Source organism: Mus caroli, unplaced genomic scaffold, assembly GCF_978045245.1.
Source record: "Mus caroli unplaced genomic scaffold, Mus_caroli_1 scaffold_17, whole genome shotgun sequence".
NCBI lineage: Eukaryota > Metazoa > Chordata > Mammalia > Rodentia > Muridae > Mus > Mus caroli.
The window spans coordinates 91,370,337-91,512,624 of NW_028227272.1; the positions used below are offsets into that span (position 1 = coordinate 91,370,337).

Sequence of the window (142,288 nt, forward strand, 5' to 3'; positions counted from 1 at the left end):
GGAGTATAAGATGGGGGATACAAGCTTGTGATGCACCACATGACAGGAGGTGCACACACCTGTAACCTCAGCACACTCCTGAGGCAGGAGGATCATCAAGACGAGGTTTACAAAGTGTGACTCTATCTCAAAAACAAAAAAACAAACAAACAGACAAACAAAAAAGTGAATCTCTAAGTCCAAGGCCTCCTGGTCTACAAAGCAAATTTCAGGAAAGCCAGGGCTACACAGAGAAACCCTGTCTTGAAACCAACAAACCACCACCAACAATCAAAACAAAAAATGTTAATGAAACAAAACCTAAAATTGAGGCTACCTTCCCAAAAATTCAGCAATAGGTAGGAAGAATATTTGAAAGATGTATATTGATTACCTTTCTATAAGGATATAATCAGCGCTAAGGATAGAGATTTTAATATAAAAATATTTTATAATATTTAAAAAAAATCTCAGCTTAGATATAGTAATAATGACTTTAGGAAATAAGTTCCAGTGGATCAAAATAGAAACGTGTTCTATATTGTTAAATGATGGCAATGCAGTGTCACATAAAGTTATATTCATCATATGGCATCCCACTTCATTAACTACACACACAGACGTGTACCTCCAACTAAAAGGTGGTTATTTTAGGGTGACTTTAGTATTTCTGTTATTTGCTATACCTTAAAATATCTATTTGCTATTTCAAAAGTAAGTGGTATTAACAAATGACGATGTAATCACACTAACAATTCAGTCATATTCTATGTTCACTATATAAATGTATGTATATATTTAAAATTCTATAGTTATGAAATAACCTTTGCCCAAATCTTACGGACTTCCAATCGAGTTTGTTTTCCTTTTCCACAGTCTGTCTGTCCACATACCGTCGTGATGGATTCCCCTGTTATCTTTCAATCATTATAGGTGCTCAGTCCATGTCATCATCATGATTGTCCCAACACAGAAAGTCTGATTTCCTCCATTGCGGTAATTACCACTGATCCTGTGCTGACAAGATGCCTGATAAGGAATCGCTGAGGAGGTGAAGAGAAGGGCAAGTTTAGGGATTTCACTTCAAGGAAGCCATTCTCTTTGAAGGGCTGGATATTTGATCTGATTCCCTTTGCCTTCAGATCTTTAATCCTCAAACAGGTGTGCGGGGGGGGGGGGGCGGGGGGGGGAGAAGCAGGGGAGGAGTCTGGGAGCAGGGCTCAGTCGATTTTGTTTTGGGGCCACTTATTAACTGCAGCTGACAGCAAGGCACATCTCTGAGAACCTAAATGCATGAAGATAGACAGTCTTGTGGTGCTCCAGGGGAGCTTGGTTATTTCTCTGCATTCATTTCGATGAATGTTTGAGTGGGGAAAGAATCCAAAATAAAACAGATAAAAGTCACCTTTCAAACTCATCACGCACCTGTGCCTGGTGTGTGGTCCTGCCCAGTGTCCAGGATGGCTCAGGGAAGTTATTTCTTTTGTAAGATAAAGTTCAGAAAGGCAAAGATATCATCAACTTAGATCGTGTACTCAATAGCACTGGAGAATGGGCTGTCAGTCGGGTCTGATACACACTCCCCGTTTTGGCCAGGAAGGGTTAGTTATTTTCAAGGTCAGGTAAAGGTCATCGCTGAGTAGTGATGGAAAAGCCAGCCTCAGCGTTGTTGCCTGGAAACTTCACTGATGAGACAAATGGTTGTCTGTCTGTCTCTCGGGTCACATTGGGTACTTTTCCCATGGTTGTACTAAGTCCACAGGCAAGGGTAATGCCAGATTCATCACTCACACACCTGTGCTAGGCTGACAGTCCTTGAATTTGGGTGCCTGTATGGCCAGAGGCCATTATTTCTGATTGCCTTTTGTCTTGTAGCAGTTTGTCTGTCCTTCACACTCAGCAAATTGAATCTTTGGATGAGATGCTGAGGTGGATTTTCCCCGAGTTGTCCTCAGAGCAGTTTCGTAAACTTAAGTAAATGGAAGAGGGAAATTGCTGATGTCAGCAATGCTTGAAAGTCGGTGGGAAGTAGTTCTAGGCTCTTACGGGGTCTTTACAGGGATTCTTCCTAACTAGGTCCTTCCATGATTCATTCCTTAAAATGTAGATGTGGCCTTTTCCGAGTAACCGCCAAGATGGCCGAAGTGGAGCAGAAGAAGAAGCGGACCTTCCGCAAGTTCACCTACCGTGGCGTAGACCTCGACCAACTGCTTGACATGTCCTATGAGCAGCTGATGCAGCTGTACAGCGCCCGCCAGAGGCGGCGCCTGAACCATGGTCAGCACGCTTGAGCACTCACTGCTCAAGCGCTTGAGAAAGGCCAAGAAGGAGGCGCCACCCATGGAGAAGCCCGAGGTGGAGAAGACGCACCTGAGGGACATGCCCGAGATGGTGGGTAGCATGGTGGGCGTGTACAACGGCAAGACCTTCAAGCAGGTGGAGATCAAGCCAGAGATGATCGGCCACTACCTGGGCGAGTTCTCCATCACCTACAAACCCGTGAAGCACGGCCGGCCCGGGATGGGTGCCACCCACTCCTCCAGATTCATCCCCCTCAAGTAGCCGAGGCCAATAAAGACTGGTTTTGGTCCCTGGGGAAAAAAATGTAGATGTGGCTTCACGCTGCATCACAAATGATTAATCAGAACTTCTGGATTTGCGGGAGAGGAGGAGGAGGATGGTAATTGAAGCCAGGAGGAGAGAGGCAAAGTGGGATATGGGCTAGCCCATCTAAGGAGATGGAGGAGTACAGAATGGGAAACAAGAGAAGCCAGGTTCTATCTGCAGGTGTGGCACTACACCATCCCGTGTCACCCACTAATTTCGGACAGGCCATGTGTTTCTCTTCTCAGACTCTCTTCTACGACACTGTGAACAGGAATATAAGAGCAGGTGAAGTGTCAGGCTTCAGAGCCGAGGCAAGCAATGGTGTCTGTCTGTCTGTCTGTCCCTCTACCCAGGGTTTAGCAGTTAACACTCTGGATGGAAGGATCCATAGATAGACTCTGCTTCTTCCCGCTAGGCTACTCCCATGGATTTTATCAGTGTTTTCCTGCATACGGAGCAAGGCCTTGGAGAGGAGGTGACAGGTGAGGCGATGTTCTTGGCCTAGCGCATCGTGTGCACAACAAACGTGAAATGACAGCAGGGAGAAATGTCCCAACGAAGGCAAGGATGTGATCACAGGATGGGACTCAGCCTGGGAGACAGAAAAAAAAAAAAAAAAAAAAAAACCATCCTGGGGCAATCAAGGTCTGAAGGAAGAATTGGTGAGGGGAAGGAGATAGAAGGTTATTTGAGATGGAAAGAAAGCTCAGCCCCGGAAGATGGAGCAGAACATCTTACAACTCAAAGGAGGTCAGAGCATCAGGCCTTTCGTAAGAAATACTTCGCAGTTTGATCTCTTTGCAGTGTCCAGGCAAGAGCTGCTAACAGTTACAGCCTGAGAACAATGAAGGAAACCACATGTGTGAGGGTCCCCGTGTTCTTGTGCACAGCACATAGCAGGCACAAAAGTGGGGAATTGATTTGGACATTAGTCTTGCTCCCTCCCCTCTCTCCTTTCTCTCTCTTCCTTACTTGTTTCCTCCCTGTTTCCTTCCTTTTTTCTCTCTCCTTTTATCTTTCTGTCTCTATTTCCTGTATAGCACCCCTGACCTATGGCAGTAGGTGCTTACAGGAATCAGGTATTCAGTGTTATGGCTCTGCTGTGGAAAATCTGCCATCTTCAACACAGTGGCTTCATTCCTAGTCTAGAGGAAATAAATTACTTTATTTATTACTTTATTTATTTATTTATTTTCTGCCTCAAGCTAAGGCTGCAAATTTCTTTCTTTCTTTCTCTCTTTCTCTCTCTCTCTTTCTTTCTTTCTTTTATATTTTTTTATTAGGTATTTTCCTCAATTACATTTCCAATGCTATCCCAAAAGTCCCCCAATACCCCCCCCCACTCCCCTACCCACCCATTCCCACTTTTTGGCCCTGGCATCCCCCTGTACTGGGGCATATAAAGTTTGCAAGTCCAATGGGCCTCTCTTTCCAGTGATGGCCGATTAGGCCATCTTTTAATACATATGCAGCTAGAGTCAAGAGCTCCGGGGTACTGTATTGCCCGCGCTTTTGTGTTCCCCCTGGTAAGAACACGCTCAGGGCAACCGGAATCTTCTGCAGCACAAACTTTATTGCTTACCCCATCAGGAGCCAGTGGAGAAAGGAGCCAGAGAGAGAGAGAGATGGCGGAGCCCCCTCCCTTTTATGGAGGACTGTCCTCCGCCTCGGACGTGTCACTCCCTGATTGGCTGCAGCCCATCAGCCGGAGTTGTCACGGGAAAGGCAGAGCACATGGCGTGGAAAGCTACCCCGGCACATGCGCAGCTTGCTTGTTTACTACTTAGAACACGGGTGTCAGTGCCATCAGCGCCATCTTGTAATGGCGAATGTGAAGGTGGCTCCTTACAGTACTGGTTAGTTCATAATGTTGTTCCACCTATAGGGTTGCAGATCCCTTTAGCTCCTTGGTTACTTTCTCTAGCTCATCCATTGGGGGCCCTGTGATCCATCCAATAGCTGACTGTGAGCATCCACTTCTATGTTTGCTAGGCCCTGGGCATAGTCTCACAAGAGACAGCTATATCAGGGTCCTTTCAGCAAACTCTTGCTAGTGAATGCAATGGTGTCATCGTTTGGAGGCTGATTATGGGATGGATCCCTAGATATGGCAGTCTCTAGATGGTCCATCCTTTTGTCTCAGCTCCAAACTTTGTCTCTGTAACTCCTTCCATGGGTGTTTTGTTCCCAATTCTAAGAAGGGGCAGTGTCCACACTTTGGTCTTCGTTCTTCTTCAGTTTCATGTGTTTTGCAAATTGTATCTTATATCTCAGGTATACTACGTTTCTGGGCTAATATCCACTTATCAGTGAGTACATATCATCGTTTGAGTTCTTTTGTGATTGTGTTACCTCACTCAGGATGATGCCCTCCAAGTCCAACCATTTGGCTAGGAATTTCATAAATTCATTCTTTTTAAGAGCTGAGTAGTACTCCATTGTGTAAATGTACCACATTTTTTGTATCCATTCCTCTGTTGAGGGGCATCTGGGTTCTTTCCAGCTTCTGGCTATTATAAATAAGGCTGCTATGAACATAGTGGAGCATGTGGCCTTCTTACCAGTTGGAACATCTTCTGGATATATGTCCAGGAGAGGTATTGTGGGATCCTCCGGTAGTACTAAGTCCAATTTTCTGAGGAACCGCCAGACTGATTTCCAGAGTGGTTGTACAAGCTTGCAATCCCACCAACAATGGAGGAGTGCTCCTCTTTCTCCACATCCTCACCAGCATCTGCTGTCACCTGAATTTTTGATCTTAGCCATTCTGACTGGTGTGAAGTGGAATCTCAGGGTTGTTTTGATTTGCATTTCTCTGATGATTAAGGATTGAGACAGTGTTTCACTATGTAGCCTTGGCTGGCCTAGAAACTTGTGGACTGGGTTGACCTTATTTTATTTTATTTTATTTTTTGCACAGAGGATTGAACCCAGGGCCTTGTGATTAGTGGATAAACAGAAAACCACTGAGATATAACTCCACCTTAAAAAAAAAGATGAATTGTAAATTGTGCTCTAGTATAATATTTTAGTAAACTGGAGCAGCCCTCAAAAACATCAGTCTTTAATTGCTGGGATTTATCAATGTTGTGGTCTGAGTTCCTTTTTCTGACAGTGTGATAAAATACAAAAGCAGTTTAAAGGGGAAGGGAAAGTCTTAGCTACAGTTCAATGTGGGCAAGTCAAGGTGGCTGGAGCTGGGTGGGGGCAGCTTGCCTCACCGCAGTCACAATCAGAGAGCAATGAATGCTGGTTGCTGCTCAGCACCCATCTCCTTAGAGAGCCCAGGCCCCTAGCTGGGGAATGGCACTGCCCACAGTGGACAAGTCTTTTCATCTCATCACTAATGCAATCAAGATAATCAACGAGGTCCGCCCCGAGGCTCATGTTCCAGGCGATTCTAGATTCTATCAGAGTGAATACTGACCACCATAGTTACCATATCAAAAGAAGGGGGGGGGTACTTAAAGGATGTGATTGAATATTACCATGAAGAAATCAGCCTGGATTATACAGGGAGCCCAAACTCTAATCACAAGTGTCCCTGGGAGGAGAAAGGCCAGGGACAGTTTAACACATGTGCTGCCAGAAAGAGAACAATGAGGCCCCTGAGGCAGCCACAGAAATCCAGCCACCAGAAGGGGTGTGTGACCCCCCAAGGCCTCTGCAGGGTGCCAAACTTAATGGCAAACTTGATCTTTACACCTTTCTCCAGACTCTTGGCCTCTGGAATGTGAGAGAAGAAATCCCTGCTGCTGTAAGCAACCGCTTACTTAAGATGTCACACTAGTCATCTCAGCTGCTGCCACAGGGAGCTAAGACAGACCCGTGAAGGTTGAAGAAGATGAAGTGCAGGGTCCAGGGCAGTCCCCAGGAGAACAAACATGACTAATATCGTGGTGAGCATTCTGACTTATGAGCCAACCTAGGTGTCTTAGTCAGGGTTTCTATTGCTGTGGATGAAACACCATGACCAAAGAAGCAAGTTGGGGAGGGAAGGTTTATTCAGCTTATACTTCCAGGTCATAGTTCATCCCTGGAGGAAAGTCAAGACAAGAACTCAAGCAGGGCAGGAACCTGGAGCAGGAGCTGATGGAGGGCCATGGAGAGGAACTGTTTACTGACTTGCTTCCCCTGGCTTGCTCAGCCTGCTTTTCTGTAGAACCCAGGACCACCAGACCAGGGATGGCACCACCCACAATGGGCTGGGCCCTCCCACCCTTGATCACTAATTGAGAAAACGCCTTACAGCTGTATCTTATGGAGGCCTCAATGGAGGCTCCTTTCTCTCTGATGACTGTAGCTCGTGTCCATTGACACACAAGAGCAACCAGGATGTGAGGGGAGAGATGTTTTCAGCATCTTGTGTGTTTCTTGTTTCCCAAAAGAATGTAAGAAGAATGCTGTTTTACAGACTGAGAACTCAGAGGCAGAACAACCTAGAAAAGGTCAGGTTGGTGAGGAGCAGGGCGCTGGCTGCTTAGTTTGGTCCTGAGAGAGCAGACTCCCACACTTTTCACGTGGCTCTTTGGAATTCAGCCATTTTAGTGCGTATTTATTGTTTAGCTGATAAGCATGTCACACCATATCACTATTCACGTGTCCAAATTAAAACGTGTACTGCTTCCTTACTTGCTGTAAATCACAAACAGGACACGTGGTCCTTAGTGAGCCATTTCCTGACAGTTGGTTTATGATTTGCTGCTATAGATTGACCAAAGAAGAAATATGGTATCTTTCCACCCCATTCCTGGAACCACAGCCCAAGGGTTGAGGTTTTTTCCGCGGTGTTTGTGCAAGTTGGCATGACTACTTACTTGGGCATGTGCCTGTGGTGTCTGGAGGGAGCTGCGGTAGCTGGGACAGCTCAGGAAACAACCTCTTGTGCATATGGGAGGTGATCTGGAGCCTGGACCCCATCCCCACCCAGGCTTTTGGTTCTGAAGACCCCACTCACTCTCGCCTTTGGTTTCCAGCCTACCTTATGCCTCCAGGGTGCTGTTGAAGACTCTAAGGTCTTCCAGGTTTACTAGGCCTGGGAACCCGCACTTAAAGGTCTTCCTACATAGTTCTTGACCACTTCAACGTTGAGAACGGAATCCTAAGGCCATCCTGGAAGTTGGTGGGCTTCGTGTCTGAAATCATGAGGAGAACTGTGTTAACTTAGCTTTGTCTGGACTATAATTAGAAAAATCAAACTAACAGTGGCCGAAGCAGCAGAGCTGCCATTTCTGTCTTATCCACACAGGTGCAGCCTTCAGGCTTTGCCTTTTTTTCTTCCTGTCTTTGCATGGCTTCTCTTCCTTATGACATTCCGTAGTCCAAGGAGGCATCCAGAACTCACCATTAAATCCACATGCCAGTGAGCAGAAATGAGAGGGCTGAGACAGGGCACATTCCATCCTTGTTTTGTTTTGTTTGGAGACAGGCTCATCTGCAGTCTGGGCTGAACTGGAACTCATTTTGTAGCCCACAGAGCCTTGAACTTACAACAGTTATGCCTCAGCCTCTGCTGGGATACAGGCATGAGCTGATGTGCCCAGGCACTTCATAGAAGTCCCATGTGCTAGTTCCCTTTCCCTTCACACGTCCAGAGGAAATTGAGGTCCCACACCCTCTTGCATGGGACAGGGACTCTAGCTCGGGCTGTGGTGTACCAAATTTAAAATAGGGACTTATGTCAAAGAGAGGTGGAGAAGAACACTGTGGAGATGCCAGAGGCCTCTTGACCCCAGCATCAATCTTGGGTCCTGAGACTTTGTGGAGGGAAGGAGCCTGAGAGAGTGGGCTTGAAGTGTCTAAGGCTTGACCACAGGTGGTCTGGGGGCAGTGAGCAGTAAACTTGTGTCCTTAGAGAAAAGTGCCGAGGTGGACAAATGGGCCCTACGGGTGTGGAAAAGGCAGAGAGGCGGGGAGAAGGAACACCATGCACTGCAAACGTTTATTGTCTTATGGTCTCAGATAAAGCGAGCACCCGGGGGGTTGGGGGGGGGCGCGGGGATGGGGGAGGTCCCACATCAAATGATTCTAAAATCTTTGCCATGAAGGGACAGTAGGAAATCAAAACATAGTCAGAAATGGGGGAAAAAATGGAACACCTTGACACGACATCTATTTCATATCTGAGGACCAGGGTACACTTACTGAAACTCCTGTACGGATGTGGGTAAGTTGCCTAGAACCTTGGGAAGCTCAGTCTTATGACAAATAGTAGCATCTTACAAATACACTCTTGAGCCGGGCATGGTGGCGCATGCCTTTAATCCCAGCACTTGGGAGACAGAGGCAGATGGATTTCTGAGTTCGAGGCCAGCCTGGTCTACAGAGTGAGTTCCAGGACAGCCAAGGCTACACAGAGAAACCCTGTCTTAAAACAACAACAACAAAAACAAAAAAACAAAAAAAAAAACCCAAAAAACAAAACAAATACACTCTTGATCCTGTGATCACCCCAGTCATCGGCACAGCTGTTGCTTTATCAGCTGTTCCCTTCCATCTTCCTCAGCATGCGTCGCTGGCCCATATCCCCAGGGCCGTAGGCCCACTCAGCTTCATGTCTTAGAAGGAAAAAGGCCTGATTTTAGTTTGAGCTTTGCAAATCTTTTGGATCTCTGGCTGTGTCCATCACAAGGTGGACACAGTCATTTCATCACTGACAGATGTCTATGTCCTTCACAGAATGCTGAGTCTCTGAGTCTCTTTAAGGATGTGCCAACTCTTGGAACGTTGACGGGACAGCTAGAAGGGTTGGCATGGGAGACCAATGTCACAGGGAGAGGAAGGGCCCCCCTAGGACAGCTGTGACAGCTGATGTGGGCTGACTCATAGCTATGCAGGCCCATGTAAACAAGATTTCTGACACAGGTGGACGACTTTGTCACAAGTGACAACTTTGGAGGACTATGACATGGTTAACATAGCATCTGAGTAAGGCTTTGTAAGGCTTTGGCTAGTGCTGTCCAGCTCTGACCATGAGCTGTCACCGTAGCCCATAAAGCAAAGTGTGTGAACACTACATTTGCAGATTCAAGACAAATATGGAATGATTTGATGGTAACTTCCCTATGATCATGCTTATTTGTAAATCTTGGTCTATGCATACACTTGTTCCTGAATTATTTCTGCAAGGCCACTGCTCTGAATCCCTGACTCTCCTGGTCCCCAAATGTATTTATATTACATTGTCAGTGCTCACAACTTTGTGTGCTACTAAGGTACTGAGGTCCTTGGTCATGGGCCACATAGATAATGTGGAATGCATCTGTTCTTCTCATCCATGGGCATCAATCAGATTTGCTAACTGTATCAGAACTATTCTTAAAAACACAGAGCAAAATAAACTTCTGTCATGTCGAGCCATTGAAATTCTGCCATCTTACAGCGAGGCAATCTTATATCTAGACTTTTTTTTTCTGGTTTTCGAGACAGGGTTTCTTTGTGTAGCCCTGGCTGTTCTGGAACTCATTTTGTAGACCAGGCTGGCCTCGAACTCAGAAATCCGCCTGCCTCTGCCTCCCACATCTAGACTTTTAATTTCAATCTTCCTACAACTTTACCTACTAGAGTAATATGCTTATAATTGACATTTTCTGTTTGGAGTACTTTATGCTATTATTTAGGCTGAATGCAAAATGCTGTTTCTTTCAAACAGTTCTGTCTGTCTGTCTGTCTGTCTCTATCTCTCTTTTGTGACAATGTCTTGTTTAACCTAGGCTGATCTCAAACTATGTAGTCGAACATGACCTTGACCTTGGCATCTTCCTGCCTCTACCTCCCCAGTGCTGGGTTTATATACATGTTCTCCCACATCTGGCTTTCAAACACTTTTCTTGAATTCTGACATGCAGCAGGGACATGCATCGCACATCTCAGCCGCACAGCTGACACCCAATCTTCACAAATAAAAATGTTACAGCTGAAGGTCCAGCTTCTGTCTGAGAGTGTGTAGGTGGTTCATTGGAACTCTTGGAGTGGGTAGCAAAGGGAGCAATGCAGCAGGAAGACAAGCCAGCGCAGGCCTGGTGACAGCATGGGTACCATGGCAACGGTGAGTCAGTCCCACAGACCTTCAGAGAAGCTGCTGGAAAGCAAGAGAACTGTCCCCTGGGGGATGTGGGGGTGGGGGAAGGAGGGGACAGAGAGGGTATATATCTACTGATAGCTGCCTATTTGGGGTGTTAGGTAGATCTGTAGTGGCTAACTCATTCCTTCTAGAATGAACTACAAATGACTCCTGTATAGATCTGTTTTAAGGCTTGCACATAACCCTTTGGGGCATCAGTACCTGGGGTGCGAGGGTGAAACTGTGTGAAATGGCCAGGAGAGGTGCTGCATTAGAATATATGCTCAGACAGGCTCCCTGCATGCTGATAGACAGGCACACTGCATGCTGATAGACAGGCTCCCTGCATGCTGATAGACTGTGTTCTATTCCATGCTCATCCCTTCCCCCAGATCTATGGTCTGCCGAGTAGATCACAGAGGGTCTATGAGACCAAACCTATTTTCAAAATAATAGTAATATATTAGTATTTTATGCTCATTCTCTAAGTTTCTCAACGTGTGTTAATGTACAGACTGACTGAAGACGTGGGCACAAGCCTGAGCTTCTTCCATAATCCAGGCATTAAAGATACCTGCAAAATTTGAAGATGATTCTATTTGTGACACAAGTTTTGTGCTTGAAAGTATAAGTATTTTTCCTAAAAGTAATTTGTCTTAAATTTCATTGTTTTTGACTAGGCTTTTTACTGTATCAATGTTTTGGGTTAAATTGTATTAACATAGTTTTTGTGTGTGTGCCCATGTGTGTGTTGCATGCACACGTTTGAATATTTACGGGTATAGATGTGTGGATATGCATGGGGCCAAACACATGTGGTAAAAAGGGGATGATTGGCAAAATTAACCTTATAACCAAGAAGAGACTGGCTTACTTTTTGGTGTGTGCATGAGTACGCAGGCCACTACATGTGTGTGAAAGTCAGAAGACAACTCGAGGGAGTTCTCTCCTGGGAATCAGACTCAGGTTGCTTGGTTTGTCCGCAGTTATCCTCACTCGCCAAACCATCTCACTGCCCCATGATCACTATTCATAAACATAATATACAAATCACACAAGCTCTTTTGAAGCGTTGTACAAAATATTTGAAGGTCCTGAGATTATTTAAGGTGAAGAGAAGCCTAAGTTTATTATAACCCTCGAGAGACATATAGCCCATAACATGAAAAGCCCTGGTTGTGGACGACCCCTTAGGAGGCATAAAGACGATGTGTTTGAGAGACAGAATGAAAATCTGGTTTTGAGGTTAATGTGCAGGGGAGTCCTAGGTTTTACTCCAAGCCATTTGAAAACTTTGCAGGCCCATCACCATCCCTGAGAGGACAAGGGAACACTGTGAACTGAGTGGCAGCTCTGACCACTTCCTGCTCTTTTGTAAGCAGCAGCCACAGTCTTGCTGGATCACTGGCTCAGCAGCTAAGGACAGGCAGACAAGGCAGTCACTTTCAACTCTGGCTGCATGTTAGAAGACTTGGGAGACATCCGTTCTTGGTTGCTTTATGTTAGGCTGGGGAGATAAGCGGGTAAAGTATATACTGTAGGGGCATGAAGACCCGAGTTTGGATCTCTGCACCCACACAAAAGTTATAATGGGGTAGGAGGCAGAGACAGGTAGGGCCCTGGAAGCTTGTGGGCCAGCCTGGCCTACATGGTGAAGTGAGGCCAATGGGAAACCCTGTCTCAAACGAAGGGCACTGAAGAGAGACAACCTAAGTTGTTCTCTGACCTCTATGTACACTGTGCATGTATGCATTCACACACCCATGAACACATGCATGTGTGCACATATAGATCTACTCAAGTGGTATTTTATTTATTGTCAATTAAAAACTCAGTTGAAAATATTTACAATACCAATTGAACTCAATCTAAGGGATCAACTTTCATGTTTTTACATGTCAATATTGGGTATTAAAAGGACAGTCAATATAATTATGCTCAAAATTATTCAGCCCACAACTGTAAATGCCTGGTTTTAGGATGTTTATACACATCTCAGTTTTAGGTATTGAGTTCTTTGGCTCCTAGGAAAAACATTTTGTTTACTTCACTAATGGGGACATCTCTCAAAGCTGGGATGGCGTCCTCTTGGTAGTTTTTCCTCTGTTGGTTTTTAGCATAGTTATCTGCAAGAAAAGAAGAAAAGCTCTGTGGTTGGTTGAGACCTATCACACTGCTCAGCAGGCTGATGTGCAGATGATGGCAAACACCGCGAGCTATTACTAGCTATTTATCTCATGCTGTAACAAAGTCCCTAACAAATGCAACTTAAGGCTTAGTTGTACGGAGACAATTCACCATGGAGGGGAAGGTATGTCAGTAGGAGCAGGAGGTAACGGATCACAGGTGTCCACCATTTGTCCGTCAGGAGGCAGACGGGGATAAATGCTTATATTCAGCTTATTTTCTCCTTTTTATTCAGACCTAGAGCCCATGTACACTCCACATTTAAGGTATCTCCCCACTTCAATAGACTGACTCTAGATAAACCTCATAGAATGCTCTGTATTGGTTTCCCTGGTGACTCTAAATCCCTTCAGGTTGCCAATCGAGATTAATCATCATGCCATGTTGAATGGATCAGCTGACTTTCTCCCAACGCGTTTCTTAGGCCTATTCCTGATTGCTTTTCTGATAAAAGTACTAATATCTCTTTCCTCTATGCCTCATAATTTTATCTCATATAAACGTACCTGTGATCGTATGAATGGAGTCAAGTGGAGAGGTACTCATCATGTTGATTCCAAATAAGAGCATATAACCAATTACAACTGTGATGAGGAGGTAGACGGGCAATGCAACCGCCCAGTATCTGCACAAGAGAATTCAGGCATGTCAACAAACTTGTCAAGGAGTCATAACTCCCAAGAGTCAGTCACAAAACACACTTTAACAATCTAGAGTATTATTAAAGTAGCTGATGTATGCATGTAACAGATAGTGCTACAAGGGGCCAATGAACAGCTGCAGACACCTGTCTCAGCCAAGCCATCCCAACCCTAGAGTTTTATTCTGCCCAAACATGCCCTTTCAATATCTGAGCTGTTTCTTCTGGTATTTACATCCTCATTTCCATATAACGTGCCTACATTATTTCTTGATTTTCATCAGCTTCAGGCATTTTCTCTAGATGCTCTAAAATGAAAATACGGTGTTTACTTCTTCCTCACACTTTCTGCACATGCTTCACTTTATTATGACGGCAGTTAAAAACAACTGGTTATGCCAATAACATCTGCAACTGAGAACCTTAGTGTATTGTGTTTTCTTATCTTTTTTCTGAAATTATACATTTCTGTCTACTGTTTCCCCAGTATCTATCAAAACTCCAGAATCAGATTCTTATATGTCTCTGTTTTCCTCTCCATACAGTCACGTCCACTAAGTGCTCTATCTTGCCAGGTCTTGTGAAATCATTTCCTCCCTACCGTTTTCCTTTGCTACAACTTCCAAATTTTTTGCACCACTATACATTTCTCTGTTTTCCATCTCTGCTTTCTGTTCCACTGTCTCAACAGTCAACTTTCTAGATAACATTTTAATTACCATGCTTATAACTTTTCAATGGTAATTAAAAAAAAATCCCTTGGGCAGCATACCATTCAGGATTCTTTCTCATCTCAGATGATTAAACCTTTTTCCCCTTCTGTAGATGGCATTATCTCCATTTCTTTTAAGTATCTTCTATTCTTTTGTATTTAAGGACAGACTTTTCTTTTAGTGCCTGGTGTTTATGATGGCGTATTATATATATATATATATTTTTAAATCAGATATTTTTTTTTTAAGATTTATTTATTTATTATATGTAAGTACACTGTAGCTGTCTTCAGACAGTCCAGAAGAGGGCGCCAGATCTCGTTACGGATGGTTGTGAGCCACCATGTGGTTGCTGGGAGTTGAACTCTGGACCTTCGGAAGAGCAGTCGGGTGCTCTTACCCACTGAGCCATCTCACCAGCCCGGCGTATTATATTTAAGATCCAAGTGATAAGCTGATAGGAAGTAAGGTATGTGATGTGCGTGGGCAGAGATGGCAGAAAGGTTAGATTATAGATGCTGCCTTTTACCCTGGTCAGCTTCCTCAGAAAGGTGCCTCCCACCTTTCTCTGGGAGAGGGTAAAGCCTGGGAAGGCAAGGTGCTGGGGAGGGAGCCTTATTTGGCCAAGCAGATGCTTGTTAATTGTCCCCTGTGCTTCATTTCTAGAGTTAACCCTTGTAACTTCCAGACCAGACTCTGCCCAGCACTTTCCACGGGATGGAACTATTTTCTGAAGGGGCGGGCAGGATTAATCTCCAGGTTTAAGATATGGAAGGGGAGTCAGCAGGTCTAATGCATTTTAAACACAATTCCTATCCAATGCAGAATTACCATTACCAAGAGACACTGCTGCTCCTGAGGTCTGGGTCCTTTTTGGAATTCCAGGGCATAAATGTTCTTGCTGGGTTCCCTCGTCTACCACATGGAAAACCCAGACTCTTCTATCTTGTCCTAAAATTTTGTTAATATCTTACCTACTATCCCATTTTGTATGCTTATACCTTTAAAAGATTTTCCAGCAACAGTATAATTTTAGGAGGAAACGGAGATAAACGTTTGCCCCACCACCTTTAATTAGTGATATATTAATAACCTTTACGGTATGGCTGTTGGGGTGTGGCTCACTAGTTAAAGCACTTGCCACTCAAGTGTGTGGACCTGGGTCTGGATTCTCAGACCCAGGTATGTGCTGAGCTTATGTGGCAGGCCAGCTGTAAGTCTGGCACTCAGAGCTAGACCCAGAGAATTCTGGAGCAAGCCGGCTAGTCAGATTAGCTGTACCATAGAACTCTGGGCTCAATGTCACCCTCAAGAAAGACTCCTGACATCAACTTTGAGGCACGACCTGCACGTGCAAATATGTTCACCTACACATACAACGTGGCCACGCACATGAGAATACCCCGCCTACCCTCCCCCAGTACAAAAATAAAGGCGACATTCAATTTCAACACAGATACTCATGGATTTTAAAAGCCATAAGGATGTAAGGCTTGGGCTTTAGAGAAGAGTATTATCCTTCAAAACCATATCAGTTTTACCCCCCATTGAAGAAATATTAAACTTACTTTTGAGGCCAGTAAGTTAAGCCTAAGGAGTTTAACCAGGATTCGGGAACGAAAGCCCACACAAGATAAAGTACTGCAGGGTAGAGGGTAAGGGGAGAAAGAAGACATGTCAGTGCGGCATGGTCTAGTCTGTAAGGTTCATATACAATAAAGATGCTCCCCAAAGGCCTGCCTCACTCTCTCAACATTCAGGACCTGTAGCTCCTTATTGGTACCAGTCTTATAATACTTACCATAATTACCATATCAACACGTTTTTAGTGTCTTAGCTCTTATACTGTACTTTAAAAAGTCTATGGCTACCACCCAGCGCTCCCAGAGACTAAACCACCAGCAGAGAGTTTACATGGAGGGATCCATGGGTCCAGATAAGTATCCTGCAGAGATTGGCCTTATCCAACATGACTAGGAGGGGAGGTCCTTGGTCCTGTGGAGGCTTGATGCTCCAGTGTAGGGGGATGCTAGAGTGGTGAGGCAGGAGTGGGTGGGTGGGGGAGCACCCTCATAGAGGCAAAGAGGAGGGGAGAGAGGAGGGATGGGATGGGGGATTTGTGGAGGGGTAACCGGGAAGGGGGGATATCATTTGAAATGTAAACAAATTTAATGATAATTTAAAAAAAAGTCTACGGACATATTTCTTAGGAACTTATTGCTAGAATTTGCTTCTGCATTTTACGTGCTCAGTGTTTCTCCACAGGGAAGAGGTAATTGCATTTAGTTGCTTAAAGGGGAACTTGTCACCTCTGGTTCTGACTGTTTGTACACAATCTTCTTCCTACCAACACCCAGTCTTGTAGGCTCCTTTTCTGCCGTCTCTGTGTTGTAACACTAGATAGGTTCTAAACTTCTCCACACGGACTAACTCATTTAATCCTCAAAACAGTCCTGAGACGCACATGTATATTTTTATACACGAGAAAGGGCTCATTTGTACAAAGGAAGTGGTGGAGGCGGGTTTCAGGCTACATCAGCAGTGGTGGTTTTTGTTTTAAGAATGAAGTGTTACAGAGCTTTGTATGCCAAGACTGGAATACAGTCACTCCTGAAGAGATGGAGTGTGCTTTCTGTAAGCTTCTGGTGCCGGACAAAGATGTGTACATAGCTCTTTTCCTTTCTGCATGGTAAGTTGTAGTAGTAAAAGATAGCACACTGCAGCGCAGCACATGAGGAGGGCTCTTCCTGCTCCTTAATCTCCTACCCCCTATGCAGAAAGCTCAAATGAAGGCAGACAAGGTTTGGTTATTTTGCCTTTCCCTGGCCTCTAACACTGTCTGATACATAGTAAGTACTCAATAAATTCTTCAATTAGGTTTTGGTTTATCTAACATGCTTGTAGTTTCCAATCCTTAAAATCCTCTTTGAATAGTAATTTATAGAAATAAAGGGCAGCTAATGTTTATTAAGCAGCTTCTTTGCATAAATTACCCAAGTTAATACAAGAGTTAAAGGACTTCAGTAGAGCGAAGTCTGCCAGTATACCTGTTCTAATTCCAGTCCTGTTGTTATTTGGCTTTGATCAAGTTACTTAAATCCAGTATTCCCATCTTTAAACTGAGGAAGCAAGGCAGCACCCACTTCACAGGTTCACTTCATGCAAAAACAAAAAGCTCTCAGGCCAAACAATGATTCCACGAAAGAGCCAGTAACTGTAGCTTCTTCATCCCACTACACTACAGCTAAGCTAGTACTTTTCACTTAAGAATTGGGAAGGATACCTCCACATAGACATTCTGATTTCTATCAAGGACCAGATGGTTGGATTGTGGGCATTCAATTTTCTACCACTTGATTGCCTCATATCTTCCAAACTATTTGAAGAGGGACTTTGGTTCTGTTTGTTGAGTTGGTCATATTAAGTTTGGTTTTTTTGTTTGTTTGTTTGTTTGTTTTGTAAGCCTCAGTGGCCTCATCTACAAAATGGAACATTGTGGGCATCAATGCTGATCTCGGGCGTTAAGGGTACATTCTTACACCTGACTTCTCTGGCCCATTATCTTCACTCTTCAGCTCCAGCATGCTATCCTGGAGCTATAAGCACCTCACTTCCAAACCTTCACAGGCCTTCACTCAGAGACTCTATCCATGGTCCTTCCTAACTTATTCTGATAGAACTGCCAGGGAGTGGCCTGGAGGTAGCTAACCCCAATTTCTAAACCTTCCAAGGCTCTTCCAGGGCACTCATCATGCTCTCTGAACTGTGGGTTTACTATGCTTCTCCACATGACTATGACCTCAAGGGTTGGGGCCAGGTTTTATTCACATTAGCATCAAGCCTAGTGCTAAATAAATATTGGAGATTTCATCTAGAACTGGATACATAAACTGAGCAAACAAACGGTACCCCTTTTAGGACTGGTGAAGAGACACAGGTAGAAAGAATCAACAGTTCATGTGTGTACGTTCTAAGGACAAACACATTATTTCCTGATCCTCAAATACCATTAAGGGCCTTGGCCATCCATCATTCCAGTACTTACTGAAGCCAAACTGTGAGCTTAAGAAAAGAACAAAGCCATAAATCGCTCTTTCTGGCAATGGCGACGGTGAATTTTCCACCATCTTCCCTGTGGCTTTAGACAATCTGTGGAAAAGGAACACAATCGTCGTCAGACATCTCCCCCCGCCCCCCTTCACCAATGGTCTGTTACATAATCTCATCGCTTGCTGCGGACACAGCCACTGCGGATGTTCGCGCGCGCGCGCCACTGCAGCTGAGGGGGCGGCGAGAGCGCGCGCTGCGGGGAAAATGCGCACCTCGGACCCTCTGAGGCGAGGAAGGGGCCCGGGCCGGACCGAGGCCCCGAGTCCTGCCCTCTCATGATGGGCCCTGTCCCGGCCTTCGTAACGGGACACCCTGGACCTTGAGTCCTGCGAACACCGACACCCACCCGTCCCCACCCACCCGTCAGCCCCACTCAGTCCAATGCGCAGGCGCGGCTCAGACCCCCCCCCCCCCCCCGCGCAGCGTGGGCGGAAATTAAAAAAATAAAAAACCTGAGGAAAAGCAGAGGCTGGCAGCCGCCCCCGCCGCTTGGCGCAGGCGCACGGCGACCGCAGCGCGGGGGGCCTAGCGCGGTCTCACCACCCACCCCGCCGAGCTGAGGGGAAGACGCGTCGACTGCGCATGCGCACCTCCAAGCCACGTGACTCGCCCGCCTCAGGAGCCGCGGAGCGCTCGCTCTGCGGGTCTGGTTGACGTGGAGGGCCGGAGGCGTCGGCAGCCCGCGTCTGAGGCTCGCGGGCTGCGGGCCCGGGTGAGTGCAGACCCTGCGCGCGGCGGGGCTCACGGAAGCGTCTGCGTGTCCCGCCGCAGCCGAGATGCCCGGGCATCGGGGCGCTCCACACCTCCCTCCGTGGGTGTGTGGTGAGTGTGGGTGTGCGCGTCGCCGCGCGTCTCGCCGAGCGCCCGCGCGCTGAGGGGGTGTGGCCGCCCTTGCCCCTGTGGGTGTGTTCCCTTTGTCCAGTGACCCTCGGGCGTCCTTAACGGTAGGAGGGGGGGCTTTTGTGTGCGCGTCGCCTGGCGCGCGGGTGACATCCCGGACCAGGTATCCCCTCCCGCGTCCCGAGCGCTCGGGGACGCGCCTCTGGGTCTGCGGCTGGCCCGCTTTGTTCCTACGCTCGCCCTTCCCTGCGACGGCGTGGGCGTCCTCCTCATCCTCTGAGGATGGTGGTTCCCCTCCCACCTTTGTCACTGCCTTCCCTGTGGTGTGCGCGCCCCCTCCTCAGCGCCCGCGCGCGCCCGCCCGCCGCTGCGGCAGGCTGCAGTGGCAGGCGCGCGCGTGCGTCCTCGAGGGTCCCCAAAGGTGCGCTGTGTAGGGGGCCTGCGGCGTGCGCGGGGTTGGAATTGCGGTGGCGCGCGTGCGCGTTGCCCCTGGTCTGTGTGTGCGCGCGCGTCTTCCCCACCCCCCCACTCCCACCCCCGATTCTGGGAGGACCCGGGGGTGGGGGACGCAGAGCTGCCCCCCACCCCACCTCCCCACCTGCAGCCTTTTCCTACGCCTGCGCAGGGCTGCTGCTCCGCAGGGCTGGCGACGTCACTGAGGCCTGGGCTGCCATCCCCTAGTGGGGAGGGGACAGACTAGGGGGGGACAAAGGACCAAAATGAAGCCGAGGGTGTGTCGGTACCACTGCACGGTACCTTTCTCAGAAGCTTGTAGTTTCCAGACTACAGTCCTTCAGTTTGCAAATTCTTTCCACCGTATGTGCTTGTGCCTCTCACCAGGAGATGGCTAACACTGGGTATTGCAGGGTGTTTATAGCTGCCTTTTAAAGCTCTGGACTCTGGTGAGGGATCAAGGGAACAGGGTTGAAATCATACAGGTTTTACTGCTCTCTCCGGGGCAGTTTTCTCACAACCACAGCTCTAGGTAGAACACGTTCTTTCAAGAAATGTGTATTTTATTTTAAGGAAAATGGGTTTGTTATACGGTAAAACTCTCCTAGGGATTCAATTGCCACTACTGTGCTTGTCAGGGGTTTGTGCTTTGCGCTCAAGGGCTGCGGATTGTCTTTCTCTCCTGCTCGGTTTTCTTATTGTTGCTTAATTTTCCTTTTTTCTCTTTTAATTTCTGGAATACTTAGAGATTAAACACAGGTAGATCTAACCAAATCAGGCCATTTTGTTTGTTATATATTTATTTTTTTGCCAAATTTACTTCAGATTCTCCAAAACAAAAACAAAAAACAAACAAACAAAAAAAGCTTAAACATTTTTGGAGATGCTGAGAGTTTGACCCCCTCCTTACCTAGAGATAGCCACTGTGTTTAGGTTTGTGTGTATCATTTCCATGCATAATTTATAATTTGGTAATGGTGAATATATAAACAATACATAGTATTTGTTTTTAACCAAAGTGATATAAAATTGTGTCTTTTTGCAACTTGCTTTTTCACTCAGCATCACATTTTGAGATTTATATATGAATAAATCGAATAATTGTACTTTCTTTGAATTATTATAATTGTTGGTATAGCACTGCATTGTACTCATTTTGATGGACTTTGGAATTGTTTATAGTCTTTACTCTTTAAAACAGTCCTGCAATAAATATCTCTGTACCTGTTTGCTGTGCACACTTTTGGAGTTTCTCTAGGACATACCCTTAAGCATAATTTTGCTGGGTAGTAGAATATATACATCTTCCACTTAACCAGATATGCTAGAAACTCTCAAAGTGGTTGTACCAGTTTTAATGGTCACTGGTATGGAGAACACCCATTTCTTCACATGCTTGCTAACAAACTTTTCTTCCTCTTTTTACTGACTGTCTTATTTACGACTTTAGCTTTCTGCTAAATTTGCTTAAAAGCCTGGCTTTTGTCTAGCCATGTGACAGCAAATGGGTTAATCTCTCACAGCTGGTTGGTTCGGTCTTTAATGATTTTGGTCCTCATAACATTCATTGAAATGAACAGTTATGTTATCTAATGTTGCTTTGGTTGATGTAAAGATAAGATTTTATGGTATGTTATATGTACCTCCCACACAGCAAGTGAACTGATAAAATTAAAAACACTTTAACGGTATGATATTTTTCTTTAAATCCTTTCCTCTTTGATGTAGTACTTGATATATTCAGAATACATGTAACGTATTTATTGACAAACTGTGAAGTAAAACAAATGAACGTTTACGAGTCTACCAGTGGGACCAAGAATCAACCTAACCAGTATTGAATATTTCACTTTCAGAGGTGATTATCCTGAATTCATGTTATTCTTGTATTTTAAACATTTTTATCAGGTTTTTGTGTATCATTTAGCACTGAATTGTGTGTATAGCTTCTGTGTTTGAGAAAAGCACATTATTCTGGGTATAGTCTTCTGAAACTTGCTTTCACTAAATGCTGTGTTTCTAAGTAACTAATACTCCGTAGAGATGTAAGCCATTAATTCTTTACTGCTTGTGTAACGATGGATGAATATAATGCGGTTTACTTCTGTTTCTGTTGGTGGGCATTTTGACTGTTCTGTTTTCCCATAGAAATGTAACCAGCACACCCACTTGGAAGAACTACGGTATAGCTGCAAGTAGAAAAGCAAAAGAATAGTTTAAAATGCTGGAAAGTCCTCTTTTAATTCTAGCACTTCCTCTGTCCACTTATATAGAAAGTGGTATAATTTGTTTTTTCTGTTAATTTTTAGTGTTTCTAATTACTTTTATTCAACTCAATTGTGTGATAAAACTAGCTATAATACCTATAAAGGTTTGACACCTATTTACTTGTGTGGGTATATGTGCCATGGCACATGCAGGGAGCCTGGAGGACACATGTGGATTGGGGATTGGGCTCCGGTTGTCAGGTTTGGTGGCAAGCGCTCCTATCTACTGAGCCAGCCTGCTGACCTAGTTATATATTTGGAAGAATCATAGTTTTACTTTAAAATGCCCTTTTGATACTCTAGAAATTTATCCTTTGCAATGCTGAACTCTTACAGATATCGTTAGTAGCTCGTGGGAATTACATAAGTTTCAAAAGCATCTTTAGTGCCTTGTGAATAGATTGGAGTACCCAGCATCATGAGTTATTTAATAGTAGGAGTAGAACTGCTGGTTTTTAGGGATATGAATGTTCAACTTTATAAAATGATTTCAAACTGGATCTGAAGTGTTTGTACCAGCTTGTGTTTTTACTTAATAGTTTTGTCAATTTCTATACTTTGATCAGCATTATATGAGAGTTTTAGGCAACCTGCAGCCTGTTAAAAACTTGTTATCTTAGATCTCTTTGTATTTGCCAGTAGTGTGACACAGTGCATCATTGTGGTTAAAATTTGCATTTATTAATAAGATTGAGACTCTTCATATAGCGTCAGGTGTTTCCCTTGTGTGGAAAACATGGCCCTGTTTTTTTCATCTACTTTTAAAGAATACTGAATTGTCTTTTTAAGCTGACAAACTGGGAGCACTTTTTATTAAATGTGCATTGAAAAAACTCAGAGCATGTGACACAAGTTTTCAACTACTAAACTACATTGTACAGCCCAATTCTTAATTTTAATATAATCCAATGAAAATGTCCCCTGCTCTGGACTTACTAAGATGTCCACTGTGTTTTCTTTTTAGACATTTTTTAAATGATGCATTTCTCACTTAAATTCATAATCCACCTGTAATCAGTTTTTGTGTATGCTGTGAGCTAGTGACTCATTCATCTTGTCCCGTGTGGCTCACCTTCTCTGTTGTGTATATTGAATTTGACTTCTGTTTACCAGAGTTGTAGCATCTCACTTGCCTGCTGAGTGTTTCTGTGTATGGATCTGTTTCTGGCTTGTCTTTTTGTCACCTCATCTTTATCTCTTGGTACCTATTCTTTCTTAGTTATTACCACTGTAGCTTTACCTGGAATCCGGTGTGTTTGTTTTGGTTTGGTTTTTGGACATAGAGAGGGTCATGTTGTGAAGCACAGTATTTGTTAAATGGTGCCGTGATTCAACCCAGGCAGGGCCTTGTGCGTGCTAATCAGTACTGTACCACCGAGCTGCATTCTTAGCTGCATTCTTAGCCCTTCAGTAATCTGCCCAGGAAACTCTTGAGTCTCACCTGTTCCTAGACCTTTGACCTTTAAGAATCAGTCTTGAAAAACCCTTTGGGGCTTAAGTGAAATCAATCCAGCAGTTTTGTGGAGAATTGAAATTGGTTGCTGTTATAAATAATACTTTTTTTCTGCTTTGTATTTTATTTCTCATATTTTGAACTCCATCCTTTTTTTTTTTTGTCATTTGTAATGGTAATGTTTAGGGTTTTTTTTTCCTTTTCAATTTATTGTGTGTGTTTTCATGTTCTGGCATACTTTTAAATGTGCGTTCAGTTGAAGTGGTTATGGTTGTTCATTAGAAGTGACTAGAGGTTCACTCATTTCCAATTTCAAAGAAATGGATTAACTGTTAACAGTAGCATTTGTGGAAGGTTTTATAGATAACTTGTCACGTTAGGGGAGGCTTTCCATTTTGTCACATGCTTTTCTATATCTTCTGAGATTCTGTTTCATCTTTTCCCCAGTCCATCAAATGAAATTAAATACAAATTACATTTTTTTTTAAAAATTATTTTATATGTATGGTTGTATTACTTACATATAATGTCTTGTGTACCACTTTTATGCCTGGTGTCCACAAAAGCCAGAAGAGGACATTGGAGTATAGCTAGTTGTGAACCACCATGTGGCTGCTGGGAATTGAACTCAGGACCTCTGGAAAAGCAGTAAGTGCTCTTAACTGCTGAGCCATCTCTCTAGCCCCAAATTACAGATTTTAATTACATTTTTACTTTATTTTTCTGGAGATAGATCCAAATTGTCCTTAATAGGTTATCTTTTTAATGGTACTACTGTTTGATAATTACTTGTTTTGTTTTGTTTGAGATAGCATTTCTTTGTGTAGCTTGGCTGTCCTAGAACTAGCTTGGTAGACCAGGCTGGCCTCAAACTCAAAGAGATCTACCTGCCTCTGCCTCCCAAGTGCTGGGGTTAAAGGCGTGTGTTACCACCACCTGGCTTGATAATGTCTTATCGAAGATTTTGTACCTTATAAACAGACCCTTCCCTTCTTTCCACTTTTGACACAGGATCTCACTCGCTATCCCTGGATGGCTTGGAACTTTTTAGGTCAGGCTGGCATCAAACTCACAGAGATCCACTTGCCTCTGTTTTTGAGTGCTAGGAGCAAAGATGTTCCCTGCTCCTCCCCAATAAGGCTTCTTATTTTTCTGTTTTGACTGATTGATTTTGGTATTAAGGTTACAGTAATCTACCAAATGAATTACTGAGTAGTTAGTTTGGATTAGAGTTTCTTAAAATTTTGGTGGATCTTACATACAAAATGACTTGGATATATAGTCTTTTTGTATGTGCACATTTGGCAGCAGTTGAACTGAAATAGAATTGTTCTGTTTTCTTTTTTTTTTTTCAGTTCTCTTTTGGTAGTTTCAGAAATTTGTTTATTCATCAAAAATTTAAATTTATTAGTATCAAATTCATGCCATTTTAATGACATAATTTTTTTTTGTTGTTTTGCATGCTTTTATTTTCTCTCTCCTTGTTTTGAATATTATGTATACTGCCCCTTTTTGTTTGTGACACTGGGGCTCATTCTGAAGCCTGGACTGGCCTGGAACTCAAATAATCCAAGCCAGCTTCAAATGCAGGGTAATCCTGCTGTCTCAGTTTCCTGAGTGCTGAGACTACAGGCCTGTGGCTCTTTTTTTCTTGTTTAGTCTTGTCAGAAGTTTATCTGTTTTATAAATATTGGCATAAGAGTAATTTTATTTTCATTTTTTTAAATTTCATTGTTGTTAAGTACACAGCTTTTTTATTTCATTGTTTTGTTTTTTTTAAGGTTTATTTATTTATTATATGCAAGCACGCTGTAGCTATCTTCAGACACACTAGAAGAGGGCATCAGATCTCATTAGGGGTGGTTGTGAGCCACCATGTAGTTGCTGGGATTTGAGCTCAGGACCTCTGGAAGAGCAGCCATCTCTCCAGCCCTTGTTTTTATTTGTTAACCAATGCTGTCAGAATGTGGTCTGCATTCCATTTTGCCCGTATGAAAACAGGTTTTACCCATGTTTTATGGCACTGTTCATATAAAATTTAATAGTTGCTCATGATTAATAATTTTAATGTTTTGTGTTTAGGTATGAAGTCTATGTGTTTGGTAATTGTTATATATCAGTTAGATAAAGACTAGAAATTCTATGGTTCAGTCTTTATTGTTTTTGTTTTTTTGGTGTTTTTTTTTTTTTTTTCATCCTACTTACCCAAGACTTCTCATGCCTCTTCAGTGGGCCAGACTAGAGTCAAGCTGAACAGGGTTGACTTGGCCTGCGCATTTGACCAAGCTGATTGTTACGTGGCTGAGGATCAGTGGATAATAGTTAGGAGTCTGAGAATACTGTTAGCCCAGGACTTGTTAACAGTTCCAGCAGTTTCTCTTGTTGTGTATGTTGAGACTTCTTTATTAGATGTATGCAAGCTTAACATTGATTTCTTAGTGAATTGGACCCATGCCCTATTGTCATCTATCCTAAACTGTCTAAAACTCTCTCATTTGGTAGAAATTACCCAGGATACTCTTATTTATTTATTTATTTATTTATTTATTTATTTATTTATTTATTTTTAAGCTTTGGCTGTTTTAGTTTCTTTAAAATTTAGGTGTTTCTTACAGATAATATATTTTTGGATTTTCTTCCTTGGCCCATCAGACAATATGCCTTTTAGCTGTTAAGTTTAGAAATTCCTGTTTAATTCAAATATCTTGTTTGATGGTCAACATATTTTTTTCTAAAATCATTTTTATTTTACCCTTGAATTTAAGAAGTCATTTTGGTATAGTTCAAGGCTCTTAAAATATCTTTTTGTTAGTATAGCAAAGATATGAAGTCTTTTGCCAGTCTTATTTATTTATTTAAGAAAATATTGTTTTACTTTAGCTATGTTTGATTGTCTGTCTTTGGGAGTGTCTCATTTTACTGCTAAGTTTAAATACACTACTTGTATTACTCAAGGTTCTCTAAAGGGCCAGGAAAGCAGATACACACACACACACACACACACACACAAGAGATTGGGGAGAAGGGTGTGTGTGTCAGGCTATATGGTACAGGTAGCAAACTATAGCTGCCTCCCAGTTGAAAGGCCCAGAGTGTAGTTGTTCAGTCCACATTCAGTGCTGGAAGTTTAAGTACTCTCTCCCTAGAGTAGGAGTTCTGAAGGATTCCTAGAAACCTGCTGCTCTTCAGTCTGCATTGGAATCCCCAGGGTGTAAGTTCTAAAACCAGCAACGGAACGCCTCAGTAACAGGTCAGATGAGCTTGCCAGCTAGAGTGAGAGCAAGCAGGCAAAAAGCACAGGCTTCCATCTTCCATTTCCTGAGGTGCCATTAGAAGGTGTGGCCCGGATTTAGGCTTGGTCTTCCCACCTCAGTTGATTCATTCATAAAATCTCTCACAACTATACCCAGACGCTTGGGTTTAATTAATTCCAGATATAGTCAAGTTTATAACCAACATTACCCACCACTATTTTTAAAAAATATTTATTTAAAAGCTGTTTTTTACATGTATATGTTTGTGAGAATATGTGCCATGTGAATACAGGCGATCCTCTGTAGGCTGGAACAGGGCATTAGAATCTCTGCAGCTGCAATCCATTCAGCAGATGTGGATGCTGGGAACTGAACGCAGGTCCTCTTGAAAATGAGCTGCTTACTGCTAAGCTATCTATCTCCTGCTTTTTTTAATATAAAATTTTGATACATGGTCTTTCTTCAGTCTGAAATTTGCCTTTCATTAAATCTAGAAGATTGTAAGTCCTGTGTTATTTAAATAACATCTGATTTTTATCTGTTTTTATGAAGTTTTAACTGGATGTGTATTCATCTCTTTCTGGGTTACTTTTCCTCTTTCAGATTTCTCATGTCTTGGTTTCATCTCGATGCTAGATAGTTTTAATGAGTTTATCATTTAGTTAACCAGTTTTCTCTTTGTGCTAGTCTTTTCAATTTGTACTTTTTTTTTTTTTAACTTTTAACACCTACCTACCTATCAATCATATTATCTCTCTGTATTTGTATTTGTTGAGGCAAGGTCTTGCTCTGTAGCTCAAGTTAACCTCACATTTGTACATTTTTCCACCTCTCCTGAGTTGTTGAAATTACAGGCATGTACCACCATTCCTGGCTTGTTTTTAAAAGTTCTATGTGGGTCCCTTTCCATCATAGTTGCTCATGTTTGTGTTCATTTTTAAATCTGTAGCTGTTCTGTTTTCTGTATTTGGACATCTCAGAGTCTGAGATTTGGGGTGGGGGTTTCTAACATAACTTTTTCTTTTATTGTCTCTGTCATGATGGGGTGTTACATCCTTGATTGATGATGATTGGTTATGGACTATTTGATTCATCTTTGTGAGAATTTGAGTCTAAAATAGGGAGTATTTTTATTTCTGAAGCATTGTATCAGTTGTGGCTAGAGTTGGAGATGAACTGGAACCATTCTCAAGTTACACTTGGGCTTCTGGCCCAGGGGTTTACCACCCTGCTCCATTGTGGCTTTTGGTAGCACTACCTCTAACTTTTAGAAGTCAGTTTAGTTTCTAGCTTAGGTTTGCTGCTTTTGGAGAGAGAGAGAGGGTAGCTTTAAGTGTTTTCTTCTTTGAATGGACAAAACATTTTTAATTTTTGTTTTAAAAACCTGTAATCTGCCAGACTCGAGGGTACACACATTTAATTTCAGAATTTGAAAGGCAGAGATAGGTGGATATCTGTGAGTACAAGAGCATCTTTGTCTGGTCTACATAGTGAGTTCCAAGCTAGCTAGGGCTGCAATAGTTAGACTGTGTCTTAAAACCTGTGCTGTACCCCCCACTACCCTGTATTGCTCGAGTTCTTCAGTATCTAGTAAGCACTTTGTTTTAATATGTAACTGTGGTAGTTTTAGTTTGTATTAGAAAACAATTTTCATCAGATATTTCTTACTAAATATTTTTACATTAAAACAAGTTTAAAATTAAGGTATAGGTTAATTTATTCTAAAGGAACATATTAAGTAGCTACACATGTTGAGTTTGGTAGAGTTTGTATCCCCTAGACCCAGAGTACTGTAACAGATAAATAGACAGAGATGATCAAATAGTGTGAAAACTGCTGTCTGGTTTGGGCACGGTGCTCTAAGCTTATAGAGCTGCAGACATAAACTCAGTGCATTGGGGTGATCAGGAATTGCTTCCTGAACTGAGCAGAGCTGGTGATCATTATGTGCTTGCAGAGTAAGGCTGCTAGGGAATGACCAACAGCCAGCTGTGACTGAGTCTAGGCCATGTGTTGTGTAGTGGTGAGACAGAAGCAGCAGTGATATTATAACAGGCCTTATGTGCATATTGTTGGGAGAGAGTGCTATTTTAATACCAAGAGAGGCTGTTGAGTGGATTTAGTCAGTGAGATAATAGACTGAGTTTCAGAGGATGCTGAGTGAAGGCAAGCCACCACTTAGAAGACTGCTTGTTGTATTCCATTAGTTCATAGGAGAAAAGATGAAGGCATGACTAAGGCATTGGCATTAGACATGAAGTGTCTGTGTGGTTTATCCACACGCATTTTGTTTTTTAGGGAAGTAGTGGCGTAGGTAAGTTGGATGGAAATGTTTAAGGAAAGTAGGAAGTCAGTGTTGATCTGCATTTTTGGTTTCTTCACTTTTTTTTAGTTTGGATAACCATTTGGAATCCAGTGTTTTCTATGGTAGGACCACCTGAGTTAATTTAAATGGTACACAGATAAATACCTGGAGGGTTTTAATAGTGACTTAATGTGCATGAAAAACTTGTATAACAAACATGTGATATGGACATTATTATTTAGGCTAAGTAAACATAAGAGGGAAATATTAAGTAAAAATTCATGCAATAAATGGAAACAGCAAAAATCATGGTGAAGCTGTGCAAATGATGAAAGTTCAGAAAGTGTTGCTGTGAGCCATGGGTGTGTGGGTAAGGACACTCAGAGAGAGTAAGAGCGAGAAGGAAGAGAGTTGACATTGGGTGGCGGGGAATGGACAAGAAGAGCCCATGAAGGAGACTGAGGAAGAGCAGCCAGACCAATAGGAGGAGAACCTGAAGATGGTCTTTGGAATCCATGTGAAGAGTCCTCAGAAGGAGGAAGTGGTCCACAGTGTCAAGTAAGTTGTAAGCTGAAAAGTCCTCTTTGGATTTAGCAATTAAGGTAGACTATTTAGCTGGCATCATCTAAAAATAGCAGATTTTAAAATTTCAACCTCCAGTGCTAATAATAGCTGGTGTTTATTGTATACCTTAACATGCCTGGCACCGTGAAAGTACTTCACGCGCACTAGCTGATTAGTCAGGAAGGGAGCAGTGTTGTTCCATCTTGGTTTGTAAAGAAACCGAAGCGCAGAGAAGTAACTTGCCCTGGGTTATACACCTAGGCAGTGGGAGCATCAGGGTTCCAGCCCAGTCACTGGCCCCAGACTTCATGCTCTGAACCATTTTGCCACATTGCCTCTGTGGTTAAACAAAATGGAACGTTAGAAGCTTGCACCAGCATTGGTATCACAGTACAGTTGTTGCTGTGTGTGGTGTCATGAGATCTGCTAGACTTGAATGACTAATGACTAGCATCATATTAGAGGGACTTGAGTCTGCCACTTGTAATTTATACCATGGTGGTGATTTTGTGGGTTATGACAGATCTTGTCTTTTTCTGTATTTATAGTAAAAAAAAAAATGTGAACTTAAAAGTATATATACTTATTTCTGAGGATAACATTTTCCATATTATGTGTCTTTAATTTTTTTCAGCTATTATGTAAATTTCTTATACTCTGGAACTGTTGTTCATGCAGAACAGGCAAACTTCAGATAATATTGATGACCATTTTTATTGTAGATGGTCATTAATAGTCTTATTAAAAGTAGTTTCCCTCAAAAGGTAGAAATGGAACCAAATTGTAGAAAGCCAAGAGAAGATGAAAATATAAGACTCAGTAGGAAAATCTTGATTAGGTTGACAAGCAGGATGTGATGGAAAAGTAGACAGCTGTAATGATTGTTGGTGTGGTCAGCTCTGAGTGAAGGATTTAAAAACAGTAGATATGGTGTGAGAAGTGACCCTGGGAAGAGGAGCCTAGAGAACTAGGCAGTGACATTTATGTTGGTTGAGAAGAGCATCATCGGCATAGGCCTTAATATGGCTGGGATGGTGGACTTGGAAGAGAGAAGACTGATTGCCAGTGTTCTTAAATGTGAAGACAGTCAAGAGCTGAGTAGGAGGCTGTGATAAGGAAAAGAAGCTGTGGTGAGAGAAGATCGTGAAGCCAGAGGCTTGGGTTGAGTCTTTCCTTACTTGGTGACCTTGAGCAAATTCCTTTATTTTACCAAAATGGTTTTAAAATACATTTGTACAGGAGAGATGGTGGTGTGACTCTACTGTGAACAGTTACTGTGAGGATTACTGAGAAAATGCCTGTAGAAGCACTCAGCACAGTGTGTGACCTGTAGTGTGAATAGTTTGTGAGGAGGCTGGCTCTTCACTTTTGATTTTTGTCAGGTTTTCACACATCAAACTGAACATACTGTTTGATTGAAGAAATAGGTGTGTATTCTAAGGACTGGTGGTGGTCTATTTAATGATGATCTTGACCTAACAACAGTAGGGTTTGAAGAGATGGAAGGTATTAATGGTGGCGCTGGTGATGGAAAGACAAGACTGTGACTACTTGGCAAGAGCTAGAAGTAATGAGATGTTGAATTCTAAGTGATACTTAGTGTACTGCTCTGAAAAACAAACAAACAAAACCAACCCATCATTATTGAACTTTTTTTTAGGGAAAAACAAAAGCCAAAAACTTGAATAGTTTTCTTCTTCCGCCACTGAAATAGACGCTAAAAATATTTTTTGATAAAGTAAAGAAGTTTTCTCACTTGCAGTCTAGCAGCACAGGGTATGTTTGTAGTAGTTGAGAGAGTAGCAAGGGATGATTAGGGTGGAAAGTCTGGATGCAGCCAAAGAGAGCAGAGTGTTACAGCAAAACACTTCAATTGTGCCCCTCTGCCCTAGATAGAGACTTACTGAGAGATGAACAGAACTAGGAAAATATGAGCAGCTAACGGGAACTGGTTGCTCAGTAGAGGCAGGATGGTTGAGAGTATAGCAGTTTTTATGTGCTGCGAAGTGGTATATTTTATGGTATGTCATATAGCAGGCAGAGAAGTACACAGTAGGCCAATGTTCTGAAGGCATATCTTGCTAGGCACACACAGAGTCAGATGCCCGTAGTTATGTTCTACCCATGGGAGATACATATCCCTTGAGTTCAGAGTAGAGATGGTGAATATGTAAACCTAAAGAAAAGAAGAAACAGATTAAGCTCTTTGGAAAGAGCCTGGGAAAAAGAACAGTGGATTAGGGATAAAAATACGTAGACTTCAGTGTTCTGATTGGAGTTACTTCCTTAGGATACAGGACCCAGCATGGGTCTACGATACCATAGGGAATAGTGCTGCTGCTCTGTTATTACCTCAGGTGATGTCTCTGCTGACTAGAATGTCGCTGTCTCCTTAGGACTGTGCAGCATGGATGACTTTGCTGAGGGAGGTCTCAGTTTGGCAGATGATATCTTACTGGAAGATTGCCCTTATGAGGATGACTGTATCTGTACTCCCGACTTTACCACTGACGATTACGTTCGAGTAACCCAGCTTTACTATGAAGGCGTGGTGAGTAGGCTTGTGAACTCTACTTTAGAGCAGCTTTTGTGGCATATGTATTGACAGGACAGTACACGTGCTTCTGAAGAGATGATTGCAGAAGGGAAGGGCTGTGTTGCCAGAGTGGTGAGAAGTAGTTACTTAGACTGGAGATCAACCAGGCTCCTGAGGAAAAGGAACAAACTCAGAACAATCCAATGAGAAAGCCCGAGATGAGTTCCGAAACCACAAACAATACATACTTTCACCTTTTACCAGATAAAAATCAGAATAATTTTCTTCTTTTAGGGTATGCAATATAAAGATTATGCCCAAAGTGAGAAAAATTTAGGTGAGTATATTAATACTTTAATGCTAATTTGTTGCAAGACTATTAAGGGAGGTCTATCCATCCAGTCATACCAACATAACAAATTTATCTTTTAATATGTATTTTTAGCTTGATTTGGTTATATAGGCCTGTAATCCCAGCATTTGGGAAGGAGGCTGAGGCAGAAGGATTAGAAGCTCCAGGCCAACTTTGATCAGCATGCTGAGACTCTTGTCTCAGACTAGAAACTAATCTTTTGTAAAGCTACAGCTCGTTCCTAAATTTTCTTAATATCTAATAGTTGAATATTTTACTCCTTCAATTTTTACCCTTTTTATACCTATTGTTACTTTTTCTCTATTAATTGTATAGATTTATTTGAAAATGCTAATTTTAAACTTTTAAATTTAATTAAGAATATGACATCTGCAATATATGGTGCAGTAAGCCACTCTCCATCCTGCAAGATTACTGTGATGCCATTAAGCTGTACATCTTCTGGCCACTTCTTTTTCAACATCAACACAGTTCTATAATATCAAGATTGCATCCCTGTGTAGAAGCCATGTAAGTTACTATATAATAATAGTCGTTTAAGAACTGTGTTAGCATGTTGTACAGTACTGAGAAATACCAAGTACAGTAGGGGGCTCGTGCCTCTTTCTGGAATGTTATCTTTGTTTAATCACATAGAAAAGTAAAGACTTGGGATTTGAGTATAAATGATTAATTACAAGCCTTTAATGAATTCCCTGAATAGTAATAGATTGTAAACTTAAAGCTGAGTGCTACAGAAAGGAGGAACAGATATCAGTGTCTGGTTTGCTTATTGAATACCTGATAGAGTAAAGACAAAAGAACTTTCCACATAGTTTAAGTAGAACTATAACTATAAAGTTCATGTAAATGTAACATTCGCTAAGTAATAACATTTGGGATCCTAATCTTAAAAAAACATTGTCTTTAAGCCGTTCTCGTGCTGCTGAGATAAGTTTGAAGAAATTACAACATCTTGAGTTGATGGAAGACATTGTGGATTTGGCAAAGAAAGTTGCAGTAAGTGGTAGAATGTGGGTCCCACTCATTTGAATGTAAATGAACAGGAGTTGGAGAGAAGGCTCAGTGGGTAAGAGTGCTTGCTGTGTGGACACGGGGGCCTGAATTTTGATCCTGGTCTTGTAACCCAACACTGTGGTAAGGGGGTGAAGACAGGAGGATCAGGCCACCGACTTAGCTCCAGATTCTGTGAGAGACTGTCTCAAAGATGGAAGGTGTTAGAGAGCAGCCTGGTATCCTTCTCTGGCCTCAGCATGTGTGTATGGCTCACCACACATGTGTTCTTATATCAGTTCATGCACTATACTGTGTTCCCATCCATCCTACACACACACAGACACAGACACACAGAAAAAAGACAAGCAAACACGCAAAAGCAGGTAAATAGACGGTGTTTACCTTGTAGTTCCAGCTTGTAGCAGTTAGCAGACAGTGCTTTTATTTGTGTTTTGTTTATGGATATGCTCGGTATTGAAGCAACAAGGCCAATATACTGGTTTCATGTGCCAGAGTGGAGGTGGGGTGGGGGTGGTCAGGATTGCATCTTGCTAAGGAATAGAAGCTGGAATTGATCATAAATGAAAGTAAGCCCTGGTTTGTGAAAGCTCCTGTCAAGCAGGCTCTTAAAGTGAGGGGTTATTTTTTGATCTACACCACCACCATTAGCAAGTAATTTGTATTTGAGTAGAATTTGTCATGAAAGATTTGATGGGGTGTTTTGTACTGTGGATCTTTATATGATTTTTTATTTGTTTCAGTGTTTGGTACTGTTCTAGTTGAAACTTGCATTTGGTAAAGGTGCTTCCTGCTGAAATCAGCTGTAATAACTTACAAATGATGCATATATGTTTATTAAAAGTCTAGGTGTAATGAACCTCAAAAATCTGTACATTTAAAAGTCAGACAGTATAACTTCTAACTAGACCAGTATGGAAGACCATTTCTGAATCCTATTAAGATGCTAAAGGGACAAATGAACCCTATCAATCCTATGGGGAGTATGCTGCTAAGCATATAGAGTAGTGTAGTTAGATATCACTTAGTGATGGGGACACATTCTGAGGACTGAGTTGGTAGCCAGTTTTCCCTGTTGTTAGAATCTCATAATGCTGAGCCAAGATGATAGTGGCCAATCTCTTGATGTAAACAAGAGACAGAGTAAACATAGTTGTGTGAGATTGCAGCTCAGTACAGTGTGGCATGCTGTTGTACCCCTCCCCCACCCCCAAGTACAGTGAGTATTCTAAAATAATGATAGAAAGTGTGCTGCAGTAAATACCCAACCTATAGATAGCATGGCTGCTTATTATTGCCAAGTGCTACATCTCATTCATTTGATTATGTGCACCACACCGGCATAACTTGTACTGCATGGGCACAGACTTGTGAGTGATATCTTGGGAAGTCACAGTAGCTGGGATGTAATGTAGGTGATAAGTTTTCAGGTTTCTTACTGTCTCAGGGGACTTTTGTCCTCTCTGTGGCTCCTTGTTAACTGAGATGTCGCTGTGTAGCTCACAACTTTTTCTAAAATAGAGGGTACGAGGCTAGGAAGATGCCAGGCCAGAGTGAGGATTGAAGTTTAGATCTTCAGCACCCATGTAAGTGCTGGGTAGACATGGTGGCCAGCTTGTATTCTTAGCACTTCAGAAGGCAGAGATTGAATTATCAGAGTTAGGCTGGCTAACTAGATTAGTGAAATAGTGAGCTCTGTGTTCAAGTAAGAGACCTTCCTTCCATATTAAAGGTGGATAGTGATTAAGACATCCATGGTCAGCTTGTGGCCGCCACACACATACAAGTGCACATAAACATGTGTACACCCATATACACATGCCACCCCACCCCACCCTCCAAAAAGAAAAGAATTCAAACAAAATTGACAGAATAAGGAAAAATGTGTGGTTTTTGTTCTTTTTTTTATTTTGCAGAATGATTCATTCCTTATTGAAGGCTTATTGAAAATTGGTTATAAAATAGAAAATGTAAGTGTTAAACATGAGACTCCAGCACATGCACTGCAAATGACCAATAGTCAATCTCACTGCATGTTTCTCAGATAATGACTCCATATACCCAAACTTTTACATGTAGTATTTGGTAATACTAATTTCTATATATTATATAAATAATCTTATAGATTTGCCTCATTTTTAAAATCATATATATAGTATAGTTTTAAGCCTTTTGCAAGTTACTAATTCTTTGTGTAGATTATTTGCCTCACATATATTCCTCCAATGAAATTAAGTCCTTGGTATGTATGTCATGCTCATGTGCAAAGATAAGTCCTTTTGTACTGTTACTGGAGACAGAAATGTCTTATGTATTTACTTTAATCCTAATATGAACATTGGCAATTCAGCTATTCAGATTCTTAAAAATAAATTAAAGTAAAAAGAATATTTTGTGAACTCCCGATGAGTCCCATTGCACTGATTGCCCTTTTGCCCGGCCATACGCTGCAGATCATGTGGCCCTGTCCTGAACCTTGATCTGTGCCTTCACACCTGATGGTCAGGACAGAGCTCTAGTCGCCATGTGCCCGGAGAGTCCTCATCTACCTTTATATTACTGTACTCTCCAACTACCTCAACAGCCCAGGGTCAGAGACCTCAACTTCCATGTCTGTAATCATTGTAGAAACATTCTTGATCTGTGAGATGTCTACGGTCACATGAAGATGCCTGTGAGTCCACAGTGACTGTTCTTAATGTGTATGTAGGAGTTCAGCTGTTCTCTATTGCATGATGGAGTGATGGAAATCAGTGTATGAGTAATGGTCTGACATGCTACAGAAGGCAAACACACAGTGCCACATACATTCAGACTTAAACTCAGATCCCCCTTTTCATTCCTCTTTTGAAACAGAAAATCTTGGCAATGGAAGATGCTTTAAATTGGATAAAATACACGGGTGATGTAACAATTCTACCTAAATTAGGATCAGTTGACAATTGCTGGCCCATGCTAAGTATTTTCTTTACTGAATGTAAGTATAATTGCTTTAAATGTTGAGTCTTGTTTAAAGAATATTAAGATGCACCTGTAAAGGATGACAGCCACTAAGCCCGAGCTTTAAGACTATAATGCTACAACACCAGTGAGACAAGATGGGATGTGGAAAGATGGGATGTGTTCATAGATGATATTCAATTTACCTTAGGAACGGTTAACAGTGTTTTTCTTCTGGTATAATGCTCAAATAACATGATTTTGTTTTTTTTAACATTGCAGTTAGTTTATTCTCTATTTCTTGTCTCACTGGTGTTGTAGCATTATAGTCTTAAAGCTGGGGCTTAGTGGCTGTCATCCCTTTACAGGTGCATCTGCTCTTTGATTAAGATAGAGCTGCCTTCTGTGCTTTACTTTGAAAAGTGTTTTACCTTTCAAGCATTTGAATATTAGCAGTGTTTTTATGGTATGCTTACAGTCTTAAGACAGGAAATATTTGGCCCTGTAATAGATGATGAGAGCAGAAACTTGTCATCGTGACTGAGAAAGAAGAGTGCGTATTTTGTCAGTTGGTTTAGATGCTTATAGGTAAATAGAGACAGGATTTTGCAGTAGGGTTGTTGGACACTGGAGTGTGTTGCATCCAGAGAGTGTAGATTTTGTTTTCCTTGCCATTTTGAACACTTGTAATTACAGTGGAGGAACAGAGAAACAGCTTATCACAGGCATCTACCTGGGCTCATTTCTGTTGTTCTGCCAGGGTAGCTGTAGTTGTTTTGTTTTGGGGGATAAAGTCAGAATTTTAGGGTTTAAAAATGGTTCTCGCCGGGCGGTGGTGGCGCACGCCTTTAATCCCAGCACTTGGGAGGCAGAGGCAGGCGGATTTCTGAGTTCGAGGCCAGCCTGGTCTACAGAGTGAGTTCCAGGACAGCCAGGGCTATACAGAGAAACCCTGTCTCGAAAAACCAAAAAAAAAAATAAATAAATAAATAAATAAATAAATAAATAAATAAATAAATAAAAATGGTTCTCAACCTGTGGGTCATGATCATTTATCAGTTGCCTAAGACCATCTGCATATCAGATATTTATAGTATGATTCATAACGATAGCAGAATTACAGTTACAGAGTAGCAACAAAAACAACTATAGCTGGGGTCACCACACAACATGAAGAACAGAATGAAGGGGTTGTAGTATTAGGCAGGTTGAGAATGGCTGGGTTAGATAATTTTCCTCAGTCGTGTAAGTACTAGCACTCACTCATGTCCTCCGGAGTTAGAACACAGGCTTTTCTCTAAAACTTAAGTAACTCTGTGTCTTAAGACTCTTGTCTGGTGGCCATCCCAGATTTTGCTCAAATCTTAAATGTTAAGTGTTCCTTTAATCTTGGACATTAATGATTTGTTACATAGAAGCTTAACTATAATTTTGTTGTAGTAAATTTTTAAATCAAACTTTTAAAATCCTTTTTATTTCATAGCTTATGAGGCTTGATAACCTTTGGATACAAAGTGTATCTGTTTAATTTTTATTAGTTTACTAACTTTTCTATTAGAATAATAGTTCAAATAACTTCTCATTAACTTTTATGAAGCCAAGTATTAAAACCTTTTAAATACTTTATTATAGTAAGAATATTTTAGAAAATATTTTTTCAGGGTTTTGTTTTTACACATTTTTATTGAACACTCTATCTAGCATGTTGAATACTTGATACTGTTTGTTGAATTGGCTTTGATAATTAGGAGCCCTAATCACAGTGTATTATGAAAGAAGGAAGAAGTGATAATGTAATAATAAATTTTAATTGCTAGAAATAAAAACAGATTTTATTCACAAAAGCAACAAAGTGGTTTTTTGTTACTTTGATTTACGGTATTGATTGAGACCTCAAGGATAAACCTAGGGTCTGAAATGTGTTTGGTGTTGCTGTTACCACAGAACTGCATTCCCAGCCCCAAGTTTTTACTCTTTAACTATTTAATGTGTGCATAACACTACAAAAACATAAAAACTATTTAAAAACATTTAATAGTAAAATGAACATAATAATAGACTTACCTTTTTAAACCAAGAGTTAGAATATTATCAATACCATTTTAAAACTAATACTTTCTTTCACCTTCTTCTAATACAAATTTCAGATAAATACCATATTACTAGAGTTGTAACTGAAAATTGCAACTTGCTAGAAGAATTTAGAAGGCATAGTTGCATGCAGTGTGTGAAGGTAAGGATACTTACCTGTACATGTACTTTAAGATTTGTCTGTTAAACTTTTAATAGGCTTGAGTAATAAAATAATGGAACTACTGTAAAGTAACATAGTAATACCATGCTTAATGGGAAATGTTGAGGCATTCTGATTTAGGATTTTTTTTTAAAAGAAGAAATGCTATCTTAATCAAAATTTCTAATGATTTAAAAATTAGGATTTATTTCAACCAGGCTTGTACTATATTGAGCAATTACGATATTCTTTGATAACAGCCTTACTGGGATGCAGACCATGTGCTGCAGTTCACTCAGGAAGTACTAACTCCTAGAGAATGTTTAGAGCTTTATAGTTAAAGTTTTTGATAATTGATAATTTTTGTTAATTAAAGAATGTCAGTATGAAGTGAAAAATTCAGTTATACATGTAGCATTCTTTATGTATATTCTTACTAACCTGCTACATATTTTTAGCAGTTAGTCAACATTGCCTGTGAGTTAATGATTTATGTGTATACATTGAGATACCCAGGACTATTGGATACTACTACATTTACTAATAACTGAAAGCTACAGTTTTACCATTCATCTCATTTTTATTTATTTTTAATTTTTATTTAATTTCTGGCTTTTCAAAACAGAGTTTCTCTGTTTAGCCTTGGCTGTCCTAGAACTCACTCTGTAGACCAAGCTGGCTGAGTTCACAGAGATCACCTGTCTCTATCTCCAGGTGCTGGGATTAAAGGCATGCACCACCACTGCCAGGCACATCTCATTTTTACACTATTATACATGAATAAATTTTATTTAAAAGTGTGCCTACAACATATACACAACAGAAGATAGTTTTAGTAATTTATAATATGTATTTATAAAGTACACATTAATTAAGTTTTTAACATGCCAACTTAAAAATAATTAAGTAGTTATCATGTATTGGTTTTAGCTTCACATTCAGTGAGAGACTGTTTCAAGGGAATAAGTTGGAAGGACATCCTGAGGAGAGCATTGTGAACCCTTCACACACACACACACACACACACAGTCTCTCTCTCTCTCTCTCTCTCTTTAGCAAATACATGTACCTGTTCTCTCTAGATTCCCTTCCTTGACCTTTGCATGACCCTAACCCTAACTCCTCCCAACATATGTACATGAAGGCGTATACTACACACAAGATAACAAAGCAGAGGAACCATGTTTTGAAAAGCCAGAAATTAAGTAAAGATTAAAAAAATTTTAATGACAAAAAAGTACATGTTTAGTACACTTTTTCCAGACCTCTTTTATCTATATGGGTTTCTGTATCTGCAGATGCAGAAGCCATGCATGTTTTCAGTTCTAATTGAATGTATCAAAATACTAGAGATTGTATTCTCATTTTCTATATAAATAACCCCCATGTTACTTTGATAGCAAGGATAGAAACCAAGGTATTTCTCCTGGGTGTTGGCTTCTTGACTGTCTTTGGAGGTAATTGATGGGTATTCTTTTACTTTGGTTTCTCAGCAAGGAGAACTAATGAAAATGAGAGGAAATGAAGAGTTTTCAAAGGAAAAGTTTGAAATAGCTGTTATTTATTACACCAGAGCCATTGAATATAGGTAAGAGCAAAGTAGAAAAATAAACTCCTTTTTATGTGGCAGATCAGGCTAAACTCTAAGGAGACGTAGAAGCAGATGGATTATAGGATATCATTTGCCATGCAGAGTAGGTTTCCTCATCTGTCAGTATTAGGAGCAGTGCTGGTAGCCTGGATACAGGCATCTATCTCAAGCACACCAGGCAAGACCCTGAGTCTTCTCCACTCTGCCCTCGTTTCCACAGCCTTCTCTACAGAGACATCTGTCTTCTTTCTTTTTCTATCAGCTGTTCCTTTCATGCTATTCACTGATTGTGGGTGCGGTGTTCCTCAGACTGAAGGTGTTGTCATTGAGGAACCTCTGCTTTCTTGGGGAACTTTTTTTTTTTTTAAAGATTTATTTATTTATTATATGTAAGTACACTGGAGCTGTCTTTAGACACTCCAGAAGAGGGAGTCAGATCTTGTTACGGATGGTTGTGAGCCACCATGTGGTTGCTGGGATTTGAACTCCTGACCTTCGGAAGAGCAGTCGGGGGCTCTTACCCACTGAGCCATCTCACCAGCCCTCTTGGGGAACTTTTAAGGGACATTGTTTGCGGTTGCTGAGAGGCTGGGTGTGTCTACTCTGTCCACACCTCACACCTCACTCAGATGCTCCATCCTCTTCCTCTGCCTTACGGGTATGCCTTGCTCTGTTTAGACTACTTGTCTGAGCAGGATGCTCTGGAGACTGCCCCCTTTCCTACCTTCTTCTTCACAGGGATTGAGGGAACCCAGTTGGATATCATACCTAAAGCATACCACTCCCCACTCTGTTAAGGAAGGGAATAGGTTTTGACTACCCAGAATCGGATAATGAAAATTAATAAAAATTGAAAAAAATCTACCTGTTACTACTGTTTGTATTTGTGAGTTTCTTTTGTCTTTGTCAAAGTACCCAGCTTGACTTACATAAGTACTCTTGTCTTGGATAGTTATGTACTTTGTAGTTGACTAGCGTTTTAATAACAGTTTTCACAGTAGTACTATGAACTAGATACATTAGTAATTACCTTTTGAACAATGTACTGAGAATGTCAAAGACCTTAATTTCAGTCAGTAAGACTCTAAATCCTTTATTCTGCTCTGCCACATTGTTGTAAAGTTTTAAAAATTGAAAAAAAATGTTTTCAATATGATTTTTGGTTGTTTCAGATATAATGTGTTTTTCTGACTAAATGTTACTTTTTTTTAAGACCCGAAAACCATCTTCTTTATGGTAACCGAGCTCTCTGTTTTCTTCGTATGGGGCAGTTTAGGTAAGTTGGTTAATTACTAATTACTGAATTTTATGCCTAATATTACTTTAGGGAAACATTTATCTGTCTTGCAGTTATGCAAGAAAAACCCTGAATAATTTTTTGAAGTAGGTAAATGGGTAAAAAAGGTTTTATTTCTGACTGCAGGAGGATGTGAGCATATGTCTGTCATACATTATTTTAAACACTCGACATGTTATTTAAGTCTCAGCACCCTTAATAGGCATGTTATGTTACTTTCCACGTTTTACTCTTGGAACAGTTCCTACAGCTAGTGAGTGGTGATAATGAGATTTAAACCGATCACGCTGATGATACCAACATTGTAACATGTATAATATATTCCGTCCTTTTCCTCTACCTAACCTGCATAGTGTACTTTTGCTGTTTATTTTGTCTTGTTCTATAAAATTAGGTAAATATCTTCATAAATGAAAGAGTGCATAAAAAATTAATGGTATTAATGAAATAAAATAATAACTTAGCTCCTTATGTTGAATTTGAACTTTGCTTTTATTTATGAGTTGAGAAAGACTAGAAAAAAAATACTGTGATCTTATTGCCCTTCATTTAAAAAACTTTAGTATATAAATTGTGTTAATATTAAACTATAGATTGTTGTATTCGATTATGCCTTAATGTAAGAGAATGGGTCCAAAACTACATCCTTGCTGAGAGAAATACTCAGAACACATCAAGCTAAAAATCAAGTTAGAACCTGGGACCCCCAGAACAAGGCTGCCTGGCCCAAGCTCTTGTGTAGATACTAGTTAAAGCTCATTTGTGCCTTGATTTTTCTGTTGCCTAAAATAAAGAAGGAAAACTTGAAAATTCTCATTATTCATAAAGAACATTTATAGTAATCGCTTGGTTGAAGGTGGTTCCTCATGATTAACTTAGAAATTTCTTACTTGGGTCAGTAATAATGTTAATTAAGTGATTGAGAAAAATTTCAGAAAGGATATGAAACACTCTGAAGAATGCAGTGTGGGGTTTCACCGTAGGCTTCTTGCTGTACTAGCCGTTGCTTAGTGACAACACTTTGAACTGGGGTGTGGGGTGTGGGAGTGGGGAAAGGTGTAGTATCTTCCAAGTGTGTAGCTTTTAAAAAGTAACATTTATTGTGTTTCTCTTTTATTGTAAACAGAATACATTCTCATGGTAGAAAATTTGGAAAATACAAGAGTTTAAAAAGAAGAAAATAAATATCACCAGTAATCCAACCACCTTGGAGAATACCGCTGTATTAACGTTATGCAGCTGTTAGATGGCTTAAGCCCTGGATAATCCGAGGCTATCTAGACTAGAGGAATGGATGGGCTTGACACAGTCTTCCATCAATACCACTGTTCTCAACTGGTTCTGACAAGAAATGAGCTACAAATGTCTAGGTTATTGTTTCTGGCTAGGTCCAGAGTTAACAGATAATCTGTACTGTTTGAAGGTGAATTGTGTGCTTTCAAGATCAGATAAATAGGTGTATGACTTGACTAGCCTTTTGTGAAAACTGAAGTCTTGGCAGGCAGAGGGTCATCTATTCTCCAGCTCTGAAAGCTGAGAGATAAACCACTGATTCTACTTTTATGAGTATTTGAAAGGTAGACACATGAGGAGGATTTTCCTAAACCCCTGCTACAACAAGAGGTGGCAGTAGAAACACAGCCTGCAGATAGCGTGAGGTGAAAGCCAGCATAGAGCAGCCCACCTACCCATGTGCCTCGATCGCGGTCCAGCTTGTAGTTGAATACATCTGATAACGGGCGGGTTAGTGTGCTGGAGAGCCCATGGTTGCTAGCAGGCAGTCACCAGCGTGTATCTGACAGACACTCCTTCAGCAGGCAGAACCATGCTATGCTGCTTTTGCTGTTGCCTCCTGCCTTCTCACACACTGCTTATATGATTTTGCTCAGTAGTGCAGGAATGAAGTTTCCAGGTATCTACCTGCGATGCAATGACTAAATGATATGACATAGGAACATGCTGCCAGTGATTGACATGTGCCTGGATACGGGAGGACTCTTGCTCTGAGAAGAACCTTTTAAAGCTGATTAACCAAGGTTGAGACGTTGTGAAATTGTCACATCACATGGATGCCAGCTAGACCTGTCATGGGAATCTGGCCGAGCAGCTGCAGGGACAGCAGGAGACAGAATATCTACCTACTGAGCCTGGGAGACACTGTCATCCCCAGTCGGTCACAAGGCCAGACTTCCTATTTGCTGTTATAAAAGCAGGTGTCAAACTACAAAAGAACTGAAATGGAAAATGATTAAAGGCTTAAATGAATGCTAAAATGATATTGAAATATTTTAATTCTAAAATACTAGAAAGTGAAAACATTCCATTTAAAAAATAACTTCAGCAAGATTATGCTCTAAAAAGGTAAAAATGCATACATTGACTCATGACAGGCTTGGTCCTGAGTACTTTATGCATATTTATTCCTAAAAACCTTTACAACCTTGGGAGGTATTGTAGCTATCTCTTTCAGATGAGAAAACCAAGGTACAGTAAGGCCTAGCAGTGTCCAGGTGTGCTTAGGCGGGTGTGATGCAGCCAGGATTCAAACCCAGTGGACCTGGATGTGGCCTCTATTGTTAGTCACCTTGGAAAGGTGACAGTAGAGGTGACACACGGGAATGTGAACGTTGGAAACATTTTAAGACAAATGATCTAAATAGTCACACATTTATGAGGACCTGCTGATCCTTACATAACATGCAGATTAAAAACTACGAGTTTCTCTTTCATACCCATCAGATTGGCAAAAACTTAAAAGCTTCGAAATACCAAGTATTTGAGAGGATGTGGAACAAAGGAAGCTTTCATACTCGGCTGGAGAAAGTATAAATTGGTACAGTCACTGGAGAGCAGTCTGACAAGGAGAAGATGTGCACTCTCTGCAGTTGACATCTAGGGTCATCCCTTCCAACTGTCAGACATGTACTCAAGAAGACATGTACAAGCCTTCATTGTAGCACTGTTTGTAAGATAAAGATGTGCACCAACAAACATCCATCAGGAGGGGATGGATAAATGAACTGTTGTATATTCATACAAAGATGTTTGAAACAGCACTTAAAACGAGTGCAATGTTGAGTGTCAAGCAAGTTGCAGAATGGTTTGTACAGTGTGATAGCATTTATATATTGTTAAAAGACACACAAAACAATGTGCATATTCATGTTATCATGACGTATGAATTTCAAGTGTTCTAGAAATGTATGGGCATGTTAAACCAAATGAGTGGCTATCTCTGGGGAGAGAAGGAGGAGAAAGGAGAGGTGGTACACAGTGGATGTCAACTATAACAAATCTGCAAAAAGAGCCAGAGTAAATATGGCAAAATGTTAATTTCTTGCTAAGTTGGTACATGAGTGTCCTACATGTTAATATTATGTTCTCTGAATTGTGTGTACTTGAAATATTTGATAAAAAGCAAAACAAGTATAATTTAAAACACATATAGAAAGGAAAAAGAACCACTCTAAAATGAGAAATGATCCTGAAAATAGAGAAACCATGATATTATGGTTAGTGATGCAAGGAAGAAAGCCAAAAATTGAGAAGTACGGTCTGGGACTTCATCCTGAAGTGATCTGTGGTGGTTATAATCTAAAATAACAGACTTACCGGAAACCTTTGAGAGGACATGGGCGAGGCCAGCGTGTGCCCTCTCGGGCTGGATTTTGTGCTTGTGAGGTAGAGAGCTGGGCATCGTGTTGCTGCCGCTTCATCTCCCGCGGAACCCTTGAGTCTGAGCATGTGTTTCGTGGACCCCAGGACTCCTGGCTTGGATGAGATTCTTCTTTGTCATGGCTTTCTAAAAGCATACTTTCAACACAGTTATAACCATAGGCCATTCGTAGAATATAATTTCAGTTTCATATACAGGAAAAGGAATTAAGACATGTCTAATTTAGGTGCTTATAACAACTTATTTAATGTACTGAGTAAATTTGCCCACTCTAATTCACTTTTGTAGAACTCATTTGAGACATTAGAATTCTTCTGGGTGTTATAATGAACATTTCTTGGGAGAAATGTAATTGGAGAAGGGGGCATGTATCCCCGAGTACTCTAAATTGCTCTGAGAAATCTTTAGCCTTCTAATATTTATTTACCTATCTTGCAATGTTCTTTACTATGACTTCCTCCTGTGAGTGAGTGTGACCGACACACACACACACACATTTCTGTGAGTTCACAGGTTTAGTATGTACTGTTTGAATTATTTCTCTTGGTTTTTTCTTAAGAGCATGCTGTGTTATTTAGAAGCACTGTATTTGCTCTTGAAGAGAACATAATTGCCAGTCTCTGTGTTTTTGGGGGGTGGAGGATAGGGTAATGGGTGTTCTCCCTTTTAAAAAGATGTGATTTTATTTTATTTTATTTTATTTTTTTTTTGGTTTTTTTTCGAGACAGGGTTTCTCTGTGTAGCTCTGGCTGTCCTGGAACTCACTCTGTAGACCAGGCTGGCCTCGAACTCAGAAATCCGCCTGCCTCTGCCTCCCGAGTGCTGGGATTAAAGGTGTGCGCCACCACTGCCCGGCTGATTTTATTTTTTATGTATGGGTGTTTTACTGCATTACTGTAATACTTGCACAGTGTGCCCATGGAGTCCAAAAGTGGGAATCAGATCTCCAGGAATTGGAGTTACAGACACTTGTGAGCTGCCTTGTGGGTTCTGGGAACTGAACCCAGGTCCTTTGCAAACGCAGCATGAATGCTTAACCACTGAGTTCTCTCCAATCCCATACACCCCTTTTTAAAAAGAACAAAGAAGTGTACATGATGAAATTTTGAACTGAAAGGATCCACTGACATCTCTTGTGTGGTCTTTATTTCCTACTCTCTTCAGGTCCTGTGTGTTTACAATATACCTAATGTCTATAGTTGTGCTCATGTTGAACCAAGTTGATTGCCATTTTATGAATCAGAATATAGGCAATTTGAGATTCAGTGAGACACACCCTTTAAAACTAATGAGTAGAAAGCATACTGCACTGCACATGCTGTTGTACAATTTGCTTTTTTATATGCAAATTCTAAGACTTGGATATCCATGTGTATCAAGATCTTGTTTTTGTTGGTGGGCAACATTTTATTGGCTGTATACTCAAATGATCCATCAAATTTTATCAATATATGGTTTGAATAGGCCACTTGAACTGGTCTGAAGATTACTTATAATTAGGGATATAGATTATTTTCAGTTAAGGTAATTAAATACAGGTTTTTAACAACTTGGTTTAATTTTATTCAGTATTCAGGTACTAATGTATCTGAAGGATAAATTCATGATAAGCTTCTTTTGTTAGATAAAGGAGCATGAAAAGTTTTAAATCTAGGTTCTTTGATTTAAAACTTCTTGCTTCTGTTGATGGTTGTTAGTCACGGTATATTTGACGATAGCTGAGTGAATTCTGTTCGTATTCTAATAGTAATATTAAGCTACTTGGGAAATAGTTAATTGTTTCTTTCTTAATCTAGTTGGACCTTGAAAGTAATTACTTGATAATACCGGGGGTTGGGAGGGAAATCCTCGATAGCTAGCAGAGTTCTTGTATATTCCACATATACATACATGTTGTAGTTTGAGAGTGTCAGCAAATAGTCTTCCGTGCCCTGTCCAGAGTCTGTTAGGAGATGGTGCAGAATGTAGGCTACCAGTGACCAAGTACCACCTGCATCATTGGTGCAGACACTGGGACTGGAGCCTTTAATCTGATTGCTAAATGGTTCATTACTGATTAATCTACAGTCACAGGCAGAACCAGCCAGCAAGGGCCTGTGAACTTTTAAGTCTGGAAGAAAAGGTAATCTGATGTTCTCTGTGTGTTTAAGGTCCCAGAATAAGGAATAAAAACAAAACAAAACAAATTATATGTAAAGTGTTAGATTGGAGATTGTCTGGGCAAATAAACATGCTTTCATGATAACTATCATAAGTTGGAACACTTGGGCTAGAGCACAGTTCTCAGTGGTTAATAGTTGACACTGCAGGTCTCTTACTGTCATAGACTTGTGTGCACAGTACCCATCCCACTCTTGTCTGCAGTGGTCTGGATGAGCAGGGTTGTACCTACTCTGCTTACATGTTGCAGTTATAAGATCTGGCCATGTGCTGGGAAATCTAGTGTAACTTACACTCACACATGGCCAGGTGGGTTATTTATAGTATGTGTTGTTAGAACCACTGGTACACTGTTATGGTACCTCAGTACTACCATTCAGCCTGACTCAACAGCTGACACCAGGGTTCCAGTTATGGTTGATGACAGAAGTGAGCAAAGATAGACATAGCCCCTGTGTTCTAGCCAGTGAGACAGCAGTGTTAAGCCTGAAATTAGAAGTGGCATGTTGTATTCAAGAAACTGCTGGTGTGCCACATGACCTGAATTACAGAAGGGAGGTTAGGGTCTAGACTTCGTAGTTTATGTTATGACTGTTGGCCATTGAGAAGGGTGGTGAGATGCCAAAAATTTCAAGAGTTGAGTGTTATACATGATTAGTGCCCTTAAAAGCTCATGCTGGACACAGAAAATTGCTTTGGACGACCTGCACAAAGGCTGAGGCTGTAAGCATGCCAGGCTGGAGGAAGGTAGCTAGAGTAGGCATAGGACAGTGAGAGGAGTCAGGATATTTAGAGGTGACGTTGACAGAATGGCCCATGGTTTAGTGCTGAGATAAGACTATGGAGACTGGTATGTGTTCTTACCAGATTCTTAGATTTTTGGGCCTGCTTATTAAGCAGTGGGAGCCATTGGAAGAGGAATAAATTTATAGGGGGTAGAATCTGAGTTTCTCTATGTAAAAAAGTAAATGACATGTTTGGGATAGATGTCCAAGAAGATTGAAGTTGGAGATGCATTTAATATTGCTTAGGAAAGTAGGTTTCACCCTCAACTGAAGAATCATTTGAATTTTGAATCCCAGACATTCTGGCTTAACTGATGGAGGGTAGAGCTTGCAGAGTAGACTTTTTGAAGCTTCCCTGGGAATTAATATTACTGTTCAGGCAAGATTGAAACAACCTTGCTGTCTTTTAGTGAGAGAGCACAAGGTAAGAGAAAGAGGAGTCAAGTTGAACCTTGAATATCAATCAGGGAAAGGTGGCACCTGGCCTGAAAACTATTTACAGGTGTCCAGAAAGAAAATAGTTTATAGAAAGAAGTGAGAGGACACAAGTGTCTAGCTGCCAAGATGTGTGAGACAGTTTGGATTTAGAAATACAGACTCTTCATTCAGTAACCAGAGGAGCTGTCAGTGGAAGGCTTAGAGCAGAAGATGGCTGGTGTGAGCTGAGAACTGTAAGGAACTTGGAAAGCTATCTGTAGACAACTTCTAAAAGTGCCTGGGCAAGAGATTTAATGCACAAGGCTGACTTAGGTCTAGCTAACAGATAGAACTGGTTTAATGGTGAAGAAACAGGATCCTCAGGCTCCAGAAGGAGGTGTACAGTGGCTCTGCACTGCATCGAAGGCCTCAGTTTTCAGCCTAAATGACTTGGTCAGAAAGCTGCCACCTCACCTCCATGGTGGCAGGGTTACTCCTGTGACTCTGCTGTCAGGCCAATGGTTACATTCTCCAACAGAAGAAAAAGCCAGGTGTTTTCTTGTGATCTTTTCAAAAGTAGTACATACACATCCTGGGAAATATGTGTATAACAAGGGAATAGACTGGATTTTCCAAAGTGGACAACTTGAAAACAACATCCAAATTACAGCAGCAGGCAGACAACCCCGGCTTGCTCTTCCAGTCACTGCCCACCTGTCTCCCCAGGCCAGTCTGTCTGGAGTTCCATTGGATCGTTTTATTTTTTATACCATGCAAATGTGTGTGGCTCTCAAAACTGTTCCCAGGGCTTATGTTGTTGCTTGGACTTGCATTCACCTACTGCATGAGTATACCGTGTTTTATCCATTGTATCATGGATGAACATTTTGCTGAGTTTCTAGTATTTGACTCTTTGTGGTATCAAATTCTCGTTGAGTGTGCAATCAAGGACAGAGGGCATACTTGTGTTTTGCTTCAGTTCATAAGTTTCCTGTGATATATCATTTCAGTCTACTGCAGAGTGTGAGGGTTTCAGTCATGTCCTTACTGACACTTAGTTTCATTTTAGACCCGTTGGGTATGGAATGGAATAAGCCTAGTGTTAGGCTAGCATTTTTGTAAGTTGGTTAAGGATTCTTGACTATTTTCTCATATCCTTATTGTTTATTTGGATGTCCTCTATTCCTTTGCCCCTGAGCGGAATGTCTGACACCTTTGTGGTTTGGATGTGAGTTATGGAGACATAAGTTTTACAAGTATCTTCATACTCTTGAGTGGCTTTCCCCTTCAGTACTTGTTCTTTGTTTTCTTGTCATCAAAAGCTGTTCATTTTAGGGATAATGAAATGGTCCAATGAGTAGAGGCTCTTGACACTAAGCCGAAAGATCTGGGTTTGATCCCCAGATTGCACATGGTAGGAGAAAACAGTCCTCTAAGTTGTCCTCTGACCTCTACACTTGACCTCCTTTCTACAACATAGAATCACACGCACACAATTAACTTTAATATAATACAATTTATAAGTTCTTCTTATGGTGAGCACTTTATGGTGTTCATAATCTTTATCTGCTTTAAGGCTACCAGGGTGTTCTGTGTTGCTTTTAAAAGTTTGTATCCCTCCCCCTCCCCCTCCCCCTCCCCCTCCCCCTCCCCCTCCCCCTTCTCCTTCCTTCCTTCCTTCCTTCCTAAGATTAGTGTTGCTGCTTAGATTTACAGGCTCCTGGGCTTGGCTTTGCTGGTGAGCCTGAGGCAGTGACTGGCACTTGTGTGAGTGTGTAAGTGGATCAGCACCACTTATTTATTCTGTTTGCCCCATGTACTATGTTATCACTCTTGTTATAGATTGGTTGGTGTAGACTCTTCTGCCTGTTCCTCCATCCTAATTGTCTTTAGGAGATTTTGTTATTTTGGTTTTTCTTCTCTAATATTAGTTTGGTATATACCTTTAGTAGGTGGTAATGTCTGATGGCATAAGTTACCTCATTTTCTTTAAAAAAAATTTTTTTTTGTAAGTACAAATACATTGATGTGTTCAACTTTGAGATGATGGACCAGTAAGTTTACACAAGACATTTAAACTAGAAAAACAAAAAAACAGACAAAGATCATTGAGAAGATAAAATATTGAAGCCAGTGAGAGGGAGTATGTGAACTCACAGTAAAGAGTAGGATGTCTGAGCCAGTGCTTTAGGCATTTGAACATTTTTGGGTGGTGTTAGGTTTCTGTGTGCATGTGGTGAGGACTTGTGAAACAGGTTGTTAGAAATGTCACCACAGATACATGCCAGGATACAAACTGAGGTGTGGACCTTCTAGTGTCTGACAGTGTAACACTTTCTAGTGTAGTATGTACCTCAGCCGAGCAGCTTGCTACAGATGAGAAAGTGGGCCCAGAGCCAGGGTCATCCTTCAGGCACCAGAAGAGGCTGCAGTCTAGTTAGACCACTGGAGACTCATTCTAGAGCAGTGGTTCCCAATCCGTGGGCCGTGACCCCTTGGGGTGGTTGATCGGTGTTTTTACAGACTTCAGAAAACATATATTTACATTACAATTCATAACAGTAAAATTACAGTGATGAGATGGCAGTGAAGATAACAAGATGGAAAATCTCTGTTCTGGAGTTTGTGCTCTGTTCAGTATAGCTGAACCAGTCTGTTGTGTGAAAGACTGGAGAACTACATTGTTGAGAATCAGTTTTGTTAAAAGACAAACATAGTGTATAAAAGCATATGGATAATAAGTCGAATGTAGATACTGGAAAGCTATATAAAGAACTCTCTAGAAACACTAAATGTAATTCCTGAGTCGTTGCAATGGGGTTCGGGTAACTACTCCCCTTTATTTTACCTCTCTGTATTTTCTAACGTTGCTAGAGTGGACATTTGCTATATGGTTTGATTTTTTTTTTTTTTAACTAGGCTATCTATGTTCATGTAAAATTCACAGCATACGAGTAGATACATGATATATAGTACTTTTAAAGTAAAACCATGAAATTCTTAAATATTTTATTTCTTGTTTTTCTTTTTAGAAATGCACTTAGCGATGGAAAGAGGGCCATTGTTTTGAAGAACACCTGGCCAAAGGTAAGCTTCTTTTATATTCTACAATGAGCAAGCCCTTGAACATTACTGTTGTGTGAGAATCAGTGTGTGGGATCATGTATTTGTATGTAAAAATGCTGGGTGACATTTCAGAGAACTCAAGGACAGGAAATGGGTTCAAGAGTTTATAGTCAGTTCCAGGACTTGCTGTGAGAGGCTGTGAGAGGTAAAAAGCATCCGAGCTAGTTAGACACCTCGGTTAATGGACTAACCAGTAAGGGGCTGAGGAGAGGGGGTGGGGAGGAGGAGAAGAAGACAAGGAAAATTGAAGAACACAGGAGAGACTTACTCCCCTCACTGTTAGAAGGTATTCAAAGCTCTTCCCAAGTGATAATTGTACTTCAAGGCACAGCCATCATAGTATATAAGCATGACCTTTCACCCCCAGCCTCAGGCTTCCTGAATAACACAGGGCACAAAAACCCGATAAGAGAGTGGGCTAATAAAATGTAAGTTTTCACAAAAAAACTAATCTTGAATGGTCAATAGAAATGAGAAAAAATGGAGGTGAGTTCTCTGTTCCTATGTCAGGTGACTCACAACTGCTTCTAACTCCAGCTCTAGAGGATCCAGATCTCTTCTGGCCTCCCTGCCACCCACACAAACAAATACAACCCCTCCCCCTTAAACACACATTCTCTCTCTCTCTCTCTCTCTCTCTTTCTCTCTCTCTCTCTCTCTCTCACACACACACACACACACATATAAAAAAATTTAAAAGTAAATAAAATCTTTTTGAAAATGAGGAACTCTCAATTAGTAGTAAAGTTTTAGGGGATAAAAACAGAAGGAAGAAAAAAAAAACTGAATGGAACAGAGTGGAAGACAGCCCCAGCAGATAAGGGGAGGTGATGGTGTTGAAGTTGTTTAGGTTGGCAAAAATTGAAGAGACTGAGGGTCCTGAGTGTTGTGGTCTTTGGGTAGTAACAGAGATCTCTGGTGGGAGGGTGGAAAGATGTATGATGCACACACCCTATAACACGGATTCTGTATGCAGATGCTTTAGATTCCTTACTCTTCCATGTAGGTGCCCTAATAGTTACTTGATTTTATAGACACCCACCCTAGAAACCCCTTTGCACAGCTACACCTGGTGAAATGTACAAAGGCAGTCATTTTCTTTATTTTTCCTTTTGGTTTTTATATTGATTGGTAGATTGATTGATTGAGATAATGGGCATTGGATCTCGAAGCTCATGTTTTATCAGAGACCCCCACCACCGAGCTCTCCCCTCGCTCAACACCTTCTCTTTCCTTTTTGAGACAGTAGTTTCACTAAGGTGCCCTGGATACCCTTGAACTCATTTTATGGTCCAGGCAAGGCCTTGAACTTGTCCTCTTCCCACTTTCTCCTGAGTCTCTGAGATGATTGGTCTCTTGTCAACAGACTCTCTTTAGCATTCTTCTTGCCTAATAGTCTAGTGGTAAAGCAGTAGGTGGATGTGGTAGTTTTACATGGTCAGAGTTATTCCTGTGTTTTTTTCCTTCGTGTTCCCGTCTTGAGCACATTCACTCTCCCACCTCACTCTTAGGTATTCTATCTCTGGTTTACTCTGTTGTCCCTCGGCCTCCTCACTCTCCTCAGATGTGCAAGACCCAGTTCACTGTGTTGTTTTCCTTTCATCTGGAATGCTTTCCCTCAGCATTGGCTAGCTTTTCTATTACTGGTCATTCTTCACTCAGTGTCCCCAAGTCTACTCTTCCTGTTTACATCAAAACACCAATCCTGACTTGTAGGTATCTCCCATTCTCTTTTCTTCTTCCTTTCTCCCCTTTTTACCATGTAGCATTTAAAAAAAATACACCATGTGTCCAGTTAAGTAACATTTCTAAGGCAAGGTGTCTGATTTACTCTAGAATCCAAACTGTCTTGATACTAGAACTAAAGCTATAGGGAGCAGTAGACAGATTAGAAATGAAACCCCCAGAATAGAGAACCTCAAGTACACAGACCCACATAGTCACAGCTGACTTTAGTAACAGAAGCAAGTGTACAATAGTGTTGCTGGCTTCATGGATAAATTCCCAAATATTAGATTTGTGTTAGAAATGAGGTGACTGACTCATCAAAAAAATATCTATATCTATATGTATTTTAAAAAGAGTATTGAGGGGCTGGAGAGATGACTCAGTGGTTAAGAACACTGACTGTTATAAGTCCTGAGTTCAATTTTCAGGACCACATGATGGCTCACAACCATCTGCAGTGGGGTTCGGTGCCCACTTGGTGTGTCTGAAGACATCTACTCATATACAAAAAGTAAATGAATAATTCCTAAAAAGCAGTATTGAATCAATAAAAGCAAGCATAACATAGGCCCAGAGGATACTTAAGCTGTTGATAGTCTTTGCTTCTGAGTGGGAAAGGGAAGAGAGGCAGCAACTGATCCAGAAGGTTGTGGGGAATCTGAGACATAACATACTAAAACATAGTTCTCTCTGTGTATTACCTTAGTCTCTATTTTCCTAAATCCTAAAACTATTCGTTTATTTATTTAAATGGGGTCTTAGGGCAGGTGAGATGGACCATCAGGTAAAGGCACTTTCCCTATAGGCCTCAGAGAGGACTAACTCCTAAAAGTTGTCCTCTGGCTTCCACAGGTGCACTGTGACATGTGTGGACATGTGTGCACATGCACACCCCTCACAGTAAGTGTTCCAGAGAGACAGATTGTTGAGGGCTGGATTCAGCATTAGCTGGTGCTGTGTTGAGGGTGCTCAGTGTCTGCTCTTTTCATAATGATCACTTTCTTGCTTGAAATAGAATTTTGTTGATCTCTGAAACTTGCATTTCTCGAGTATTTAATAAGTATTTTGTAAAACAAGTAAGAGATAGAATTCTTAGTACTAAAACCCAGATCATGATGTTAGTTTACTAAAGATCTCTTATTATATTTTAGGAGTATTAAAGCTTCCTTCTTTCATTGTATGTATGTATGTATTTATTTATTTATTTATTTATTTATTTATTTATTTATGGTAACTGAGTTAAAACATCTCTCTGTAGGCAGCTTTTTCTCTCCGACTGCTGCTGCTCCTTCCTGTTCCCTGTGCTGAGTTTTAGGCTTTCTGAGTAAGCTGGAGCAGGCTCAGGCTTGCATGCTGCTCTTCTATTTTCCATCACTTTATTCTGTTGCCACAGTCAGGGGGCCTTTCTAAGCCACATTTTCTTATCTTTTTGTCTCTGTTATTCTCTCTTAGCTGAAACTATAAATTTATAGTTTATATAGGCGTCTCGGTTTTTCCATGCAGCAAGAGCCTTAAACACCAACAGTGTAGTCCAGGGAGCAAGAGCCCTCAGTTAATCTGTGCAGTTATCCTGAGGGGTGACCTCAGAATCCTGATGGCTTAGGTGCCTGCATGCCTGTAGATTAATCACAGCTTTCCCGCAACTGCATTGTCAGGATAGAATACTAGAATTGATGATTCTGCCATGACAGAAAAGTTAGGAATAATGGCCTATAGTTGAAGGAAGGAGAGATAGGCAAACAGTGGGGAATTCCTACTTAATGCCATAGATAGGCAGAGTGTCAAAGGGAGAACAGAACTGTAACTGTTGGTTTTGAGAGACGCTTCTAATTTAACCTTAAAAGACCTGAGAAAACTCTTGTAAGTCATTACGAGTTGAACTGACTCTAGTTTTCTAGAAGTTCCAGAAAAGGACTGGCTAGAAGTGAGAATCAGGGGCGAAGCTGGGGGGGGGGGCGAGGGGAACCATCAGAGAAAGTATTATCGGGGGGTCTGTTGGTTTTGTGCCAGCTGCGTCCTCTCTTAAAGCAGCCATAAACACTGTAGCTGATCAACGTCTAGTGGGAGGATCCCGACCTTGTAGCATGCCCAAGGGATCTCAGATGTCAAGAACAGAGCATCCACCCTTGGGGACAAGTAGTGTTTAGCAAGGTATAATATGTATTAGTATCTCTGATCTAAGACTAGACATTCTGTCTAAAACTTCTTAGAACTCATAGACGGGTCCCTAGAACATAGCACAAGATCTGCATAAACACATGCCACATACATATGCTACTGATTTCCCTTAATACAACTGAGGTTCTCTCATGGATTCTTGCTAAAACAAGTGTTCTTGTCAAAATAAATTTTAAATAAGGAGATGTAGACAGCATCATGGCATCAGGTTCTTTGCTTTGCTCCTGTGATGTGCTGTAGATTGTAGTGCAGTTTGCTGCTAAATCGTCTTGTAGTAGATTTGTGCCTACAATGGGAGATTGGTGTGTGAGTAGCTTGGACAGGTCTGTAGTTGAGCCTTAGGATTCTAGAATAAAAAGTTAATATTTGGAATCAGAAAGGATCTTTGGTTTTGTAACAGAAATCTTAACATTGGAATGAAGAGTAAACAAAAGCAATGGCTCTCAGGCTTCTCTTCTGTGGAAACCGTGTTTAGAGATAAAGCAGAAGCAGTTCGAATGGAGGAGCCCTGCTCAGAGGTGGCCCAGCCAAAGCCCTCATTTGTTTCTGTGTCCTGGGATGTGGTGGCAAAATGGCATGCATCCTGGTGGCTCCTTCTAGAAATGTTTTGATTTCAAAGTATAGGGAATGTCATGACTTAGAGATGTACTGCATTCAAATATTTTGAAAAAAAATTAAGTTGTTTATTTATAACTAATAACTGCTATACTTCATTTAATAAAATAATTATTTTGTTCCTTAATAGTAAACCTTAACAAAAGCTAGACTCTTTTCTGGGGGTTCAAACGTCTCTTAAAAATGGTTTCTAGTTAATTATTAAAAATTACTTGCCTATTTATAACTTTTTACTTAGCTCGTTAGCCACTTTATTTTCTAGGATATTAATATTTTAGTTTTTTTTTTTTATTGCTAGGCCTAAACTAATCCATTTCAACCAAAATAGTTTTCCTTATCTATCTGCTTTAAGCATACTTTTTGAGAAAAAAATTAAATTTATCTTTTTGGAACAGGGTCATTATCGTTATTGTGATGCTCTTTGTATGCTGGGGGAATATGACTGGGCCCTGCAAGCAAACATAAAAGCTCAAAAACTCTGTAAAAATGACCCTGAGGGAATCAAGGATCTAATTCAGCAGCATGTAAAGTTACAAAAACAAATAGAAGACCTACAAGGTATTTCACCTAAGATTCTTTCGGTTACAGTGGAATTCCCTTTAAGACTCTCGAGAGTGGATTTCGTGGATTAATAAGGACCGCACCAGGCCTCGGGTGGTGTGTACTTGTGCTTTGATTGGTCAAGTCACTCAAGTGTTCTGTTCCTGTCTGTGTGAAGCTATGATAGTGTTATGTTCAACTAGGTAATTGAAAGTGATTTGGTAATTTAAACACAGTAGTCAAAGTTTTATTTGCTCTGTAGAGAAATACCCCTTTCTGATAACTTTTTAAAATAATTTTTTCTGTTAATTTCCTAAGAAAAGGCCTTTAAGTATTGCTTGATGTTTTTGCACCAACTTTACAACTAATTATATAGCATGCTGAGCATCTATCATCCATCCATCCATCTATCTACCTATCTATCTATTAATCTATCTATTTCAGAATTTGGCTGTGACAGTCAGGAATTGGAAGTTCTCATTTAATAGTTACTCCTTCTGCCCGTTTTCTTTCTTCCTTCCTCATTTTTCTTTCTCTGGCACTTAGAGTTCCTTATGCCCCACTTCTAGCATGTAGATCTTCCTTCTGTTATTTTTTTCCCCCCACTTTGGGTGTTTAGTGTCTGTATAGCTGAGTTGCGAAGTTCTATTTATCCAGCAACTATTATCATCCAGCATCATGAGATTCTAAGATTGTGAGCTCCTTGCAGACAGGTACGGCCTGGTTCTCGTTTATGTGTAGCTGGCATCTTAAAATTGATACACGTAATGGGATATCTGATGAGATTATGTAGCAGTTTGTTGACACCCTGAAACTAAAAGCATCTAGAACTGTAAAAGTGCTGGGATTTACCACTCAGCTTTGAAACTTTATGCTTTCTACTATCAGCTGAAAGAAATTTGAAAACCTTTTTCAAGTCTGTGCTTCCAGTCCATTGATCACTGTGTGTGTGGTTGGCTTTTGTAGGTCGGACATCAAATAAGAATCCAATTAAAGCTTTTTATGAAAGCAGGTGAGTTAATACCAGGTCAGTGGCTGCTACTTGGAAGGGCTTTGCCTCATGAATTTAAGGATCGCTGTGCTTGTCAATTTATGAGCCAATAGCAGCTTTAAGTGATGCTGGAATCAGACCTAGGGCCTTGTGTGTGCTGGGCAGGTGCTCTACCTACTTCTGATTCCATAATGGCAGTGTCTCATTAGGGTAGAAGAGAGGCTTTTTTTTTTAAGCTTTTTGTTATGTTTGGGGTGTGTGCACGTGTTTGTGTGTCTGTGTGTCTGAGTGTGTTTGTTTTAATGTATGTGTGTGAGAGTATGTAGGAGAGTATATGTGTGTGTGTGCATGTGCATGTATGTGTGAGAATTTGTGTGTTAGTGTGTTTGACTATAGGCGCGTGTGTGCATTTGTATTGGTGTCATAAAAGTAGTTGTCTTGGGAGTTGGTTCATTATTTTACTATTTTCTTGGAACTTCTGAAGAAAAGTATTACTAGTGTACACCTATGGGAAAGAGTAAAATGAGATTTTAAAGTTACCTGGCTTCAATGTGGATCAGTATGGCCATGCGGGTCCTAGCCAAGGAGTTGCCGGGATGACGCTTGTGCCTGATGCCCTTCGTTGTCTTGGACACATGACTTCAGCTTCCCAATGTCTTTCAAAGGCTACAGATAGGCTTGAGTGTGCTTACAGGTAAAGATATAGTAGCCAGTGTTCTACATTTGATAATTTGACAGTTAAAATAGATTGGGGAGGGGAAAGAATATGATACTGTTTGAAAATTTAAACATAATCAGAAATGTAATAAAAATTAAAACAGATGAAGTTTTTTCTGAGACTTTGTTTAGAGGCATTGGATACCAAAGCTGTTAAAACAGGAAGCTGTAGTTACTTTGTCACTGGAGTCAGAAACAGTTGTGCTGCACCACCCTTCGCTTTAGGTGAAGAACCTCCTAGTGCAAGCGTCTCCTAGCACTGCGAATGTGTAAAACCTGCCGCAGGCGTGGAAGTGTTTTCAGACTGTGACACTTGGCTGTCAAGAACCTGGAGCTGAGTGCTGCAGCCTGTGAAGAAGCCCTTGCAGCTGTGGCAGTGTAGGCGCGACATGACGGCTCGTTGTTGTTTGTCACCTCCAGGGCTTACATACCTAGAAACTCATCAGCACCTGCTTTTAGAACATCACTTAACTTTGTGGAAACAGAAAGAGGTTTCAGAAAAACTAAGTACAAAATGGCAAATGGTGGCAATCAGAATCAAAAGGTAAGCTTAGCTAAGAACTGATCATTTCCAGTGTGAGTAGGATCGCTGGTCTCAGTGATGCTTCGGTGGTAGATGTTTTGCTCATATGTGACTTTTTTTTTTTTTTTTTATTGATATCGAGAAAATAATTCTCCCACATCAGGCAACCTGGCCATCTCATAAACTACATAAAGTTAATGTTTAAGTTTTACAGGATTTACCTTGAAGTCACTGTTATTTGTTTTAAAAATAATTTTCCAAATACTATTTTGCCACTTACTTGTGTCTGTATGTCCTCTGTTTCTGTCTCTCAGCCAGTCTCTTGGGGACAAGCAACAGTATAGTGTAGTAGCTAGGTCTCTATTGCTCCTTCTCAGTGATGCAGGTTTTCCTTTCCTGATCTCTGTCTGTGGGGTAATGGTTACTTGGTGTTCTGCCAACCACCACCCAATTGCTGTTGTTGGGAGCCCAAGGTATTTCAGTCATTTTGTTACCCTTGGCAGCCATGCTTAGCCTGTGTTCAGCACGTATCTATGTTTAATGTTTTGGGGTTTTTCCAAGTATCATAAGTATTCCTCTAGCCCGACTTTGATCGGATGTCTCAGATACGTGTGTCTGAGCGTTCTCAGACTTGTAGCATACAAAGCTGAATATATGTATGTTTGACTTCCACATTTGGAAGGAAATGGGGGTATAGTTGATGTTGGGTGGTGATAGGTAGAAAAGGGAATTTTTCTAAATCCTATATATATATATATATACACTCATTTTGTAGATAATACAGAAAATGCCCAGAAAGTTTCATTCCAGTTATACACACCTCTGATGTGAATAACTGTGTGCTGGAGAAGCACATAGGTATTATTCAACAACCTCTACATCAGGCACCGCCAAGTGTCAGACAGAGGATTGTCGTTCTAGAGTTTGCCATTTCTCTTGGGTCCTCATTGTTAGTTATCATTATGTTTGCTTGTTTGTACAGTTAGGAGTCATAACCAGCTGTGTTTTTTAGGTCTTGATTGAATCCTATCATATTCTAGTTAAATTCTATGTGATTGCTGATTCTTTGGCTGTATTGACTTTAAAAACCTCACTAGTTTTATTTTCACGGGCAGGTGGCAGATGAGGCTTTGAAGGGGGACGATTGTGACTGTCATCCTGAATTTCTGCCACCTCCAAGTGAGTAGTCTTTTACTCGTTGTTGCCATCCAATCCTCTGCTTGAAAGTTTGTGCAAGCTTCAGTTGGTTTTATTGTAGTTCTTCTACATGGTGATACTTATAGTAATATTTAATATAAAAAGTAGCAACATGCTTTTAGTCACCTTTTCACCACTCCAGTGAAATACCTGACTTGGGTTAGTGATAAGGTAAAAGACCTGCCTGTTTGCTCGAGATTCTGAAGGGTCATAAAGCTAGAGGCCAGTGTTGGCTTAGGTGTGCTGAGAGCTGTAGATGGTGGTGACATCAGAAGTGTGTATAAAAGCTCATATCGCAGACCAGGAAGCACTGAGAGAGAACACACGGCTGGAGCCCAGAGCTCCTCTAGGGGATTACTCATGGTGACAGAGACTTTTCTTTGGGTCCCCATTCTGCCACCCTGGGGACTTTGTGACAGTTTCAGGAAAGCATGGAGGGGGCCATGAGCAAGTCAAGAGCACTTCTTGTTCTTGGGGAGCACTCAGATTTGGTTCCCAGCTCCCTTCAGTGAATTCAGTTCCAGGGGACCACATCTTTCTCTGGCCATGGTCAGGCACTAGGTACTCAGATATGGTGCACAGACATGTGCAGCATGAATGTATGCATAGACATATATTCATATACATAAAATAAATGAATCTTTTTTTAATTAAAAAAAAAAGAACAGACAACATTGAGGGCTAGGAAGATGCTCAGTGGAATACACAGTTCCCTAGAGGAGCAGAACCTGTGGAAAGAACAAATGCCACAGGGTTTATTACAGCGAGTCACATGACACAGTCTGGATACCCAACATCTGTCCGCACAACGGGGAGGCTAAGAGCCCAGTAGTGCTCAGTCCACAGGGCTGAGGGCCTCAGTACTCTGTCTACAGATGAAGGCCTGTAGGATTGCTGAAGAAGCTGTGTTCTCATGTTAGTGAACAGTACTAGTATTAGCATTGGTGGCAACAGTGAGATACTACAATTTGCCAGTTTGGCGGGAAGCAAGCAGAAAAAACAAACAAGCAAACAAAAATAACAGCTTTTTTCCTGGGTTCTTTGTATTTATTTATTTATTTATTTATTTATTTATTTATTTTTGGCTGCCATGGGAAGGGGATGCCCACGTTTACAACGGGTCTTCTCACTTTACATAATCTGATCAACAAAGTCTTTTATGACTATCCCTAATGGCTTGTCTCCAAGTTGAGCCCAGATCCAGTCAGGTTGACAGCCAAAGTCAACCGTAAAATTGTTAAGGTGGTTCTTGCATAAGCTTTAAGGACCTGAGTCTGCTCCCAAGCACCTGTCTGAAAGCCAGACATAGTGGCACATGCTTATAGTACTGCCACTTGGGCTGGGGGGCAGAGACAGCACTTCACTGGTTAGCCAGTTCAGCTGGGTCTACAAGGTCCAGGTTTGGTGAGAGACCATTCTGTCTCAAATGATGGTGGAACATGATTGAAGAAGACAACCAGAGTTGACTGCTGGACTCCACACACGTATGAACCCACTAACAAAAAGAACACATTAGATACTTATTTCAAATGAGTTCTGGCTGTTCATACTTTTAATAAGTTTAATTTATAAATCCAGTAAATTTAATGCAAAGATAAGATGCATTGCTTGTCGTTTGAGCTCTGTCTCTTACTGTTGAGAATTTTATTAGTGTCTCGTCTAATTACAAGAGTCCCTGTAGTATTTTTTCCTTAATTGATCTCCCTCAGAAAGTTTAATACCACAGGACCGGCTGTTAAGTTTTTGAAACATAGAAACCGAGGTTGTCTCACCCTCTTACACGCTAGGGTTATGGTTGTGAGCCACCTCACCAGGCTTTGATTTGTCTTTTCTATATAAAAATACTGTTTGCTTTTCTCATGTTGGAACATTTAACTACTTCCGGCTCAGTTTAGGGATGATTTTACGTTGTCAAGAACATGTTTGTTCATTTGAAGGGATGTGACAAAAATTCCACAAACTGGGTAGTTTATTTCTGTACAGGAGAAGCCCAGTGCCCTGGTTCTGGCAGATTCAGTGTCTAATGAAGCACTTTTCATTGTTTTAGATGGCTGTGTTCTTGTTGTGTGCTCACATGGTAAAGGGGGAAGGCATCTATCCAGGGCACCCCGAGGTATGATGTCACCTGTGGCCTGATCAATATCTGGAAGGGTCAGCCTTCCTACACTCAGTTTTCAGCACTTTACTTGCACAGAGCAGGGCATGCAGAGCATGCCGGTACTTTCACTTTCAGATGAAACTTGACTTGGTTCAGGTGTGTGCGCATCAGCTGTGTGTCTGTGCTCATCTGCAGATGAGATGTGGGCGTGCACTCTTCGTGTGTTCCTGGATCTCCCTTTGTATCATATTTTGACAGAAATCTTCCTAAATCAGAATGTCCACATCTCTGCTTTTTACAACTGAATTTGAGAACACAGAGAACTCACGATGACACAAGAGTCACTTACCTCAAGCTTTCCTGGTGTTCCTTTTAGGGTTCTTGACGCAAGATTGTTGGCCTTGACATTATCGACATCCCATCATTCCCTTTTCTTTCCCTTGTTGGTTGATTTTTCTTTTCAGTGGTTTGGCTGGCTTCTGTCATCCATTTGTCTTTCCTGCCTGCAGTTCTATCTTCTCTTGGGCTCCATTTCTATATATCTCCTCACTTAGTGCTAGCAGTGTCCATATGGTTAACGTGTTAAATACAGGCTTGGGAGTTCAATACCTAATGCAATCTAACAGTATGTAAAACACCTTAAGGACAACACTTTAAAAGTTATAATAAGTTATTATTATGTAGCATGTGTAAATAATTTAAATCTTGTTCATCCATCGGCATTTATATTCAGAGAAAGAACTTGAGGCCGCAGAATTACACTTTTATAGCTTTGTCCATGCCTGTACAGCAGAGATCAAGTTCCCAGCACCCATAACCATTGGTAATTCCATTCCCGGAAATGTCAACATCTTCTAACAACCACTGGCACTAGGTCCATGTGTAGGCAAAACGCACATGAATAAGAAAGAAATAAACCTAAGCATTAAAAACAAACAAACAAACAAACAAAAGAAATCAAACCAGAATTCTGCTTTTCCAGAAGGTTTTTATGTTTGAAGACATCACAGTTGTCTATATCTGGTCGTGTCTGTTGCCATCTCTCCACCTTCTGTCACGTACACCCTGTCCCTCTTGCCATACTGTCTTCTAACAAACACAGCTGTGAAAATGTGACTTTTCTGACCCCCTGAAGAAGCAGCACCTTTCTTCTTCCTGCCCCTAACATCCACCTTTACAGCCCATTTCTGCACTCCTGGAGGCTTTGGGTAGCATCGCTAACTAGTATTTCTGAAATGAATGCCAATCTTGATTTGAGTAAGTTTTCAAAATCCCAATTAATCTTGAAACCAAACAGCTTTTCCAGTATGTTCCAGCTGATGTGATTTTTTCTCCCTGGTAGAGGATGTAGAGGGGAGCTTATATGTCAGTGGCAACTTGGTGTCTTTTTATTAAATTGTATTTTGGTAATACAATTACTAAAGCTATTTGTGTTTCTTCCAGCCTAGTTGTAAACTGCCTGAGAACAGGAACTGTTGCCTATGTCTCTTTTCTATAGACCTGAGATTAGCCATCCTAATTTTAATAATATCCTTACAGCCCTGCACCGTCACCAGCTTGTCCTGACTTAAAGTTGTATTCACAAACTTATTCCCGTTTATGTGTGCTTTTCTTGCAGTCCAGTTAATATACACGTTTATCACTCGTAGTCTTGGAGGATTTATGTACAGGTTTCAGGAACAAATACTTTTATGTTCACAGGTCAGCCTCCAAGACACAAAGGAAAACAAAAATCACGAAACAATGAATCAGAAAAGCCCAGGTTGGTTCTTCTCTAATTTTCTAAGGAATTAATGGTGACTGCCTTGAATTTACAATCACAGTTTGGGGGAGATGGCGGCTGCCTTGGATTTATACTTAAATTCGGGGAGGAACCAGCATGTTGAATATTTTTGTTGAGAAAATGGGGTGATTTCCTTCCCTGTTTACTCAGTGTTTGAAGTGACTGACGTGAATGCACTTGTTTCTTTTTGTGAGTAGAAAGGCTTTATTTTGACATTGTTTTATAGTTCTTGCTTTTTTCCTCCTTCAGTTCTAATTCAGAAGTGAGTTTACAAGTAGATTTGAAAAGCATTTTGGAGAAACAGTTTTCAAAATCTTCCAGAGCTGCACACCAGGTAAGAGAGAAGAAGGCTCTTTCTGCAGAAAGAACAAGTTGTTTTCCCAAGATTTAATAATATTAGCTTCAATTTTTTTTAAGTATTTGGTAAGATAGATAATTGATTAGTTTCATTTTGTTCACCTCTTCTGAATGATTTAACATGAGTCAGATAAATGTCCTCTAAACAAAGTAAACTTTGTATACAAATTCTTTTATGTTATATAGTAATCAAAGTAGGCAGTAAGTAGGATGTAAAGTGAACAAGAAAAATAAGTTTTTCTAAATGGCATTTTAAAGGAGCTAAGGCTATTTTTTCTCAGTATGTCAGTCAGTTAAAAATTGGTTATTTTAGGGGTGGAGAGATGGCTCAGCATATAGAGCACTGACTGCTCTTCTGAAGGTCCTGAGTTCAAATCCCATCCATAATGAGATCTGAAGCCCTCTTCTGGGGTGTCTGAAGACAGCTATAGTGTACTTCCATATAATTAATTAATGTATGTATGTATGTATGTATGTTTGGGCCAAAGTGAGCAGGCCTGGAGAGAGAAGAAAAAGTGTCTGAAGATAGCTACAGTGTACTTACATATAATAAATAATTTAAAAAAAAAGAAAATTGGTTATTTTAGAACTACATAACAAATCTTAGAAATGACCAAAAACAGTTTCTAATTGTTTGCATATAAGGCAAGTTTAGAACTTCTAACAGATTTCAGTTATATGCTAATTGACCTTACTGAGTCTAAAAACCATGGAGGAATTGAAACAGGCAATAACTTTTGAAAATATAAAGATTCTTTAAATATTCACTATAGATACTGAGGTCTAGTTTGTTCATTCAGCATGCTTGTAGTAGAGCTCTTCTCTATGATAAGAAATTTGGGTCAGCCGGTCGGTGGTGGCGCTCGCCTTTAATCCCAGCACTTGGGAGGCAGAGGCAGGCGGATTTCTGAGTTCGAGGCCAGCCTGGTCTACAAAGTGAGTTCCAGGACAGCCAGGGCTATACAGACAAACCCTGTCTCAAAAAACCAAAAAAAAAAAAAAACAAAAACAAAAACAAAAGAAATTTGGGTCCATGGTAAGAAGGTTTGCAGCCTGCTCATTGGAAATTTCTAGTCTAGTGAATCTAAGTTGGGTTGTATTGAGGGAAATGATTTCCAACAAAATGGTCTTGCTCTACTGGTCTCTTTCCTCGAGTAACAGAGCAATTAAAATTGGATCAATTCCTACAAAGCAGATGAAGGATATTTTTGGGAGAACACTATACTTTATACTGTTAAGTTCATATCTTAAATATGGTTTTACATTGTGTCATAAATACTGTAGCAAACATCAAGTTTATACAAAAGCTGTTCTTTTCCTGGGATATTTCAAGAGCACATTCTCTTACACTTGATGTATTGGGTAGAAATTACCAGGAAACTTGTGTGTCACTATAGCCTCCCTGATGGTATGAGATCTTTTCGATATTTGTTTGTAACCTCACATTAAAAATCTTGTTTTTCTCTCCCACTGACTAACTCATACATGCATGGCTTCCTGTAGTCCTAACTCCTCCCATCCATATGGAATTGTGTAACTTATACCCATGGCTATTTAATAGCCATACAATTAAAATATAAACTTAAATGATAACCTGCATGTATATCATCAGATTACAAGATGTACAAAGGTGCTTCAGTGGTACCTTTAATTCTAGTTTTTTGTTTTTCCTTTTGAGTTCAATGTACTGATCTGTATCCTAATAGTTTTGTCTGGTTACATTTGTCTGGTACATGTTAATCAGGACTGGAGTTAAAACTTGGAACAGCCACCTTTTGCTTATAATAAAGGTTTGTTTCAGGTCAGGGTGACTGTTGTTAAAAATCTGAGAGAAATTGCTTGATTGCTTGATCTCAATGTGTCCTAATTGTTTTAGTCCCAACTACAAAACTCACCTGTGGAAGCGGTGGTCTTGGAATGTTATTAAAACTTCAAAATACGGTGCTGGGCCTGGAAAAATAAACAAGATCTATTAAAATAAGCCACCCTTTTTTGTCATGACCACAACCCATTTCAGCTGACAGATCAGGGTAATGTGCTGACACAGCACCTTTTAAAACTATGTTGCTGCGAAAGGAATTTTATGATACAGGGGCATTTTAGTATTTGACTGTCACTTGTAAAATGTTACTGATCATACCAGTGGGATAGCTCAGTGTATAGAGAAGTAACTCCTACAAGGTTTCTTTTTTAACCTCTATATTCCTATAATGACAGTTGCGCCCACCTACATACAAAATAAATAAATATAATTCATTTTTTGAAAAATTTCTTATTACTGATCAACTTATTGTCTTAAGTTTTAAAATAACAAGATACAGGTTTGGACTCATGAATTTTTCCCATAGGATTTTGCTAACATCATGAAAATGCTTAGGAGCTTGATTCAGGATGGGTACACGGCCCTGTTAGAGCAGCGCTGCCGCAGCGCTGCCCAGGCCTTTACAGAGCTGCTCAATGGTTTAGACCCTCAGAAAATAAAGGTAAGCTTGGTTGACTGTAACTTCCTGTTTATGTACATTGGTGTTATATGTATGTCTATATGAAGTTGTCAGATCCCTGGAGCAGAACTCTTAGACATTTGTGAGCTGCCAAGTAGATGCTGGGAATTGACCTGGGTCCTCTGGTAGAGCATCCATTGTTCCTAACTGCTGAGTATCTCTCCTGCCTAGGACTGTAACTTCTTTAGTAACAGTGCTGTTACTTTAGTAACAGTGCTGTATCTCCGATGGGTTAACTTGTATAGTATACCCTAAATCTGAGAGATCAGGTGACTCCTCTGGTGTGGGAGGCAAGTAGTGCTCCCAAATGTGTGTGGTCCACGTGGGTGCTCACTCCTTTGCCATGGTTTAGGTCTCTTATAACCCCTGATCTTTGCCAAGTTCAGGATTTGGACTCCTGTCAATCTAAAGCACGATCATAAGAGCAGACACCTCAGTCTGTCTCCAGACCCTATTATGTGGAAAAGAATGCAGCCTTCCTAGTCCATTCTGCATTGTGCCCCATGACACTCTGAGCCCCTGAATCTGAGTGGTAAATTCTACTCCATCTGTTCTGTTAGTAAGATGTTACTCTACGCTTGTGTAGCTAGGACGTTATTGAGATGCTGAGAGGACAGGCTTGTGTTCGGGTTGTTAACTGGTGTGTTTTTATTGACAGCAATTGAACCTGGCCATGATTAATTATGTATTAGTAGTCTATGGACTTGCCGTTTCTCTCCTTGGAATAGGACGACCAGAGGTAAACTGTTAACAGAGATAAACGACTGAAATACAATATTGGATGTGGAAGGTGTTTTGAAATTGTCCTCTTATTTTGGCTCATTTCTTTCTTGAAAGACTAAAATAGCTGAGTTTAACTTAGTTTTTTGCGGGGGTGTTGTGGGCCTTGAACACGGTCTTGCTGTCTGCCTGCTTTGGTTTCAAGCTTGCTCTCCTCCTCCTTCCTGCTTCTAAACACCAGCGTAAGTTGATGGGTGAATTGCTTTAGAGTTGTTTGACAGGGTGGTGATTCACGGCTATAATCCCAGTTCGGAAACAAAACCAGGAGAGTCATAAATTTGACATCAGCCTGGACCAAGACCCAGTCTTCAAAGAAGAAAAGAACATTTTCTTTGCTTTCCTAGTAGAGAAAAGCTATACTTAGCAATTTCTAGGAGTCTGCATTTTACACACAGACGAAGTAGATTTCAAAAATGTATTGTCAAGGGAAAGGGCTAGTTGGAGCAAAACATGATTGTGAGTCTGTTCTGTATGTTCTGTAAGCAGTGGGACATTACTAGTAAGTCCCCCAGACATCTCCAGACCACAGACAGTAATCACTGTGTGCAGTGACCCGGGGTGTAGTGTGCATCTATGATCCCAGCACTCGGGAGGCAGAGGCAGGTGGATCTCTGAGTTTGAGGCCAGCCTGGTCTACAGAGTGAGTTCCAGGACAGCGAGGGCTACACAGAGAAACTCTGTCTCGAAAAACCAAAAAGAAAGTAGAAAGGGCCTGGGGAAGTTGTTAGTATTGTAGTGTGATGTTTTATTAGAAAAATCAAACATGAAAATGATCCGCTGACTGAGTGATGGGTCCATGTAATATACCCTTCCTGCCAACCTGGGCCCTAAGTTTCCCTAGTTACATAAAAGCTAACATTACCACTTAATTAAAATCAAAATCCATGATTCATTTCCCAAGGGTTCATGATGCCTGGGATCGTTTTCTTGTTAACACAGCAGCAGGCTTGCCTCCCATGCACTCCTGTCTTGATTCCACTAATAGATAGTAGGAATCAAGACTTCAAAGCTGAAGTTGCATCTGTGAGTTACTGTAGAAATAGTGAAACTAATGAAAAAATTATACTAGAACTTAACACATTGAAAAGCTTTTCAGCAGACTAGCACGTATGCAGTGTATGTTGTTTGTACTGCACACACTTATTCATAGCTCCTCCTGGAAACTGCCCTGCAGAGGAGCTCCCAAGAAGCCTATGTGCAGCCCGCCTTAGAAGCCTCCTTTGGAATAGGCCTCAGAGCGTCCAGAGCCCCATTTGCCCTCACTTTCTCTTCCATCACAGTGTGCTTGCTGTTACTTTACACAACTATGAGTCTTTTTTATTTTTTAGTAGAATTTATCTGAAGCACAGAGATGCCTCTTGTTGAAGATGTAATAATATTCTCTTTAGTTCTGTTAAGTTTTTATAATGCAACAGTGTTTAACACAAGCTCTTTTTTTTTTTTTTTTTTTTTCCGAGACAGGGTTTTTCTCTGTATAGCCCCGGCTGTCCTGGAACTCACTTTGTAGACCAGGCTGGCCTCGAACTCAGAAATCCGCCTGCCTCTGCCTCCCAAGTGCTGGGATTAAAGGCATGCACCACCACGCCCGGCTAACACAAGCTCTTTTCTCAACCTGTAAAGTGTCATGCCAAAGTCATTGGAATGGCAGCTCTTCCAGAGCAACGACACTTACTGCATTATATGTTGTGCTGTCTTTGTACCCAAATCAGCCGTCCTTACACCATGAATTCACAGCTACTGTATTGAAAATAGACCTGTGAGTGTCAGTAATGTTTGTCCATTGGCAGTCTGTTTTCAGTAGGATTGCTTTTGTTGTTTCCCTTGAGTTTCCATGAGTGACACATATAAGTTACAAGAAAGTGAAATAAAAAAGACAAAATTTGCAATAGAACTTTTTGATACATAGGTATTTTTCTAAATATTAGACAAGAATCAACCTTAAGATAGTCTGTTTCAGCTTTTCTCTCCTATGACTGTTCTTTCTGCTTTTGAAGGAGCTGTCTGAAGCCGAAAACCAGTTTAAGAGGATTATCGAACACTATCCCAATGAGGGGCTCGACTGCTTGGCCTACTGTGGAATAGGAAAAGTGTATTTGAAAAAGAACAGGTCAGTAGAAGCCATGGGGAGCACCAAGGTGGTCTCTGTGGTGATTCTTTCATTCTGCCCAGGCAATGGTTGGGTACCGTGCTGAGCATGCATGTAGGCGAGAGAGAAGTGCTTCCTCGCTTCTCCCACTAGTACTTGTTGTTGTTTTGAAACATGGTTTCCCTATTTAACTCTACCTGGCCTGGAATTCAAAGAGCTATGCCTTCCTCTGTCTCTCGAGTGCTACGATTTAAATGTGTGCACCATCACACTTGGCTAAAGATGTATTTATTTTATGTGTATGGATGTTTTGCCTGCTTGTGATTCAGTGCACCTCATGCATGCTGTGCTGAGGAGACCAGAAGAGGGCGTCAGATCCTCTGCAACTGGAGTTGGTTGTGAGCTGCTACTTGGATACTGGGAACTGAACTGTGGTGCTTGCAAGAGCAACAAATGTTCTTAACCACTATCTCTACACACATACACACACACACACACACACACACACACACACACACATGCCTCCTTTTTTTATATAGGTTTTTAGGGTCTAAATGTATTGTCCTAGAACTTGATATGTAAATCAGGCAAGCTTTGAACTCAGAGATAATCCTGCTGGGATTAAAGGCATACGTCACCACACCCAGCTCTACCATATATCTTTAATTAATTATTATTGTGTGTATGTATAGACTGTGTGTGTTATAACACCTCATGTGACCTCAGGGTACAACTTTTTACAGTTCCAGGTGTAAGGCTCCAGTCACCAGGCTTTGTTTTAGGTGCCTTTATCCTCCAAGCCATCAGTCTCTCTGGCCCTTCCACTTCAGTATCTGAGACAGTCTGCCAGTGAACCTGGAGCTTGCTAACCTGGCCTGGCCAGTCAGCCCCAGGGTCTACAGACTCCCTCCACTCCCTTCCCCCTCTGTAACACAGGGGTTACAGACTTGTGCTAGGAATCTGAACTCAGGGTTTCATGTTAGCGCAGCAGATCCTTTGCTGTGATGTCTGTCTGTCTGTCTTAGGTATGGCTTGTTCTCATGGCTGTGATTTGCTTTAGAAGCTGCCTCCTCAAAGTGCATAGGACCCGAGGAATTCACATGTTCATAGATTGCAAGTTCAGCTACGAGCCTAGTCTCTAAACCTCTCTGTGGTTGAAACACTTGCTCTAGTTTACTTTGTTGTTCTGGAAGTGTTTCCTGCTTCTCAGTCTTGCCTCCCTAAATGGGCTGTGTGACCTGAGGAGACATGATACTGGCTTAGGATTTAAGACAAGTCTGTTTGGACCCTTGAATTATTTTAGATGATTTTACAGAAGAAAAATTCTTGATAATCGAATATCATATAGGACTTGATTAACCTTAAATCTTTTTCTACTTTTTAGAAGAACTTTTATGATTTTAGGTTCTCTAACATAGTGTGTGTCTACACCTTTTTTGAAGATTTTTGTTTTGGTTTTCTGAGACAGGGTTTCTCTGTATAGCCCTGGCTGTCCTGGAACTCACTCTGTAGACCAGGCTGGCCTCGAACTCAGAAATCTGCCTGCCTTTGCCTCCCAAGTGCTGGGAAAAAAGGCGTGCGTCACCATGCCTGGCTTCTTTGCAGATCTTTGAGACTAAAGTAAGTTCTTTTAGTTTCTAGTTACTGTCTGATTGGGATCAGGGATGTAGGAGATTCTAGACAGAAATGTGCTTCGTTTACATTTCTGTAACAAGTAGCAATAATATCTTAGTTACTTAAAAAGAAAATACATTACATTGGATATTTATGTCTATCGATTTATCATATGTGGTCTTTTCAGCAGTCTTGAAGTCTTGGTGAATTACTGTGGAATAAAATATTATGCCACATCTTTAATATCTTCTTTCTTCCCAATTATGTCTTTAGATTTCTTGAAGCTCTTAATCACTTTGAAAAAGCAAAGACTTTAATTAGTCGTCTCCCTGGAATTCTAACTTGGCCCACAAGTAATGTGATTATTGAAGAATCTAAGCCAGAAAAAGTCAAGGTAACTTTATTTGTTCAAGTATTCCATTCTGGCTTGAGAGCCTCTCTGCATGAAGACTTGGGGCTAGAGGACAGAGGTAGCAGCGCTCTGTGCATGCCTCTCTGAATGCCCTGGGTGTTCCTGGGTGCTAGTCTCCTGCCTTTTGCTTATGTCAGGTTTCCTTAAGGCGGTCCTGTAAGTAGTAGATCATGATCATATCTGTTCACACATGAGGGAGATAAAGGGTGGGGGTTCGGGTGATTATCACAAGGTTAAGCACAAGGAAGCAGCAGAGTTAGACACAGTGAAGCAGTGTATATTGGCTGTACCTAGGTGTCATTATGGCAGTGGAATTCCATTATAGCTGCTATATAGAAAATGAGATCAATGTCATGTCGAGGGCCATAAGGATTCATTACTGGATCCAGAAAGTCTAAATCCCATGTGCGTTTGGTGAGTGAGGGCATTACTTAATATTTGGTACTCTGATGCTTAGAACTTGACTGTGGGTGAATCACGATTAACTTTTAAAACTCCAATAAGAAGATAATTAAGAAGTTGATAGGATTTTAAGAGACATTTCTGCCCAGAAACTATAAATGTGACCAGTTAGCACACTGTCAGTTTCAGGGAAATACAAATGAAAGCCAGAGCAAACACTTTGCCCCTATTAGGCTGTAACAAGGATATAGGTAGAGCAGGGCCTTGATGCATTGCAGGTTCTAATGTAAAACAGTAAATTTGCTGTACAGAAATAGCCTGTCAATTCCTTAGGTAGCTAAGTTACAGTACTGAGTGATATAGCTATTTTGTATCTCAGTATGTACAGTGGAAAGCATGTTCTCAGAAGAACTGAATGTCTGAGTAACCAGACCAGCATGGTCTATAACAGCTTGAAGGGGGTGTGACCTGGAGCCATGGCCCACTGGGTAAGAGCACTTGTTGCTTTTTGTAGGATTCAAGTCCATTTTTTAGCCCCCACATGATAATATACAACCATTCTTACCTCCAGTTCCAGAAACCTAATGATCTCTTCCGAGCTGTGTGGCACCAGGTACACACATGGTTTATGTACACAGTCACGTAACATAAAAGCAGAGATGGGTTTTTAAAAATTATTAAAATAGGCTGAAGGGAGAAATGACTGTAGTGTGTCACATGGTGAACAGATAAATAAAAGGTACTGGCACAATGTCACAAGGAAGATGTGCCTTGAAAACATAAGGTAAACACATAAATGTGAACACATTACTGTGTGCTTGTGCGAATTGTCTGGTGTAGTAGTTATAGCCAGCAAAGCTGTTAGTGAAGAACAAAGCCAAGGATTGCTAAATATTCATACAAGCCTGGAATAAGACATCGGGGTGACTTAAACAGACCAGTACTGCAAACATGGCATGGGTGTCGTGGGGCTTCAGTACAAGGATGAATAAGTACAGTGCAAAGGGGTTCAGAGGGTGCACTCGGAGAGTGGATTCTGATGAAGTGATGTGCAGAGGGCCGTCCTGAGGGTGCTCTGCCTTTCGTAAGTCCTTTCAATCCTGAAGGAGATTAGATGCTGAAGATAACTCCCCCCTCCTAAACGTGTATTGCCCTTTTAAAGAAAAGACTTAACAAAAATGTATGGTTTGTTCTTAGACTGTCCATATTTGATGGCAGGAGAAATTACAGGCAGATTTGTTGATACACTAGTGTCGGACCAGTATTTAATCACTTTTCTTTATTTTGTTATATAGGTGATGTTAGAGAAGTTTGTTGAAGAATGCAAGTTTCCCCCAGTGCCAGATGCTGTTTGTTGCTATCAGAAGTGCCGTGGATATTCTAAAATTCAGATTTACCTAACTGATCCAGACTTTAAGGTAAATAATGAATTTACTATTTTCCAAAAGTATCTCTAAGTGAATTCAGAATGGTTCTCTGCGTGGAGGCTTGCAGGTTCTCTAGCTTGGCAGCACTTTATGTCCCCTTTCCTCCCATTCCCCTGTAGCTCTTTGTTGCCATACATGGAAACCAGAGGAACCAAAGCAATGATGTCAGTTGTTTGGTGACCTGAGAAAGCTGGCTAGCTGGCTCCATTTTGTCCTCTAGCACTGAAACATAGGAAACAAAATGATTGTTTCCTCTGATTTGTCACATTTTAAATATGTTGCAAAATTTAAATATGAAAATTTCAAGGTCATTGAAGCCTGAATTATCTTGTAGATAATTACTGAGGGCAAATCTGCTATGTAACTGAATGACTTATTAGTTTACTTAAGAGCATAGTAGCTAGAGCTGGAGAGATGGCTCAGTAGTTAAGAGCACTGACTGCTCTTCCACAGGTCCTGAGTTCAATTCCCAGTACCTACAAAGTGGCTCACAACCATCTGTAATGGGGTCTGATGTGTCTCCTGCTGTGTCTGAAGAGATAAACAGTGTACTCACATTCATAAAATAAATAAATCTAAAGAGGAGGAGGAGGAAGAAGAGGAGGTAGAAGCTGTAGGTCAGAGGAAATGATGTTTATCCAACGTTTAGTGTATTAGGAAGGACAGCCACCTTCCTGCTGTAGCAGTGAAAGTCAAGTTCTCTGACAGCACAGCCAGGCATTGGGCAGTAGCAGTGTATCACCACGTATGGAAATAGTATGTCTCGTTATGTCTGTCAGTGAATATAAGACTTTTAGTGATTTCCGTGGATGCTATTGTGAATGTATTGTATAGACATTTTTTAAATGTATATATATATCTTTGAACCCTAGGGTTTTATACGAATTAGCTGCTGCCAATACTGTAAAGTAGAATTTCATATGAACTGCTGGAAAAAGTTAAAAACAACAACTTTTAATGATAAAATTGACAAGGTAAGGCATAAAGGTTAGATTTTTGCATTATACTTGTGTCTTTAGGAAGTGTGCATCCAGTGCAGTGCACCCAGGATTGTTAGGTTTTACAGAGGAGTAATAACAAGGCGGGAAAGCAGCGTGTTTATGTTTCCTGCGACTGTAAAGGCAATTACCATTGTGATCCAAGGCCAGTGTCTCAGCGCTCGCTTTCCTCGTCGTATCTTAGGTTGTGCTCACAGTATTAGTTCTCTGAAGATTGTCCGTCAGCAGACAGTTTAAATGAACAAAGTCTCAACATTTAAAATGTATACTGCTGTTTCTCATGCGGGGGTGTCTGCAATTACTGAGAACACATGAAAGAAGCTATAAGTTTTTGGTCTAATTTGCGTTAATAAGTTATCCATCTGGTCTGTATAATCTACGGACTTAGGGAAATCTTTTCAAATCTCTCGTTTGGGGGAAAAGCTTATTATAACTTACCAGTAGGAATTACTCAAGTTAGGTGAAACAGTTCCTGTGTAACTAGGGGAAGGATGCTGTGACTCAGAAGCCATGGAGTCTAAATGGCCTTCCCTCGAGTGGTCCCTTACTATGTCTTGTGATGAGAAATTTAGTCTCTTATTGGATGCTATAAAGTTTTCAGTTGTTGATCAGGGTTGAGCGATGGCAGCTCTGTTCTGTGTGCCACATTCTCTGTTTCTGAAAGCAAGTTGAACAGTGGCCTTTTATGGAGCATATTCCTGTCTCAGAAGGGAAGTCCGATGGCCAGTCCCTAAAGGGATGGAGCTGCTGCTTAGACACGGTTCACGCCGTGTGAGCTCACTTTGCTTTCACAAACCAAAGCACACTCACTGTATATTCTTTGTATGGGAACTTCAGAGCTTACTAAAGGAGGCTGTATCCTATTTTAACAAGTCTTTGGGAATATAATGGAGTACATGTATATGTTTATCTACTGAAAACATAAGCTTTTTCTTTTTAATCAAAAAGGATTTTCTACAAGGAATCTGTCTCACTCCCGATTGTGAGGGAATCATTTCTAAGATTATCATCTACAGCAGTGGAGGTCAAGTTAAATGTGAAGTAAGTGTCTAGTAAAGATTGTTTCATAAAACTGATAAGACCTGGCTTACGTGTGTGGACTTAGTGTTGTGTGGGTCCTGTCTTTGAGAAGGCAAGGATGTCACAGTGTGAATTGCACTGAGGCTTGCTCGGTCAGTGATACTAGGAGGAGTGGTTTATATTCTAGTTATATTGGTTTTGCTCTTTGATCTAAGGCCATCAAACTTTTGGGTATTGGTGGGGATGGGGCTTTTGAACTTTGAGGGGTAACAGCAGTGAGTAGGTGTAATAACACTCAGAGCTTATTGGGTTTTCTTCTTGCTTGTAACTTTTAAAAACTTCTTCCTAAAGTGTCTCCTGTCCTGTTCCTCTTCTCAGTAAATGACTTTGTTAAGGCTTCCTGGGCTTATGTGTGGTGAGAGAGCCTCTCTACTGTTCTGTCAGTGAGCAGTGGCGAGGGCGCTGCTGAAGTCCTTATTACCTGTGCTTTGTGTTTTGTATCATGGAAGGATAAGAAAAACCTTAGCTGTCTTTGTTTTATTTTAAGTTTGAACACAAGGTCATAAAAGAAAAGGTTCCTTCAAGACCTGTTCTGAAACAGAAATGTTCCAGGTAAGACTTTGAGCATCAAGCAGTAGTTTTATGGTGTCTTGTAGAATATAATTATATTAAATGTAAGCTTCTAAATTATGCTGTTTTTTACAGTGTGTACAAAACAAATATTTGAAAATGATTTTATGTATTCTTAAACTAAAAGAACTAGGCTAAACTTGAACCAGAATCAGTTAGTGATTGATGCTTGAAATTAACGACATTTCATGTTATAATGTTTGGTAAACAGATTTGGTACTTCGGAAGAAGTGGTCTATTTCATTCTTGGGCATTTTACCTTTAATTTCAAAGCATCTCAATTTTTTTTTCATCTTTTCAGCAAACATTTTGAACCAATAACTAGTTCTTACCTTGACATTCTCAATATATTGTCAAAATCACTCACCTCTGCATCTTTATTCAGTCCAAATAATTCCAATCCTTTTTTTCTTTTTCTTTCTGGTCCTGCTTCTTTTCACTCTAAAGGGTGATTCTTCTTTCTTTTGTTAGTATCATTTGTGACCAGGAGAAAGCACAAGAAAAGGTGAACAGGGTTCCTTGCTGGAGTATTTTCAGTGTAACCACATCAACCAGCTTACCAGGCTGTGGGGCATGACTGGTCTCCCAGGAGACGACCTGGCGTTGAGATGGGAAGTTACACGTGCTTGTGCAGACTCTTGCTTTCCCAATGACTGTGCTGTAGTCTGTGTACCCGGACTTAGGGTCCATATGCTTTTAAGGATGGCACCCTTAGTTAGATGTCACTTGATATTGAAGTGCTGTTTTCATAAAATAAGTTCCTTATTTTGACTGAATTGGTGTTATAGATCAATGCATTTTGGGTTGAACAGAAGTTATAGAACAGATTCTAATTATTAAAACGTGTTAATTTATTTGGAGAATATTTCTATACCAGACAAAGAAAATAGTGTATTAGGCTTAACACAAAGGTACATTGTCACTAATTGCCACTGTCCATCAGCCTAGAGAAGTTAAGACTGAAAGAAGACAAAAAATTGAAGAGAAAGATCCAAAAACAAGAGGCAAAAAAGTTAGCACAAGAAAGAATGGAAGAGGACTTAAGAGAAAGCAATCCACCTAAAAATGAAGAGCCAGAAGGTATGTGAAAGTGCAGACTGTGAAACAGTATACCTGTTTTAAAGTGCAGATATGCAGATTCAGTTTAGATGGCTTCATACTAGTTGTTACTAGATCAAATATCACTTTTAGTTACTATTTGAATACCTAAAAATCAGATTTTTGTCACATTCTTAATACTACCTTCTACTAGCCTAAATGAGGTTATTAACCCTACATGTACGAAGCTAAGGCAGGAGGTTGCCATGGCTTTGAGGTTATCTTGTAACACATAACAAGGCTCTGTCCCCCAAAACCTAAAACCATAAAGAGCCCTCTGTTATTCTGAGACAAGTAGGTTGGTATGGAGAACTCTTCCTCAAATACAAACCCCCTGGGAGTTTGCTCCAGGCAAACCTCTTCTCCAGTGACGGCAGCTTACCTGACAGGGCGCTGTAAGGCGTGTTAATGGATCTATGTTCCAGTGCTCTGAACGAGCATTGAAGTGATCTGCAATAATGTGAAGCAGAGTTCAGTTCTGACAGTCGGTTTATTAAAAGTCAGAGTTTTAGACTGTGAACCTGCCAGCTTTGGGTTAAAATAACGTTTGCCCCTTTTCTATTGCATGTCCCTTAGATGAAATATTTCCCATTTGCTGTTTAGTTGTTTCCATCTGCCTAGTATTTGAGAAATGTCTTAAGTAAATCAAAATTCTTTCATATTGAATTTTTTTTCAGCAAATGTATTACCTTTGCATACTTCCAAACTAAGAATGCATCTAAAGTTTAGTTGGTGAGACTATGAAAGAATATTTGGGAGAAGAAAGCTTATTTTAGAGGAAAAAAGGGTTTTAGATATAGTTTTAAATTCTCTTATAAAAGTGATCTGAAAAACAGGTGGTAAAGTACTTGCTGTGGGGCTTGGGGTGTGTATTGAACCCGTGAACTGGCCAGTGCAGTGAGTGGAGTTGGCCCAGCTCTCCTACTTGTCTTCGGGGGCCTTTCACTCAGTTGCTCAGGTTGGCCCTGATAGAGTGAGCCTCAAGCTTGTGATCTTCCTGCCCTAGCTTCCCAAATAGCTTTTTTCTCAATTTTTGAACTTTCTGGCCTTTTCAAGGTAACTATTAAATGTGCATATTCCAAATTTAAAATCTCCTGAGTGGTTTGTGTAAGTCAAACCAGAGTCATATAGAACTTGGCAGGGGAGATGCCATGGTCACCGACATGGTTTTCCTTGGCAAGGCTGACTCACTACACTCTAGATGTGCTGAACCCTGCAATTTCCCCAAAAGCGTGTAGTGGGGAACTGTGTTCATGTTCTCCCCTGTAGAATATAAATATAATATAAAAACAGAAAGCAGCTATGTTTATGTTACTGTGCATGCTACATTATCTCCTTCCAAGTTTGTATAATTGCAGATTAGTCCTAGCTTACCCCGTTTTCCCCTTTCTCCCTTTTCTCAGAAACCTCCGACGGTGCTCAGAGTTGTCAGTTTCTTGACGACAGAATCCTGCAGTGCATAAAGCAGAACGCTGACAAGATTAAATCTGTTGTATTGAATACATCCACGCTTCTCAAAGAGCTGCTCTCTTGGAAGGTTCTGAGCACGGAAGACTACACAACATGCTTTTCTAGCAAAAATTTTGTCCATGAAGCAGTGGACTATGTCATCGGTCACTTGATCCAAGAGAAGAACAGAGTAAAGACACGGATATTTCTGCATGTTTTGAGTGAGCTTAAAGAGTTAGACCCCAAGTTGGCTCCCTGGATCCAGAGACTGAATAGTTTTGGTAGGTTCCTTTAAGTTCTAGAGCAGTCGTGTTTGGAAGGAAGGGCAAATACAGGCATCTGAGCCCTTTTTACTTTGCTGTTTTATTTTTTTGTGATGGCTTAAATGCATCGCTACGTTTTTGTATGGTTAAAGATACTCTCTTTCTACACAGGTGGTTTTTAGGCTACGCTAGGATAGATTATAATTAGGTTACACTATAGATAGGTTATAAGACACGTTCAAAAGATGAAAACACAGGAAAGGCCAGTCTGTAAGAAGTTCAGACCTAACTGTGCTGAGCTACCTGCGTGTGTGTAAACTAAGTCAGAAGTAGCTGTACACTTGTGCTGCCTGCTCTAAGTGCATTGGCTGCAGGTGCTTGTGTGAAGAAACAAAACCAGAAAGTCTGTATTCTGTTGATAACTGTTTAAAGGGACCAGTAGGTGAGGCTAGCTGTCAAGTACCCTGGTACTTAGCTGTTACAAATGGCAGGATTATTGCAAATGCTTTTGTTCTGATTTTGCTGATTTGACTGGGGGAAGGAAAGATTAAGAAAACTTCTTACACGCAAGCTCTGTGTCGAAGGCCTGCAAGGACTGGGGATGCCATGGTTGTGACACTGGGTGAGGGTGGGTGCCCGTGGCACTTACGAGGCAGTATTGTGATGATGCCTGGAATGGCAGCTGGCCTGGCACAGTGTGTGCCTCAGTTAGCAACTGTTGATAAAGACTAGGAGGGAAAGCCACAGAAGAGGAACAGCGCCTCTCCAATCAGCCCAGGCTTTTGGTGGCTGATGACATAAGAAGGCAGCGAGCTTGGCAGAGTTAAGAGAGCAACACACCTGGGTCTGCATAGGTCTTACCAGTTACTCGTAAATGATAAGATTGTCTATCAGATAAGCAAATTAAAAAGTTAATGCTTAGGTTTTTTTGCTATAGAGGGTAGACTCAAGCTGGAGAAGTAGGCTTACTGAGTTGTGCTCTGGGGGCTAGAGGACACCCAGCACTGTCTGCATTAGTAAATGCATCAGTTGATGCTTGCAGTTCCTCACCAGCAGGATGGTTTAGGGCCTTTTGATGTAGTTCATGTTCACTCTGAAGACAGTAAGTATGTATGCATACTCACTGTTTAACTAGGCTTTTATTCTAACCTGAATTAAAACACATTTATTTAATAAAGGAAATAATTTTCAATTCATGGGACTTTAGTTCCTTCTTACAAAAGTCTGTAGAGTGGAATCACTCGTGTGTGTGTGTGTGTGTGTGTGTGTGTGTGTGTGTTTAATTTAGAAGCCAGTGTGTTTGATCAATATAAAAGAGGGAGAAAGAAACAGATTTTCGAGAGAGAGAAAATTAACATTAGAAACTTTTTACTGTTTGCTTACATTCCTCGTGGCGCACACTGTGGTCAGGACCACCTAGGGAACAGGAGTGCATCTCTTCACAGCCAGGTCTCTTAAACTTCATTGAAGGTGTAGATTATGTTGCCATGGATTCTTGTGTGAAAAGATGCAGATTTCTCATACCTTGTGACTTCTACAAGCTAAGAATTTTGTCTGGAGGAATCAGCTATCCAGGAGTGATCTCTTGCTGACTTGACACCTAGGGTGCCTGTGAGGCATGGTGGAAAGGCAACTTTGGAGGTTGTTAGTAGGGGTCTGTGGGGTTGCACCACCCTGGGAAGATAAGAAACAACTCTTGTAGATGTTTGAGGAGGCGTCTGTCTAGCATAGTTCTTTTCAAGGCATTTGGAAAGATTTATACATTGCCGATGTCTGGCTGGTATGGAATGCATATAGGAAGACATTGAAACATTGTTAAAAAAAAAAAAAAAGGAATACAATCAGAAACAAAAGTCAAGAATTAGTGGAAAATAATGTTATGTTTTAAAGGGAATTTAATAATGGAACCACTAGAATTATTATAATTGTTACCTCAATGTTAAATCTTGTTTATGAAATGCACTATATTTTTGACTAATGTATTATTTAAACATTTTCACTGAAAATATACGCAGACTATAAATAGAATTATTTCCAAAAGATGTGGTGGTTGGGGGCTGGTGAGATGGCTCAGTGGGTAAGAGCACCCGACTGCTCTTCCGAAGATCCAGAGTTCAAATCCCAGCAACCACATGGTGGCTCACAACCATCCGCAACGAGATCTGGCGCCCTCTTCTGGAATGTCTGAAGACAACTACAGTGTACTTACATATAATAAATAAATAAATCTTTAAAAAAAAAAAAAAGATGTGGTGGTTGGAGATTTTGCTGAGGTAAATACTTTGGCTCCTGTGATTTGGGCTTTGTTGTGTTGCAGGCTTGGACGCCATAGGGCCCTTTTTCACTCGGTACGGAGCATCTCTCAAGGAGCTTGATTTCCACGTTGTGACTGTCCTCTGGGATGAGAAATACGGCCACAAACTGGGCTCTATGGAAGGAAAGCAGCTTGATTACTTCTTTGAGCCAGCATTGGCAATGGAAGCTCGCTGTTTAATATGGCTCCTGGAAGAGAACAGGGACAAGTTCCCGGCCTTGCACAGTGCCTTAGACGAGTTCTTTGATATAATGGGTATGTGAAGCACAGTTAGCAGTGTAGTATGTCTCAAGATGCAATGACAAAGTAATCCTGTTCTTATGTCTAAAAGTTTGGGTTTTCTTGTTGGGGTGGGGGAGGGGAGGGGAGGGGAGGGTGGGGAGTGGTTGAGAGTCTTTTGATGATCAGAGGTGAAGAATGAGGAGGACTTGAAAGAAAGGTCCCAGCCTTTGATTCTTTCTCTGAGAGGAAATCTGAGGAATTGGGATGCAGATATGGAAGTGCCTGTGTGGAACTGAGAGAATGGGGTGGGAGGAAATGCCAGAGGTCAGATAGGCCAAACAGCACCTGGTTAAGTTAGCTTCTCTTGGATTTTCTTCACCATTGTAATGGACTGATTTGATCTGTGTGGTTCTTTTGTACTTCAGATCATCCTATGCTAACTGCTTCCTTCTCCCCTTTCTCTTAACCTCAGTCTGTGTGCTGTTTGGCATGTTAAAGGCACAGTAAGAGGTCTGACCTTGTAGCACTGCCCTGGTACCCTTGCAGCATGTGCTGTTTGTCTGGCCAGCACTTGTTGCCTGTTCACTTCAAGCCTAACCTACATGCCCTGCTTTTTTAGAGCCTCCCCAGCCCTCCTCAGGCTTCTTCCCAAGGACTTCATTAGTCCTTCACTTTCATTGCTGCTTTATTTCACTGTGGCATCGTTGAGTTACATGAGTTACAGGGATTTGGGGAGGGTGCAGTAGATCATGGAATCGTCCGTTGGCACTGACTCCTCCGTGTCACCACCTCCTTGCCAGGATGGCACTGAGGATGCTGGCCTGGGTTGACACTGGGTGCTTCTCCATTGACTTCTCCTTTAGTCAGGGATTTAAACTGAATTGTCAGAGCCAGGAGGAGAAAGGGCACAGGCTAGCTGACAGTCCAGAGTGGCTTCATAAGGCTTTAGTAGGTGATACAAAAGCACAGGGGATTGAGTCACCTCACAGAGACTCCTTTTCTTCCTGCAGACAGCCGATGCACTGTACTAAGGAAGCAAGACAGCGATGAAATGCCGGTAAGTCCTTGAATCCTTGGTGGTTTTATGTTAGACAGAGGCGCAGAGGGAAAGCCAGGCCAGGGCTTACTGCTTCACAGGTCACATGCTAGACTGAGACAGAAGCCTTACCATCGGAGGGACTGGGAATGCGGTGGTGCAGAGTTGCTGAGGTACCCAGAGTGCACAAAGCCCTAAGTTGCATCCTTGGCAGTGCATAACTGCACGGTGGCACAGGCCTTTATTTCCACCACTCAGGAAGTAGAAACAGGACCAGATATTCAAAAGCATCCTCAGCTACCTAGTGAGTTCAGTGCCAGGCAAGGCTACATGATGCCTGTTAATAAACGTTCGTTTTAGGAAGAGAAAAGGAAGAATTCTTGAGTCAAGAAAGATGATGTGTTGTTGTCAAAGGAGCCCCTGCTGGTTTAACTGAGAGCTGCAGAGTGGTCTGTGGCTCTTCATGCTCTCCAGCAGGTTAGGAGCTCTTCAGTTGACAGCATGAAGAGAAAGAAGCAGGCATGTTTGCCAGCCTGAGGATGATCTGTCCTTGAAACGTGTCTTAAACTTCTAGTACATATGTCAGGCCGAGTGTGGATAAACAGTGAGCAAACCTTGTGAGAAGGTGAATCTCTTCATTTGCTGTTTTTTGTGTGATTTTTTTTTTTCTTTTGCGGGTGGTGGGGTGGGTATGGGGTTCTAGACAGTGTTTCTCTGTGTATCCCTGTCTGTCCTGGAACTCACTCTGTAGACCAGGCTGGCCTCAAACTCAGGAATCAACCTGCCTCTGCCTCCCGCGTGCTGGGATTAAAGGTGTGCGCCACCACCGCCCGGCTCATTGGTTGCTTTTGTCCAGTGTCTGACCACAAACAGGATGTCTGGTTTACTTATTAGTGAAAGCAGTGTCTGTGAAATACTGTTGTCGTGCACACCAGAATTACCTAAAAGTCGGATTATTTATCTGAAATAACATAAGCCCTGTAGAAGTCGAGGTTAAAATGTTGGGGCAGTTTTATTTTACTTGTAACATGAGGTGTCATTAAGCTCTTAGTGGTACTTGTAGGAGTGTGCTCACTGTGTGACTGACTGCTTTTGCTAAACACTATATACTTAATATATGACTAGTCAAGGAAAATGGAAGTGGCTGTTTTTGTTGCAATTTATGATTCTACTATATGAGGATTCGTTGATTTTTTTTTTTTCATCTTTTTAGTTTGGTTGTATCAAGGTAAAAAACAAAGGCAAGAAAAAGAAGCCAAAAGATTCAAAGGTAAGGGTACCTTCTGCAGTGACTCCAGTCTCTGTCTTGAGTGTTAGTGAGAAAGAAACTGCTCTGGGAACATTTGAAGCATCTTGTAAAATGACTTTAAAAATACTGAGTTTCTCCTTTAAGTCTTCATTGCTCTTTATTTTCTAGATTCTTGTGCAGGAAGACGTGCGAGGCCACATGAGGGGACAGTAGAACAGTAGGCAGGAAGGCTGTGGGTCAGATGGTCGGTCTGTGTCCTGGCTCTTTAGCACCTGTAATAAACAGCCAGGTGCGGCTGGTTCCCTGAAACTTAATTGTAGGCAGTTCCCAGTGCACACACATGTGCCAGGGCACCCACAAAAACCATACAATGTGCTTTTTGTGGAACTCATGCACATACAGGAAAGAAAGTTAATGACTTGTATATAGCTAGGACACACTTAGAAATTGTATCTCTTAACTGAGTTTTATGAGCAAATATGAAGGTATTTGTTTTTACAGTGTTAGAACTTCTTTGATTAGTTATTTCTGTTCAGATGTTTATCTAAAATAGTCAAAAGTGATGAATTCCAACCATCCTGATGACCTCAGGATTGCCAGGGGCTTATCCTTCTTTTCACTGTCACTCCAAGCACGGGTGACAGAAGAGCATTATTTTTAATATGGAGGGGAGATCCTCATGGCTCTAGCTAGGAGGGAGGGTCATGTGGGAGACGGGTAAGAAAGAGTGAGCAAGGGGTGCAAGCAAGTGGAAGTTTCCACACAGCTTACCGTTGTGTCTTTGAAAATGAGAGTTTTATTTACATTAAGTTACAGACATATTTACATTTTTGAAATAATTGGAAACTACCAAAGTTTTAATTTCTATTTCTGGCTATTAAAATTTTTAATACTGTATTCTTTTTATAAGAAACAGAGTATGCTTTTCAGTGTTGACATTTGGTATTTTTCTGTTCATTTAAATTCTCATTAAATCCAGTGGTGGGTTTTTTCTTCCATGGCATTTTAGAGTAGAATACTGTAATTTTTAAGGTAGACTATTTTTGTCATTTATGCTAGAATTTCATCATTTTTAGGGTAAAATGTCATTCCTATTTTGTTTTCTTTTCTTTTTTTTTTTTTTTAAGATTTATTTATTTATTATATGTAAGTACACTGTAGCTGTCTTCAGACACTCCAGAAGAGGGCGCCAGATCTCGTTACGGATGGTTGTTAGCCACCATGTGGTTGCTGGGATTTGAACTCTGGACCTTTGGAAGAGCAGTTGGGTGCTCTTATCCACTGAGCCATCTCACCAGCCCTATTTTGTTTTCTTTTAACCCAGCCAATGTTAGTGGGATCTGGAGCTGCATCAGTAGCACCGAGCAGTGAGGCTGTCACTCCAGAAGACCATAGGTAAGTATAGCTCAGCACTGCCTCAGTGTAACGCAAGCGTTTGTACTAAAACTCAGCCAGTTTACATAGTCTTGTTTACTCCCTTCTCTTCCCTTCCTGGACCAATGACCATAGTCCCCCATGAGTCAGTGCTATGACTGTAGGAATTATAAACTTAAGAATTCAGTTCAGCCATGTTAAAGTCACAGGAATAGGGGAAGGAGAGACTAGAGTAAAATCATAAGACAGACAAAGCTAAAATATGCGACATGGAGGTGTGAAAGTGTCACAGTGACCCATTATTTTACATAATTAGTGGGGCTCAGTTTATAAAATGCTTCCTGTATGAAGAAGCATGAAGACATTCTTTTAAGTGGTGGGGAATTCTTCTAATCTGAACTAATAAGAACCTGTTTTGGTTTGGTTGGGCTGTCCAAGACAAGATGCTGAAATGAAGCGCTTAAAAGCTGTAGGAATCTGAGCTGGAGGGATGACTCAGGCTAAGAATGCTTGTTTTTGCAGAGGACTTGGATTTGATTCCCAGAAACCAACCATATGGTGGCTCACAGCCATCCATACTCCAGTTGTTACGGATCTGAAGCCCTCTTCTCATTTCTGAGAGCGCTAGGCACACACATGCTGCCATACGTATGCCAGCAAAACATTAATGAACATAAATAAAACTTTAAAAATTAGTTAATTAAAAAACAAGAAACTAGAAATTTATCAAAAATAATATACCCCAAATTAAAATAGCTGAAAAGTAATGGAGTATTCCTTACAGTTCTGGAGCCTGTGGTCTTGTGTTAAAGAGGCCACGTGCTTCCTGGTATATTCATGGATGACACCATCTTACTGTGTTCTCACATGTTGGAAGAGTGAAGTAGCCCCATACATACTTCTCTAAAATTAACACAAGCATAGATTCTATTCTCAAGCGCATACCCTCATGACCTGACTACCTCCAAGGACCCTCTTTCTAAATCCGTCAGATTGGTGATTAAGTTTCAACATAGGAACTTAGTGCTGGCAGCTGTCACACAAAAACATTTATATCATAACATAGCCCTTACTGAAACTGATATGTGTCAGTTTCTATTCTCAGACTTAGACATAGAACTCCTTTATTCATCTATTCATCTCCGGAGGACAGGTGATGCTTCTGTGTCCGTATGTCCACATAAGGACACTGAGACACAGTGTGGTGGAGTGACCTGCCCACGATCAAAGCTGGCAAATAACAGGCCCAGCATTTGAACCATACATTTTTGTTTTGAAGCCCACACTCAAACTGTTTTGTCCTTTTAGAGTGTTAAAATCTAAATCAGAATCTAAATAGACTAGTTCCTGAAAAGAAAAAAGAAAACATACTGAAGGAAGAAGAAAGCACATTCTGGCAAGAATGGAAACAGTATAGAAACGGAATGTTAGAACCAGACCAGGCAGATGGCCAGGATGATGCTGGAGATGTGTCCGCGTCTTCATGTAGTGCTGCTGCACTCTGCTTTCCTGAACCTGACCTTGCACAGCTTTATTAAAGATGCTTTCAGCAGCAGTCATTGTGTTCCAGGAAGGACATTATATAACTTTCAGACTCCCTTCTGGAATGGCTTGCCAAAATCCAAAAGCCATTGTAGTGTTACATGAATAAGCTAGACATGGTAGTATTAGCTCTCAGGAGGCTGAGGAAGAAGATGAAGCTAGATTACACAACATAATGAAGTAAGTTCTAAGCCATCCTGAGCTACACAGTTAGACGCACACATACAAAACAGTGCTCATTAGGTGCTCTAAATGAGAAAAACTAGTAGGATTTCTCATGACTCAGGCCTGAAGATAAATGAAAACGGAATTATAAATCTGAAAATCTAGTCTTAAAGTGAACCACTGCTGTTTTGATGATGACCATCTTTTGTTTGCTTGTTTGTTTGTTTGTTCTATATTTGACTGGAACTCCATGTAGAACAGACTGGAGGATGACTATCTTGATGTCTCTGCAAGAGACACATTGCCTGACATTCAGGCAAAGTAGTTTTGTGGGGCTAGGTCCCAACAGACTCAGGTTTTAAGGGAGTTTAAGTGTTTATGCAGATGGTTGAAAGGGAAAAGGCCAAGGAAGCTGCACTAAGGTGGCTACACTTGTCAGTAACCTGTTCTCTCAGAACTGTCACGGAAAGGTGGTTTTCCTCCACACCCATCCAGTGTTGGAGACATCTTGTTAGTGACATGTGTTCTTTGCCCATTAAACAGTAGAATTAATTGTATTACTAGTATGGCTTTAAGACCTGTTAAAGCTGGCCAGAAGTGGTGGCAGGTACCTTTAGTCCCAGTTCTTGGGAGGCAAATATAGTTTAGAGTTTAAAGATAGCCTGGTCCACAAAGTAAGTTCCAAGACAGCCAGAGCTATGCAGAGAAACAACTTGAATAACATATCTATATAACACATATTTAAAACCCTTGTTAGAGTCACGTGTGAGCTTATTTCTAAACAGTTCAAGAGACTGAGGCAGGACTGCCGAAAATTTGAGGTCAGTCTGGACTACAGAATAAAATCCTGTCCCAAGAGCAAGAAGATTTTGATGAAAAATGCTTTAGTCTGTAATGACATACACTGTAAGCAAAGCTGTCCACATGTCTTGGCCTCCAGCACCATGGATGCTCTGCAAGGCCTTTTCTGCATCTCTGCTGGTTGCTGGTTCCTTTTCCCTCAGGGCCTATCTTCTTCAAAGGGGCCTTTATAGGCTCAGGTTCTAGGCCCTGGAGGAGCTGGTAAGGAAAACCTGGCACAGTTCTCTGTGTCTGGTCCTTCCCTTGACTCTGTGCCCTTGAGCATCCTTTACAGCCTGTCTTGAGCCCAGAGGTGGTCAGTGCGGGATGTAGGCCCTGAATTCTCAGTACTGTTTGGTCTGCATTGGCTCTGGTATCTCCTGTTCTTCATGCGGCTCTTAGGCATGTTTTAAAGAAATGTTTTTATTAATAGCCTTATGTTAGGCTGGAGAGATGGCTCATCAGTTAAGAGCATTGCCTGCTCTTCCAGAGGTCCTGAGTTCAATTCCCAGTAATCACATGGTGGCTCACAACCATCTATAATGAGATCTGATGCCCTCTTCTGGTATATCTGAAGACAGCTACTATGTACTCATATACATAAAATAAATCTTTTTTTTTTTTTTTAATGTGTCCTACAGTGTTTCTTGACTATAACCGTAGGGTTAAGTTTTATGTAATCTATTTATTGTGCCAGTGTTTTGCCAGCCTGTGTGTCTGGGTACTACCGGTGCCTGTAGCAATCAGAAGAGGCTATCAGATCCCCTGGACCTGGAGTTATGGATGGTTGTAAACCACCATGTAGGTGCTGGGGACCGAATTTCTGTCCTCTGCAACATCAACAAGTACTCTTAACCACTGAACCTACTCTCCAGCCTGTAAATTTTAGCTTTTCTAAATTAAATTCTCTGGTAATAAATTTTTATAGTACGAAACTGAAATTATTAATTTTATTTTGATTATTTAATTTTATTTTAATTACATGTTTTTCTATAGTTTGATATCCCTGTCTCCAGTCTCTTCATGTGCAATATTAGATATTCCTTCCCAAAAGTTTAGGTACATATTTGTTTTTAACGCAGCAGGCGCAATTCAGATTCTGCAGGACCATTTGCAGTGCCTGACCACCTTCGGCAAGATGTGGAAGAATTTGAAGCTCTTTATGACCAGCACAGCAGCGAGTATGTTGTCCGAAATAAGAAGCTCTGGGATATTAACCCCAAACAGAAATGTTCGACTCTGTATGAGTAAGTAGCTTAGCGTCCGCCCCTCTAGCTCACTTGTGAGCCTGCCTGCCAAGCAGACATCGAAGGTGTTTGATTTGTGTCCCCTGTATTTATTAAAATGCTTACCATTTCACACACAACATCTGGGGAAAATGTTCAGAACTTTTGCCATGTATTTCACAAAGTTTATTGAGGGTTTTTAATTACTAAATTTGGAGTACAGACCATAACTGGTTTGTCGGTTTGAGCTGCTGATACTGATACTTTGAACCAGGCTTTCAGCTATGGTTTGTGGGTTTTGAGAAAGCGTTTCACTGCATAACTGAGCAGGCATTGATCTTGCAACACTCTTTACTTAGGGTCTAAGAAACTAGGATTTCAAGTGAGGGTTCCTCTATATAGTCAGCCATAGTCTTGTTGTAGTCATGAATTCCAAGTACTTGAATGACAAAGAAAACTGCCACTATTCTATGTTGCCCTTGTATTGATGGGTTGTCTGCCATCTCACAATGGCAGTGACAGGTTATGTAGCTTAGGGAAGTGTTGCCTTTTTTATTAAGAAAAGAACCCCTGTATGCTGTGACAACTTCGGCTCTGATTGTGATAATTCAGCTAGAATGATAGAAAATCCGGAGCGCTGTACCACTGCTTTTGTGTTGGTCATGAAAAAAAAGAATGTGCTTTTCTTCAGTAACTTTAGATATAAGGTACCTTAGGATTTAAAATATGAATGTTGTGATGATTTGTATATGTTTGGCCCAGGGAGTGACACTGTTGGAAGGTGTGGTCTTGTGGGCATGGCGTTTGATACCCTAGTCCTAGTTTCCTGGAAGTCGGTCTTCTGTTAGCATCCTTCAGATGAAGATGTAGATCTCTCAGTTCCTCCTGCCCCATGCCTGCCTGGATACTGCCATGTTCCCACCTTGATGATAATGGACTGAACCTCTGAACCTGTATTAGATTAGATGTTGTCCTTATAAGAGTTGCCTTGGTCATGGTGTCTGTTCACAGCAGTAAAACCTTAAGACAAATATGAACTTTAATAGTCAAATATGAGTGACGCGAATAAGTAATCTGGTGAATAGCTCAGTAAGCTTACAAATACCTGGCTATTTCGAGCTTCACATTAAATATGTTATAGTACTGTACTTGATTCTCTAAGGAAAGAAATCACAGAATAAAACCTAGTGGAAATTAATGAAAAAGCTATCTTCTGAAAACCCCCTTCATTTACACACTGTATAATCTTTTCTTTATTTTACCTCACTCTGTCATTCCTGAGAGACAAGTCAGTCTAAGGTCTCACTTATGATTCTTTCTTCTTGAATTGAAATATTGATCAGTTTTCTTAAGAGAACTCTTGAGTGGCAATTTAGAAATAGCTACAAAGTTAGACCGATTCTTCTTAAAATATTCTGTAATTTGCTTCAGGCTTCCTTAAACCAAAACTTAAGAGGACCACTTTCAGCAGTTCTTAAAGAATTTCTACTACAGCCGGGAAAAAAATTAATTGAATTTATAAGGAAAATTAGGCTGATCTATTTTTACCTTTAGGTAGAACTTATATCTTCTTATACATACAGAAGTTTTAAGAAGACACATCACAAAATGTAGGTCTCTTGTGTTTCAGAAGGAGACACATAACAGCTTGAGAAGGCAGTCTCTTGTTGGTCAGTGTGTGGTTAAAAACAAAGACTGAAGTCCCTATGTCAGAGAAATACTGAGATAATTACTACAAATTCACTTTTTCTAAACTTGAAATTTTCACCTAAATAGAGAAAACTGACCTAATTTAACTGTTCTCTTCAGTTTCTAACATTTTATGGTTTTGTTTAGCCAAATTATTCCTAATATAATTTTTCCTAATACAAGTTACCAATTACTCAAGACTTACTAGTCATATAAAACTAGTAGATTTCTGCTATGTTGTAGATTGCAACATAGAAAAGCTGAGGTGATCATTCTAGGATTGCAGTCTGAAAAACGAACCATGGGCATATACAAAATGGGTTTCCAAGTAGTACTCCTGGGGTGGAGCCATCCTGGGATGATAGGTGTAGGCTTTGAAGGCCCCTGCCTGTCCTCTCCTTAGTGCTGGCATCAGCTGCAGTGGCATCCTGAAATCCATCTGCAAACACTGCTGATTAAGAAATGTTGCACAGGTGGGGAGCAGATGTTGATAGCTCTGGTGTAATTAGCTTTATCAGTATTACTTTTTATACTGCCATATGTAGTGTGCTCAGCTCTTAGCCTCTAGCTAAATACAGGAATATTTGTCTTGTTTTCAATCTAAGACTTTGAAGGGGTCATAATGGGAGATCAGAAAACTTTCAAAGTCCACCAAAAATGGATAGATAGCCTGTGCTCCATTGTTCTTAGCTTCTTTTATATCTCCTAAATGGTCATAGTAACCAATCCTAGACTATAAAACACTAAGGTATAAAGAAATCCTGTCTCCTCACTTTGGATACAGTTTACACACTTCCTACGAGTACTTTTCAGGGCCCAAGAACATGAAGTGTGTTTTGTGTCACATTTCAAATAGTAGATTAACGTTCTCCCATAGTGGAGGATGGTACTGTGTCTTTTTGCTAAGCGCTCTTGAGTTAAATGGTGTCCTCTTTCTGCTCTGAAATGTGGACTGCTGCTTAACAGGACAGGAAATGTAGAGGATCTCTTTAACGACATTTTTTTTTTAAAAAAAAAAAACATTACACACAATGTTAAACATAGAGCTGGGAATGCAGCTCAGTTGGTAAAAAGTCAGCCTGGTGTGCGCGAGGGCCTAGGCCCCGCCTTGAGCTCTCAGTGCAACTGAAGTTCTGATTGTTGTAGCATTGATTTCAGTCAGCCCTGTGTTTCCTCTGGATTGTATTGATGGGAGGGTTTGATATCAGAAGTAAAATACTTGCCTTGGGAGGAAAAATCCAAAACAAGTACTTTCTTGTTGTAACCCAATGTAAATTTATTTTTCCAAGTTACTTCTCTCAGTTGTTGGAAGAGCACGGCCCCTTGGATATGAGTGACAGGATGTTCTCTGAGGAATATGAGTTCTTCCCTGAAGAAACTCGACAGATACTGGAGAAGGCAGGAGGGCTGAAGTCGTTCCTCCTGGGCTGTCCTCGATTTGTTGTGATCGACAACTGCATTGCATTGAAAAAAGTTGCCTCAAGACTCAAGAAAAAAAGAAAGAAGAAAAACATGAAAGCTAAAGTTGAAGACATTTCAAAAACAGGAGAATATTTACGAGTTAAACTACCACTAAATCCAACTGCTAGGGAATTTCAACCAGATGTAAAGTCTGAAGCAGTTTCTGAGGATGTGAGGTCCACACCAGGACCTGCTGACTCCTCAACACTAGCTGCGGAGGATCTGAAGGCCCAGCTGGACTCTGATAGCTCTTCTGGGTCAGCTTCGGAGGATAGCAGACTGGAAGTGGCCTCTCCTGACTCTCCTACACCACTCTGTGAGGATGCTTCTCCTTCCCCCACACCAGCTCCTGAAGAAGCCAAACCAACATACTGGGCTCAGTCACACTTGGTCACAGGATTCTGCACATACCTTCCTTTTCAAGGATTTGGCATCACCCAGCGACCAGCGTACATTAACATGGTACCTAGCCTGTCCCAGTTCACTAGCATTTATACACCTTTGGCCAACATTTCTTCTGAGTATCCAATGCAAAGATCCATGCCAGTGGTGCCATCTTTTGTAGCCAGCAACAGAGCAGATGAAAATGCCGCTGCATACTTTGAGAGTCCTAATCTGAATACTGAGCACGACGCTGGTGACCACATTGCCTCTGAAACACAGATCCTGGAGGATACTTTGGGAGTGTGCGTCAGGTCCCAGGGCAGCGCAGCTGATGCTGATCCAGCGCTGAGTGAGCCTGAGGGAAACAGCGAACACAGCGGGAGCTCTGACAGCCTGTGGGAAGCTTCTCTAGAAAATGTCAGTGGAACAACAGATGCTCCACCTGCTCCATCGGTTGCCGTACAGGTAGGTCTTAAAGAGAACACGATATTATTTTTGCTAAAAGAAGTAGTTGGCTTCATAGTGGTTGTAAATACTTTTCCACCTGTAAATACAAACGCCTCTGAAAGCATCACAAGTGTTTGTGTTGTCAGGAGGACATTTGGATGAGGTGATGCATAGTCTGTGTCCCCTTCCACAGTCTATACTGGTAAGAAATACGGAATCAGAGTCAGCACCTGGAGCCAAGGCATCACTGATATATTTCATAAACAAAAGAGTATAGGAGTGTTGTGGCTACTTTATAGGGAGGTACACATACTCCCAACCACGGTGGCTTCATCCCATTGACTGATGCAGCATTCACAGCCCCTGGTCTGAGCTGATTGCCCCATATAACACTGGACACACTGCCCACTCCCCAGAAAAATAAAAAGAGTCTGTGAGAGTGGAGCTCAGTGGGAGAACACTTGCTTAGCATGTACAAAGCTCTGGATTCCAGGCAAGTCACTGAATAAGTAATGGGGACAGAGGTAAAGGGGAAGAGTTGGGGCTATGCATGCATGTACACCCAGGGGAAGAGCTTGGGCCATGCATGCATGTACATCCAGGGGAAGAGTCTGGGCCATGCATGCATGTACATCCAGGGGAAGAGTCTGGGCTATGCATGCATGTACATCCAGGGGAAGAGTCTGGGCTATGCATGCATGTACATCCAGGGGAAGAGCTGGGGCCATGCATGCATGTACATCCAGGGGAAGAGCTTGGGCTATGCATGCATGTATATCCAGGGGAAGAGTCTGGGCTATGCATGCATGTACATCCAGGGGAAGAGCTGGGGCCATGCATGCATGTACATCCAGGGGAAGAGCTGGGGCCATGCATGCATGTACATCCAGGGGAAGAGCTGGGGCCATGCATGCATGTACATCCAGGGGAAGAGTCTGGGCTGTGCATGCATGTACATCCAGGGGAAGAGCTGGGGCCATGCATGCATGTACATCCAGGGGAAGAGCTGGGGCCATGCATGCATGTTCATCCAGGGGAAGAGTCTGGGCTATGCATGCATGTACATCCAGGGGAAGAGCTGGGGCCATGCATGCATGTACATCCAGGGGAAGAGTCTGGGGCCATGCATGCATGTACATCCAGGGGAAGAGTCTGGGCTATGCATGCATGTACATCCAGGGGAAGAGCTGGGGCCATGCATGCATGTACATCCAGGGGAAGAGCTGGGGCCATGCATGCATGTACATCCAGGGGAAGAGTCTGGGCTATGCATGCATGTACATCCAGGGGAAGAGCTTGGGCCATGCATGCATGTGCATCCAGGGGAAGAGTCTGGGCTATGCATGCATGTACATCCAGGGGAAGAGTCTGGGCTATGCATGCATGTACATCCAGGTTCCGTGGAACCACGGGAGAAGTGAGAGTTGTAAGATAGAGAACCAGATGGGGAGAAATGAGTGGTTTATGTAAGTATTTTCCTAATAAGCATGCAAATATATCAAGGTTCTCTGTAGTTGTCCTTTTGGTATGAATTCATGAAAGTCCTTATTCACTTTTACTTCCCTTACGTTTTCTGCTTTCTAGCAAACTTTGAGAAAAAAAAAAGTTACGACTAGTATGAAATGTAAAAAATGTTAAAATGTGAAAAAGAAAAAATGTTAAGCACTAATATTAATTTTGGTTATATTCTAAATAGTATTTTCTGAATAACATTTTTATATAAAAAGTAATTAAATAAAAAGTCCTTAGAAAAATTGTGGGCATGTTTTAAACTATTACACAGTGGGCCTCTTAGTGTGATTGTGGTTGATTGAGTTTTAAGCTGTTGTTTTACTCCATAGGTGTCTAGGAGCATGGTACATCAGGAAGTCAACACTGAGCCGTATGAGCCGTTTGAAACACAACAGGTGAGTCAAAGAGCACTACATTGTTTGTATACATCAGTTTTGTTGCCATATATTTGAATTGGACCAAACTAGTCTCAAAATGGAATAAGCTTTAGACTATAGACTACAACAAAAACTTTTTTGTTGAAATTTGAGAAGGGGGCAAAGTTAATTCAAAGGATACTGGCTTTGTGCTAACTTACGCGGTGATCATATATTAATTTATAGATAAGGTTATTTATATGAATGACATCAGAAGATTAAAAAAAAAGAAGATAAAAAGACCTGAGCCACTTTAAGAAAGGTTCAGTTACGAAGTTTGTTAATATACTACAAAGGTTATTTAACCAGCTCTGTAGTTTCAAAATGGTACTAGATAAACTTCATGTACCCTTTTCCTCAAAAATGCTCATAAAATAGGAGTGCCTGTGTCTCAGTATGTTCTCTGACAGTAAAAGTCTTATCTTGTTTAAAGATAAAGCATTACCACTAGTATTTATTATTGTTCTGGAACTATTAACTAATAAAATTTAGGAACAAGAAAGAAAAGGAGAAGGTATAAGTATCATTATTTACAGAAATTAAGGCCAGAATAATTGAAAAGTAATTGTATAGAAGATATATATTTTCCATATACTAAGATGAACTATTAAGAGATAATATTCCATTCTTAGTGGCAAAAATTGATAGCAAGATGCTAAACTGCTATTGAGAGCCTTAGTGAAGAGATGACATGCCTGTATACTTGGATAGTATGATAATGAAAAGATTAATTTTTTCCCCTAGTTTTGTTTCTTACTTCAGGACATCCTTACTACACTTGTGAATCTAAACAGAGTTTAGTAGTTCTCTATTGTAATACAACAAATTACCTCAAAATCTATTGACTTAAAATAGAAAAAAAATTTTTTTTTGCTCTGTCAACCAATTCCTCTTGGTCAGAAACCCAGGAGCAGGTTAGGAATTCTGGTTTGGGGAGAATAAATATTCTTATCACAGGAAGATTTTACAAATCCATAAGAAAAAAAAGAATTGATGTGAATATACAGTATACAATAAAAGAAGTGTTGGTGGTTTTAGATATTAACAAATGAGTTCCACATGCATGGTAGCATGCACATGTAGCTTTCTGGGGAATGCAGTATGGAGTTACCTGTGCTCAAATAGGTATGTGAAGACCAGTAAACAGATACTTAAATATTTACTTTGTTTATACTTGAAACAACCCAAAAGTAGATACAATTTCAGCACCCAGCACCTGTGGCTGAGATGTGGCCATGTGTTGTAATGCTGTGCTGTTGTTTAACACTGAAGCAGCTGTAGTAGACACAATTATGTGGCCCATGCTGTCTGAACAAGACCTTCATAGTTACCAAAACTTATATTAAAGAGCCATTAAGTTGTTTTCAGTACACCTTGCTAGAGATTATAAAAACGAAATTGAAAATCATCTACATTTGTTTCATCTCTGCTAAGTTTTTGTTTGTTTTCTTGAGACAAGGTCTTACAATAAACACTTGGCTGGCCTGGAACTCAGTATGTAGACCAGGCAGGCCTCAGATTCATAGAGATCCACTTGCCTCTGCCTCCTTAATGCTAGGATGCCCAGCCTCTGGTAATATTTGAAGATACAACCTTACTTTCACATTTACATATAGTTATACTATATCTTTTAAAAGATGGCAGTCTTGTTTTAATGCATCTGAAATTTGCACTCTTCTGTTTGTACCTGTTAGAGAACTATAACATGTTTGTATTTCTTTACAATAGTAGGTGAAAAATTCTTTGATCTCTGAATTGTTGAACACCTAGACTGTCTGCTACAGTGCTGTAGTGTGCAGTTCTCTGTTTAACACTACATACACTGAGTAGATGGGCTCTTACTCAGGATCTTACTCTGTACTTAGCTCTAAATCAGGTAGACTCTGTTGTTTAGTAAGTCATTGTTCAAAACTTTACTCAGCCTTGGAAATAGTCACAAATGCTGTTTTGAAAGCAGTTCTTAGTTTCATGGTATTGAGACCAGTCAAGGTAGTTGGTAGCTTTTCAACTATTGAGATTTGTATTTGAATCTTAGGACTACAGTTTTCTCCCAGGACTTTGAGAAGTTGCTTCACACCTCTCACCCTTGGTTTTCTGACCTATAAAAGGCAAAAATTACATATTTCTTATAAAAATGTGATGAAGTTTAAATATAATAACATGAAGGTGCCATTTAATGTCTCGACTATCTCTGTTGGTGACTTGGGATGTGGAAGTTGTCTATAATACCTTATGTGCTGTGATGCTTTTGCCAAATTGAGAATGAAAACAGAGGTAACTGAAGTGTTTACCATCGAGCCTTGCTTGTAGGTAGTACATAGTAGGTTTGACAGTTTCATTTAGACATGGGCTACATCTGGAGTGCTAAAGCCCCAGTCTGGACAGACATAAGCTGAGCCTCCTGCCAGAGCACTCTGCAGTTGCTGTGCTGTGGCCATTCGCAGTGCTTTGATAAGGTGTGCATCATTTCAGTTACTTGATTCCCTGCCCTTTTAGTTGCAAAGTGCTTAGGTGCTAGGGGGAGGGGGCGGGGCAAAGAGGTTGTTTAAGATGGCCCAGGTTTGTGCCTGTGGGGTTGCTTTCTGCAGCGTGACTGCCACAGAAGTGCGTTCTCTGAACCTGGAGGTTTCCTGTACCCCACAGTACTTTCTTCAGACATCCATGTGATTCCACAGTTCTAGCAGAAAGACAGCTTTTGAAAAAAGCCTTCCATAAAGTGACATTTATTGTTTGTCAACACTTCATAGTATAATATCACATCTTCTTTTTCTGATTGTTTTGATTTGAAGATAATCCATAGTAGATAACAGAAAGCAGTTCATTAGGTCATAATTTAATTTGTTTTTTTTTAATTACCAACAACTTGGTTGACATTTGGTAATGTCAACACTAATCTGTTCAACTTGTCTTTAAAATGTATGTATAATCAACCTTTAAAACCGAACAATAGTCCCTAATGTTAATTATAGAAATTAACATTCTAATTAAACTTTGATCTGTCATTATGCTCCTAAGAAACAAACTCTCAGAACTAATTAATGTATAGATTGGGAAGTTAATCACAAGCTGGCTCTGGGGTCGTGTGAGGGAGAGCTAGTCCTGCTCCTCAGTGCTGCAGCAGTCAGGAGAGCAGAGCCTTCCTCTCACCTGGGCGGGCAGCCCAGTGGAGCTGGCTCTGCCCCTTGCTGGCTGCAGCATTGGGTGAGCTAACCAGAGCAGTGCTGGAGAGCTTGACCTGGTGGTGTGGGTGTGGGAGAGCTGGCAGGTTGACCAGCTCATCAGCTACCACCCAGGCCCAGATCCAGAGCTTCCAGTTGGCTCACCTAAACATCTTCCCCTGTATGAAATGCTGGAGTAGATGAAGCAGCCAGTCCTGCAGATCCAAAGATGCAGGATCTGCATGACATAGGGCAGCAACAGGGTAACTGAGAGGAGTCCTGGCGATAGTGTAAAGGAAATCAGAGGCCTTGAAGCAGACCAGTGACTCATTGTAATGAACATTTGCAAGTAAAGCAGTTTGGACAAGAGGGTGCACTGTGACACACTGTGATACCCTGCAGTTTCCAGGGTAATCCTTCCAAGAGATCTTTTTTTTTTCTTCTATGGGAGAATGTTGCAATGGTAGAGGGTGGGTACAAAGGGACAGGAAGATGAGTGGGAGGGGGGTGCATGAGGTGAAAGTCACAAACCAATAAAAAGCTAAAGGAAAGTTTTATTACAAATTTCAGTAGTAAAATAATAGTGCTAGAAAAAAAAAACTGGCTCTGCTGAACAGTACTTTGTAGAGGTTTTAATTTCTGGATTATTACATTTCCCATATAAGTTTTCCTTTTCCTGTTACTCTCCTTTGAGACGGTTTGAAATAGGTCATAGATTCTCAGGAGTTGTTAATTGATGCTTTTGTGGCTTACTCCTAGGGGGACCTTTCCCAGAAGGAAAAGGAGTGCCACCTACTCAGAGAGCAGCTGAAGGTGGCGTGTGAGAACTGCGAGCAGATAGAACTCAGGAGCTCACAAGAGATCAAGGACCTGGAGGAAAAGCTGCAGCGGCACACAGAGGAAAACAAGGTAAACCTCCCTGAGACTCGGTGATGGCTGCGGTGAGTGGCAGTGTTTGTCAGCCTCAGTCAGCTGAGCTGCACCAGTGGCCACACAAGAACTCCTTCTCAGGAGCCTCTCTCACTTTTCTCTGCAGCATACCCAAGTGGCAGTGCTCTTGTAGTGATGTAGAACTTTACCAACTGTTTTGAGAAAAGGACTATAAATCTGGGATTTAATTTATCTTTAATTGCCTTGTCTGGTTGACTGAAACTCCGCTGTGTTTAATCCCAAGTTAAATTCCTGTCTGCGTTGTGAGGCACTATCAGAGGAGAGGTCACAAATGTGAGCCTGCAGCCACCCTTGTTCTACTCCAGTGGTTCTGTCTAGAACTCTTCTGACAGAGCAGTTAGGTTACTTAATATCACTGAACTTAGTTTGCTTATCTGGGTAAAACTCTGTGGTAAAGAGTGAGGGTTAATAAGTAATTGACTCTGTTACTATCCCTCATCTTCATGAGGAAATGTCAGAATAACTCATGGAGCCTGTGCTGTATTCAAGTCTCTGGAGTATCTGGTTTGAATTCTATTAGTTGAGACTGACCATCAGTTATATATAGTGAAGTGGTACCAGTTGGCAAAAAAAAAGAAAAAAGAAAAAAAAAAAGTGGCTTTAGTGGTAAGGAGATTACAGGCATGAGAAAATGATGTTCCTTTTCATAAAGGGAATGGAGAGACCCATTTAAGAAGGAAAAAAATGGTTTGAGAAGTCAGAATTAACATCTGGAATAGTACATTAAGTAGTAGGAAATTAGCTTAATTAGGAAACTCGTCTATTGGAATTGGAGTATACCTGGAAGAAAGGAGATAGAGTAAGTGTGGCAGCACTCCCAGGACCTGTTCACAGAGATCGGCCTAGGGATACCAGTAAAAAGAAAAAATTAAAGCCTACTTAGCATATGATACATGGAATGCAAACTTGAATAAACTACTTGAGCGATATAATAAAATAAAGTAATGATACAAATGTGGTATTGCCTCAGGAAGATTTGAACAGTAATCCATGTGGCCTCTTGTTTGAGTGGCAGGCAGATTCAGGCACATAGTACTTCACATAGGCATTTGGTGAGTGAAGTTTGTGATAGCGACTTCTCCAGCTTCACACACTGGTGGTCAGACTTGGTACTTTATTCACACAGCTCATCAAGCCTGTGTTTGTACAGATGTTCTCTACCTTGGGGATAGAGCGTACCCAAGAGGAAGACTGACAGAGCAGCAGCTCTGACTGCTGTTCTCTGTCTAGCTCCCCAACCCTGGAGGTTTCAGACTTCTGAGAGAGGGTCTTACTGCGTAACCTAGGTTGGGCTCAATGGCCAATCTCATGGCCTTTTATCTCAGACGTGTTGGGAGCATAGGCAGGCAGCCCATACCAGGTTCTTCTAGTGCCTTTTCTTTTTTGTGTGGTTTGCATCTGATGTCAAGATTGTACTCAAGAACATGGTGAGTCCAGTTACGCCATCCCTCAAACAACAGGTTTGTTCAGTTCTAGACTTAGTTCGTGAACTGTGTACCCTCTTAAATTTTGAATCTGAGTTTCTTCGGTTGTGTCTACAAGAGTAGGTGGGAATGAATATGATCATTTCCTTTTATGAAGCAGCACGTGAACTCAGGTCAGAGTTTAACTGTGAGCATTGCGCTAATGCACATGATTTTAACTCTTTATGCTTTCATAACTGATTTCCTATAGGCAGTTTTGCCAAGCAGGTTCTCATCCTGTTGCATAACCATCTCACTTTCAAAAAACCAGATCACAGGTGAGATCATTGGCCCAGAGTGCAAACAGAGGTGGCCTGGCTTCCACTGGCATAGCAAGCAGATTTACATTGATCTTGGAGGTAAAAATGACCATGTAGATACAGGAGCTTGTAAGGATGGTAGGCATGGGGTCATCTAAGTCACAGAAGGGAAGGGATGTGTTTGGAATCAGCAAGATTCTATTAGAAAGGAAAATGTGGACAAGACCAGCCTAAGGGGACATCAGAACTTCACAGTTCCACTCCTGCCACTTTTTTTTTTTTTTTTTTTTTTTGGTTTTTCGAGGCAGGGTTTCTCTGTGTAGCCTTGGCTGTCCTGGAACTCACTTTGTAGACCAGGCTGGCCTCGAACTCAGAAATCCGCCTGCCTCTGCCTCCCGAGTGCTGGGATTAAAGGCGTGCGCCACCACGCCCGGCCTTCCTGCCACTTTTTAAGAGAGCCCATGTATCACATCCATTCAGGTTTGTCTTAGTCAGGGTTTCTATGCCTGCACAAACATCATGACCAAGAAGCCAGTTGGGGAGGAAAGGGTTTATTCAGCTTACACTTCCATGCTGCTGTTCATCACCAAAGAAGTCAGGACTGGAACTCAAGCAGGTCAGGAAGCAGGAGCTGATACAGAAGCCATGGAGGGATGTTCTTTACTGGCTTGCTTCCCCTGGCTTGCTCAGCCTGCTCTCTCAGCCCAGAGATGGTCCCACCTACAAGGGGCCTTTCCCCCTTGATCACTAATTGAGAAATTGCCTTATAGTTGGATCTCATGGAGGCATCTCCTCAACTGAAGCTCCTTTCTCTGTGATAACTCCAGCTGTGTCAAGTTGACATAAAACTAGCCAGTACAAGGCTGTTCTCCTCTGAAGTGGGACTCAGGCTTGCAGGAAGTCTAGTTAGCAGGGCCATCGTCAAAAACATAGAAACCCTGGTTTCTAAGGCATAAGAGAAAAGGGGAGAAATGGCCTCTTGGGTCTGTATCATTTTTGACTTTAATGCCATTACTTCCTATTACATTTGAGTAGTTAAATGTAGGGTGCACCATCCTTTTGAAGGAGAAAGCCCGTGTTTTTGTAACTGAATCTTTGTTCTCAGTGTGTTCTGAACCAGCAGGATCAGGACCTCAAGAATTAAGAAATTAGTCTTTGTTTAGCAAATAGGAGTACAGAGTTTTATTGAGCATGTATTGGTAGTTGTGGAATTTGAAACTGGACACTGTTTAACATTTCCATGTTCACATATCTCAAAACTAGCAGTTACATACGGAGCTGAGGTCTGGGAGTGGTGCTGACCCTCGCCCTCCAGGAAGGGAACCAGCATTGCCTCCGGTGTGTCTCTGCCACACTGCCTGAAATCCAGGCAGGCGGTCAATCCAGATGCCTTTAATGGCCAGCCACGGGCATCTCATTTGCATTTCTAGAAACAAAGCCTACTGGACTTGCCAGCTAAAACATATGCAGGTTACTTGTAGGTAGGGAACCGTGTAGGCTGAAGCGTGTGGGTACACAGAGTTCTTCAGAGTACCTTCCTGCAGGGAGTGCACCTGGTCGCATGTGGCTGTGCTGTGAGGATGCCGCTCCCTGGACTTGAGCTGCTGCATATGCTGAGACACTGTCAGGTTCTTTTCCTCTCTAGAAAGTATTGCCATGATTATTCATATATTTTCTAAAATGCTTTTAGATCTCAAAGACAGAATTGGACTGGTTCCTCCAAGATTTGGACAGAGAGATTAAAAAGTGGCAACAAGAGAAAAAAGAAATCCAAGAAAGATTAAAAGCCCTGAAGAAAAAAATTAAAAAGGTTATCAATACCAGTGAAATGTAAGTAACAGTTAAAGGACGGCTGGCATTGTTTTAATATCCTGACGCTTCTGATTCTTGTCATTTCTTCTTTGTATTTCATTTCATAAGTATAGACCTTTATAGGGGCTGGAGAGATGACTCAGTGTTAAGAGCATTGGATGCTCCTCCTGAGGGCCCAAGTTCAATTCCCAGCAGCCATGTGGCAGCTCACAACTGTCTGTAATCCAGCTTCAAGCAGTTTGACACCTTCACACTGCAGACAAAACACCAGTGCGCATAAAATAAGAATAAATAAATCATTTTAAAAAGACCTTTGTAGTACTACTTTCACAGTGGTTTTATATCATTTAAAAAACATTAATTGAAAAGTTCTCTCACCTAGAAATTTGTCTGAGCTGGCATGTTTTCAGGTAAATTGCATAAAAGTGAGAGTAGCCTAAAACCAAGTCTTTAAAGGCCCAGCTGCTGTTTGGAGGAGCATTACTGTGAACGTTAGCTTTTCTTTCTTACTGACCACAGAGGGGTAGGTCTACATGTAAAATCCTGTCAAACATGAAAGCTCAGGGGTAATGATTTTATTCTTACTTTTTAACCATAAATCTTCAGATTATTAGCATTTGGTCCTGTGATATGCAGGGTTTGTTAATAACTGCAGGTCTTGGGCATAATTGTCACAGAGGCTTTATCTGAGACAGTCTCAGAGTATTGTCCATTGCCTAGATTAGAGTGACCTGTGTCCCATGTCTAGTCTTGGTTAGTGACTGCCTTCCCACCCTGTTCTGAGCGGTACCATCCCTAAGTGCACGGGCCTGAACTGTGAAGGAATCTATAGTTCAGTGTGAGCCAGCGATGTGGTGAGCTGGAGAGTGAGGCAGCAAGCAGCTTTCCGTGTGTCTGTCTGCTCATGCTTGAGGCCGTGCCTTGACTTCCCTCTGTGATGGCCTCCTACTTAGAAGTGGGAGCTGACACAAACCCTTTGCCCTAAGTTTGGTTCAGTTATGATGTATATCTCAGTGTTATAGTCACTGTTGTATTGCTCTGAAGAGACCTTGACCACAGCAACTCTTACAAAAGAAAGTGTTTAATTGGGGTGTGCTTTCTATGTCAGAGGCACGGTCCATTGTTAGCATGGTGGGGAGCACAGGGAGGTAGGTGCTTAGAGCAGTAGCTGAGAGCTGCATCCTGATCCATGGGAGGAAAAGGAGACATCTGGGCCTGGCATGAGTTTTAGAAACCTTAAAGCCTACCTCCAGTGACACAGTTCCTCCAGAAAGGCCACACCTACTCAAGGCCATGTCTTTTAACCCTTTGTGATTCTTTGAAATAGTTCCACTTCCTGGTGACCATACAATCAAATGAGTCTATGGGGGCCTCAAACCTCCATAACAGCAACAGAAAACAATTTAGAACAAGCCCTGACTCTGTGACCCATTCCTAAACTCCTGCTGTTCAGCACAGTTCTATACGATCCCTCAGTTTAGTTTCTGCTACTGTAGCAAGACACCAAGCTCAGGAACTTACCAGCTGTTGTGTTTGCTGATGATCTAGCCATCTGGACTGGGAGCCTGGCTGAACCATGCGTCTGTTCTCGCCAGTAGCCCTATATGTAACTGTCCTCCTGAAGGTTGACAGTATGTGATGGCAGCACCAGAATTATGTCATTTGATTGCATAAAAGTAGTTTCATGGAAACAATAAGTAAAACTTGCTCTAAAGGGGTGATCTAAGTTCACAGGGTGCTTCTGTGAGCATGGGTACAGTTTACTGTGTGAGTTTGTAGTAAAAAAACCTGAGAGGTAATGAAGCGTTTGTGACTGCTTTTACAGGTCTGCCCAGAAAACTGATGGAATGGATAAGGAATGTGAACCACGTCCGCTCCAGTCCCCGGGATTCAGGCAACTAAGCTCTGCTTACTCTTAGTTACTCGCTCTCACTAGACTTCCAAGTACACTGTTGTTTATCTGTTTCTCTTAGATACTTCTCAGGACTCGAATATGTATATATTTCAGGACTCTACTTTTATTTCCCATTGTCAGTATAAAAATGCCTAGACTTAGCTACTTTGATTGACTCTTTTTTTTGTTTATTTGTTTTGTTTTAAGTAGGGTCTCAACTGTGTAGTCCTGGCTGTCCTAGAACTCCCTTTGTAGACCAGGCTGGCTTTCAAGTTCTGGGATTATTAGCATATGCCTCCATGCCTGGCTCTCCCCCCACCCCCTTTAAATAACTTGAAACTAAAAATGTACTTGAAACACGCTTCTGAGGTGGCTGTGACTTAGTGGCAACAGTGTTTTCCTGGCATGCAGGAGCATGGCCTGGTCCCATCCCCATCAGTAGAAAGCACCTTTTGTGCCACCTGAAACTCTATTCTCAACATGGAGTTACAGTGTGTTGCTCTGTTATTGCAACTTTGTTGCATAGTTTTCCTGTATAATCCTTACTAATTAATACTGTGTTATTCTGTACAGTACTAGGTCTAGGGAATCAGCAGTTGTATTTTGCTTTGCTCCTTTAATGTAGTCTGCATACTCGGTTCCCATCGTCTCTGTGCCTCTCTTAGTGTGATAGTATATGGCCGTGATGGAGCCGGAAGTCACAGTAAGCAGACATCCCAGACTTACACCCTGCAGGGTTTTCTTTTGTGCAGATCATAGACTTTAGTGTCTATGAGTGTAGGTCACGACACTCGAGAGGGACTATGGGAGAGTTTACGAGTTGAAGAGTAAATGTATTTGAAATAAAAACAAAAGCAGAGTGATGGTAGGAAGGAAGGGTAGGCCGTCTGAAGAAAGTCAGAGCACCTCATTCTAATTGCCATAGTGAAACTCAGGACTCTATGCTAGCTTTAGATCATGTGGCCATGAACATCGTTGGACAGGTCGCCTTTTCCTTTTCTTACAAATGCTTCATAGTGGAATTTCTTGCATAAAAGACAGCGTTTGAGAACAGTTACAGTCCTGAGGAATCACACTCAGCTAACCTCTGGTCTTCAGACACACACTCACACAACATACACACAGTCACACAAAGCCAACAAAGTCACACAAATACACTGGTGAGGTGCCCCTGTGTGCGCCTCTGTACTTACTCCAGAGACGTTCCTTTGATTCCTTATATCCTTTTGATCACTTGTAAAGTGTAGCGAGCACAGTGTGTCTGAATTGAGGCAGGAAGTTAGTCTAGAAAGTGTGATGTGATTTCAAAGCTGACCTGGCATGTGACATCCTTGTGATCTCAATGGCTGGATTTGGTTTCAAGGGTTTTTTTTCCTTATTCTTCACAGCAGTGCACTCACAGATGAGAAGACAAAAGTTGAAGAGTCTGTCAGGAGAGGGAAAGAGCTCTATGAAGAGAGTCACCAGAGAGCTGTGGCTGCAGAGGTGAGTCCAGGGCGCGAGGGAGCAGCAGGCAGAGGGCAGAGAGGGCCTTTGCTCTACTAATATTGATGTTAGAATAATGCTATTTCAGAAGCTAGGACGGTAAGAAGTAGGCTGACATCCATAATCTCATTTCTAAATAAAATAATGGTTATTTTTCTTTGCCTGAATTTTTTTAGTTTTTTAGTTTTAGGTTTTTTTTTTTAATTTATTTATTTTATGTATATGAGTACACTGTAAGCTGTACAGATAGTTGTGAGCCTTAATGTGGTAGTTGGGAATTGAATTTAGGACCTCTGCTCACTCCAGTCAACCCCGCTTGCTCTGGTCAGCCCCGCTCACTCAGTCCCTGCTGACTCCAGGCCAAAGATTTATTATTATAAATAAGTACACTGTAGCTGTCTTCAGATGCACCAGAAGAGGTCGTCAAATCTCATTACGGATGGTTGTAAGCCACCATGTGGTTGCTGGGATTTGAACTCAGGACCTTCAGAAGAGCAGTCAGTGCTCTTAGCCGCTGAACCATCTCTCCACCCCGATTTTTAGTTTTTATTCCTTCTTTTCAGTACTAGGACTTCATGCTTGCCAGGCAAGCATACCACTGAGTTACATCCCTAAACCCAAAATTTTATACTTGTTTCAGAATTGTACCCATAAATAAATATACACACATGTACATACATGCGTGCATACATGCATATATATACATATGTGTATATGTGTATATATACATATATATAATTTTATAGCATTTTTATTTAACATAATAATTTAGTTATATCTTATACTTTTCATGGACTGCCTTATATTTAATCAAGTGACATACCATGAGATATATCAGTATTTACTAATCCTTCAGAAACAAATGTAAAGAACCTTCTGGGCTGAGAGATGCCTCTCTGTTGGCAAAGTGCTTGTACTTGCTGAACAACTATGAGGACCTGAGGTCCATCCCTAGAATTCGTACTTTTTAATAACCTGGCATTAGGGAGGCAGAGATAGACAGATCCCTGAGGCTCACCCACAAGCCAGCTTGCCCTACTTAGCAAGTTGAAGGCTAGTGAGAGACCTTATCTTAACCAAACAAAAAAGGTAGATGTCACCTCAGAAATGGCACCAGGGATTGTCCTCTTGACCTCTATTTGTGTGCACATGTGTATGTATATACATATCCATTACCTACTTAATAAAATATATTCCTGACTGGGGTAGTGACTTGTAATTCTCACCAAGAAGCAGAGATAGGGAAATGACAAGTCTAAGAACGTCCTATTCCTAAATATAAAATAAAAAGCTATGTATGTGTAAATTTAGGTGTCTGTTTGAGTATTCCTCCATCCTAGAGAAATATACATCAATATTGGTATACTATTTTAAAAACTGAAGCAAAGAAAGTGGTTTTGCATAACGCCTAGCTTTTATTTTATTTCTAAAATGTAATTTCTGACACTTATTTTAGAACCAAGTTCTGTTTGTTATTAAGTGCATCTATGGTTTTTCTGGGAAACTGAGGAAAGAATTAATTTGGACAGTCTGGAAATAGCAGACTTCCCAGTTACCCATCAACCATGCAGTGTTTCTAAGAGTTGCTGGGTAAGGAGCCAGCGTATAACACTGTGCTAAGCTCACAACAGCATACCCACCTCCAATTTTCTCACCCTATTCAGCTCACGTTTTATGCTGCATAGCAGCAGGTTTGGTGGTGGGCCCTGTCCAGGTTAATGACCTGGATTAAAATGAGGTATTCTGCGTCTCCTGCACTGTTACATAACAGCCAGTTACTTTGTAGGGAAAGCTGAATGCATGCCCTAGACGTTAGTGCTGCAGATCCCTCTGGGGAAGCGTTGGCCTCTGGGTCCTGACAAGCTGGCCCTGAGCTTGTGTGCAGCTTAAGCAGAAAGTCATGGTGTCCTGTCATTAATGTACATGCTTTGGGTGTCGTTTTCAAATTCTCCTTCCTTTTCACCTGGTGAAATTACAATGTAATCATTTTCTGAGGAGCTTGTCATCATCGTACTTCATTTAAAGAGAAACTGGAAAGCACTTTGCAATGCTTACATGTCAGTTTTTTAAGTACACGTCTTTTTTTTACATGTCAATTTTTTTTGCACACATCTTCATTTGTAGAATATTTACAAAATATTTATCCTCTAATGTATGGACAGGTGTCTGTTCTTGAAAACTGGAAAGATCGAGAAGTATGCAAACTGCAGGGCGTGGCATCACAATCAGAAGCCTATCTTAAAAGCCTCAAGCTGATGAGCAGGTACCCGGCCCCTCACTGTTATTCCCATTAAAGCTAGAGAAACTTGAATGAAAAAAGTTATTTATACTGTCCCTCCCCACCGCCTTCCAGAGCCATGCCCCATCCCGAACCAAACAATCTTATGTTTGCCCCTACCCCCAGCACACACAAAAATGAAAATAAACAAACGGGGAAGAATCTAGTATGACAAAAAATAGCAAAACAAAGCCAAAAATGCCCAAAAGTAAAACCATAGAATTCATTTTGTGTTGGCCATTCCCAATGAGACTCCAGTGGAGAAGATTGATTCTCTCTTGGTCCAAAATTTACAGTTTCAAAAAATACTTTTTATTATGTGTTTGTTTCTGTTTACCTTTAAATGCTTTTACTTTTTCCTGTCTGTAAAGTGGATACGATGAAGTTTCCTATTTTAAAATTTTCCAGTGATTCTGCAACGTATCCTGATGTGGAGTATGATATACTTTCATGGGAGTCATTTCTTTCTACTGTAAGAGAAGAGATCGAGAACAAAAAGGTAAGTCAGAAAATGTCATAATTGTACTGAGATCATGATGGTTTTAATTCTCAGGAGACTACTGTCAATATTTAAAACACCTTTATTTAATGTTGTCAATTGTTTTTATTGAACTATTAGGAATTTTTCATGAAATCTGTGATTTTTAAATTATCTTAGAGCATTTGCTTAGCATGCACAAGGCCCAGGGTTCACTTCTGAGCACTAAGAAAAGAAAAGCAGGAATTGCCGAATCTTCCCAGTGTTTGGAAGATAGTGAGAAACAGTTGTCTTGCTCCAGTGACCCTGGGGCCTGGGAGGTCCGCCCTGCCTGCCTTTGCTGCCTCAACCCACTAGAAGCCTGTGGGTTAAAAGCCTGTGGGTTTGTTTGTTTGTTTTTGGAAAGATTATTTTAAAGTTTTGTCATACTCTTAGTCATGTCAGTTATCTGATAAGAAAAAAAATATTAACTGCAAATAGTGGTTTTCTTTTGGAATTTTTTTTAGAAACTTCACATTTTCCCTTCTCCCCACAGTCTCAGTTTGAAGACCATATTAAGGCCATTAAGAATGGCTCTCGACTCAGTGACCTTTCCAGTGTGCAGCTTTCTGAGGTTTCATTTCCTGGTTGTTCCACGGTGAGTAAGTCAGTGTAAAGAAATGCATAGCCGCAGCGTCTTCCTAAAGTGTCCAGCGTAGTTTGATTTTACTGTTTTCTGAAAATAGGAAAGGGTTAGTCTTAATGTTTCCATGTTGGTGTTATGTGTAGCTTTCAAGCTTTCAACATTTTAATGTAAATGGATCAGTGTTTCTATATACAGGCATGAGAACAGAACTAAGATACGCTGTGATCTGTTTCTGTCACTTTCATGTAACATGTGTCTTTTTTTTCTTGATGCAAGTGTGTGTGAGAGAAAGAGGGAGACAGACAGACAGACCACTACATGTAGTCTAGGATATAAAAAAAACAGTCTGAGTAACAGATATGTGAAGTTTAATTTCACCATCTGAAATTAAACTTCTTGATACTTGGTGGTATAAGTCTTAAGTCTGTTTCCTCAGCAGATACAAAGCAAACAGTGCTACATGTAAGACATGCAGGACTTTATTGGACTTTATATAATTTTGTAAATTTCAAAATTTTCAAAATTATAATTTCAAATTTTTTTCATGTTCAAAATTCTGAGATTTCTCAGAGTACCAGGAACTTGTGTAAAAAAGTATCCTTGGATCCTGTATTTTGCGCCTCATATCTCCGTCATTTGTTCACTGGGTATCTGATAGTGACGAAGATTAAATGTGTGCTCAGAGCTCTCAGTGCTACAGGCTTGGACCTCAAGACCACAGTCACAAAGAAAGCATGCTGGTGTTTTTCCCAGCCACTGGTGGAGATGCTCCAGTAACATAGATCCTCTTCTAGGGTAGGAAAGGGAGCTGAAAATAAAAGATACGCATAGTCTGTGCTTTGGGAAGGGACCTGAGGAACACTGCAGGTCCAGGAAGGACCCAGGTGTGGTCATGAGGCAGGCTGTGGTTTATGTTTCTAGTCAGAAGTTGTGATTAGATCAGTGCTTAGCAAAGATGAAATTGAGGGAGGAGTGGATGAGAGGACAAGGCTTCTCCTTGGCCTACAACCCTCACCCTCTGTAGTGTGTAGAGGAGAGGAGACTGTAGTTGAGATCAGTACAGAGGAAGGAAGACCTGTGCTGCTCACGAGACTAGAGCAGTGTGGCTATATGAAAAAATCTGGGTCAAGGGTGGGGTGAGAGACTGCTGCTGAGCCTGGATGGGGTTTTGTTTTGTTTTGTTTGTTTTGTTTTATTGTATATAGCATTCTGCCTGTATGTATGCTTGTAGACCAGAAGAGGGCATCAGATCTCATTACAGATGGTTGGGAGCCACCATGTGGTTGCTAGGAATTAAACTCAGAACCTCTGTAAGAATAGCCAGTGGTATTAATGTCTGAGCCATCTCTCCAGCCCTCTGAACCTGGTTTTGAGCACATAGAATTTGGTTTCCCCAGATCACCCAAATGGATGTGCAGATAAGAAGTCTAGTCTAGAAAGTAAGAGGTGGCCTAGTGAGACAGGAGTCTAGGGTTGAGATCTGGCCCTCCTGCAGTACACAGAAGGTAGGAACTACAGAGAGCTGCAGGACGGGGCCTGGAGAGAGAGTGAAGCCTGCAGATGTGACCCTCCCTGCTGGTTCTCTCTCTGTCTTAGATGGTGGAGACAGCTTTGTCGAGTGCTAGGGCAGGTCATTCTGATCAGTCAGCAGGAGCTCAGCTGCAGGGCAGAGGTGTGGTTGGGCAAAGTAGAGGCCAGCTGTCAAGTTCCTAATCTTACAGAGAAAAATGATAGTTGTTTATAAGTCACACATCTGTAGGTGTTCTAATGAGAATTTATGATGCTGATTCTTTAAAAATCAATTCACTGTATTCAAGTTTGTTGAGTGAGCGTTACGCTGTGGGCATGCATACTCAGTTTGTTTTCCTCCCTGACACTCAAGGGAAGCCCTAAGTGACCGGCTGTTGTGGTCTTTACTCCACAGATCTATCCTCAGTTTCTCTCTGAGTCTTCAGGCCATGAGGATCTTGGACTGGTGGCTTGTGTAGACAGCATGACTGGAGCAGTCCTCAATGATCCTTACATGGACTCTGCTAGTGGCTGCCCAGAGGAGGTTCCAGAACTGTCGCTGGGATCACCCACCCATCAGCCAGAAGTTACTCAACCGCTTGAGCTCAAGAGGGCTAGCCAGGTGTCTCCATCAGAGCAGAGCCCTGAGGCCGATGAGAAACTATCTGGACAGGCTACTCGGTCAAGCCAGTCTCCAAAAAAGCCTTCCAACAGTATTATTGAACACCTGTCAGTGATATTCCCATGTTATACCAGGTATAACTGTGACTGTTAAATATTGCATTAACTGTTTCTTTGCAGTTTGTTGCTACTGTCCTATAGAGACAGGGTTTCATCACTGTGAATTCGCTGACCTGGAATTCATTATGTAGACTAGTCTGATCTTCCACCTGCCTCTCCTCCTGACTGCTTCGATGAAAGTTGTATGCTACCATGCATGGCCAGTGTTTTCTTGGTCAGATAAAACCATGACCAAGTACAGACTACTGTGAAAAGAACTGTGTTGTTTTGCTGAGAAAAACCAGCACTTCATTCCTTGCCTCTTGGACCACAGTAGTGTGGTGCTGGGCATTAGACCAGGGCTCTCTACATGTTAAACAAAATCTCCAACCCTGAGGTGTACATCCAGACCACAAGTGACTGCTGTCGTGTTCATATCAGGATTGAAAACATTGACCTCTAAGTTACCCAGCAGTAGAACCCATCTAAGATGTAATGAGATTTGTAATACACCAACATCATTTGCTTTGGAGTCAGTAAATGAGTTGTAAAATAATAGCTCTGTATCATAGTGGAAAAGACATAGCAAAGAACACAAACAACTTAGGTTTTGCAGACAAGAAGTCTGACTTGTTAGATTGAATTCAGTAGCACGATAGATATGTGCACGTACCACAAAGGGCTGGCTCTGTGTGGGTCTCAGGAAGAGCTCCTCAGACTCAGGCAGCAAGAGCTGCTTCTCAGGCTGCAGTGCCTACTTCCCAGTTAGGACCAGTGTCCAGGCAGAGCGAGAGAAGCAGAAGTAAGGATGTGTGCACAGCTAAAATAGCCCTTTGTACCTGCATTGTATTTTCCTTCTCAGTATTAATGGCAAATATGAGATTGAAATTTAGGAACAAAGTGGTCATTAAACATGTCTGGGGCAGCCGGTGGGGAGGTGACTCAGTTAAGTAAAGTACTGAGGCAAGCATAAGGACCCAAGCTCAGGTCCCTCTCACCCTCATAAAAAGGCGACGAAGGCAGCTGACCTCAGTAATCACAGCACAGCAGAGGCAAAGACGATAGGCAGACCCCCTATATCCTATAGGGCATCTAGGCTATCCCTTCTAAAAAACAAACAGGAGAATGATAGAGCAAGACACCCAGTGTTGACCTCTGGCTCCATGTATGTGCGCACACAGACTCAGTGCTGGTCTCTGCTGTTGGCCAACCTGATTGGTACTCAGGTCAGGTGTGGTCATCTGTCCCTTTAATCATAGTACCTGGAGACAGAGGCAGGCAGGTCTCTGTGAGGTTGAGTCCATCCTGGTCTACATTGTGACTTCCAGGCCAGCCAGGGTTACACAATGAGACCCTGTTGCAAAAACAGAAAATGTAATATTGAAATATTTTGAAGATTCGTTTGATGAATATCCTAAAAGTTATTTATTTTATGTGTGTGAGTACACAGTCTCACTCTTCAGACACACCAACAGAGGGCATTGGGATCTCATTACAGATGGTTGTGAGCCACCATATGGTTGCTGGGAATTGAACTCAGGACTTCTGGAAGAACAGAACAGTCAGTGCTCCTAACCAGTGAACCATCTCTCCAGCCCCTGTTTAATTTTTTTAGTTACATGTGTCTGGTATGATAAGCACATGAGTGTATGTGCCCATGGAGGCCAAAATAGGGTACTGGATACCTAGAGCTAGAGTTACCAGTGTCTGTGGGCCTCTGAATGATTGCTGGGGACTGAATGTGGGCCCTCTATAAGGGCCATATGCACTGCTGAACCAGTCCTTTAGTAAAACAGTGAAATTTTGTTACCCACAAGGGAAGAGTTATTCTACCTTAAACAGTTCTCTCTCTGTACAGTCACCACAGTTAACTGTGGTCCACAGATTAGTTTTTGGTGTGTGCTGATATTGAGACTGAGTTGATATTGTTATTTATCACTCACTTTTCCCTTTCAGCACTGAGCTTGCTGGGTTTATTAAGAAAGTTAGAAACAAAACCAAGAACTCATTCTCGGGATTAAGTATTGAGGAGATTGTGGAGAAAGTGACAGAACACATTGTTGATGAGCAAAAGAAGAAAAAGGTAAGATGTTCATCTTCATGCTTATTTGTAAAATGTGAGAATAAAAAGCTTCAAGCCAAACCACAGTGTAGAGAGCAGCTGACTGGAGACGGTGGCCAGACTCAGTAACTCACTTCATCTCCTCTTTCTACCTCATCACCTCGATAGCCAAATCCAGGAAAAGACAAGAAGACATCAGAGGCTCATTCTGCTGCCTCTGTGGCCAAGTCCTCCCAGAGTCCACCCTTGGCAGCTGCTGGACCATCAGCTAGAACCAAAGGCCAGAAAAAAGATGATGTCCCTGTGAGTCTCGTCTGTGTGAGTGCACAGCTCGTTTTCCTCTTTGATGGGACAGGAAGGGAACAGAATTTTTAATCCATGAACTAACCATTTTCACTTTGAAGCTTGTTTTATTTGAGACTAAAATTAGGATGCAGATTTTGCTGTATTTGAACATATATCCATATCTGATACCCAGGGCAAAGACCCTGTCTACAAGTGTCAGCCCTGGGGGGCTGGAGAGATGGCTCAGCGGTTAAGAGCACCACTGACTGTTCTTTCGAAGGTCTTGTTCAAATCTCAGCAACCACACGGTGACTCACAAACATTCATAATGAGATTTGATGCCCTCTTCTGGTGCATTTGAAGACAGCTACAGTGTACTTAGATATAATAAATAAATAAATCTTTAAAAAAAAAAAAAAACAAACAAGTGACAGCCCTGACTGTCCTGGGCATAACCCAGCTTTGTACTGTGCCTAAATTTCTGCGAATGGCCAAGTGTGTAGATCTTTTAAATCACGTGATAAAATAGTTTTTGGATAGTTTTATTCTTTGTAAGCAAGGACTTTGTACTTAAGAGTGGCTTGTGTCGCTCAGCACTGCAGTGAGCCTGGACAGCTGTGGAACAGGCATGCCAATGCTACCTCTGCCTCTTCCCTTGAGTGCCTGAGGAGATAATGGCATGGCCTATATCTACCTGAAATTTGACATGGCTGTTTAAGTCTTGTTTTCTTTTAAGAAAATTAGAATTTTGTGTTTACATAGCACATGTGTTAAATTGTTATTGTAGCTATATATAAATTTACACAGTTCTAGAATTGTTTATATCTTACAGTAAAATATCCGAGGTATGAATGTTTGTGAGCCTGTTAGCATTCACTTGTGTGAAGCTGTGACTGTCATGTTTAGCAGACAGCAAGGAATCCCTAGACCTTACCACACTGAGTGGATAATAATTCTGGAGACCTACTAAGGACACACAGTGGTTGGATTGCATTTGGTATAGATCATACTTTGTCCTGCTTCTCCTGCTGTAGTGCAGAAGTGAGGGCCATGTAAAAGTTGCAGGCCACACAGTGTTCTTTCAGGGCCCACAACACAAAATGGTGCAGAGCACAGGTTTGTTGCCTAGAGCTAGCTAGTACTGAATCTTTGTGAACTGATCTTTATTCCTCTTGTGCTTTGGAGTTTTTGGTTTGGTTTTGGTTTTGTATTTTTGGGGTTTTTGTTTTGTTGTCATTGTGGTTTGGGTTGGAGGGTTTTTTGGGGGGGGTTCTACTGCCCTGTGGAGTTTTTCCATTCCTCCCCCGTTGAGGTCTCCAAGGGTCCCATCTCCACTTACCCTGTGAGAAAATGCAAGGGTGGGGGCGCTGCAGGACTAGATCAGGCCCTGACTTCTCTGGAGCTTAAGTGAGTTGCATCTTCAATGACCCTCCACCCAGATGGGATTCTCCAGCATTTGTATTTTTAAAGGAGGGTATTTCACCACCACCACCACCTCCCCACCCCTCAAGAAGTAGAACAGGCAACATTTGAAGGAGGGAGCTCTTTCTGTGATGATTCATCTTCAGTGTTGATTAGATGGTGGGTCGCCTGGGAGACGGGCCTCTGGGTGTGCCTGAGGGAATAATCTGGATGAGGTTACCTGAGGTAAAAAGACCCACCAGTGTGGGTGGTATTATTTTCTGGAGCCCTAGACTGTGGGAAAAAGTATGAGTATGCACATACAGGAGCAAGTGCACACTTGTGTCCCTGGGCAGAGGCCAAGGTCCTGCTCTGTTATCCTCACTGTATTCTCTTCAGACAAAAGTCTGACTGAACCTGGAGCTGTTTTTCAGTGAGGTTGATGGCCAGCAAGCCCCAATGGCCTCCTGTCTCTCCCTTCCATACATAGCTCTGCATTTATAGATGTGTGCAGCTGTGCCCACCTTTTAATGCAAGCCCTGGGGATCCAAACTCAGGAACTCATACCCATGCAACAAGCACTCCTTCCTACTGAAACAGGCTAGAGTAGAAGATGCAAACTATAAAGGCATTATATAAACTAAAGCTGGATGTGGCAGTATACATATGTAATCCTATCTACTCAGGAGGCTGATGCAGGAGGATTGCAAATTTGAGGCAGCCTGGGCTCCTGTCTCAAAAATAAACCTGAAGAACTACCCTTAACCAGAATTGCCACATTGTTTTTACTAAACCTGATCAAATGTATGGGTTAGTCTTGGTAAAACTGATTGTGTCAGGGCCTGAAGGGTAGCTCAGTGGTTAAAAGCACACACTGGTGTTGCAGAAGATCTGACTTGTTCCCAGCACCCACCTCAGGTGATTTACTGGCTACCTGCAACTCCCAGTTCCAGGGGATCTAATGCACACCATAGGTAAAAACAAGTAGTTTGTTTGTTTGTTTTGTGCTTTTTTTTTTTTTAAGATGAGCACTTTGGTCTTAATTCTTATATCCTTGGTGTGGGTGGGTGAGAGGAATTTCGGATTTGTTTATACTTAGAACTACGTATCTTTCTACACTGGGAGTCGGGTTAACTGTAAGGTTTCCAGGTCTTCAGACCTTACTCCACATCTTAGGGCTCGTGCCTCCATGTCTTCCCTGACTCTGAGTGCTGCACAGCAGTAGAACTGAGTGAACCCTCAGTATAGCTTCTGCCCTGTATCTGCCTGGTCCCTGTTAACACCTCAGGAAAGACAGCAGAACTCCACAGCGCTGCAGCTTAGCCCTGGTCAGTCACCTGCAGGTGTTTCTGGGTCAGTTTGGGGCCATAGTTCTTATTTGTTGCTAAAGTCCTATATAAACAAGACTCTTGCTTCTGAGGATGCTCACCAGACTCAACATGGGAGGCCAGAGACCTGTTGGTTTCCATGTGCAGTGCTGCACAGTCTCTTTATTGCATTTCCCAGGTGAGCCACCAGTATGCTCTGTTTTGACTTGTATACTAATAATTCATGCTTAGAGAAACCTCAGAAAAAAAGTAAACCTATCCTAGCCAGGGGTAACCATACTTTATATATCAGAATCATTTCTAGGTACATCTGTAGATATGTAGTCTCTTTAATTTTTTTTTTTTTTTAAGATTTATTTATTTATTATACGTAAGTACACTGTAGCTGTCTTCAGACACTCCAGAAGAGGGCGCCAGATCTCGTTTCGGATGGTTGTGAGCCACCATGTGGTTGCTGGGATTTGAACTCTGGACCTTTGGAAGAGCAGTCGGGTGCTCTTACCCACTGAGCCATCTCACCAGCCCCTCTTTAATTATTTTTAAAAATTAATTACATAATAAATACTGCCACTATCTGTATTTATCCAGTGGTCTGTAAAGACCTACTTTCTGTGTCATCATTTATCAACTTCAGATATTATAATTGGCCATAAGACAGTGTCTTAGGGTCTCATTGCTGTGAAGAAACAGCATGGCCAAGGCAGTTCTTACAAGGGCAAACCTTTCATTGGAGCTGGCATACAGTGTCAGAGTCTCAGTGCATTATCACTGTGGCAGGAAGCATGGTGGCAGCAGGCAAGCCTGGTGCAGGAGGAGCTGAAGAGTTAAGCATCTTGATCTGAAGGCGTCCAGGAGAAGACGCACATTCCACATAGGGCGAGCCTGATCATAGGAGCCTCGGAGTCCACCCACAGTGACACACCTCCTGGTAGTGCCACTCGGTAGGCCAAGCGTATTTAACCCACTACAGATAGTACGTCTATGTGGATATGCTATATTTCAAGTCCTGACTGATTTGTAGCACTGATCTATTTTTTACTGCCACATTTTGACAATGGGATGGGAGATGGTTATTACAGTGTTTTTCGGGCACTGTTAGCTGTTGAAATGGTTCCCTCTGAGAAAATTAGAACTTTATATTTTGTTTTGGGGAAGGTCATGTTTTGGAACATGATCTCTATGTGGTCCTGGAGTTTGCTATGTAGATTAGGCTGCCCTAAAACTCTCAGAGATCCTCCTGCCTCTGCCTCCCACATGCTGGGAATAATGGTGTGTTCGCTTCTAATTTGTTATTTTTCTGCTTTTTTTCTTAGAAACTATTTTAAAATAAGCTGTTTCTCACTCTGTTCAAGCACAAAGGAAAAACAGTCTGCCACCCTTTGTGGCAAAAATATATTTAGGCCATGAGAGCTCATATCATAAAAAGTTAGTTTATTATTTAAACATGTTTGTTTCCACAGGCACCAGATGGAAATTCCTGTGAGATATGCCATGAAATATTCAAGTCAAAAAACATGCGTGTGCTAAAATGTGGGCACAAGTTTCACAAAGGGGTAAGAATTATCTTTGACTAACTTTATAGCAAGCATTTTGAAAATAAAAATGGAATTTTTTTTCTAGGAGTCTATATTTGTGTTTACAAAAACGTTTTTAGTTTATAAATCTCCACATGTGTTCATGTGACTGTAAACATAGGTGTTTTTTTTTTTTTTTTTTTTTTTTTTTTTTGGGAAGTGGATAGGATTCTCAGGGCAGGCTGTCTAGCTCTGTGGATGACTGTTTCTGCCCATCATGCCAGGGGCGGAGAATTATAGGTGACTGCATAGCTGTATTGGCTATGAGACTCAAAGAATTAATTCCTTGAAAGGACTTCATGACTTCAAGGTCTTATACGACTAAATAAATTATACCCAGTATCTGCTTGGTGTATTGTATGGAGCTGAGTTCACATGCTAAAGGTAGCTTCTGGCTAGGCGTTTGGTCCATGTCCTTCCAGGACTGATCGTCTCTGTATCCTGGCACTGTTGGGTTAGGACCGATCAGGTTAGACGTAAAGTACTCGCCAGAAGGAATTGAAACGCTTGCAGAGCCTCCTTCGGATATGGCACCAATGCTTGGGCCTTCTGGCTTTCTGTGCCTGCCCGGCCATGTGACAGCAGTCTGGCAGCCAGGAGCAGCAACATGGAATGTGGCACAGAGGCTTGTGAGGAGCAGCATTGGGTGATTTTGTGGCCACAAAACTGACAGCTTGTACAAATGAGTGAAGGAAGCTAGAAGAGCTTAGACGGATACCAGGGTGTAAGGAGGACAAGGCCCTTCATGAGGTCATGAATCTAGTTCTGGGGCACTGCCCTGAGCAGACATTGATGGCTTAAGTATTGGTAGCACCAGACTTGGAAGTAACGTGAGCCATATGTATCCCTGCCAGAGTCCAGTGATCTGAGAGAGCCGAGGCCCACGTGGTCCTGAGGGCACCAGCTGACTTTGCTTTCTCACTTGCAGTGCTTTAAGCAGTGGTTGAAAGGGCAGAGCACGTGCCCCACCTGTGGCAGCAGTGACCTGCTGTCAGAAGAGTAACTGTTGCACCATCGTCACAGACCCAGCCCAGGAGAAGATGGGAACCTCCTTCCTGTTGCTGTAGGAGGTCACTCCTCACTAATGCACCATGCACTTCATGAGTTAAAGAACAACAGTGTCCTGTTACCAGTGTAAAAACAGCAAACATGGAAGCTCTCACACTGTGCATCACAAAGCTAACAAATGGAAATCTGGAATTCAGTCTGTCCCAGGTTCCAGGCAAGTGACAGCCATGTGTGTCTGCAGTGCTGTCACCATGGTCCTGCACTGTCGTGGCTGCTGCAGGATACTCTGAGATGAGCAGGTTCTTTGGAAAGAACTGTTGAGCTCCTCAAAGCAGTGTTCAGATTTTAAAGGTTCTTAGCCACCTCAGTTCCTTATGTGGAACTGTAGCATCCCTGTCATAAATTTTTAAAGTGCTTATGATTCAATTAATCTACATTTTGGTAATCAATTATAAAATACTTTTTAAATTAGTATCGGCTAATTTTTTTTTTCACCCTGGGAAGATGCTGTCTGCTCACAGGAGTCCCACACTCAGCACTTACACTAAGGTTACCATGTAAGTCTCATGAGTCACCAGTGGTTGGACATTCACAGCTGGCTAGTGCTGAGAACAGGACATAGTGCCCAGCGCAGTACAGCCACCCTCACCCTCCTTCCTTATTCTTCCACCAGAAGAGAAATGTACCACAGTCCTGATGTGTCGGTGTTAACGTTGTTCTGTTTGACTTTTGTGTAAAGTAATGCATGCACTCTTGTAATGTGGCCTGAAAACAAGCTAACTGTATTAGAAACTATTCAAAAACTAGGTATTTTTAGTGACCTGTAGGCAGTGGCAAATACAGACATGTGAACCTTGAATACATTACATTTCTCTCAAACACAAAGAAACAAAGAAACAAACAAAAAAAAAACTGTTTTCCAGCGTGTTCTCTGCTGCCCTGGAGATGCTGTCACCTTCCACCTGTGTCTGTGTGAGTTGTGGTGTCTTAGTGACTTAGCCTGTAGCTCACTCCTTATTCTGAGACATTGTCTATGGTGTCCATGCTGTAACAGTGGAGTGCAGTACATGCTTGAGTCCACACAGCAGCTTATAGTATCTGTCGGGTACAAAGAAGAGTAGCTGTTGAGACAGAGCTGTGCTTCATGTCAGAGCCTGTGAACATGCCTTACACTTGTCCAGTAACTGTCAATAAAGAACATTATAAAAGATCAGCCGTTCACTGTCGTTCTTGCCCAGGTCATTTAGAATTGCATTCTGCTTGGAAATTCAGGGTTCTGTTCTGTCAAATATTGAGAAACTGACTTTATTTAGGAAGAACAGGCAAGTTGCATCTGATGATCTTAACCAAGGATCTTGGGGATATTTTAGAGCCTAGATCAAAACATTCCTTTGTGCCTAAATACTGCTTGCCAAATTCGAGTTCACAAGACTGACTGTTTAAATTTGTGAATAGAATGTTTATGCAGAAATCATAGAGAGTCGATTCTTCCAGGCCCAATGAAGAACTTTTTCATGTGGGCACATGCAAACATGCTGAGGATAACTTGATTTCTTGCGGGTTTGTTTTTGAGGCGCTTGTGTTCATGGACTGCTGAAGCTGATTGATAGAGCCTTTTTAAAGGCTCTTTTGGGTATGCTAAGCACCTAATAAAGGAAGCACGGTCTATTAATACATTTTACTAGGTATAGACAGGCTAATGTTACCAATTGGGCCTGTCCTAAAGGAAAGTTGTCAGACATGGTCTTTGGAGTGTCTTCATATAAGAGGTTGCTTTCACAATTGTTGATGGCACTGTACTGATACTTGGGACGCATCACCCTCTGGGGATGTGACCTCCTCCTGAGCTGCCACTGCTGCTGCTGCTGCTGCCGCCGCCACCAAGTCAGACTGCATAACAGCACTCAGTTCTCAAAACCTTGAGGAATAGACAAGGTGCAAATGCTCCTCACAGAAGACTAAGGACACTGGCAATCCTCCACTCTTAATTCCTAACCTCATGGTGGGACCCCACCCCTTTTCATCATTCCACCAATCAACATTCCACCCAGCTCCATGACAGCTGTAGTGAGAAATGAGCACAATTTTAAACTTTTGCTCATGCAATTGTGTTCATAGAGTAGCATTTAATTCATATAATATATAAATTGAAGAAGTGGCCATGCCTTAAACTTAGATTTTTTTTTCTCTTGGAAGTGATTAATCTGTGTTACGAATAATGGATAATTAAAACTTCAGTGGAGCCCTAGCAGTGCAAGATACATTTGTAAGGTGATGTGAAAGACCATATAGTGAAAACAGATGTAAGAGGAATCTTACACCACAGCTCAAGCAGCAAGACTAGTTTAGTCATTCCTCAGTCATAACCCTCTCTGGAGAAGATTCAAGAACACAGAAGAGAACGACAGAGGTGTGTACTGCTGGGCTGAGGAAGCACAGTGACGGGATAGTTGCTAAGAACAAGGGCCAGAACAGCTCCTGTAGAGCTGCATGAATGAAATGGGCAGAGTTTCTGTTTTATTAATACCTGTGAAACAGACTTGATTAAACTGCAGTGGAAGAAAGGACTGAAAGTCGTGCCTGGAACCTTTTCCCTCACACAGTGGCAGCCTTCATGCAGTCAACTGTCCTCAGTGTCTGTGGACAGGCAATGCCAGAAATAGAAATCCATGAACACCTGCAAAAATGTCACCAGACAAGACATTTTGATGTAGTAGTAAACAAGAGGTGGCCCCTGAGAGTATGAGCAAAAGCAGGGAATGTGCATGTAAGAAAATGTCACGGGGCTGGTGAGATGGCTCAGTGGGTAAGAGCACCCGACTGCTCTTCCGAAGGTCCAGAGTTCAAATCCCAGCAACCACATGGTGGCTCACAACCATCCGTAACGAGATCTGGCGCCCTCTTCTGGAGTGTCTGAAGACAGCTACAGTGTACTTACATATAATAAATAAATAAATCTTTAAAAAAAAAAAAAGAAAATGTCACAACACCATCATTCTGTACAGTCTGTCTACCAGTGATGTATGTACTACAAGAGATGGCCAGGAGCAACTCGTCCTTCCGTTGAATAAGTAACAATCTAAAGCACATAAACCTTTGGTAAGGGGGAGCTGACCGTTTTAGGTGAGAGCCTGTGAGCCACACAGGGCAGGCGTGGTCTTGTAGAAAGGATTAAGTGGAAGCACTTTACAGCATAGTCTGAACTGGATCAAATGTCTCAGAGTCACTTTGAAAAATGTTTTGGAATCCTGAGCCCAGGACACTATAAACCTTATCTTTTCTGTAACAAAGGATAATTTCACCTATAGTTGTTCCCAAAGTGTTTCTGTGAGTGCTGTTTACTTGTTCAGAATGAGGAGGCATGTGCACCACTGCCTTGGAAGGGTCCAGGCAAGGCTCCTTGGCTTAGAGAGCTATTCTTCATCCTGCCACTGCCTCTGCCTTACATGGTCTCACTGTTTCCCACTTTAAAGAGAGAACAAAATAGCAAAAATATGGAAATTCTCGTCAACTAAAAAAAATCCCAGGGTGTGGACTGTCAATACAGATATCAGAAAAAGATGGCTACATTAAGAATAATAATGTTTGGGGGTTGGGGGGGGAAGAATAATAATATTGGTTATCCCCATGGGAAACGTTTAACCCGTCACAGTACAGACAGACACTAATTCCAGATGGACCAATCCTAAATATGAACAGTAAGATAATGTTTTCCTTCAAGACAACAGATTTTTAGAAAACCATAAAGTTGGGTCTTACTTCAGGGTTGAGCAACTCAGTAAATTGTTTCCATGTAGTAGAAGAGACAAAGGCGGAACAGCTAATCCACAAACACACAGGTGGTTCATACACATCCTGATACAAAATAAAACCTGAGTAGGATGATGCTGTACATTGTCCAGAGCTTGCTGGATGCCGGCTTGAGGACCATCTACCTTTGTGTTGTGAATGCCTAGCGCCTTGGAGTCCACCATTCCTTCTGATCTAACCAACAAGGCCAAATAGTTATGTTTGCAGAGGTTCTATGAACCAGTTTTTGGGTTGTCAGATGGATACTACACAATGAGTTCTATGTTCAGAGGTGTCACGTTGGGAGTGCAGAGTCATCAGTGGATAGGAGAGATAACCAGGTAACCCCAGGGCCTTGCCTGTCTGAAGGAAAACACAGCTGGTTCAATGGAACTTTCAAATTTAAAATGGTAAGGTCTCCCAGCACTGCTTAGGTGGTTTTCTGCCGAATGAACTTCTTTCCCGTGCCCTCTGGCTAGGAACCTCACCCTTGCTGTCCTAAAAAGACAGGGCCCACTCATCTTTGCGTGAGGGACACAGCCTTATGGAGACGGGCTCTTCATAGTTCCTAGGGAGCCTCTCTCTGTGTCTTGGCATGAAGCAAGAAGCTTCTATGTGCGTTCGTGATGCTGACCCCATGCTGGAGTAACTTGTCCGCTGAGCAGGTAACGGGCCAGGCCTTGAGCCTTGTCAAGAGCCTTCCAAGCAGAGTGGAAATTGCCATCTTCTATGGCACAGCGCGCTTCAAAAAGAGAAGCTTGTGTTTAATAATGTGCTCTTGCCTCAAATAGTATCACTGTTTTCAGCAAATACCTTGAGGCTCTAGTGGATAAATACCAGTCTGCTTCCTAAGGTCTTCTTCCTCCTTATTTAAAAAATTATGTATGAAGGCATTCTGCTGAATTCCTTTAGTCTCTATTTCAGCTTCTATTTATTTGGTGTGATAGAAAGGTCTTAATTTAGATCTTCCTGCCACCAGTTCCAAGAAATCCGCCACCAGCTCCAAGTTTCGTGTCCTGAAGTGCCACCCCATTCCAGTGGGGTGAGCCAGCAGCCTCCGAAAAGAGAAAGCGGTGGAACAGATGGGCATTGTACTTCCAGACGCTGGCTGCCACCCAGCGCCAGCAGGACTCCAGCTTTCTTCTATCCTCTGGGGAGGCCACATTGCTTTTGCTTCCAGAGGCACGACTACCACAGTCTTTAACCTGCCAGACAGAAAACTGAAGCCAAGCCCTCCCTACTTCCTGGGCTTTCAGGCACTGAGGGACAATGCCCTTCATACTCCTCATCCCACTGTACGTCTGACAGGTCCTGGTTCCTCCACCTTGCATGTGCCTTGGAATGCCCTAGCTGCCCCCACTGGGAGCAAACCAAGTGGCCCTGGCCACCAGGATGGCTACATAACATTGATCTGCGACTATTCATTCAACCATCAAATATGCCACAGGAGCCACAGTTCTAGTGCCCCAGTTATAACAACAGACAAGAAGAAAGGACTTGAGCATTCCAATAGTGGAGGCTGACGTCAAGTAGGACAGTAAAACACATGATATGTCCCTGGTAATCCCAGAGAAAAATGGGACCAGGAAGGGATAAGGGAGGATGGAGACAGTAGGGTGGGGTAGGGCTCCAGCTTTGGACAGAGGCCAGGGAAGTCAGCACTTGGTAGAAGCCAGGAGGGAGTGGAGGTGGTAGAGTGGCCAGACTTGGGGTCACTAGGGAAGCTAGCACAGCAAATACTGCACTAGCAAAGCCTGCTAGTGTATTTAGGGGATTCTTTAGGAATGGGAGCTGTTGTTAGGGACAGTGGGATGCCTGAGCACAGCAGCCTAATGCCAGCAAAATGGACGCATTCCCACAGAGGACAGTCAGCTTGCTGGCGAGCTCTCCTTAAATGTTAGTACTGCACATGACCTGGCACTCAAGAGACTAGACCTAACAGCTAAGCAGAGACTATTCTGATACACTCTTGTTCTTACCAGCCCCCTGAACTGCTTCTCATCGGTTCCTTGTCGTCCGGGCTGGCACAGTTGGTCTGCCCTATACTCACAGCTGTCTGTTCCTGAGCGCCCCCCTTACACTGGACTTTCTGTATACAGCCGGTGCCTACTCAGCAGTCAGCCCCTGTTCTGCCACAGTCCTTTCAGTGTGGAGCCTTCACAGCCCACCTCACGAAGCACTGGCATTCTCACTTATGGGGGATAAAAACATGTGCCTTGCTCATATCTGCAAACAAAAAAACAGAATTTTGAACTCTTGGAATTGCTTTCTTATTTGAAGGATTTTTTTGTTTTGTTTTTTTTTTGGTTTTTCAAGACAGGGTTTCTCTGTGTAGCCCTGGCTGTCCTGGAACTCACTCTGTAGACCAGGCTGGCCTCGAACTCAGAAATCTGCCTGCCTCTGCCTCCCAAGTGCTGGGATTAAAGGCATGGGCCACCACGCCCAGCTTAAAGGATTTTTGAAATTATTTTATTTTAAGGTATAATACATCTGTGGCACATGCATGCTATGGCATGCATAGAGAGATCGATCAGAGGACAATTTTGTGGCATCAGTTCTTGCCTCCCTCCTTCATCAGACTTTTAGGGATCAAATTGAGGTCATCAGGCTTATATGGCAAGCATTTTCCTACTGAACCATGCTGGGGAGTGTTGTTTGTTTGTTGGTTGGTTGGTTGGTTGGTTGGTTGGTTGTTTGGTTGGTTGGTTGGTTGGTTGTTTGGTTGGTTGGTTGGTTGTTTGGTTGGTTGGTTGGTTGGTTGTTTGGTTGGTTGGTTGGTTGGTTGGTTGGTTGGTTGGTTGGTTGGTTGGTTTTGTTTTAATGGTTTTTTTTTTTTTTTTAGGTTTTTCGAGACAGGGTTTCTCTGTATAGCCCTGGCTGTCCTGGCACTCACTTTGTAGACCAGGCTGGCCTCGAACTCAGAAATCCGCTTGCCTCTGCCTCCCGTTTTAATGGTTTTTGTGTATACTGGGGATGGAACTCAGGGCTGTGTGTGTGCTAGGCAAATACTCTTGCCTGAGCTATTCTACCAGCCCAAGTTACCAATTTTGATGAGATCTGATTCATTATATTTTCTTTTATGTTTTATATGCTTTTATTTTCTGTTAGAACACATCTGCCAAGCAAGAGGTGGGGAGATGAGTTAAGGGTAAATCACTTGTGGTGCCAGCACAGGGAGCTGAGTTTGGATCCCAGCACCCACTGGGTCTACCATAAGAAAAGCTGGCTGCAACAGTGGGCATCTGTCACCTCAGCCCTGGAATAGGTGGATCCTGACAGCTCGCTGAGCAGCCAGTCTATCCAAACCAGTAAGGTTCAGATTTCTTTTCAAAAAAGGTAGAAGCTAGAGAAATGGTTCCATGGTTAAAGACACTTACTGCTTTTAAAAGGAAGAAGACCTAGGTTCAGTTTCCCGCTCCCACATGGTGTCTATACCATCAGTTTCGAGGGATCCAGTCCCCTCTTCTGGCCTCCATAGTTACTGCATAAGCACATATGCAGGGACACCACTCATATACATAACATTTTTTAAATAATAAGAGGTAGAAAGTGGTGCTGGAAAGATGGTTCAGCAGTTGGGAGTACTAGCTGCTCTTCCAGAGAACCCAGGTTCAATTCCCAGCACCCACATGGCAGCTCACAACTGTCTATAACTCTAATTCCAGGGGATCTGGCAACTTCACAGACATACATGCAGGCAAAACACCAGCACACAAATTTAAAAAAAAAAAAAATTTTAAACGTAGAAAGCAATAGAGGAAGATATATAGTGTCAGCCTCTGAGCTTCACATATGCAAACATGAGCATGTACACACACCCCCACTCTTACAAACATATACCACATGCACAACTACACACAAAATAAATTTTTAAAAAATGTGACAAGCCACATAAAGCCAGTAAGATATATAATTTTTATGGATGAATAAAATTGGACTATGCAGCCGGGCGGTGGTGGCGCACGCCTTTAATCCCAGCACTTGGGAGGCAGAGGCAGGCGGACTTCTGAGTTCGAGGCCAGCCTGGTCTACAAAGTGAGTTCCAGGACAGCCAGGGCTATACAGAGAAACCCTGTCTCGAAAAACCAAAAAAAAAAAAAAATTGGACTATGCACCTAGATATCTTCTTAAACTATCCACAGCACTTAGGCCTTATTAATTACCTCTTTCCTTGCAATTGTCCCACACCCGACAAGCAATTTAACAAGGGAAGGTCTGATTTTGGCGCACAGCTCAGAAGGACATAGTCCCTTTTGGTGGAGGATAGTAGCAGGACTGTGGGGCAGCTCCTTCTTCACTGTCCATCTGCAGCAGGAAACACTGGATGCTGGCGCTCAACTCAAGGTCACTTTTATTTAGGACCCTAGTGGGATGCTACCCAATCCAGAGTGGATCTCCCCTCTCTAGCTATACCTTTCTGGAAACACCCCCTTTGTGCACCAAGAGGTGTGTTTCCATGATGATTCTAAATTCAGTCAGGTTGACAGTGATGACTACCCACCACACAGGCTGATCCATAACCTGGCTGTTGTATATGCCACAGTGGGCATGGGTGTACAGATGTATCTGGTGTGTGCTGACTTTTATTCTTGTGAGTGGTATAGTATGATCATATGGAAATTCTATTCTTAGTCTTCCTAGGCTTGCTCCATACTGATGTACATAGTGGTGAACTTATCTGCATCCCTACCAACAGTGTACAAAGGTTCATTTTTCCACACATCCTTCCAATATGTGTCGCTTGTTTTAGTTGTCTTTGTATACTTATTTAGCATGTGTGTGCATATACATGCCTTGATGTATATGTCAAGGTCAGAAGACAACTTGTGGGAGAGTCTATACTCTCCTTCTACTGTGTAGGTCCTCAGAGAGTCAAACTCAGGTCATCAGACTTGGTTGCAGGTACCTGCTGAGCCATCTCCCTGGACTAGTTTTTTGGTGAGACCCATTCTGGCTTGGGAAAGAAAAAGAGAACAGTAACACCCTCATTCTATCAGGCTTTGCCAAGTGGACATCAAACGAGATCAGAAATAAGAAGAAGAACTAGAGCAATTTTCCTGGTGAACACTGAAGCAACAATTCTCAATATAAAGTATTTACAAACTCCATTCAATAGCACATTAACTAGATTGTACATCAGGATCCTGTTTATTTCATTCCCTGCTGCAAGTATGGCTCAGCACATGCAAATCAGTAAGTGGCAAACAGCAAATAAACAGAACCTAGGGAAAATCACGTGATCATGCCAATGAATACTGAGAGGAAATACAGAATAATTTAACAAAATTCAACATCCCATCACAATATCTCTCCCCAGAGAACTTATGAATAGAAGACTCACACTTCATCCTAGTAAAGGCTGGATATGACAGACCTATAGCTAGCATTATATATATGGAGTGGAGAAAACTGAAAACTCAAAATCAAGACTGGACCCTAGTGGGATGCTACCCAATCCAGAGTGGATCTCCCCTCTCTAGCTATACCTTTCTGGAAACACCCCCTTTGTGCACCAAGAGGTGTGTTTCCATGATGATTCTAAATTCAGTCAGGTTGACAGTGATGACTACCCACCACACAGGCTGATCCATAACCTGGCTGTTGTATATGCCACAGTGGGCTGTATACAACTGTGTACTTTGAACTGTAATCTTGCTGATGTAACCTGTGCCCCGAAAAAGTATAAAAACTGCTAGTAATAGCCATTCAGGGTCGCCTTCTAGTCACCTGCCTTGAGGGACTGATTAAACTCTTGCTTTTGCATCAAAAAAATGGATATTCATCTTTATTTAATATAGTGCTTGAATGCTGAGCCAGAGCAATAAGGCAAGAAAAAGACATAAAGGGTATACAAATACCCTTTAAAGGAAAAAGTATCTGTATTTGTACAGTGTGAACCTATACGTTATAGGACTCTTGTTGGACAGTTGGCACCATGGTTAGAAGCATGTGTTGCTCTTGCAGAGCTCCCAGGTTGAACTTTCAGCACTCACATACATAGCAGATTACAGTTGTATGTAATCCCAGTCCTAGGGGGTCAGTCTCCCTCTGCAGATACCAGCAAGCACTTGCTGCACATACACACATGCAAGCAAAACACAGGCTCCACCAGAAAAAACAGACAAATCGGGATACAGAATCGTTCAAATATTCATGGTTTTATTTTTCTGTATATGGGTAACAGACACCCTATTTAACTTGGGGAAGTAATTCCACTCACAGTAAGTAGCCTTAGTAAAATAAAATACTTCAGAATTAAACCTGATTAAGGAGGGAAAAGATTTTTACAAGGAAAATTTCAAAACACTGAGTCAAGAATTAAGATACTTGAAGATGGAAAGATATCCCATGTTCGTGAATCAGCAAAATATATATTAGTAAATGGCTGTATTATCAAAAGTAATCTATAGATTCAAATCAATACCCATCAAAAGTCTAATAACATTCTTCAACAACATAGAAAAATACCCTAAAATTTACATGGAACAAAAAAAAAAAACCTGAATATCCAAAACAGTCCTAAGTAAAAAAGATTTCTGGAAGTATTCCCTCCCATTCTGAGTTCAAATTATATTGTGAAATTAGTATCACAAAACCAGGATGGTACAGACACATAGACTGTCTTAGTTACTTTATATTGCTGTAAAGAGACACCATGACCAAGGCAACTTATCAAAGAAAGCAGTTCCAGGAACTAGAGACCAAGCATTCAAACTTGTGAGCCTGCGGGGACCATTGTAATTCAAACCCCTGCACTGATCAATGAACTAGAATAAAGGACCCAGGGGAAAAGAAAAAGCCCACAGAGTCTTGTGATCAAAAGACTAATCTGGAGGGTTTTGTTGTTATTGGTTTGATTTGATTTTTCTTTTTTCTGTGCAGCCCTTGCTATCCTGGAACTCACTCTATAGACCAGGCTGGCCTTGAACTCACAGAGATCTCCCTGCCTCTCTCTTGAGTGCTAAGATTAATGGCATGCACCACCACTGCCCTATTCAATATGTCTTTTCAACAAATGGGTCTGTGAAAACCGGACAAACTGGGCATTTTATCATAGAAGAGAGAAACCAGATCCTTGTCAAGTGTACAGAAGTGATTGAAAAACTGTACGTCCTGAAAATTTGAAAACAATACCCAATGTAGGCACAAGCAATGTTTCTGAATAGGTTTCGAACAGCTCAGGAGATAGTAGAATTGATACATGGGATATAGGAAATTAAAAACAAAACAGTTGTGCATAGCAGAGGAGACAATCATGAGATTGAAGAAGCAGACTAAAGGATGACAACAGCCTTTGACATATTTCATCTGGCAAGAGATTAATATCTAGAAATACAAGAACCCAAAAGAACAGATTGGACAGTTCTCAAAGACTTACAAATAGCCAATGTGCATTTTAAAAAATGCTTAAAATCCTTAACCATAAAGGAATGAGCAGATCAATTTTCAAAATCTGTTTGTCTCCACATGTCTCTATTTTATGCAAATATACTATCTTTTTTTGTTTTGTTTTGTTTGTTTGTTGTTTGTTTGAAGACAGTGTTTCTCTGTGTAGCCCTGGCTATCCTAGAACTCACTCTGTAGATCAGGCTGGCCTTGAACTCAGAAATGCGCCTCCCTCTGCCTCCCAAGTGCTGGAATTAAAGGCATGCACCACCAATGCACAGCACACTGAAAATTTTTAAACCTTCAAACTTCCTTTAATTGTTGCCATAATTGGGTATAAATCCCTCATCTTTATAGTTTATTATCTTTATTTCCTGTTCATTATTATAACCTTTTTTTCATCTTTTTTGTGCTTTTTTTCTAACTCCTTGTATTTGTTAGCTGTTTTTAAGTGAACATGCGAATTTTAAGTGTATATGGGAATTGTGATAATAATACATAACTTTACTTTAAAGAAATATCACAGGGCTGGAGAGATGGCTCAGCAGTTAAGAGCACTTACTGCTCTTCCAGAGGTCCTGAGTTCAATTCCCAGCAATCACTTAGTGGCTCACAACCATCTGTAATAAGATCCGTTGCCTCTTCTGGTCTGTCTGAAGAGAGCCATAGTGTATTCACATATATTAAATAAATAAATAAATAAATAAATAAACAAGCAAACACGCCTTTTCTAAAAAGAAAGTCATAGCTGCTTATAGTATAGACTCCCTACACAGTGTGCGTCCTCCCTCTCAGCACAGCACCCTCACAGGGAGGTGCTCCCCTCCTTCTCCCCCTTTTATGTTACTTTTCTCATATATTTTACTCATATCTATGCAACAAATAATATGTTCTAGTTACTTTTGCTTTAGTGAATTGCATTATGACAGCTTTTTGTAGTATAATTAAACACTATGCAATTAACTATTTTACATACAATATATGTTTTGAGATATAATCGTGACATATGCCCAGGCTGGCCTTGGACTCCCGTTAGCAATTCCAGTCCCAGAATACAGGTGTGCAACACTATGTGCAGCTTAGAGCTGCCCATTTAATGTCTTCTATGGACTCACAGATCACAAGCATTACATTCTTAGACAGTCTTCACCATCCCAAATGAAGCCTCAACTCCTGTAATGGTCATCCCACTTTCCCACCTCACCAGGTGCTAGATGGCCTCCATCCAACTTGGTATCTCTAGATTTATCTATTGTGGACAGACACGCTGCAGTTGGGACCTTTGGGACTGACTATCTTTTCTTACCATAATGCTAATAGCCTTCATAGGTTTGTAACATGTAATTCATTTCATTTTCTTACCAAATAATATCATTGTGTGAACAGGGTGCTTTTTATATATCCATTCTTTAGTTTGTGGATTTTTGTCTGCTATGGTTTGTTTGCTTGCTTGTTGTGAATAGTGCTGCTATTGAAGGTTTTGTGTGATTCTAGCTTCCCATTTCTCTGTAGCAAATGTCTAACAGAACTGCCATCCCCAGGTTTAGTTTTTGAGCAGCTCTTAGACTGCTTTCCCAAGTGGCTGCTCCATTTTATGTTCCCACCTGCAGTACATGTGACTTCTAGTTTCTCTCCATCCTTATCAGCACACAGGCCTGTCTTCTAACTTTCTGTCCATCTAAACAGATGTAGAGTCGTATCTGTCAGAAGGTTTGATTTGCACTCCTGATAGCCAGTGATGTCATTAATAAAAGTCTTAGCAGTACACATAGCTGCTTTGCACTCATCTGTGCACAGTTTGCAGTGTCCCCTCCTTGGCAGTGATCCCTGGTCCCTACCTGATGTCATTCTTACCGTCTCTCCGCACTCGGGTATCCTGGGTGCTAGCTCCTTTCAGCTCCTGAATACCTGGAACTGTCTCACCGTTTTGTGAAAGACTTGTGGTGAGTTTGGAAGTTCAGATTGCTGCCTTGCCCTTTCCTTTGTGTGCTCTCCATATAAACGCTTGCCTGCCACTGTGTTCGTGGTCACGCTGCAGTCTCCCGTTGCTCTTAGCCTTCCTCAGGATATGACATGCTCTTTCCCCAGCTGCTGTCAGTGGTTCTGAACCATGCCTAGTGCACCTTTCTGTCTCACAGAGCATCTGCTTCCTGGAGGTTTCATCTCAAAGTACACAGACTGTTTATGCAGATGACCATCTTTCTCCTTCCATCACCCCAGTGGCACAGTTAAGGTGTCAGGAGCTTGTTATCTTACTAATCAATACCTGTCCATAGTTTAGTTTCTCTGCTTCAGTTTGAATGACTTCTATTGCTACATTTTCAAAAGAGCAGTACACTTATTTGGGGGTGGTCATCTATACCACAGTGCGTGCGTGGAGTTTCAGAGGACAAGTTGGTGGGAGTCGGTTCTCTCTTGCCACTGTGAGGGTCCTGAGCACTGAACTCAGGCTGTCAGTCTTGACTGCGAGTGCTTTCTTGTCAGCCCATAATGCTAAGTTTTAAGTTCTGTATTCTCCCTCTTAAACAATCTGCTACTAGCCCACTGAGTGCATTTTCTGTCTTAAATACTGTGGGTGTCAACATAAGGAGTGGATCTTAAGTCGTCCTTCCCAAGCACCTGTTCTTAACATATAGAATGCAGTCGTGACTGGTGGTTGAATCCGTGTCTAGTTCTGTCCTCTGTGTTCTTTCTGGTCAGTTTCTACTTCCACCCTCCCCTATAATGCCCTCTCCCATAATGCTTTCCCTATAATCCCCTCCCCCATATTGCCCTCTCTCATAAGGTGCCATATTCCCTGCTTTTTGCATGCCTGAGAGGTTTTGGTTTTTAATTTCAGTGTGACTTTGTTAGTGTGCCTAGAGTAAGTAGAGATGTCCACATGGCAGGGAAGGACAAACTTCACTTAAGCCTCTCCCAAGCTGGCCATCTGAAGACTGCAGGCAAGCTGCGTTCCCCTGACCTAACTTGGCCCCTAGAAGGTTTTGTTTGTTTGTTTGTTTTTAAAGATTTATTTATTTTATGCATATGAGTACACCACCATTGATCTCTTCAGACTCACCAGAAGAGGGCATCAGACCCCATTACAGTTGGTTGTGAGCCACCATGTGGTTGCTGGGAATTGAACTCAGGACCTCTGGAAATGCAGTCAGAGCTCTTAAGCGCTGAGCCATCTCTCCAGCCCTAGACATTTTTTTATACATGCCAAGAAAGTGAGTGGGCCATGCTGACATTCTGAGTCAAAGGCGCAGGACAGTCCTTGCTGTGCGTCCTGCTGTTAGTTTCATCTCAAGGGGTCACACAACTTTAGATCTGTGTGGGTTTCTGCTCTCATGTTCTCTCTATCCTAAAGCATTTCCTCATGCCAGGTTTTAGAGAAGGGGGGCGTTTTCTACCTCAGGAGGCTTTCTTGCATCAGGTCAGTGTGACCAACCCAGATACAGGTCATTAAGCTGTTTAGAGCTGCTGCTCTGACAGGGTCATCACTGCCTGAGCCTCTGTGGAGCAGATGTAGGGTTGGATGGGGGCGGGAGGGGAGAAGTGACTGCATGGATTGAAGTCTGGGGTCTACAGTTCTTCTCTAAGTCTCTGCTGACCTTAACTAAAGCTGTGCAGTGCTGCTGCCTGGAGACAAGCCCTGAGAGTTAGAGTCATCAAGGGTTTTCCTGAGGGCTGAGGGCCAAAACACAGGGAGGGCAGGAGGAACCTAGGAAGCTGGCTCTGGGTACCTCTGCACCCATCTGCTTTGTCCTGCCTGCTGTTCTTGTAGCCTTCTCTCAGAGCCAGGATCGAGCCCACAGAGCCAGGCCAATAGAGTCCCAGTTCTGTTGGGACATTTCTGGGTGGCAGATCATCAGGAGTAACTTATAGACCAGAGCCTACCTACAAGATAAACAAGTGAAGCTGGATCAGGGGTCCAAGGCCGGCCTGAGCTACATAAGTGAGTTCTAGACTGTCTCAGAAAAGAGGAGGAGGAAGAAGAGGAAAAAAATAAGCCCAGGTTTCAGATGAAACAGATGAAATGCTGTCTCTTGTCTGTCTCTTGTCTGTGGTGACCACACTGATCCTAACAATAGTCTCTATTCCTGAGGAAATGACTGGAGCGATGGTAACTACTTTGTTGTTGAGTCTGCGCACACAGCACTGGCCATGGTGAAACCCTGAGCTGGGGTTTGGGGAAGCCTATCATCTTGTGCCTCTGGGCAACCCCAAAAGTTGATGCCTGCAAACACAGGGCTTTAATGTGAAGAGAACCAGGGGGATGGAGAGGTGATTCATTGCTTGAGAATGTCTACTGCTCCTAGAGGCCAGCACCCATGTCTGTGGTTCACAACAGCCTGTAAGTCCAGCTCCAGGGAATCTGATACATCTGGCCTCTTCAAGGCACCGTAGTCAAGCACACAGACATACATAAACGTGATTAAAACAAATCATAAAAGTGAATAAGATCACTAACACCCAACACTGAGGGGAGAGTGGTTCGCTGGATAGTACCAGACCAACCTGTAGCTATAAAAAGGAATACTGGGTACTCTACTGGCACCGGCATGAAGCTGTTGGTGAGCACACAGATGAAGAAGGGGCTGTGGTCTACGGCTTCGAGTTTGCTTCCTCAGCAAGCAGGGCAGCACCCACAGCTTCTGTCTTGCAGGAGTGGAGAAAGACTTGGCTCTTCTCACATTTCAGATGAACACCACAGCAGAGGAGAAGAAGAAGAAGAGCCCCGGGCTAGTGACAGTCATGGCCTTCCCAGCACATACCTGTCACCAGGTAAGATAACTAGTCCCGACTAAAATAGCTACTTTGAAATGTCAGCTCTTTGTGGTCCTGCGCCTTGGTACTCAGTGTCTGATCTTGGTCTACTCATGTCTATCATGTTTTCTGAGTTCCTCGTATTGAGGACTTCCCTCTAACTCCCTTCAGGTTGAACATTACAGTCCCCAGCACCATAGCCAGAAGCACCCTTGTGATTATGCCGCTGCTTGTGGTGTAAGCCACGAGGACCCGGCACTCTGGGCAGACACTTGACTTCACACAGCCAACCTTCAAGGTAAGGGGTCCTCGGGTCTTGTGCGTAAGGGTTCAGCTTACTGTTTGCTCTGGAGTGTGCCCTAGGCGTGGTCTCTGATGAAGTGGGAATCAAGCTTAGGTTGTGACCCCATCTTCTTTCCAGAACAGTGTGCCTCAGCTGCCCTAACCACAGGCCCATGATCTCGCTGGGGTTTCCAGAACAGTGTGCGTTCGTTCGGCTATACAAACCGCAGGCCCAAGATCCTGCAGGGCTTCCTCACGCCATGCTTCTCCTTCTGATTGTGCCACAGACATTTGCTTATTCCATGTTCTGTGAAGGCCCAGAGCCAGGCAATACACAGAAGATCTGCCAGCCCTGCAGCAGTTATGGGTAGTAACCTTGTTGCCCTGAAGTCTTGCTCTGTGCCTGTGAGATTACAGGGCTGTTTAGCACACATTGTCCTCACTGTCTGTTATAGTTTAAGTATAAAATGTCCAGAGTCCCATGTGCTTGAATAGCTGCCCCCCACTTCTGGGGACCTTCTAAATACTTCTAGACTTAGAGCCTAGCAGGTGAACACAGGCCGAGGTGGGTGTGCCCTTGACGGTTGTAACCGACCTGCTCCAGTGCTCTCCTGTCTCCTACTTGCCATGATGAAACATTCAGGTGCCATGTCTTCCCACCATGAAGTATTTCCTGAAACTGTGAGCCAAAGCAGACCTTTCTTTCCCCCATGGACTTTTTCTCTGTCAAGTACTCTGTCACAGTGCTGAGGTACCAATGACTTCTCACAAAGGCCATGTCCTCCAAAGACCAAGCACAGTGGAGCAACCCCTGGACCCTTGACCAGGCTCCTTGACCAGTTACTAGTGAGAGAGTTGAGATACCTTCAGGCTTTCAGAAGCTACAGCACTTGAGACAGTGCCAACAGTACAGCCAGAGTGGAGACGTGAGCTGTGGGGTAAGAGGACACTGGGTGCCATGTGAAGACCAGTCTGCACACAGCCTCTGAGAAGTCCCCTGGCCACCCACCTCCGTCCTGGCATCCTCCAAACACAGACAAGCCTCTTTTGCTGGAGCCTTTTACTGCTTAATGTGGATTTTACAAATGAGAGAAATGTAGTCGCTCTGAATCTAGCTGTTTTGCTTAATATAATGATCTCTTAAAATATCCTGACTTTATCCTTTATGGGTGGGTGAAGCACCACTGTGAACACACTGCATAATCTTCCTTTCTGCATCTGTGCAGACACCGACACTGGGTTATAACTAGACTGTTGTGAGTAGTGCTGCAGTAAACACGGTGCACAAGCGTTTGCAGTGTGCTGACGTAGGTTCCTTCCAGAATGTTCAGAAGCAAGCTGGTTGGATCCTATGAGGTTCTGTCTATAGTTTCCTTAGGACCTCCATGCTGATCTCCACAGCGGTGGCAGTAGTTTGTATCCCAGCCAGCGGTAGTAAGTGCCCCTCTCCACAGCATCCTCGGCAGTGAGAAGGTTGGGATGGAGTCTGGTATAGCTTTGGCTCAAATTCCCCTTGATGGGTAGAGACCCTGAACACAGTCACATACTCACATGTTTATTAGTACTTCATCAATTGAGAGCTGCTCATTTGTGCTTTGAAGTAGGATTGTTCGGGGTTTAATTTTGTAAGTTTTTGTATATTCTAGAGACTGCCCACATGTTACATGTTGTCTCAGTGAAGGTATCTATCGCTGCAATATACCACAACCTAAAGGAACTTGAGAAGAACAGGGCTTATCAATAAACGACTCCCAGGTCACAGTCCACTATCAGGGAGGTCAGGGAATCAAGGAAGAAACCTGGCTTTATTTTATGTATAGGTGTCTTGTCTGCACGTATACATAAGTGCACCACATACATGCAGTATCCACAGAGGCCAAAGGAGGCATCAGTTCCCCTAGAACTAGAATTGTGAATGTTTGTGAGCTGCCGTGTCAGCTCTGAGAACCCAAGCTGCATCAGAGCAACAGTAGTTCTGAGTGGGATTATCTCTCTGCCGCCTTTCTCGGCATGCGCATGTGCTGATGTGTATGCTGTTTCCTTGCAGATTTACCTCATGTCAGAGTATTCTGGAAGGATTCAGGGTATGTGTAGCGTGGTATCATGTCCACTGCAAACAGGAATGGATGGAGCTCTTGTGCTACTATCTAAGGCCTTCCCTCCTGTTTCTTTCTTCTACCCTGCCACTGTAGTTAAGACTCAAGCACTGTAGCACTGTATTGAGGAAGTCTTCTCTCTCTCTCTCTCTGTTTTTTTGGTTTTTTTTTTTTTTTTTTTTTTTTTTTTTTTTTTTTTTTTTTTTTTTTATGAGACAGAGTTTCTCTGTGTAGCCCTGGCTGTCCTGGAACTCACTCTGTAAACCAGGCTGGTCTCAAACTCAGAAATCCACCTGCCTTTGCCTTCCAAGTGCTGGGATTAAAGGCGTGGGCCACCACTGCCTGGCTTGAGCAAGTATTCTGTTCCTGGCTTCAGAGGAAATGTTTTTCATCTTTCCCTACTTAGTACAATGTGCCTTTTGCTCTGAAACAGTCTTATAACACTGAGCAATGCTCCTACTATGCTTAGGTTTTTTGTGACTTTTATGTAGAATGGGTATTGAACTATATTAAAGACTTTTTATGTATCAAGATAACTATGTAATGTATGTCCACGAGGTAATAATTATGTGGCTAATTATATCAGGAATCAACTGAAAACCAAGCATCCGGGCCAGCGTGGGGCCAGCGTGGGTTTTCTTGGTTGCATCATTCCAGGTAGGAAGAGCTGTCCCAATCCAGGCCATGCCTTCTAGTGGCATCACACATAAAGACCACGGAAGAAGGAAGCTTTTGCTTTTTGCCTGTTAGCACGCATTCTCCTTTGCATATTCATCTGTTCTGTTGATGAGACATTCCTTCTATGGTATTAGAGCCGACTTCTTCATATTGTACATTTATAGACCCGTGTGTATTGAGCTATCTTTGTAGAATTAGAATTAGGCCGACCTGACCATGGTGCATGCTCTAACATGTTGCTGAATTTATCTTGCAGGTGTTTCATGGAGGGTTTTGGTGCCCAGGTTTATCAGGGGAGTGGGTTTAGTTTGCTTTGCTGTTGCATTCTCATGAAGTCTTGGCAGCAGGCTACCCACTGGCTCTGTGAATTACTTTGGTATCATTCTTTCCCTTTCTACTTTATGGAATAATTTGAGGTGCATTGCTATAAGCTCTCTGCGGGTCTATAAGAACTCAGTGGTGGCAAAATCTAGTCCCTAGTTTTTCTTTTTAGCTGACTGTTATTACTGCCTCATGGTCATTGCTCATTATAACTATGTAAGTTGTTTGTTATCCATTTCTTCCTGATTTCCTGGCTTGTTACAATATAGATTTTCTAAGTATTTCCTAATGATTCTTTGAATTTATTAGTATTTGCCCTAATGTCCTCCTTTTCCAAGTGTTAAGATTATTAATTTGGGTCTTCTCTCCTCTGACTAGCTTTGTTGAGTTGGTCAATCTTGTTTACCTTTTCAAAGAACTGTTTCTTTCATTGTAGTTTTGTCTCCTGCTCATTAAATTGTCCTGGTGTCTCTCTGTTTCCATCTAGTCTTAGGTTTGGCTTTTCCCGGTTCTATGTGTTTACAGCATTTGAGATTCTCATGTTTTTATGTAGGTACTTGCTACATCCTAAAGGTTCTGATTAAGCTCTGCTTGGTTTCGTTCCGGTTGACTACAGAAACTTTAGCCTCACAGTGCTTGTTTGCTAGCTCCTAGCTTCTAGTTTATATTTTCCCATTATAAGACACAAGACACCATTTTAATCTTTTTTATTGTTATTATTTTATTACATTATTTTCTTTTCGGTTCAAATTTGTGTTCCACAGTGGTTGTATAGAACACTCCAGAAATATCTGTTAAGCCCATCTGATCAACAGTGACATTCAGCAGGCCATGCTTCTTCACTTGACCCATCTCTTAGTGGCAGTGGGTAGAAGTTGGCACTGTTGTCTCTTCTGGATCTGTCTGTCCCTTTAGGTCCACCAGCGTCATGAGATTAGATGAGCATATGCGTATAAGCCTTCCACCTTTCTGAGGGGCTGTTCCTTTTGTTTCTATATAGTAAGATTCATGATCATTTCTAATCTTAAGTTCACCTTGTCCTCCAGGAAGGTCCCCTATGCTTGCTTTGCCTTCCCACTGCTTAGTATATTGTGTTCCATCACAACCAAATCAGTGTCCTTTAAAAACACACCACGTTTGCTCTTTTAACCCAAGAATATATCAACAAACCTCTTAGTGTTGAACTGCCCTTGAAAACTTTTGTTCATGCATACTGACATTTTAATACACTGAAAAACCAACCTGATATTTCGTTCAGACCAGTTATGCATCCTATATAAGCCACCCTCAATTTGAGTCTCCTAGTCACAACTAAACCTAATACTAATGGGGCAGTTTTGTCATTAGGATCCTGCTTCATTCAAGTTGTATAACTTGTAATGGTTTCAACAGCAAGGAACTATTTGGTCCTTGAATGGTTTGATAGACAATATAGGACTCTATCCCTAACATGTTTTTAGTGCTATTTCTTTTGAACAATTTATCTTCCAGTTTCTTCAATGAGCTATTATTATAGGACTTCTCAAAGATCCTGTTAGTGTTCAGTAAGACATGGAGACTTGTAATATAGTTCAAAGCTTAGGCCTTTTGCTGGCGTGGTTTCCCAGCTAACTTAAACTTAGCCCGGCTATTCTAGCCTACACCCTGCCATGTGGCTAGCTCTATACCTCTCTGCTCCAGCTCCAGTCTGGTCCATTTGTTTCCTTCAGTGTCTGCTTTCCTTCCCTGTGAAACTCTCTGCCCAGAAATTCCACCCTCATACTTCCTGCCCCAGGTATTGGCTGTCAGGTTTTTATTACAACCCATCAGCAGTGAGACAACACCTGACAGTCTTAGGTCACCTTTAGGCAGGTGAGGAAGGATGGACATTTACATACAGAAAATCCGGTGATGGGTCATAGAAATGACAACGCCAAAACCCTGCCAGCACTTAGCTATTTGCCAGTGTAGAATTAACAATGGAAAATACAGAGACACACCTTAATACAATTAGAGGAAGGGGGTAGGGGCTGGCGAGATGGCTCAGTAGTTAAAAGCACTGACTACTCTTCCAGAGGTCCTTAGTTCAATTCCCAGCCACCACATGGTGGCTCACAACCATCTGTAGTGGGATCCGATGCCCTCTTCTGGTGTGTCTGAAGACAGGGACAGTGTACTCACACATATATAACAAAAAAGAAAAGAAAGAAAAAAAAATGCTAACATGGGACTGGCAAGAAAAGATAGCTCAGTAAAGCACTGAGGCCAGGCCTGATACCCTAAGTTGGATCACACACACACACACACACACACACACACACATTATTCTCTGACCTGCACATGTACACCATGGCTCATGTGCAGCCCCACATGTGCACAGCACATATATACAAATACAATTTAAGATGTTTAAAAAATATAATATGTGAGTCGGGTGTGGTGGCACACGCCTTTAATCCCAGCACTCGGGAGGCAGAGGCAGGCAGATTTCTGAGTTCGAGGCTAGCCTGGCCTACAGAGTGAGTTCCAGGACAGCCAGGGCTATACAGAGAAATCCTATCTTGAAAAACCTAAAAAAAACAAACACACACACACATACACACACACCAAAAAAAAAAAAAAAAAAAAAAAAAAACACCTGGAAATTTCTACTCCTAAATTTTGTCAGTTCTTTCTCATTGTTTTTTTAGATACTTTAGTATCCAGCTCACTCGTTTTTATTCTTTCTGATGTAGTGACAGCATTCTAGCTATGACTTTTCTTCTGATTACAGCACTGGCCTCCCCACAAAGCTTTGTATATGCTCATTTTCATCAAGCTGAAAAACTGGTTTCTCTTTGAAAAGTATTCTAAAATTTACAAGTAGTTACATTTCTTTTCAGTTTGAATATTAGTGTATAATTTTATTTCAGTACAGAATGCAGTCTGGGCAGTTCCTACTAAACCTCTGAGGGAAGTGGAACAGGGTTTTAGATGACTTTCACAAAATGGCCCTGGACTTAAACTACAGTATTTGCCATAATATAGAGAGGAATGAGACTTTAAACTTCAGCTTTGAGTTTGGGTCTTCTTAACCCGACTAGTGCTGAAACAGTTTTAAACAAAGTATTTCAGATGTCACACAGCTAGTGTGCGTCATCCTTGTCTCGTGCAGCTATGGCTGCTATGTGCTCTGCAGCTATGGCCCACTCTCCAGGTTGCCCCCTGGCAGCTGGGCCTCTGCAAACAAGGTCTCAGTGCTGTTCTGAATGCCATCCAGTACTTGAAGACTAAGGTTAGGGTCTAGTCTTTCACCCAGGTGAGCGGCAATGGCTCCTGAGAAAGGAAGTCACCACTTCCCATCTGATGGGCATTTGCTGTAATCCTTCCTTGCAAAAGTCATGTCTGCTTTCTCCAGAGGCCTTTGCCTTTAGCCTTCAACTCAGCAAGATGCTGATTAAGAGACCAAACATAACATCCTGGGGAATGGCAGCTGCTGTAGATCACAAGCAACTCAGTGGCCAAGTAGGTGCTCGCCAGAATCAGACAACATCCTGCAGCCGCAGACATAAACTGTGTTTATACTTTACCAGACTGGACCAAACTGGATTGTTTGTTTTTGTAATATGCAAGACATCAGGGCTAGCTGGGTTTGGGATGAAAACTACCCCTGTCAGAAGCCTGCTGATGGAGGTGGGCACTCAGCACCTTCCCTGGCACTAAATCCTGCTCTCCTCCTCTGTAGAAGGATGCTGTCATCTGCCTGCATCTCTGTGACTGCCATTACAGCTTTGCTTCCATACAGTGGCCACCCCGTTTCTTGGTGAGCACTGCAGCTGCTCTGGCAGGTAGAGAGGACACTGACCCAG

General features: G+C 41.8%; 2 protein-coding genes and 1 pseudogene across 12 annotated transcripts; 2 read left to right on the forward strand and 1 right to left on the reverse strand.

Annotated features, from left to right (window-relative positions):
• The first annotated feature begins 2,086 nt into the window (after positions 1–2,086).
• On the forward strand, positions 2,087–2,577 carry LOC110311713 (small ribosomal subunit protein uS19 pseudogene; annotated as a pseudogene).
• Positions 2,578–11,748: 9,171 nt separating this feature from the next.
• On the reverse strand, positions 11,749–19,110 carry Pigp (phosphatidylinositol glycan anchor biosynthesis class P). Of its 4 annotated transcripts, none has more exons than XM_029470723.2 (5): positions 18,889–19,110; positions 18,234–18,337; positions 15,757–15,829; positions 13,342–13,460; positions 11,749–12,774 (listed from the first exon to the last, which is right to left on the reverse strand). In XM_029470723.2, the coding sequence occupies exons 2-5, from the start codon at positions 18,313–18,315 to the stop codon at positions 12,650–12,652; spliced, it is 399 nt and encodes a 132-aa protein (XP_029326583.1). In that variant the 5' UTR covers positions 18,316–18,337; positions 18,889–19,110; the 3' UTR covers positions 11,749–12,649. The 4 variants fall into 4 exon arrangements, with proteins under 4 accessions (XP_029326583.1, XP_021040047.1, XP_021040046.1 ...); XM_021184388.3 differs by having other exon boundaries at positions 18,751–18,889; XM_021184387.2 differs by lacking the exon at positions 18,889–19,110 and adding an exon at positions 18,511–18,651.
• Positions 18,921–120,365, forward strand: Ttc3 (tetratricopeptide repeat domain 3). Of its 8 annotated transcripts, none has more exons than XM_029470716.2 (46): positions 18,923–19,010; positions 31,831–31,985; positions 32,265–32,307; positions 32,703–32,853; positions 33,255–33,342; positions 35,274–35,327; positions 36,214–36,334; positions 38,445–38,530; positions 40,024–40,118; positions 41,335–41,397; positions 51,489–51,543; positions 56,499–56,661; positions 57,610–57,655; positions 58,772–58,895; positions 59,990–60,053; positions 63,871–63,931; positions 64,202–64,286; positions 66,658–66,792; positions 67,469–67,549; positions 69,585–69,697; positions 71,564–71,684; positions 73,400–73,522; positions 74,404–74,505; positions 75,478–75,570; positions 76,097–76,161; positions 77,123–77,259; positions 78,681–79,007; positions 81,307–81,558; positions 82,536–82,582; positions 83,775–83,831; positions 85,135–85,205; positions 88,814–88,978; positions 91,936–92,956; positions 94,780–94,845; positions 98,784–98,933; positions 102,389–102,528; positions 104,336–104,404; positions 105,793–105,889; positions 108,052–108,152; positions 108,576–108,666; positions 109,181–109,282; positions 111,195–111,535; positions 113,456–113,582; positions 113,730–113,879; positions 118,036–118,128; positions 119,078–120,365. In XM_029470716.2, exons 2-46 carry the CDS (start codon positions 31,842–31,844, stop codon positions 119,150–119,152), a joined length of 5,955 nt encoding a protein of 1,984 aa, XP_029326576.1. In that variant the 5' UTR covers positions 18,923–19,010; positions 31,831–31,841; the 3' UTR covers positions 119,153–120,365. The 8 variants fall into 8 exon arrangements, with proteins under 8 accessions (XP_029326581.1, XP_029326576.1, XP_029326580.1 ...); XM_029470712.2 differs by lacking the exon at positions 18,923–19,010 and adding an exon at positions 19,016–19,120; XM_021184393.3 differs by lacking the exon at positions 18,923–19,010 and adding an exon at positions 19,016–19,120 and having other exon boundaries at positions 113,730–113,864.
• Positions 120,366–142,288: the final 21,923 nt, after the last annotated feature.

What these genes read in the sequence shown, in the direction of transcription:
- Pigp (XM_021184385.3), bottom strand. Translation starts at nt 18,414, where the DNA reads ATGAGATTATGTAACAGACCATTGGTGAAGGGGGGCGGGGGGAGATGT. An exon ending in AAGCTCACAGTTTGGCTTCA is followed by an intron (nt 15,830 to 18,233) that starts GTAAGTACTGGA and finishes TCTACCCTGCAG; the next exon opens with TACTTTATCTTGTGTGGGCT. An exon ending in TTAACTTACTGGCCTCAAAA is followed by an intron (nt 13,461 to 15,756) that starts GTAAGTTTAATA and finishes TCTCTTGTGCAG; the next exon opens with ATACTGGGCGGTTGCATTGC.
- Ttc3 (XM_029470712.2), top strand. Translation starts at nt 19,075, where the DNA reads ATGCCCGGGCATCGGGGCGCTCCACACCTCCCTCCGTGGGTGTGTG. An exon ending in ATTTGGCAAAGAAAGTTGCA is followed by an intron (nt 33,343 to 35,273) that starts GTAAGTGGTAGA and finishes TTTATTTTGCAG; the next exon opens with AATGATTCATTCCTTATTGA. An exon ending in AATGAATCAGAAAAGCCCAG is followed by an intron (nt 63,932 to 64,201) that starts GTTGGTTCTTCT and finishes TTCCTCCTTCAG; the next exon opens with TTCTAATTCAGAAGTGAGTT.